General features: G+C 42.6%; 2 protein-coding genes across 3 annotated transcripts; both read right to left on the reverse strand.

Annotated features, from left to right (window-relative positions):
• Nucleotides 1-26,317: 26,317 nt before the first annotated feature.
• LOC132875221 (protein jagunal homolog 1-B-like) lies at nt 26,318-31,667 on the reverse strand. The gene is made up of 3 exons (XM_060911919.1): nt 31,562-31,667; nt 28,678-28,783; nt 26,318-27,198 (listed from the first exon to the last, which is right to left on the reverse strand). Exons 2-3 carry the CDS (start codon nt 28,764-28,766, stop codon nt 26,736-26,738), a joined length of 552 nt encoding a protein of 183 aa, XP_060767902.1. The 5' UTR covers nt 28,767-28,783; nt 31,562-31,667; the 3' UTR covers nt 26,318-26,735.
• A 9,514-nt stretch (nt 31,668-41,181) lies between these two features.
• col8a1b (collagen, type VIII, alpha 1b) lies at nt 41,182-75,622 on the reverse strand. 2 transcript variants are annotated; one of them, XM_060911755.1, is made up of 6 exons: nt 75,515-75,622; nt 64,339-64,452; nt 44,808-45,102; nt 43,818-43,858; nt 43,666-43,696; nt 41,182-43,570 (listed from the first exon to the last, which is right to left on the reverse strand). In XM_060911755.1, the coding sequence occupies exons 3-6, from the start codon at nt 45,091-45,093 to the stop codon at nt 41,670-41,672; spliced, it is 2,259 nt and encodes a 752-aa protein (XP_060767738.1). In that variant the 5' UTR covers nt 45,094-45,102; nt 64,339-64,452; nt 75,515-75,622; the 3' UTR covers nt 41,182-41,669. The 2 variants fall into 2 exon arrangements, with proteins under 2 accessions (XP_060767738.1, XP_060767737.1); XM_060911754.1 differs by lacking the exon at nt 64,339-64,452.
• Nucleotides 75,623-144,179: the final 68,557 nt, after the last annotated feature.

A 144,179-nucleotide genomic window follows, 5' to 3' on the forward strand; every position in this document is an offset into this window, starting at 1 on the left:
GGTATGCGTTCCGTAGGTCCAACTTGGTGAAGACGGTGGCGCCTTGGAGCAGGTCGAAAGCTGTGGACATCAGCGGAAGGGGATATCGGTTGCGCACAGTGATCTTATTCAGGCCCCTGTAATCAATACATGGTCGGAGCCCCCCATCCTTCTTGCCGACAAAGAAGAAGCCGGCTCCAGCAGGTGAAGTGGAGGGTCGAATAAACCCAGAGACCAGGGCATCTTTGAGGTATTCCTCCATGGCCTTGCGTTCTGGCTGAGAGAGTGAAAACAGTCTGCCACGAGGAGGGGTAGTCCCAGGGAGCAAGTCGATGGCACAGTCGTAGGCCCGGTGCGGAGGAAGAACGGCGGCCCTGCTCTTGCTGAATACCTCCTTGAGATCCCAGTACTCTGTGGGAACTTGAGATAACTCGGTGAGATCAGGGGGCTCGGCAGGAGACACAGGAGAGCTAGAGAGCAGACAAGAGGCATGGCATGCAGGGCCCCATTCCACAACCTGGCTTGTTACCCAGTCTATGCGAGGGTTGTGGCGAGTAAGCCAAGGAAGGCCTAGAATAACTGGGAACTCAGGTGAAGGAATCAGGTGCATGGATATTTCTTCCTTGTGACCTTGAGACTGGAGGAAGACTGGAGAAGTAACTTGGGTGACTCTTCCATCACCTAACGCTTGGCCATCGAGGGCAGACACAGACAGTGGGACTTCAAGAGGTGCAGTCGGAATATTGATGCTTTGGGCGAAGTGAATATCCATAAAGTTCCCAGCCGCCCCTGAGTCTATCAAAGCTTGACAAGAGTGGACAGACTCACCCCAGGAGATGGAGACCGGGATGTAGATTCCTTGGCCAGGGAGTCCGGGAGAGAGGGTAGGCCCCGTCACAACCCTCCCTCGGCTGGACGGGGCGGTCCTTTTCCCAAGAGTTCGGGACATGATGCTCGGAAGTGACCAGGCTTGCCACAGTAGATGCAGCACTTGTCCCTCCTTCTGCGCTCCCTCTCAGATGCGGAGAGGCGAGTACGACCCACTTGCATGGGTTCTGGACAGTCACTGAAGGAGGTAGACGGTCTCCAGGTAGAGGTAGGGAGGCTGGGGGGGCTCAAGGCTTGGTGGCGTTCTCTCATCCTGTTGTCCAGACGAATAGCATGTGAGATGAGGGTTTCGAGGTCACTTGGGCATCCAATAGAGGCCAGACCGTCCTTGATGGGGTCAGACAGACCATGGTGGAAGGCTGACACCAGGGCAGTCTCGTTCCATCCACTTACTGCTGCGAGTGTTCGGAACGAGATGGCGTAATCTGCGACGCTTCCTCCTTGCCGGATGGACATGAGCTTTCGGGCTGCGTCGGTACTGATGTCTGCCTGATCGAAGACCCGAAGCATCTCTTCAGAAAACAGCTGGAAATCAAAGCACTCAGGTCCCTGTCTTTGCCAGATAGCAGTAGCCCAGGCTCGCGCCTTACCAGCTAATAAGGTGATCACAAAGGCAATCTTGCGGCGATCCGTAGTGTAGGTGGTAGGCTGAAGCTCAAAGGTGAGTTGACACTGGGTAAGGAACTCTCGGCACTCACTGTGCTTGCCGTCATACCTCTGTGGTGCAGGAAGGCTGGGTTCGCGAGGTGAAGAAGGCAGCATTGCAGGAGGCACTGGAGCAGGAGTGGGAGCTGGATCAGGAGCAGGAACTGGATCAGGAGCAGGAACTGGATCAGGAGCAGGAGATGCAGGCAGAGATGTCAGCTGTGCCAGGGTTTTCCCAATTTGCTGAAGCAGTTCCTCGTGGCGAGCGAGGGCCTCACGTTGGCTGGTGAGCGTACGTCCATGAGCGTCCATGGTCGCTCCGAAGCGTGTCAAAGCTGCCATAATTCCCTGAAGGTTGGCCGGGTAGACAGTTGAAGCAGCCTCTGCTGAGTCGGTCATGACGGAGTCTTTCTGTTAGGGTTTTGCTGGGATTCGAACCTGGTTCGTTGGTGTGATAATCCAGCAAACCCCCACTAGGCCACCAGGGGGATGACTCAAATGCAGAGGCGTGAGGCGGAAGTAGAAAAAGAATCAAAAGGTTTATTTAAACTATATACACTATATACAGGGCAAAACAAAAGACAAAAAAAAAAAACAAAGAGTATAATCCAAAAGAAAAGCAAAGTGCAAAAATTCAAAAGCTTAAGAAGATCAAAAAACACAGTACAAAGGAAACTGGAGATAAACATAACAGCACAAAGACTCCGTGACAAGAGGACTGAACTCAGGGGTATAAATAGACAAACTAATTAAGGACACAGGTGAAGATAATTAGGCAATTAACACAAACACAAAACACAGGAACAGTGGCGGCCTCTAGAGGCCAAAATAAACACGACATGAAAAGGAAATAACAGCGGCCTCTAGAGGCCAAAACAGTCCTAGTCCTAACAGTGTCCCCTCTGTCCCCAATAGAAAATGTGTGGAGAATTTTGAAATGAAAAATATGACAGTGACGACCCCGTACTCTTGCACACCTTAAGACAAGAAGAATGGGACACAATAACACCTGAAACACTTCATCACTTGGTGTCTTCAGTCCCTAAACATCTTTTAAGTGTTGTGAAAAGGAATGGAAACATTATAAAAAGTAGTAAACACTTTATGTCTCAGCTTATTTTTAAATGTGTTTCTTGAAAAAAAATCATGAGGTAAAACATCAAAAAGTTTGCTTTTGTATTGTTTTGAGTGCAATACAGGTCAAAGATTATTTACAAATCATTGTTTTCAGTTTTACTTTCAATTTCAACATACCGTCCCAACATTTTCTGATTTGGGTTTGGATTTTGGTTAAAAACTACAAGCCACATTCCACAGTTTCAGTTAAGGGGGGAGGGGGGGTTCATCTGTAACTTCACTGGACATGGAGATGGAAAGAATAGCTCTCTCAATTTTCATTACTAAATGAATGGAACATCCATCCATTATCCATAACCGCTTATCCTGTGCAGGGTCGCGGGCAAGCTGGAGCCTATCCCAGCTGACTATGGGCAAGAGGCGGGGTACACCCTGGACAAGTCACCAGATCATCACAGGGCTGACACATAGAGACAAACAACCATTCACACTCACATTCACACCTACGGTCAATTTAGAGCCACCAATTAACCTAACGCTGCGGGGGAAACCGGAGCACCTGGAGGAAACCCATGCGGACACAGGGAGAATATGCAAACTCCACACAGAAAGGCCCCCATCAGCCACTGGGCTCAAACTCAGAACCTTCTTGCTGTGAGGCGACAGTGCTAACCACTACACCACCGTGTCGCCTGGATGGAACATTAAAAAGTATATTTCAGAACTATTTGCTCAAGGCTTTGTGCATTTTTCTTCCCTTGTGTATGTCTCCCCCTTGTGGGGGTATACTGTAAAACCTAAGCAATATACAGTTTTTACCTTCTTCTTCTCATCTCATCTCATTATCTCATCTCATCTCATCTCATTATCTCTAGCCACTTTATCCTTCTACAGGGTCGTGGGCAAGCTGGAGCCTATCCCAGGTGACTACAAGCAAAAGGCGGGGTACACCCTGGACAAGTCGCCAGGTCATCACAGGGCTGACACATAGACACAGACAACCATTCACACTCACACCTACGGTCAATTTAGAGTCACCAGTTAACCTAACCTGCATGTCTTTGGACTGTGGGGGAAACCGGAGCACCCAGAGGAAACCCACGTGGACACGGGGAGAACATGCAAACTCCACACAGAAAGGCCCTCACCAGCCACGGGGCTCGAACCCGGACCTTCTTGCTGTGAGGCGACAGCGCTAACCACTACACCACCGTGCCGCCCTCTTCTTCTTATAATAATTTCTTATTTTTACCGTATTACTGTTGAATTCAATACACTGTTGAATAACAGTTTTTAACTTTCAGGTAAATTTTGAATTTAATATGTTAAATGTTAAATCTTAAACATAGATCTTAAATCTTGAAATAAATACCTTCATATGCTAATTGGCCCCGCCCTTTCAAAGTGTGCAGTGTCAGTACAGTTGCCAGGATTTGGAAACAAAACCCATCACACACACCATCCTCAGCTTTGTCTTCTGCCTTTGTAACACCACTCGGGTGTGCGCTTCTGCTTATAACATTTATTTGTTTTTCTACTGTACAGTATAGTAACATATATTATTAAGCCTTGTTTAATGACTTCCATAGGAAAGTTGTGTTTAAATATATTTTCAGATTTTGCTGATTTTATTTATGTTCATTTTGGTAAACCCCAAAGAGGTGTAAATTATCAAGCATGGCACATTTACATTTAATCACACCCACAGAACTCCATAAAAGGCAAAGAGACCTGAAAATGACAAAATGACAACTAAAAGTGCCTCTGAATTACAGCGTGAGCCAAGTCTTCCAGTCATGCAGCTCCGTCAGATACCACAGACACACTAACATTAGCTGGGTTTCCACTGCGGTTTTGCACACAGTAGAAGCAATATTATACACACATTATATATATATATATATATATATATATATATATATATATATATATATATAAATCTCCTTCTCACCCCCCTGGGGGTGGGGTGGGGGGGGGGTGGTATCCATGTCATCCTCAAGCTCGGGTCCTCTACCAGAGGCCTGGGAGTTTGAGGGTTCTGCGCAGTATCTTCGATGTTCCTAGGACTGCGCTGTTCTGGACTGAGGCTTCAGATGTTGTTCCTGGGATTTGCTGGAGCCACTCTCCCAGTTTGGGGGTTACTGCCCCAAGTGCCCCCACTACCACGGGGACCACGCAACCCTTGACCTTCCACATCCGTTCCAGCTGCTCTTTCAACCCTTGATACTTCTCAAGTTTCTCATGTTCCTTCTTCCTGATGTTGGCGTCAGCTGGGATCGCCACATCTATCACCACCACCCTCTTCTGCTCTTTGTCCATCACCACTATGTCCGGTTGGTTAGCCAGGATCTGTTTGTCAGTCTGGAAGCTGAAGTCCCACAGAACCTTGGCCCTGTTGTTCTCAGCCACCTTCTGTGGTATGGCCCATTGGGACTTGGGTACTTCTATTCCATACTGGTTGCAGATGTTCCTGTATACTATCCCAGCCACTTGGTTGTGCCTCTCCATGTATGCTGATCCAGCTAGCATCTTACACCCTGCTACTATGTGCTGGACTGTTTCAGGGGCTTCTTTGCACAGTCTGCATCTTGGGTCTGATCTACTCTGGTAGATCCTGGCCTCTATGGCTCTTGTGCTTATGGCCTGTTCTTGTGCTGCCATGATTAGTGCCTCTGTGCTGTCTGTCAGTCCTGCATTATCCAGCCACTGGTAGGATTTCTTGATATCAGCCACTTCCTCTATCTGACGGTGGTACATACCATGTAGGGGTTTGTCTCTCCAGGTTGTCTGTTCCTCCTCCTCCTCTGCACTCTCATCAGGGTTCTGCTGCCTGAGACATTCACTTAGCAGTTCATCCTTTGGGGCCATCTTTCTGATGTATTCTCGGATTTTCGATGTTTCATCCTGGACCGTGGTCTTGATGCTCACTAGCCCTCGGCCTCCCTCTTTCCGCTTAGTGTATAGTCTCAGGGCGCTGGACTTGGGGTGGAACCCTCCATGCATGGTGAGGAGCTTTCTAGTCTTGATATCTGTGGCTTCTATCTCCTCCTTTGGCCAGTTTATGATGCCAGCGGGGTATCTGATGACTGGTAGTGCGTACATGTTGATGGCTCGGACCTTGTTCTTACCATTCAGCTGACTTTTCAGGACCTGCCTTACTCTCTGGAGGTATTTGGCTGTGGTTGACTTCCTTGTGGCTTCTTCATGGTTTCCATTAGCCTGTGGGATGCCAAGGTACTTGTAGCTGTCTTGGATATCACCTATGTTGCCCTCTGGTAGGTCAATCCCCTCAGTCCGGATCATCTTGCCTCTCTTTGAGACCATCTGGCCACACTTGTCCAATCCGAATGACATCCCTATGTCATCGCTGTAGATCCGGGTGGTGTGGATCAGCGAGTCTATTTCTTGCTCGTTCCTGGCATACAGCTTGATGTCATCCATGTAGAGCAGGTGGCTGATTGTTGCCCCACTACGGAATCGGTACCCGTAGCCGCTCTTCGTGATGATCTGACTGAGGGGGTTCAGGCCTATGCAGAACAGCAGTGGTGATAGCGCATCTCCTTGGTATATGCCGCACTTGATGTTGACTTGGGCAATGGGTTTTGAGTTGGCCTCTAGGGTTGTCTTCCACATTTCCATTGAGTTCTGGATGAAGGTCCTTAGGTTCCTGTTGATCTTATACAGTTCCAGACATTCCAGTATCCATGTGTGTGGCATTGAGTCGTAGGCTTTCTTGTAGTCAATCCAGGCAGTGCACAGGTTGGTCTGTCTCTTCTTACAGTCTTGGGCGACTGTTCTATCGACCAGTAGCTGATGCTTGGCTCCTCTGGTGTTACTGCCAATCCCTTTCTGTGCCTCGCTCATGTATTGAGCCACATGCTTACTCATTTTTGCCGCAATGATGCCTGACAGGGCCTTCCATGTTGTGCAGAGACAGGTAATTGGCTGGTAGTTGGATGGGATGGGTCCCTTCTGGGGGTCCTTCATGATTAGGACTGTCCTGCCTTGGGTTAGCCATTCTGGGTGGGTTCCATCCCTCAGCAGCTGGTTCATCTGTGCTGCTAGGCGTTCATGGAGTGCAGTTAGCTTCTTCAGCCAGTACGTATGGATCATATTGGGGCCTGGTGCTGTCCAGCTCTTCATCTTTGACACTCTTTCTTGGATGTCTGCCATTGAGATGGTTACTGGTTCTTGTTCTGGGAGGTTGCTGTGGTCAGCTCTTAGGTCCACTAACCATTGGGCATCGGTGTTGTGTGATGCCGTTCTTTCCCATATGTCTTTCCAGTATTTTTCCACCTCAGCTCTTGGTGGAAACCGGCTCTTGGTCTGACCGGTTGTTGTTCCCCTGCCACTGAGAGTACACCTTGGCTGGTTCAGTGGAGAACAGCTTGTTTATTCTCCTGGCCTCTCCCTCCTTGGTGTATCTCTTCAACCAGAGATGGCCAGAGCTGTTAGTCACTGTTTGGCAGTTTCGAGTGCCTCTGGTATGGAGAGTGAGTTGTACTTCCTGGGTGCCCCTTTATTCACCATGTATCAGCTTGTTGGTCTCAGTGATGGTTCTTGTGGAGATTGTCTTCAGAGCAGCATTCACATCTACTAGTAGATCTTCTGAAGGTACTTGGCAACTCAGCTTCGGTATTCGTCGGGGGCTCCAGGTTTCCAGTTGGGTCACGATCTTCCTTCTCAGGTCAGCAGCTCTTGTGTTGAGGCTGTTAGGTGTTGGTTGTGGGGATGATGACATCTCCCCGCTGACCTGTCTTCCCCTTGCCGTAGCATAGTTGTTGTATTTCATTAATCTCTAGTAAATAGTAAGTAAATTTCGATTACGGATGTTGGAACACTGGGCTAATAGCTGTTTCTTTGTTAGCCTTGATTGTGGGTTCGAAGTATCCAATGGTCCCACATTCGCCCTCTCTCTGGGACTGCTTGTATATAGTAGCATTCCAGCAACTCCGTATTTTCTGTCCTCGTCCATCGATGTCTTGTTCCAGTAGCCCATTTCTCATCAGTTTGCCCTGGTTCCCTAGCAACTGACGCAGATTCTCCTGGCCTCTCCCTCCTTGTTCCAGACGTCTGAGCCGGTATGACTCTATCAGTTATGTCTTCACTCATTCCTGAGGTAGGCCAATATATCATGAGGGGTCTTGCCTAAGGACCCTTACTGGATGATGTTTTGCCCCGACCGGGATTCGAACCCCGATCTCCTGCATCGTAGTCAGTGAGCATTACCACTGTACCATCCAGCTGATATATATATATATACACACATATACATATATATATATATATTTTTTTTTATTTGCACAACAAAAAAGAACATAATACAATAAACAATAAAAAACAAGTGCAGGAGGAGGGAAAAAGCGTTTATCGCTTATACTAGGCCCTCCTCCTCTATACTTATTTAAAATTGCTTATAGTCTTAATTACCAATAATCGTGACTATAAATAAAATAATACAAGTAATATAATACATAGAGAGTGATAACAATACAATAAGGATAATTAAATACTTTAATGATATAAATCAAAATAAGAGCTGATCATATGAGGCTATTACAAGGGACTATGATGGCTTATGAGATGGCTTTTCAGGGCACTTTTAAACATCAGAAAAGAGGAAATTGTTCGTATATTTGTCTGAAGACTGTTCCATATTGTGACACATTTATATTTTACGGAGGACTGTGCTAATGATGTGCGGAAGAGAGGAATATGGAGCGGATTCCTTTGTCGGGTATAATAATTATGTACAAGTGAATTAGGATTTAAGAAATTGTCAAATATATTGGGGAGATTGTTTGCCAGGAAGTTAAATGTGAAGATACTAATTTGTAATTTATTGATATCATGGATATTTAGTATTTTTAATTTTTGAAACAAGGGAGCCGAGTGTGATCGAAAGTCAGAAGCAGTTGCTATTCTTACGGATTTCTTTTGGAGGGTTATAAGAGGGTGTAGAGTTGTACGGTAGGCGCATCCCCAAACAACGTTACAATAAGTCAAGTATGGGTAAATGAGGCTGTTGTATATAGTTATAAGAGTCTTTTGAGGGATAACGTATTCGATTTTCCCAATAACACCAATTGTTTTAGCAACTCTTTTACTTATAACAGAGACATGGGCGTTCCAATTTAATTTGTCATCTATTACTACCCCAAAAAATTTAGTCTGTCTCTCTTGCATAATAGAAACATTCTTTAAGAATATTTTGGCCTTACTAATATCATAACTTTTATTTCTCCTACAGAAAGTAAGGAAATTTGTCTTTTTAGTATTTATTGATAATTTATTTGCTTCAAACCATGTAGCTACTTTACTCAATTCTTGATTAGCCAGTTGTATCAGAGAATCAAAGTTTTTGTGAGAAAGGAATATGTTGGTGTCATCGGTAAACAGTATAAAATACAGTATTGAGGAGGCTTCTGCTAGATCATTGATGTAGATCAAGAATAGTAGAGGACCCAAAATTGACCCCTGTGTTACTCCACATTGAATTTCTTTGTTGGTAGATTTGATACCGTTCAGAGTCACATATTGTTTTCTATTATTCAGGTAATTTCGAAAGCAATTTAATGCAATGCCAGTAACACCGTAAGCAGCTAATTTCCAGAGGAGTACAGTATGGTATGGTTTACTGTATCAAAAGCTTTTGATAAATCTAAAAATATTCCTATTGTATATTCGTTTTTGTCAATGGCTGTAGATATTCTGTCTACTAGTTGTATTAGGGCAAGAGAAGTGGATACACCCTTGCAGAAACCATATTGGTGTTTGTATAGGATATTACTGAGATATTTAATCAGTCGATTATAGACAAGCTTTTCGTACAGTTTTGACATACTGGGCAAGACCGAGATTGGTCGGTAGTTGTTAAATGATGTTGGGTCTCCACCTTTGAAGATAGGGATTACTTAAGCAGTTTTTGTCCCAGTGCGAACCTCTCCACTTTGTTAAGACAATGTAAGAATATGGGTGAGAGGAATGAGGATGTGGGGAAGGGCCATCTTTAGGGCTTTAGATTTAATTTCATCATATCCAGCGGCAGAGTCTTTTAAATTTAAAACTACACTACCGTTCAAAAGTTTGGGGTCACCCAGACAATTTTGTGTTTTCCATGAAAAGTCACTTTTATTTACCACCATAAGTTGTAAAATGGGGCGGCACGGTGGTGTAGTGGTTAGCACTGTCGCCTCACAGCAAGAAGGTCTGGGTTCGAGCCCCATAGCCAGCGAGGGCCTTTCTGTTTGCATGTTCTCCCCGTGTCCACGTGGGTTTCCTCCGGGTGCTCCGGTTTCCCCCACAGTCCAAAGACATGCAGGTTAGGTTAACTGGTGACTCTAAATTGACCGTAGGTGTGAATGTGAGTGTGAATGGTTGTCTGTGTCAGCCCTGTGATGACCTGGCGACTTGTCCAGGGTGTACCCCGCCTTTCGCCCGTAGTCAGCTGGGATAGGCTCCAGCTTGCCTGCGACCCTGTAGAACAGGATAAAGCGGCTACAGATAATGAGATGAGAATGAGAAGTTGTAAAATGAATAGAAAACATAGTCAAGACATTTTTCTGGCCATTTTGAGCATTTAATCGACCCCACAAATGTGACGCTCCAGAAACTCAATCTGCTCAAAGGAAGGTCAGTTTTATAGCTTCTCTAAAGAGCTCAACTGTTTTCAGCTGTGCTAACATGATTGTACAAGGGTTTTCTAATCATCCATTAGCCTTCTGAGGCAATGAGCAAACACATTGTACCATTAGAACACTGGAGTGATAGTTGCTGGAAATGGGCCTCTATACACCTATGGAGATATTGCACCAAAAACCAGACATTTGCAGCTAGAATAGTCATTTACCACATTAGCAATGTATAGAGTGGATTTCTGATTAGTTTAAAGTGATCTTCATTGAAAAGAACAGTGCTTTTCTTTCAAAAATAAGGACATTTCAAAGTGACCCCAAACTTTTGAACGGTAGTGTATGTCCTCTACTTCTGTGTTCGAAGGTAGTTCAAAAAGTGACAGGGAACAATTTCTAGGGGCCTTAACGTAGATTATGGGATCTTTTTGCATTCTTGAAATTTTATTTGCTAGATTAGTACCAATATCAACAAAGAATTTGTTAAACTTGTTACACATTTCAACATTGTCATTGATGATTTTATCTCCGATTTTTATTTCTTGTGGGCCTGCGTTTGTCATTTTTTTTACGATTTAGTACTTCATTAATAACTCCCCATGTTTGCTTTATATCAAGACTTGCTTCCGTAAACCTCTTGTGAAAATATTCCTTCTTTGCAGTTCTCAACATGTGATTGAGTTTGTTTCGATATTTTTTATATTGGTGTTGGTTCAAAAGCGTTGGAATTTTTAGGTATCTTTTATATAGTTGTTGTTTCCTGTTAATTGATTTGAGTAATCCTTTGCTTAGCCATGGTTTTTTGTAACTTTGGTTGGGGCTTTTAGCCGTCTTAAGAGGAAAGCTTTTATCATATATGGTTCCTACAATATTATGGAATAAATTAAATGCTGTCTCAGTGTCAGGTTCCTCTAATACTCCAGTCCATGATACGTCAGACAGCAGTTCTTTAAATTTCTCTGTGTTTCTGTTATTAACTTGTCGGTATGTGTATCTATCCCTTGTTATCTTAGGTTCTTCAATCCCGGTTATTATAAATATGGGAAAATGGTCGGAAATATCTGTAACCAGAACACCTACTTTATAGTCACTATTTAAGGAATTTGTATAGATGTTATCTATTAGTGTTGCAGATTTGTTGGTTACCCTTGTTGGTCTGCATATTAGTGGAACAAACGAAGAAGAAAATAGGTTATTTATATGATCTGCAGTGAGGGAATTAGAACTTTTTATGAGATCTATACTGAAGTCTCCGAATATGTAGCAAGGTTTGTTTTTTCCATTGACCTTACTCATGCTTTGTGTCAGTTGTTCTTCAAAGTCATGAATGCTTGTGTTAGGCGGTCTATAGATACATCCTATAACTATGTTTTTATCTTTTTTGGATGTGCTCATCAGTTCAATAAAGATACTCAAAGTGCCCGCTTTGTCATTTTGGAAGTCAAGATTGTTTCTCTCCACATATTTCAACCCAGTCTTTATATACACAATGTAACTCCCCCTCCCATCCTATCTAGCCTAACACGGTGAATACTATTGTAACCCGGTATATCAAAATTTTGGACGGTATCTCCTGTTAACCATGTTTCTGTCATAGCGATAACTGAGAACTTAAATTGTAAGGAGTGGAGGTAGTTGTTGAGTTCGTCAAAGTGACACGGAAGACTATGAATGTTAATCTGAATCATAGACAGGGAGTCTCCTTTGCTTGAGTTTGACAATTTCTTGAAAGAATCTTCAGAATGATACTGTGAGATAGTATTCAAACAGTCCCATATACGTTTTTTGTACGTACGTTGGGGAGTGCCTGTTAGAGAGCACACTCTGTCTAGGCCGTCGGCATGGTGAGGTAGGGTGGCCAGTTCCTTTCCTCGCCGCCTTTAACTTCCCCAGTGTTTCCACCAGGTCCCCATTCACTGCTGGGTGGACAGGAGGCGAGGCTCGAACCGGGGACCGTTCACTTAGTGGTCTAGCGCTCTAACCACTTGGCCACTTCGCCTCGAGATAGTATTAGAAGCACAAAAATGGTTATAAAGTATGTTGGTGTCTGGCTCTAGATCAAAAATGGGTGTCGCATTACAATCATCATTTACATCAAATGGGTTAAAAATGAGAGAATTTATGTTAAGAGGATCAAGTGCCCTAACTGAGGAATGATCGGAAGTAGTGGTCATGTCTGGTTTACTTAACAGATTGTTGTTCATGTGATGCAGTCTGGGATTGACTCAAAACAGTTCAGGAGTCTCAGATGTCAGGGGTGGAAGCACCAACTTCTGTCCTGGAGGATCTGGGGTCGGGTCTGCGATGTCCGGTATCTGTTCCTTCCTTGTTGGAATGCCTCTGGGAAGTACTTCTGGTTGTCAGTCTTGGGGGATGCACAATAAGATGATCGTAGCGCAGGTAGGCGACGTTGCCCCTTTCCCTGGCGGCCTTCATTTCTGGAATGAATTCCTTTCCTTTCTGTCTAACTGCCTCAGAAAAGTCTTCATTAATGAATATGTGACTGCCCCTAAGGTACTTCGCACATTGGAGGATGGCTTCTTTATCCTTGAACCGCAGTAACTTGGCTACAATTAACCGTGGGCGTGCATCAGGCTGGAAGCGTCCATTTCTGTGAGTCTGTTCGATTTCGATCTTCTTTGGATCTAGATGCAGTTTGTCTTTCAGGAGGCTTCTTACCTTTTGTTCACACTCTTCCCATGATTCTTCCTTAACATCAGTTATGCCATCTATCAAAATGTTGTTATGCCGTGTCTGGTTTTCCAGATAGTCTGTTTTGTTGTGATTTGAGGTTATGTCGGCTTTCAGTTGCAATATCTTTTATTCGATCTCTTTGATTCTCTGCTCCTGTTGGTGAGAATTAGTGTGGATGTCTTCAATGTCTTTTTGCGAGTACTGCAGACTGACCTTGATTTCTTGGACTTCGCGTATGAGGTCGCCAAATCTTTTGTTGTGGCATTCCAGTGTTGTTTCCATAAAAGATCTGAAATTCTTCTGTTGCAGTTCAAGCATGCTGTTGAAGACTTCCTTTTGATTGTCTAGTAGATCTTTTAGTGTGGACATAGAAACAAGCTCATCGTCTTGGATACCACCTTTCCTCCTAGATATCTTGTATTGTCAGTGAGAGGGGGGTGCACTGAAACAACAACAACAACAACAATGTGCGGCAGACAACTGGAAGAAGAAAATGGCACAAGGAAACAGCAGAACCTGTAAGAACAGAATCTGTAGGATTTTGGGGAGACCTACTGGTGGAGGCTCCACTGAGGGAGCCCGCTGCGGTGATTCGGCTTCGCTGATTGCTGGATAATAATGGCTTCACCCTTTGTTGTATCACTATGGAGTCATCCTGGAAACGACCCTCTTTCAAATTTTGATGTGAGGAAGAGTAGATTTCCCAATTTTTCGATGCTGGACACAGCGCTCGAAACTAACGGTGTCCCGATGTCCCGGGGACCATAAAAAATGTCATCGGGACACAAAATTATCATATCTGGGACAATCCCGGGACAATGGAAAAAAATAGATCTAGAAAAAAAGTTCTACATTAATATTCTTTACAAAGCCGTAACACATACGTAGACATTCACCTAATTTGTCAATTTTAATTTTAAAACGGGAAATCGTGAGAGGGATGCAGTGCACGAAGCAATTTGGTCACGCATGTTTGCTGGCCGTGAATGTGTGACCTGCTATGATGCTACAATGCTGTGATTATGTGTGTGCTTGAGGCAGCAGCCCCTCCCTTCTCTGCTCCCTCACTGCTCCCAGTTGGCATGGTGACGGTCCTCAGCAGGAGCGCCGAGTCACACAAAATCTTGTCAGTTTTTTGCTGATTTTTGCTCAGGAACAGGCCTCGAACAACGATAACAGTGAAAAATACATTAGTAGCTACACTTTCGATGCACCTGCATCAGTAGGCTACAGAGCAGCACATTCTGTTCTAGAATCTTCGGCCGCATTATATGGACTTGGAATGGAATTGCTACCGCACACGCTGCGCCGACTCTTGCCAGAACAAAAATGCTGAAGTGGTTGAAGCGGACCGACCGCAGGGAAGAAACTGAAAGCCCAGACGTAACGTCTCCGGGACCTTCAGGATCCAAAGTGTCATCGCCTGTCAATGTGGTAAGTTATTTGTGATTATTAGGTTATGACTTATGATGCTATGGTTAGGTAGGAACTACCGTGGATAGGGCTGGTCTGCAGGCAACGCTAGCAACTGAATGAACTTAATGAACACTGTTAGACACGTTATAAAATACAACAGGAATGATGTGGATGATATTGACAGAAGATACCGTTCAACAGAATAAGTGAGTTTTCTTGGTGTCTTTCTAGTTCAGAAAGTTTAGTCAGTCAGCAGCACAACTAGGCTCCCAGCAAACACAAAAACGTTTACAGTTGTGTTCAAAATAATAGCAGTGTGTTTAAAAACGTGAGTAAAGCTCAAAATCCTTATAATAGTTTTTATTTCCATGCATTGGGAACACTGCACATTATATTCTACATCAAAACATGAAGAAAAATGTATGAATATTTTAATTACTTTACAAAAAATGAAGAAAAATGAACATTGGGCTGTTCAAAAAAAAAATAGTGTCTGCATTTTTCATTACAAACTCCAAATATTGACTGTATAAACTGAAAAAATCTTAAGGATTTAGTATTCCTGTGAATCACTAAACTAATATTTAGTTGTATAACCACGGTTTCTGAGAACTTCTGGCACCTGTGAACAGGTATTCCAGCCCAGGATGATTTGACAACATTCCACAATTCCTCTGCATTTCTTGGTTTTGCCTCAGAAACAGCATTTTTGATGTCACCCCACAAGTTTTCTATCGGATTAAGGTCCGGGGATTGGGCTGGCCACTCCATGACTTTCATTTTGTTGGTCTTGAACCCTGATGCTGCTCGCTTACTGGTGTGTTTGGGGTCGTTGTCTTGTTGAAACACCCATTTCAAGGGCATTTCCTCTTCAGCATAAGGCAACATGACCTCTTCAAGTATTTTGATATATGCAAACTGATCCATGATCCCTGGTATGCGATAAATAGGCCCAACACCACAGTAAGAGAAACATCCCCATATCATGATGCTTGCACCACCATGCTTCACTGTCTTCAGAGTGTACTGTGGCTTGAATTCAGTGTTTGGGGGTCGTCTGAAAAACTGTCTGCGGCTCTTGGACCCAAAAAGAACAATTTTACTTTCATCAGTCCACAAAATGTTTTTCCATTTCTCTTTAGGCCAGTCGATGTGTTCTTTGGCAAATTGTATCCTCTTCAGCACGTCTTTTTTTTAACAGTGGAACTTTGCGGGGGCTTCTTGCCGATAGATTAGCTTCACACAGGTGTCTTCTAATTGTCACAGTACTCACAGGTAACTTCAGACCGTCTTTGATCACCCTGGAGCTGATCATTGGCTGAGTCTTTGCCATTCTGGCTATTCTTCGATCCATTCGAATGGTAGTCTTCTGTTTTCTTCCACGTCTCTCTGGCTTTGCTGTCCATTTTAAAGCATTGGAGATCATTTTAGCTGAGCAGCCCATCATTTTCTGCACTTCTTTACAGTATACGTTTTACCTCTCCAATCAACGTTTTAATCAAAGCACGCTGTTCTTCTGAACAATGTCTGGAACGACCCATGTTTCTCAGGTTTTCAGAGAGAAATGGATGTACAACATGTGCTGGCTTCATCCTTAAATTAGGGCCACCTGACTGACATCTGTTTTTCACAGAATGAATGACCTCACTAATTAAACTCCACACTGCTATTATTTTGAACACGTCCCTTTCACTTAATTATTCGATTACACAGACTCAGGAGCATGCATATCATAAATGTTGGGTCTGTTGGTTTTCTATGACTCTACTACACCTACTGGTAAATTATTTGCCATGTAGTAATATAATTTCCACCAAAAACAGTGATTGATCTGGTTAGTCGTGTTGGACTGCTATTATTTTGAACACAAGTGTATATAACGTTGTATAAACATTTGGCTAACATTTCAGAAACGTTACAAAATAACGTTTATAAAACGAAAATTTGTGGACAATTTTTTCGTTTTATAAACGTTTGAAAAACATTCTGGAAACCATCATACAACATTCTGGAAACGTTTCAGAAACGTTTTTTAAAACATTGTATAAACGTTTCTTAAAACCATTTAAAAACAATAGTAAAACGTTTCTTTAATGTTTTAGAAACGTTATTAGAAACATGTTAATCCCTCATCTCATCTCATTATCTCTAGCCGCTTTATCCTTCTACAGGGTCGCAGGCAAGCTGGAGCCTATCCCAGCTGACTACGGGCGAAAGGCGGGGTACACCCTGGACAAGTCGCCAGGTCATCACAGGGCTGACACATAGACACAGACAACCATTCACACTCACATTCACACCTACGGTCAATTTAGAGTCACCAGTTAACCTAACCTGCATGTCTTTGGACTGTGGGGGAAACCGGAGCACCCGGAGGAAACCCACGCGGACACGGGGAGAACATGCAAACTCCGCACAGAAAGGCCCTCGCCGGCCACGGGGCTCGAACCCGGACCTTCTTGCTGTGAGGCGACAGCGCTAACCACTACACCACCGTGCCGCCTCTATCTAGATCTACATCTAAAAAATATTTAGCTAGATCGAAGGGTTTTTTTTCAACATTTATTAAACGTTTATACAACCACTTATTTTCCATAAAATTATTCCCATGTTTTTTGATACTTTTTAAAAATGTCATCATGCAGTGTTTATAATCACACAATTAATTGTAGAAATTTTAATATTATCTGTTTTAGCCAGAAGTCTCCGAATATGTATAACGTTTTATAAACGTTTCATAAACATTGTGAATGAAACGTTTTAAAGAGAACGTTTATAAAATGTCAATAAAACGTTACTCATTTACTGATTATTTTGATAATTGTAATACAATCATTATGACAGCTTAATATCTAAAAATACCAAGAGATGATAAAAAATGTGCCACGGGTCAGCAAATATGACTTTATTAAATTTTCACCAACGTTTCATAAAACCTAACCTTAATGCAACCCAAATGAAACATTTTATAAACGTTTTGTGTTTGCTGGGCTAGGACCTGGCACTACGTTGATGTTGCTAACATTTGCACCCACGTTTCGGCGGCGAAAGTTCCTAGCCTAGAAGCTAGCAGACTAACCAAACTTAAAGAAAGACACTGCAGTGGAGATTCCACACATTTATGAACGGTACGTTCGTCATTAGATGCTATCATACACACAGTCATTCGGAATATACCTGGTTGGATTGTATAACGTTTGTCAATGAGCTGTTGCTAGGGCAGTGTGGAAAGTCGTGAAATGTCAAGTCAGGTTGGGTACTCAAAGTGGCGAAGTTACAGTCTGCACAATGTTCATTTCATCTCATCTCATCTCATCATCTCTAGCCGCTTTATCCTTCTACAGGGTCACAGGCAAGCTGGAGCCTATCCCAGCTGACTACGGGCGAAAGGCGGGGTACACCCTGGACAAGTCGCCAGGTCATCACAGGGCTGACACATAGACACAGACAACCATTCACACTCACATTCACACCTACGCTCAATTTAGAGTCACCAGTTAACCTAACCTGCATGTCTTTGGACTGTGGAGGAAACCGGAGCACCCGGAGGAAACCCACGCGAACACGGGGAGAACATGCAAACTCCGCACAGAAAGGCCCTCGCCGGCCATGGGGCTCGAACCCAGGACCTTCTTGCTGTGAGGCGACAGCGCTAACCACTACACCACCGTGCCGCCCACAATGTTCATTTGCCAGGGAAAATTATATGTGAGAGGAAACGTGAGTCTAGCCGATAAAATATGATCTGACTTGTGTTGTCTGTCATATTCTGTCAAGAAACACTTGTCGCCAGCTTAGCTGCTAACATTCCCCTTTTTCTGGGTTTCTCCCGCGTTTCAGACCCATTAGCTGCCGCCCGTTCCCTGCAGTCTGTTCTTTCGTATTCTACACTGATCCCAAATCAGTATTCGTCCCGCCACCACCATAAAACTGTTTGAATTTACTACCCAAATCAAATGTTGACATGCATGCGCTTGGTATGCAAATTGTTCTGCAAGAGAAACCTCTCCAACCCCCCCCCCAGTAGATTTTTCCAAAGCAACGTTACGAGTGAACGGGCAGGTCTAAATTTTGTGTTAGCGCTCCACCTAGAGGCACAAAAAGTTCAAACCATGCCTATGTTATGAATGATTGTAAATGTAAATGAAGTATTGCCAATAAGTCATCTGATAATATTCAGGAGAGGGCATTGTGAGTCTAATGTAATGTATTTTTTTTTAATGAGTAACTTGTAAAAAAAAAAAAAAGGACTTACTTGGGACATAATTCATTATTATTATTATTATTATTATTAATGAATCATACCTTTTTTGTACATATTGCAGGAGCTGCAAGTGTCACACTCCCAGGATGGCAGAGTCTAAGAGGAAGTGGCTTCCACAGTGGAAGCAAATGTACCCTTTTGCACAATTCGATGTTGATGCTGAAAATGCAATAACTGTAATTTTGAAGTAGATGATGTATAGGACATGTGTCGCTTGTGTCTTGTGACTTATTGTAAAAATGATATAAAGGGTTCAAAATCGCATAGTTACAAATATAATAGTAACTTCATATGATAATATTAGCCACTGGTTATTTCAGAGAGGAAAAAAATGGGGACACTATTGCTTCCATTCGGGACAATACAACACAGAATTCGGGACCGCTGGGGGGGACAAAGAAAAAAAAGTTAATTTCGAGCCCTGGCTGGACAGTCCTAAAGGATCTGTCTAAAGGATATTTTTAAAAAATTGACAAAAGACAATTGTGGAAAAAAAAAAGTGATGTTAGGTGATTAAAACTGGATTTTCTCTTCTCACGATAGCTCTTGCAGAGCGCTCGTTTTTCAGAAAGGTAGCGTTTCCATTTGCTCTTCATGTCATGTATGTGACAAATGTGAAGAAATGTGTTTTCATTTCACTTTTGCGAAATATTCCTTTATTGAATTACCTGAAAAATCACCTCATGTGAGCAATATTTGAGGTGAGGGTTTTTTTTTTTTCAAAATTCATGCGTTTCCATTATTCTTTTTTTTTTTTTTAAAGATATTTCCTTGGGGGGGGGCGGCACGGTGGTGTAGTGGTTAGCGCTGTCACCTCACAGCAAGAAGGTCCTGGGTTCGAGCCCCAGGGCCGGCGAGGGCCTCTCTGTGTGGAGTTTGCATGTTCTCCCCATGTCCGCGTGGGTTTCCTCCGGGTGCTCCGGTTTCCCCCACAGTCCAAAGACATGCAGGTTAGGTTAACTGGTGACTCTAAAATTGACCGTAGGTGTGAATGTGAGTGTGAATGGTTGTCTGTGTCTATGTGTCAGCCCTGTGATGACCTGGCGACTTGTCCAGGGTGTACCCCGCCTTTCACCCGTAGTCAGCTGGGATAGGCTCCAGCTTGCCTGCGACCCTGTAGAAGGATAAAGCGGCTAGAGATAATGAGATGAGATATTTCCTTGGGGTCTTTCACCTCCACTGGATAGGACAGCGTAGAGACAGGAAATGAGCGGGAGAGAGAGACAGGGAGGGATCGGGAAATGACCTCGGGTCAGAACCGAACCCGGGTCCCCGGACGTATTATTCTTTTTTTTTAGTTTACTATTTCAAATTGCACATTAAGCAGGTTAATGGAAACATTCATCTTTTATTGGGTACCATTACTTTTGTCCTAATTGAATGGCTTGTCTTGTTCGTCTGAGCCTCATAACATTAAATTAGTGTGTAATGAGTCTCATTATTTTTAAATTTACATGAACTCAGGAGAGAAATTCAGAGGAAATATACTCACTGGTCACTTTATGAGAAACACTCTACATCCATCTGGCATTTTGTTTGACGCAGTTCTCTAATCAGCCGATCCACTGATAGAAGCACAACGCATGAAATCATGCAGATACAAATCAAGAGCTTTAGTTAATGTTCACAATGTTCGAACATCAGAATGGGAAAAATTATGATCTTAAAGTGTGACTTTCTTTCACTGTGGTATGGGTGTCGGTTTGAGCATTTCAGAAACTGCTGATCTCCTGGGGTTTTCACACACAACAGTCTCTAGAGTTTACACAGAATGGTGTGAAAAACAAAAATCACTGAGTGAGTGAGTGAGCGAGCGAGCGAGCGAGCGAGCAACAGTTCTGTGAGTGAAAACAAATGCCTTGTTGATAAGAGAGGTCAGTGGAAAATGAACAGATTGGTTTGAGCTTTTTTTGCCAGGAAGGATATAGGAACTCATATAAGCACTCTTTACAACCGTGGTGAGCAGAAAAGCATCTCAGCATGCAACAACAGAACACCACTGTGGGTTCCACTCTTGCAGCCAAGAACAGGAATCTTAGAATCAAGAACAAGTTCCTATTAAAGTGGCCAGTGACCGTACGAATGCTTTTCCAAACAAAATGGATTTTCATGGAAATGCTCTTGCAAATAATTTACAATCAAACTTTTTAGATGTCAAGAAAGGTAACAATAGTTCAATAGCTATATGTCCCTTCCAAAAAGTACCATTAAAGTGAATCATGTCCTCAACTACTGTGGTAAGAGTATGTGTGTAGATTGATTGTTCCAGTCCTGGATTAATCAGCTCCATCAGAAGTTCATGGTATTCACCATAAGAAAGCCAGGTCTTTAAAAAGAGAAAGCTTACTGTCTTCTGGAGTTCATCCCTGCTCCTGTTGTCCTTAGACCAGTCCTTGGACCATGGGTGAAGCTGGTCCTGAAGATCACTCCAGAGCCTTTAATTTTCATTTGTTTTTCCATTAGTGATACTGTATTTTCATCAAAAACTGAAGTGAAAAGTAGAAGTTTATGAATAGCTACATTTTTTTAAGGATTCACTCAGTGTTTTCTTAGTAGTTGGTTTCTCAAGTCGTCAGCAGCTTGAAAAAAAATCAAAACGACAAAAAAAAAAAAAAATCCAGAAGCCCAAGGAGTTGTGATGCCCCCCGTGCGATCTCATTATTTTGCCCTTTAAAACTCTATTTCCAGATATGTCAAATTAAAGATGTCATACATCAAAAATATCAAGTTGCAAAGTGAAAAAAACAAAATATTAACTCAAAATAACACAATATCCTGATCACGGTTCACTTACCTCAGGAGACATAAGGTGGTGCTTGAAAGTTTGTGAACCCTTTAGAATTTTCTATATTTCTGCATAAATATGACCTAAAACATCATCAGATTTTCACACAAGTCCTAAAAGTAGATAAAGAGAACCCAGTTAAACAAATGAGACAAAAATATTATACTTGGTCATTTATTTATTGATGAAAATGATCCAATATTACATATCTAAATGGCAAAAGTATGTGAACCTCTAGGATTAGTAGTTAATTTGAAGGTGAAATTAGAGTCAGGGGTTTTCAATCAATCAATGGGATGACAATCAGGTGTGAGTGGGCACCCTGTTTTATTTAAAGAACAGGGATCTACCAAAGTCTGATCTTCACAACACACGTTTGTGGAAGCGTATCATGGCACGAACAAAGGAGATTTCTGAGGACCTCAGAAAAAGCCTTGTTGATGCTCATCAGGCTGGAAAAGGTTACAAAACCATCTCTAAAGAGTTTGGACTCCACCAATCCAGTCAGACAGATTGTGTACAAATGGAGGAAATTCAAGACCATTGTTACCCTCCCCAGGAGTGGTCGACCAACAAAGATCACTCCAAGAGCAAGGCATCTAATGAACGCTTTTCCACTACCAACGCGGCTGAGTTGGGCTGAGCCGTGCCGTGCTGAACTGGGCTGAGTCGAGCTGAGTGAGGCTGTTGGAGTTGCATTTCGACTACAACCGCGCTGAACCGTGCTGGCTGGAAGTGGGTGGACACATTGGGTGGAGTTAGCGAAAGTGGGTGGACGTCACGTGATGTCGTTAGGCGGTGCAAACAGTGACATCAGTGATCTTTTAAGCGGTAGTCTCACGACCCGGATAGTAAACAATAAACATGGAGGACATGGAGTCGTTAGTGTTGCTGGTCTTGGTGCTGTGGCTTGTTGTCACCGACAACGCCAACAGATACTGGCAAGAGCGTATAGATGAGGCGAGGCACATAAGGCTTCAGAAATTCTCATAATTATTCTTCTTCCGGGTTTACGGTGTTTACAGATCTGATTGTGCTCGCGGGGCATGTGTGGGCATGTGAGGACACTCCTCCTCACCAATCAGTGCACAGGGGAGTGTCTGCTCACGCCCCTAGCCCCACTCGGCTCGGTTTGGCTCGCTTCAGCCCTACTCCAAAACCGTGCGAGTTTTGGGTGCTAAGCAGGGCTGAAGCGAGCTGAGTCGTGCTGCTCTGAGGTAGTCAAAACGCGAGCCGTGTCGGGCTGAAGTGAGCTGAAGCGAGCTGAAAAAGGGTAGTGGAAAAGGGCCATAATAGTCGGCGAGGTCACAAAGGACCCCAGGGTAACTTCTAAGCAACTGAAGGCCTCTCTCACATTAGACAATGTCAATATTCATGAGTCCACCATCAGAACACTGAACAACAATGGTGTGCATGGCAGGGCTGCAAGAACAAAGACACTGCTCTCCAAAAAGAACATTGCTGCTCGTCTGCAGTTTGCTAAAGATCATGTGGACAAGCCAGAAGGCTATTGGAAAAATGTTTTGTGGACAGATGAGACCAAAATAAAGCTTTTTGGTTTAAATGAGAAGCATTATGTTTGGAGAAAGGAAAACACTGCATTCCAGCGCAAGAACCTTATCCCATCTGTGAAACATGGTGGTGGTAGTATCATGGTTTGGGCCCGTTTTGCTGCATCTGGGCCAGGATGGCTTGCCATCATTGATGGAACAATGAATTCTGAATTATACCAGCGAATTCTAAAGGAAAATGTCAGGACATCTGTCCATGAACTGAATCTCAAGAGAAGGTGGGTCATGCAGCAAGACAACGACCCTAAGCACACAAGTCATTCTACCAAAGAATGGTTAAAGAAGAGTAAAGTTAATGTTTTGGAACGGCCAAATCAAAGTCCTGACCTTAATCCAATCGAAATGTTGTGGAAGGACCTGAAGTGAGCAGTTCACGTGAGGAAACCCACAAACATCCCAGAGTTGAAGCTGTTCTGTACGGAGGAATGAGCTAAAATTCCTCCAAGCCGGTGTGCAGGACTGATCAACAGTTACCGGAAGCGTTTAGTTGCAGTTATTGCTGCACAAGGGGGTCACACCAGATACTGAAAGCAAAGGTTCACATACTTTTGCCACTCACAGATATGTAATATTGGATCATTTTCCTCAATAAATAAATAAATTACCAAGTATAATATTTTTGTCTCATTTGTTTAACTGGGTTCCTCTATCTACTTTTAGGACTTGCGTGAAAATCTGATGTTTTAGGTCATATTTATGCAGAAATATAGAAAATTCTAAAAGGTTCACAAACTTTCAAGCACCACTGTAGCATCAATATTTATTCACTTTGGCGCCCACTAGTGGACATCTGAGGCGTGACAGGAGAACTTTTCCATGCAGTTTACAGTATTTCAGTTTTATACAGTATTGGGATTTGTCACAGATTTCAAAGAAAAAAAATCAGCATAAATGTAGCAAAACTTCAAAAAATTTAAATATGTCGCTATCTTGAATTTTTTTAATCGTTTATTTGGTGCTGGTTTGCAGGTCTCTGTCTTGTCTGTCCAATTTTTTTTTACCGATTCTTGGAGAATTTCACAGTAGCTCTTCTCATCTCATCACCTCTAGCCGCTTTATCTTGTTCTACAGGGTAGCAGCTCTTCTGATGCTAAAATCAGACATGTTTAATTTAATGCTGGATTTAACAGTCAGGTGTGTGCAAGTTTAGCCACTTTTAAAAGAAATGAGATATTTTTCTTACACTCAAACTCCTAGCTGGCCTTCAAAACAATGTGTTTTCGATGGAGTGATGGGAAGTCATGATCTATCATATTTTCATCTTAGAGACATTAAATCAGACTTTTTTTGTAATTTGTTAAAAAAAATAATTCCATTACATTTTTCATACCTCATCATGCTCTTGTGTTAAAATGCCTGTCAGTCTTGTTTATGGCACGTGGCTGGAAATGTATCTCAGTTCTACTCTGGAGTAATATAGGAGATGCAGGTTTTGTTTTGTCCCTTTCAAGTCACACATGCACTCACAGGCTATCTGCTCAATGTTGACTTGGCACAAGCAGGGGCCTGTGAAAAGGGGAAGAGGAATCAACTCCCACTCAATCACACCTTTGAGGGCCTTGTGATTTGGGTGTCTTCTTTGGTGTCACTCCATCACTCCAACCCATGGACCTGTTCTGTTCAGACTCCCTGCAGTGGATCTCGCGTCATTGCTCCGTTAGTAGTGGTGGTGTTATTCCTGATGTTCTCTGATCTTCACCAGTGGCTTCATCCAGAGCTCTACAGGAGTTCAGTTTGTCCTCTTGGTGTTATGATGGTAACTCAGAACTTTCTCCAACGTGCTGCAATTCCCCATTTCAGAGAGCAGCTGTACTTTGCTCCTGGTTGTTCAGATATGGCCTGCAGGCTCTGAAGTATTCCAGAGGAGGAAATTAAAAGGACAGGTGTCTTACCTCCATTATAGGTGCACTTCCTATTTCCCACTGGGAAAAAAAAAATTATATATGCAGAGTCTCAGTCATATCTTGGCAACTACCTAGTGTTTCTTTTTAGGATTCAGGTAGAACCTACAACTCTTTCGCAGTCCAATAGAGCCCATCTTGCTCTATGGTGCAGAAACTTGGACCTTGACAAAACATCTTCAATTTAGACTGGATGCACCATACACCAACTTACTATGCAGAACACAAAACATCACCTGGAGACAGCATGCGACCCTAAAAACAATCAATCTATCTATCTATGGAAAGCTCTCACCCATATCTCAGAGAGTGGCTCAAAAACAAGTTCAGTTCACCAGGCAGTGTCACTGAACCAAAGATGAGGTATCTTACTCTGGAAACCTGTGGGTAGAGTTTTCTCCAGGAAGCTCACTTTCACTGAAGCCTTGCCTCGCAACACTGGAATCGAGTATGCAGACTTGAAGGCCGTTATGGAGAACCGTGACGTCTGGAGCGAGGTTGTGCAGGGACTGACCCCAAACCCCTTCCCAGTCAACAGAACTTCTTAGGAAAAAAAAAAAAAATCTAAGCAGGTATAAAACATCAGGTGGGAGAAGTGCTTCTTTATTGCACCTTCATGAATGAATGAACCCTGTCACTTAGTCACAAGTACCAGCGAAATTGGCCGTCGACCCTTCTGTACATATACATACAACTGATACAGGGGGAGTAGACAGGACAGGAAGACAGGGATGAAAAATACAGAGTAACATGAGGGGAGGGGAGGAGAGAAAAAAAAAGCAACCCCCACACTATGCTCCTGTGGGGAGTACAGTGTGGGAACATTTAAAAAAAAAAAAACCTCAGCACATAAGCACAAAATAACACCGTATACTTTACAACATGAAAACTCGGGCAAGCAGTCCGGTCCTGCAGCCGATGACGGCACTTACCCACTTGTCACACTGGGGGTAAAAGCGGTGACCGTGGGAAGTGGGGGAAAGAATACAAGAGCGTCTCACTACAGTGATCTTCAGGAAAAGCAGATAATTTAGTTTGGAGAGCAGTGCGGAGACAGTCTCTCAAAAGTATAGACAATAGACAGACAAGACAGAGAAGCAGAAGCAGGGAAGATAAAGGAAGGAGAGGCAGAGAAATGCGACCGCCTACCGTGAGAGCACAGAGAAGAAAGAAAACTGACTGACTTCATTAGACTTACCTAGAGGAAGAACTAAAATAAATAAAAACAGGTAGGTCCATCACTTTTGACGGTTCTACGTGGAATCCAGTACTGAGCTACAGGGAGTCCTACACTTGTTATAGAACACTAATAGCCATCTGTAGGACATGGCTACTTTACACATGCAAGTGTAGAAAGGTGCAGCTGTTGTCAAATCTATGGTTCGGGGGAAGGGAGGTGCATGTAACTGGTTACACCACCCTCGACTACCCAAACTAGCAGAAAGCAACAGACAACAAATACAAACTTCTTTTTAAAACCCAACTTTATTTGGCTCTTAAATAAAAATTTCTGGTCCATTTCTAACAGGATGAACATGACAGACATGGACCTCTCCGAGTCACGGCTTTAGGGGACTTTATATTGTTTTGTACCCGAGTCGAAGAAATGCATGAGGAGATCACGTTACAGTAGAAATGCTCATGTTTGTGGGTGGAGTTATGATGCAAATTAACACTTTTATTTTCAGGAAATCATAATTAAAATCTCAAAACAAATCCGAATCTGGTTGGTGGAGGAGGAACCGAAGAGCTTCATTTCTCAAGTTCAGACATGAGCTCTCATTCATTATTGCAAGTCATTGAAGAGGGGGAAAAAATATTCAGGTCATCCTTGAAGGACATGATGATTATGATGGAATTGTCTGTCTATTTTTGTAACTCGCTTCATTTCTTCTTCTTGTCCTGTGTGCTGGTGAACCAGGCATTCAGGAGCTTCTTGCTGTAGTAGATCTGCCAGGCGTGCACCTGCACAGCCACCACTATAAGCAGGTAGAGGACAGAGACGGCGGAAAAGCCGAAGATGACGCGGTACGCTTTGCCGTGCCGATACAGCTGTTGTGCCACAGGGAACATCTCCATGACACCGTAGATGATGGGCGCTACGCAGAACAGCCCGGTGCCGATCATGGACACAGCCAGGTAGCCGATGGTGTTCCTCGGCAGTGCCATGAAGCTGAGTACAGTGGGAATGATGCTCAGAAGGTACAGGTACTCCCACTGGTAGGGGCTGGCCACCAGTTTGTGGGAGAGTAAATTCAGCTGGCTCACCACCACCTGTGCCAAAACTAACGCCCACAGCGCGACGTGAGCAAAGTTCAGCTTCCGGACTTCTGATTTCAGCGCCGCACTGGGGAGGGACAAGAGAAAATTTAGCACAGTCGGTAGGGCTACAACCAACTAACTCTACACACACAACATGGCAATTTTAGGTTTTCAATGATTTCTCTAAATGGTTTGTTTTCCTGCGTCACTGATTATACAACTAACAACAGAAAATAAAGAATTTGGTGCACAAGCTCCAAGTTATTTTGGGTTTTTCTGAAAATCGACACAGGGTCAAAATTATACATACAGCACACCCAATATTTGGTTTAATGTCCCTTAGTAAGTTTCTCCTTGATCGTATGCTTTTGTTAGCCATCAACAAGCTTCTAGCAGAACTCTGGTTGGATATTTGTTCTCTCTTCTTGGCAGAATTCAATTAAATTTCTGCATTCCCCAACACATTTTTGATAGGGTTGAGGTCAGGACTTGATTTTAGCTTAACGTTATCCTGCTTTATCCTCCACAACCAGCTTTGATGTGTGTTTGGAGTCAGTGTCCTGTTGGAACACCCAAAATGTGTCCAAGTTTCTGATGTGTCCTCCTTCTTCATTATTGCATTGCACAAAGTGAATGGAACAGTTCCACTGGCAGCAAAACAGCCCCAGAGTATGATGCTACCACCACCATATTTAAGTCATTGTGGCCACACAACTCAATCTTTCTCATATCTGACCATAAAGCTTTTTCTTCGTCCATGTGATCAGCTGCAGACTTTAGTCGAGCTTGAAGGTATCGATTTTGGAGCAGGGGTTTCTTGCTTGGGCAGCAGCCTCTCGATCCATGGGGATATAAAACTCGCTTGACTGTACACAGTGATACTGGGGTTCCAGAAGCTTCCAGGTCATGGCAGACTTGGTGGTTCCTGGGTTTTTCCTGACCAGCTGAACCAATTTCCTCTCAGCTGAGGGGGACAGTTTGGATCTTCTTCCAGCAAAGTGGCCCCACCTCCCAATAACTTATACTTACATGCAGTTGCTTGAACTGATGACCTTCAAATTGTTTGCAGCTGTTTAGAAATGACTCCATGACACATTCCTGAGCATGTAAATCTATGACCGTCTTTCTCAGATCTGCACTGAGCTGCTTGGACTTTCCCATTGTATTGTGTGTTGATCAATCCAATGAGCATCCAAAGGAATTCCTTTTTATGTTGTTGCACAGAAGCTACTAGCTGTAGTCAATCATCACTAATAGGAAGTTAAGACTCTTTGGTCTCTCCCCCCCAAATTAGAAGACATTTTGGAACTTTCAACGCCACAGAATTAATAATCTAAGTGGGTGTATTTATTTTTTGACCCTGTGTTGATTTCAGAAAATCCAAAATGAATTAAAACTTGTGCACCAAATTATTTTATTCTATTCAAGATGCATGTTGTATAAATCATTGTTAGAGAAAAAGCACAGTTCAGAGAAAAAGTTGTTTTTAGTGCACAAAAGCAATATCACAATACTGAGCAACAAACAATATATTACGTGTACACACACACACACACATATATACCTAATTTGATAGTGTGAAGCCACACGTTCCCGGTGTTGAAAGTCACTTCCGTCTGTACCCTCGACTCTCGGTCCGGCCCGGGAAGCCATGGCAAAACCCTGAAGAACTGAGGAGCATCATGGGAGATTTAGGAAAGGTGAGCAATGTTTACAAAAATGTCATTATATGATATTTATATATTAAAATGTTATTATATTTAGAGAAGGGCGGCACGGTGGTGTAGTGGTTAGCGCTGTCGCCTCACAGCAAGAAGGTCCTGGGTTCGAGCCCCGGGGCCGGCGAGGGCCTTTCTGTGTGGAGTTTGCATGTTCTCCCCGTGTCCGCGTGGGTTTCCTCCGGGTGCTCCGGTTTCCCCCACAGTCCAAAGACATGCAGGTTAGGTTAACTGGTGACTCTAAATTGACCGTAGGTGTGAATGTGAGTGTGAATGGTTGTCTGTGTCTATGTGTCAGCCCTGTGATGACCTGGCGACTTGTCCAGGGTGTACCCCGCCTTTCGCCCGTAGTCAGCTGGGATAGGCTCCAGCTTGCCTGCGACCCTGTAGAAGGATAAAGCGGCTAGAGATAATGAGATGAGATGAGATATTTAGAGAATATAATCAATGACAAAGTGGTGTGATGAAGCAGTGTGTTACGATCCTGAAGTTGATCGTCTTCCTAGAACAGCAGACCCTAAAGGGTTTTACTCACTCACTCAATTTACAGCCATTTTCTCCGCTTTCCCCTGTGCACGAGGATAGCGGTGCATTATAGGATGCAATTAAAGGTATGTAGGACGTTAAAATATATATATTCTTTCCTAAAGTTCTGTGAAGTTTCCATTGCAGTCTGAATATTCTAAGGTATATTTTGAAGCCCTGTTTGAGGGATGTGCAAATTGATGATCCATCATGACAATGTGACCATAACTACGATCAATAAAATTCGTAGGTGTCATTTTGTTTGTTGTCTCCTGCTCCATCTGGTCATTAAAACAGATTTGTCATATTATAATTTTGAAAATATTGTTAAAGTCCCTACATTAAATTAACGTCAATCAGAAACAACAAGAAAACTTAATTTATTAAAATGTCTTGTTTTAACAGGGAATATTTCACCATTTTTACTCCTCATAATTCAGAACCATCTATGGAACATAAAACACTAAAAGTGTTGTTACATAGAGTTGCAAGTTTTTCATTTATTTGTATGTATACTTGATGCATTTAACTCTATTTGCTGTTCAACTTCAGAATCGACTCCGAATTCGATTCCACGGGCTGTGAATCAAAGTAGTCGATTCCAAGAATCGAGTTGTTTTGCCATGAAATTTTAGTCCGTGTCTTAATTAATTAATTAAGACTAAAAAGTATTTCAATATCAGCTCTTCAGAGTAAAGTACATCATGAATATAGCAGCCTGGCAGACATTATGTTTAACGTTACGATTGTGTGCGAACCGAATCCAAAGCTTCGCAACCGACTCTCAACTTGCAGTCACAGGAATCAAACGCTACGTTCACACTACAAGGCTTAATGCTCAATTCCGATTTTTTTGTGGAATCCGATTTTTTTGTGAGGTCGTTCACATTAACAAATATATGTGACTTGTATGTGATCCTCAGTATGAACGAAAAGCGACCTAAAAGTGTTCCGCATGCGCATTGCAGGATACGACGACGTCACACGCAGTGAGCATGGCCAGTGTTTACGGAAGTAAAACCGCCCGGTTGCGGTATGACCCATCCAATCTAGCTTGAATAGCTGTATCCCCCCAAATGGAAATCAGCTCCCTAACCTCTGCGTCCTTCCATTGAGAAGATTCAGAACCTTCACAGCCCGAAGCGTCCCTCGCATTGATGTCATGCGCAGGGGCGCAGATACGTTTTTTGAACTGGGAGGGACAAAAAACTGGGGGGGACAAAGCTGCCAGCAAACCAACCCCAACCCCGATATGCCTGTCAAACTTGTTGTTAGTAACCATAGCAACCAAGCTCGAGCTCGCAACCTGTGCAGTCTGCGCAGCTCAACCAACCGAATATCAGTCTTTGTTTTGTTTTATGTGAGTTGTTGCAACTATGTATGTACTGCTGTGCACCTCAATAAACCGAATGGTAATTAGTCTTTTGATTTTTCCGTGAGGTTTGCCTTATGCAAAGAAAGACAGCATAGACGTTTTTTCCTCCCTATAAGTGGGGGGGACCGAACGAGGTGAATTTAAATCTGACTCGTCCCACCCTCTATCTGCGCCCGTGATTATGCGCCATGTTGTTGTAACTTTTTTGAGAGACCCGCCGCCTACTTCAGCGCAGAATAGTGACGTTTGTGGCTTGTTGATGACGTGTAAGTCGGATGAATGCGACCTGGCGGTTCAGACTGAAGTCGCATATGAAAAGAGCGGATAGGAATCGGAATTAGCACCACATATCCAAACGGCCTGGGTCGGATTTGAAAAAATCGGATCTGTGTCGTTCATATTGTCAGTAAAAGATCGGATACAGGTCACATATGGGCGAAAAGATCGGATTTGAGTCACTTCAGCCTGCAGTGTGAACGTAGCCAAAGAGTCGACTCTTTTTGGCCACCCGACTTCCCATGTTTGTAATTCACAGCTGTGGCGAACTGAGCCCTTGCTTAGTAATACAATTACTAAAGAAAATTAACTTACTGTGACGTTTAAAAAAAAAAAAGTTATTAACCAAAACACTGAAGGTTTGTGCTGACGTTTGGTTCAAAAACTCAACTCTTCGTGCTAAGACGTTAGCAAACTAGCTTTTTCCGGCATCAGGACAAAACCGCTAACTTGCACAGCATGTCAGAAATGCATGAAAAAATAAAATAACAAAAACATAATTCACTAAAAAAAATCGCAAACCGATAACAAAATGGAAAGCGGACTTGACTTACTTTGATTGTAACCACCAGGCGCTTCCAAGCAAGTGATTCACACTGAGGCCGAATCCCAAACAACCTCCATCCGCCCTACATCCGCGCACTACATTGAGTATTAAGTGTTAGCTAGTGCAGCCCTCACTCGAGCACTACAGATTCGGTAAAAAGGCATTTGCAGCTTAGCCAATAAGAAAGCCAGGGTGCAAGAGTACGGTTCTTCTTCAGTGCCTTCTTTCTGTCGAGTTTGTGTTACCGCCATCTACTGGCCTGGAGGAAGAGTTAAACCATTATGCACTGTTGTTTTCAAGTTCCCTTATTTTTTTTCTATCTGTAAAGATGACTAATACAGTTACTAAAGCTCGGCTGCCTTCCAGATTTTTCAAGTGTAGGTCATAAAAATAATTTTCCCCGACACCCAATTATTTTTGTTTAGTGACTGAAAGCTACTGAATTCGAATCACAGACTTCCAGTTTTATTATTATTAAAATAGAACAGTTAAAGGTGCAGTACGAGATTTTTTCAGGAGTATTTTTTTTTTCTACCATATTGCTTGAAAAGCTCCTCATACCCATGTTGCAAGAAGTACAATAGAAGGTTTGACCCAAAAACGAAATATTTTAATCCAGTCTACAGTGCAAAATAAAGGAAAAACGCCATCAAATCCTATCGAGGTAACCATCTCAAAATGATTGGACACTGACACGTCAATCAGACTGAAACCCCCGACCCCAAACCCCCCAACCCTCACCGCCCCACCCCCGCCCCTACCCTTGCGCGTACAGTATGCGCAGGGACCACTCCAGGTGAACTAAGCCATTTCAAAGCAACGGATAGATAGCCTACCATACTAGCCCATTTTATCTAGATACTGGCCTACAATAATTACATAACACTATGGCAGAACAGACGCACACAACTGGTCTAAAAAGAAAACGAAAATCTGTATTCGAAAAGGCAACTGCCAGGAAACTTTATGAAAAAGGACGAGTCAAGACCAGAGTGAACATTGGCGCAGCGTTCGACCGCTGGCGGCGACTCAAACAACAAAAAGGACTTCAAACCGATGCAATGGTGGCCCTGTTTCTACTCGATAGGTAAGATAACATCTCTCATCTCATCTCATTATCTCTAGCCGGTTTATCCTTCTACAGGGTCGCAGGCAAGCTGGAGCCTATCCCAGCTGACTACGGGCGAAAGGCGGGGTTCACCCTGGACAAGTCGCCAGGTCATCACAGGGCTGACACATAGACACAGATAACCATTCACACTCACACCTACGGTCAATTTAGAGTCACCAGTTAACCTAACCTGCATGTCTTTGGACTCTGGGGGAAACCGGAGCACCCGGAGGAAACCCACGCGGACACGGGGAGAACATGCAAACTCCACACAGAAAGGCCCTCGCCGGCCCCGGGGCTCGAACCCAGGACCTTCTTGCTGTGAGGCGACAGCGCTAACCACTACACCACCGTGCCGCCCCGTAAGATAACATTATGTATTTATTACATTTTCAGATAGGACAGTGTTGTCGTTTTAACAAGTGTACACCCTGGCAGTGAGAGCATAACCGACGGACCACAATGTAGGTTTTGCTAAGTTAGCATGATTTGCAAAGTTAGCTGACACGGATTGTTATACTAACGCACAGGGCCGCTGACAGCTTTGGCTGGGCCCGGGACAAAATGCTCTGAATGGGCCCCCCCGGGCCAACCCACACACACACACCTCTCTTATCCCAGTCTCTACTCACTCCAACCCTTAAATGACAGGGTTAAAAAAGCCCAAAACCAGCAACCTTACACACATTGTGATCCTGTGAAGTAATCCCCAATTTCACTGAATCTTTCCCCCCTGTACTGTAACGGAATAAGCGGTCACTGTTATTTTGTATCCTTTAACCGAACGCCATTAAATGTATTCCGTTACACCCCAAGCCTGCATGCAACAGCCCCCGCAATGCCTTCCTAAACTTGTGTATAGTGTACTATAATCACACGATTGGGGTGCTCTTGAAGGAGCAGCGATGGACGGGGGATTTCGGGCAGGGCTGGGGGCGAACATAGTATACTGTGCGTGCGTACTGTCCAGTGTGAAAAGCAGAGAAGAACACACCGCTCGAGAAACGGCGGGATATGATTGCGGGCTAATGTGGATATTCTTAGCTTCAGATATATGAAACACAATGTTATTAAGCCGTTGTGGTTATGAAATGATTCAATGCCCTGTGCGTTTGATATGGTGTTCAGTGTGACTTGCTCTCCCCTCGTTTGTAACATGAATTGCGTGCCGCGTGTGCCTTGGTTGGGGTTACTTTACGGGGCTGCCCCACTGCCTTTGCTAGTACCTGCTGCATCATCCAAATCTTTTTTAAAATATTTATGCAGTGAGCCCCTGAGTCTCTTGGTTTCTTCCTCTCTTTTTCTCTTTTCTTTTCTGTGCTCCTGACTTGTGCATGTTGGCAAATAGCACGCACGCTGATTGTCGAAGCGCTATGATCGAACGATGTGGTTTTTTTCCCCTTAATCAAAGAGTCAGACCAAACCATTTTTGCATTAGGGGTGGTAGGGGGTTCTTGATGCCTTTTTCAAAGACAATAAAGGCAAAAGATCTAGAAATCATTTATTGAATGCAAATATAGCACATTTCTCCCCCAAATCAACACATTTTGAAATGAAATAAAATAATCGCAACTTCGTGAGAGCCCAGTTCTGGGCCCTCCCCATTCCTGGGCCCGGGACAACATACCCGTTTGTCCCCCCCTGTCGGCGGGCCTGCTAACGCGTATAGTCGTATTACGTATTAATACACGTATTACACTGCTTGGGCTAGGGCGGTGACTGCTACAGAAACCCCGACATATCAGTCTTACTACAATTAGATTAGGTATAACAAGTATGAAAACAAGTGAAAAGTCAACTTCTAATGTAGTATGCAGACAAATATTTCTTGAAATGATAATCATGTTAGTTGGTTACTTTCACTACGATGTTGTTCAGTCTTACCTGAGAAGACGCCACGGCACACCTGATGATCTCTCCTTCCGCGCTAACAGTGGTTGAAACACACTGAGGCCAAGTTTACATTAGACCGTATCTGTCTCGTTTTCTTCACGGATGCACTGTCCGTTTACATTAAAACGCCGGGAAACGGGAATCCGCCAGGGTCCACGTATTCAATCCGGATCGTGTCTGGTCCGGCGCTGTGTAAACATTGAGAATACGCGGATATGCTGTGCTGGGCTCTAGCTGGCGTCGTCATTGGACAACGTCACTGTGACATCCACCTTCCTGATTCGCTGGCGTTGGTCATGTGACGCGACTGCTGAAAAACGGCGCGGACTTCCGCCTTGTATCACCTTTCATTAAAGAGTATAAAAGTATGAAAATACTGCAAATACTGATGCAAATACTGCCCATTGTGTAGTTATGATTGTCTTTAGGCTTGCCATCCTTCCACTTGCAAGTGGTAAGTGACGCGCATGCCCGACATGCACGGAGATCACACACACAGCGGCTCAGTCCCAAATCACTGCTCTGTGAGCTGCGCAGGGCCGGAGTGCGCACCCTCCAGAGGGCACTCGCTGTTCAGGGCGGAGTGATTTGGAGTGCAGGATGCCTGCGGAGCCGAGCGTATCCATGTATTGGCGTTGCTGTGTGCACGCTAATCGTTTTAAAAACGTTAATCTGATGATCCGCTGATACGGTCTAATGTAAACCCCACCTGAGCTAATGCAAACAGTCCTCGCGACAACCATGAACGCTCGGGAACTGGCAGTGCGCGTTCATGTGCTTTGGAGGCGTGGGTAGGGAGGGGGGTGGAGACGCGGGGGGTGGGAGCATGGCGAGGGCGGGCGTGTTTCTTTTCAAAATATGGCTTGCGAGAACCGTTATTCCAAAATCTCGTACTACATCTTTAATGAATTTATCTCCACGTGGCCCTAAATTCTCCGCTATTTTTTCCTGCTTCACCATGACCCAATTCAAGATACTGCGTCATGCATCACATCACGTGGTGGGTTTTCACCGTTTGCGCAAGGCATTGTGGGATACAAATTAGAAACAGGAGAGAAAAACGGAGGACGTGAGTGTGCAAATGAAAAATGAAAGACCGACGACAGTAACGGAAAGAAAGCGAGAAGAAGAAAAGACGTTATGTTCTGTACGAAGGAAAGGAAACGCAGGACCAAACTAATAAATATCGGCGCTCAGCGAGCACCTCGGTGTGATCAGCTGTTCGTTTAGCGACAGAATGATGGAACTGTCAGTGCACAAAGGTAAAACTCTAGATGCCAGCTGCCGTAAAACCCAGAAGAAGAAGAAGAAGGTAAACCTGCGCAAGCGCACACACACGGACTTCCCCTGTCTGCTTGACTGCGCCAAGCAAGCGATTTCATGCACATTACTTGCTTTAATCCCTTCAAATTAAATAACTTCCCAGCCACAGAATGGCCTGATATTTTGAGAGATATTACAGAAATAAACATCACCACAATGAGCACATTTCACACGGAACTAAATTTCACCGACTTTATGAAATCGAAAGGCCGTCTAGCTTTAATTGGACAAAAAATGAGATTTAAATTAGAAATTTCATGACTATATGTAAAATATGATTGAGCTTAAAAATATTGGCACACTGTATAGATGTACTGTCAAACAAGTCACGGTTCAGGTGACGTAAGGTGAGGTGAAGTTTGGAGAAAGAACTTGTCATGCTATTAGAAGGTTATGATTATAAACTTCCTATGATGTGTATTTTATTTACAGAGGTGTCAAACTCAAATTCTGCCTGGGACATCACTCTCATTTTATTTTAGCCTTTGAATGTAGAATAGTGGTATTTCTAGGAAAGAGAAGGACTAACAGAAAATGATGAACGGTATGCATTACTTAGTGACAGTTAACAGTTATTCCACGAAATCGAGTCGTGCATGAGCTGATAGCGTTATAATCCATGTACGACAAGACTGAGTGGAATAATTGTTTTATTCTATCCACATTCACTGGATTTTGAGAAACAGAGCATTTTTATTATTTGCAAATTTGATTTAAAAAAAAAAACTTTATACAAAACGTCCGACAAAATCATTTTTGCGTCGAATGTAAACAAACCAGTGAAACGACAGGAGCAATTTGTGAAAAATCCTAATAATAATAATAATTCTTGGGGGGGGGGAATATACATTCTTACCATGAAATACTTTTATTCCATATTTTGTTGCTTTTTTTTTGTATTTTTTGGGGTTTTGTTTTTGAGTAGAGTTTTGATTTCGTCCTCGGTTGGTTCAGCAACATGCTCCGCCATTTTCTTTTTCTCTACTCACGGTATATGAACTGATAGCCTAGTAGTAGAGTAGCCAATCAGAGCACGCGATTGCTCATATCCAGTGAATGTGGATAGAATAATACTTATTCTAAGGGATAATGATGAAGAGATGAAGAGATTGAAGGAGAACTCGTACAGACTAAGATCTCTGCTAAGAACACATTCTTATCTCCCATCTCTGTTGTCTTGGCACTTCGTCATCTTTGCTTTTTTATGCTTTTTATTCTTCAGTAGCATCTTTCCTGTTTGTCAAGAACTCAGCACAGATTTTCTGCCATCCGTCTGTCTGCCTGAGATTCTCCTTAGTGACATGGTCATGCATTAATTTATGCATGTGGATTTGAGGTCAGCGATGCAATTCCAGTGTAGGGGAGAGCGGGGTAAGATGAGCCAGGGGGTAAGATGAGCCACCCCCTGTTTCTAAGAAACAGTAAACAAATGTGACCATGTGACCACATTCAAAGGGGGGCGGGACCATTTACTTACACTTGTGGAGAGGAGCACCACATGTCAAACTAGGTGAGGGAGATATTTATAAAAATGTGTTTTTGTGCTTTCTAAGTCAATTCCATGTTTGTCCACAGTGAAGGTGATTTAGAGAAGACAAAAGTAGAATAATATTTAGACACATTAGGGTTAAGTTAGTGGCTTTCTAAGCTATGATATGAATGCTAATAAAAATAATTTTGATTAGCCTAATCCCCTTTATTAGCATTTTTCTACAAAATTGTGGCCACGGGGTAAGATGAGCCATTAGATGTGGGGCAAGTTGAGCCACTGGCTCAACTTACCCCATTGGTGGCTGAGCTTACCCAATATGGATGACACTTAAGTTTTCACATTTGCTGGTCATATATGACAACAACAACAACAAATAAACAAACAAATAAATAACATGTTAATATAAATAATATGTTTAAAACGTTTTTAATAAATAAAATAATGCCCTCTGTTATTACAGGTGTGCATGATGCCACACTCATACAAAAGAAAAACAGACAGGGCCGCACAGTCCCGTGCAGTTTTGGAGAGAGCCGCAGAGGAAGTCAGGAAAGGCAGGCCTGTTCGGGCTGTGGCGAGGGATATGCATTTGGACAGGATGACTCTGACTAGGTTCATTGAAAAGATAAAGAATGGAGAGGTAGAGACAGGTTATACCAAGTTGGTGAAAGTGCATTTCTTCATTGGCCAGATAATCAAATTGGATGTCTTCGAAATAGAGGCAAGATTTCTCGCCAACCTTTGTCTTCAAAGAGAAAGATGAGGCTGTCCTGTCAAGACAGGATATTGTGAAAAAATTGCCCCGCCCCTTTACTGTTGGGGGGACAGCACGGAGGGAGAGGCAAATGGTGTTCCCTTGCAATTTGAACGCTTGGAACATTGAATAATGATGAAATGATTGATGGAATGATTGCTGCATGTTTTAGCAATGTTTTAACCTACTGAAAGAAATAAGATTTTTTGGCACTGCTCTACTGTTTTAGTAATTTCTATAATATAGTATATCTCTCATTCCCTCTCTAACCATCCCTCTTTCTATCTATCTACGCATCTCTCTCTCTCTATCCATCTATCTATCCCTCCCTATCCCATCTCGTTCTATCACCTCTCTCTTCATCTCCCCTTCTCTATGCAACGGCCCTATCCCCCACTTGATTGACTTGACTTGATTCATTGATTGCATTTCTAATAATAAAAGTTGTTTACTTTGTTAACCTAACATGATTTGTGTTGGCTCAGTTTACCCCACACAGTGGCTCATCTTACCCCGTGCATGGGGTAAGTTGAGCCACTTGACATTTTTTTTTCAAGAGGTAATATCACTCTAACCATAAGAGCTTATCAATTATGTTTTGCTCAGATAGTAACAGTACACTTTGAAATTTGGTATGGTGTGTAGACTGGAAGCAAAAATGGCTTTAACATGTAGTTATGATGAAAAATGTAAAAAGTGGCTCATCTTACCCCGCTCTCCTCTACTCATATCAAACGCTGTACTTTTGGAATTTTTGACAATGAAATAATAATTTAAAAAAAAAACTCAGGAAGTGGATACACTGTTCTTATTAAAGGCCCGGTCCCACTGCACTTACGGATGCAAAGAGGATGTAAAACGTAAAAAAATCTTTGCCATCCGTTGGAAACCGCTATGCATCCGTTGTGTACTCATTGCATACGTGCTTCATACGCTCTATCCATCGAGCATCCGTCCACTGTGATTTCATCCGCGCAAAAAGTTTTGAGCTGCACAAAACTTTTAGAACGGATGAACTTTCCGCCGTGTACGATGTAAATCCGCGACATATACGAGCAACAAACGTTCTATGTCCGTCATCATCCGTTAAACGTCTGCTGTATCCTCTCTGCATCCTCTGGGCATCCTCGCAACTCACATCCGCTGCAGCTGAAAACGGAAAGAGGGAGGAAAGATGAGGTACATGAAACGCCTATTCATCGTTAGTAGCACGGAAATAGAAAGGATGTAAGCGTACGCATCTCGTATATAAAGTATTCAAAACGGACAAAGCGTTTATATCTGGGATGTATCTCGTATATTTAGGATGTCTGGAGTATGTCTAGAGTATGTAGAAGGACACCTAGTGGACAATCGATATTTTGTATAAAAAGGGGGAGAAAATCATCTAGTAGTAGAGATGTATCGATGTAGCCGCCAGCACGTCTTTCCGCTTTATGCTGACGGCGTGCGTGCTGCATCCCTTTATATCCGCGGAGCAGACGCAATTCATACCCCCCGCATGCGCAGTGAACGGTCTGCATCCGATATACATCCGCGCAACATCCCCTTTGTTTCCGTTAGGCGTACGTGATGCATCCCCTTCATCTGCTATGCATCCGCTCTTTCTGCTATGCGTCCGCTTCTCAGTTATCACCGGTAACCCCTTCGGAGCTGTCATCCACTTCCATCCGCTTTCATCCGCTAGGCTTCCTATGAACATGCGTTTAACATCCCCGCTATATACTACCCACGTCTGTTCTTTTCCTTTCTGTTTTCGCAAATTTTCGCCAATTTTGTCCATTTCTGGAGCGGATGAAAACGGATAGAGCCACCCCCGAAATTTTCCTCGTCTGCTGTGTCCTTTTTGCATACGTTTTGTGTCCATCGGCCAGTGGGACCGGGCCTTAAGAAAAGCCAATGCAAAGAAAAACAACTGTTTCGCAACTTTTGGCTTTTGCCAAATAATCAGTGAGAATTACAGTAGCTACCAAAAATGTGTGCATATCCCCCTGTTAGATGTAAGAAAAACCCTTAATTTTTGTTTCACCTTTACTTTTATTATATGCAGTGCACAGATCACACATACATCCATCATTTCAATCAATTAAATTTAATTTTTTTTAAACTGACACAATAAACTTCACCGTTCCTCATTCAACGAAATGTTTAGCACCATTCTGAAAATTAGAAAACAGAATTCCTTTTTCCCCCTTTTTTCGTATGTTCCATCATCTTTTCTGCACATGTACAAATTCAAGCACTCAGTAGTAAAAAAAAAAAAAATTAAAATAAATTACAGAGAAAAAGAACCTCCACAGAAATCTTTTCAGCATCTAACTCCGCTAAGATGGAACTTAGAAATGTGTAACGGAATGATACTACGTTGATCCTGTTTTAAACAAAAAACAAAAAATATATATGTACACATATACATATTTCATACCGTAAGTATCCCCCAGGTTGTATCAGTAAACAAAACTGACCTTGTTTCTTCAACGTTAAATTCTGATTCACAAAGACAGCGAATTTCAAGCTACTGTAAAGTGATGTTATAACTGGAAAAGCAAAATATACCATAAAATATGGTTAGTTTTTTCTTTTTTATCAGACATCTAGTTTTTAGGTTTGTTTACCTGACATGTTTCGACGAACGTAACTGTCGTCTTCCTCAGAGTGTCACCGGATGTTGTTGGTGACGCATCTTATCAGCTGATGTTTCCGAAGGCGTGACCTTCCTGTCTGGTTTGACAGGTCGGTCACGCCTTCTATTGTCTGTTCGTCCCCTGCAAGATGGCACTCCAGGTATGGGAGAGCATGTATGATCAGGGAGGCCATGGAGATCCGTAAGCGAAGCCCGAGGACCATCAACCGGGATGAGGGAGCATACATGCTCTCCCATACCTGGAGTGCCATCTTGCAGGGGACGAACAGACAATAGAAGGCGTGACCGACCTGTCAAACCAGACAAGAAGGCCACGCCTTCGGAAACATCAGCTGATAAGATGCGTCACCAACAACATCCGGTGACACTCTGAGGAAGACGACAGTTACATTCGTCGAAACGTCAGGTAAACAAACCTAAAAACTAGATGTCTGATAAAAAAAGAAAAAAAACTAACCATATTTAATATAAGACATAATGAACGTAATCGAAAGATACCATAAAATATGTTGCACCATACAAAGAGTGAGAGTACTATGAGCTTTATAGATTATTGTAATGAGTGTATATGGAAGAAAAAAAAACTGAAATACGCTATGTATGTAACTATTATCCCTGTATTATATAAATACTGGCGGGTAATATGTGAAGTGTGTTCTTGCTATTTGAATATTTATTGTATGATCTGTAAATGTTGCCTCTGTGTCAGCTGCATGGTGAAACAACTCCAATGGATTCACTCACCTACATATATGTTCAGATTCAGTTTTTATGGCTCTTTATCTTTCATACCCCTGGTACTGCTCTCTGTGCTTTTCATTCCCACTCATCAGTTTTGATAGCAAGCATGTGAACTTTACATTTCCACCACTGATTTGTGAGGGATTTCTCTGACAAGTTACATTGGGTATAATAAATATCCAGAGAATGATGAATGGACATATTGACCAGCATAAAGTCCAGGAGCTTGATCTGATGGTAACTGAATATGAACAGAGTCTCCAGTCTGCAGAGGCAGTACTGCACTTCCAGATGCTTGATCCAGAAAACCTTTCTTGCACTCATCATATGTGTACATGACTGGCTCATTGTTCTTTTGCAGAGCCACCCACACATTGGCCCCTTTACAGTGGACATGGTATGCAAAATAGTAAATTCCTGGTACACTGCACGAGAAAATGCCAGTTTGAGGGTTGTAATTCTGGTTGCCATTGTACAAGATCTTGTTGAAGACCACAGGCGTGCCAACAGGTGGAAACGGGGTTGTTAGCTGAGCAGTAAAGGCGGGCATCTCAAGTACATTCCTGCCAATAAAATCACCAGGCTTGATTTTCTTATAGGCTCCTTGTTTTGCCCCATCAAGTCCTGGACCCATGTCAGGAAGAACAGCACCATTACCAGATGGAGGTCCAGGTGGACCAGGAGGACCAGGAAGGCCAGGTATTCCAGGTTTGCCAGGAAGTCCACCAGGACCTGGTTTCCCCGGTGGACCCAATGGACCTGGAAAACCAGGCTTGCCTTCACCTGGTGGTCCAGGCTTTCCTGGTGGTCCATATTCTCCCTTTGGTCCAGGAAGTCCTGGAGGCCCAATTGGTCCACTGGACCCCATTAATCCTGGGATTCCTATTGGACCCTGACTACCTTTATCTCCTGGTAGACCATGTTCCCCCTTTGGTCCAAGCTTGCCAGGAGCGCCAGGGAGACCAGGTAAACCTTTGTGTCCATTTTCACCCTGAGGGCCTAAAGGTCCAGGTAAACCTCTGGGTCCTGGTTGTCCACTTGCTCCTGGGAACCCTGATTTTCCTGGGAGTCCTGGAGGACCTGGTTCACCTGTGCGACCTGCTGGTCCTTTTGGCCCAACTTCGCCACCCTCCCCTTTTGGTCCAGGGAAACCAATGCCACCAGGGGGCCCCATGAGGCCTGGTGGACCAGGAAGACCACCTGGTCCAGGTGGGCCAATTTGTCCAGGAAATCCACCATGACCTTTCTCACCTTTTGGACCTGGAGCCCCAGGTAAACCACCATATCCTTTGTCACCTTTTGGTCCAGGGTATCCGGGTTTACCAATTCCAGGTAAACCTGGACCTCCTGGAAAACCGGGCGGACCTGGCTCGCCCTTTCCACCTGGAAGACCAGATGGCCCTGGAAAACCATTCAAACCAGGTTTGCCAATACCTGGTAGGCCTGGAGGTCCTGGTTGTCCCTCTTCACCAGGAGGTCCTGCTAACCCTTGCTCTCCAGGGAAACCAGGTTTACCAGCGCTCCCAGGGGCCCCAGGTAGTCCATTGAGGCCTGGCTTTCCAACTCCTGGTTGTCCTCCTGGACCTGGTAGCCCCGGAGGCCCAGGTGGTCCTTTTATCCCTGGTAATCCTGGAAGACCAAGTCCAAAATCCCCTTTAGGTCCTGAAAGCCCAGGAATTCCTGGAGCTCCTTTTTGTCCAGGCTCTCCACGAAACCCAGGCGGTCCAGGTAATCCCTGTGCACCTGGTTTTGACACACCTGGCAACCCAGATGGGCCTGGAAGACCTGGAGGTCCTGGCAATCCTACTGGTCCCACACCACCACTTGGTCCCATGTCACCCTTTGGCCCTGGCAATCCAATTCCTCCAGGTTTTCCTGGCAGTCCTGGCATACCGGGTTTTCCAATTCCAGGATATCCCTGAGGGCCTGATGGGCCTGGTTTCCCAGGAGGTCCTGGAATCCCCTGACCTGGTAGTCCTGGGGGCCCCCGAGGTCCTTGAGGTCCTATCGGGCCAATCTCACCTGGAGGACCTTTCTGGCCTCTGGGAATATTTTCACCTGAGGAGAGAACACAATATTATTTGTGCTATGTATGTAATTTTTCAAAAAGCACAAATGGTTATACGTATGCAAGGTATAGCAAGGTACCTCACCTGAAGGACCTTTCTGACCTCTGAGAATATTCTCACCTGATGGGGGAATGCAATATTATGAATATACTGTACATGCAATGTAAATTGTGTATAGAATTTGTTTTTGTACTTATTGAACAAGGGATAGATATATTCAAAGTATGGCAAGGTACCTCACCTGATGGCCCTTTCTGACCTCGGAGAATGTTTTCACCTGAGGAGAGAATGCAAGATCATAAATGATTTGTGATGTGTATGGGAATAATAAGAAAAGTATAAATTAAACAATGGAGCAATATGGTATGGCCCAAATCTGTTATATTCCCAGGATGTTCATCATAAATATTAAACTACTGGTTATCATGAGGGCGGCATGGTGGTGTAGTGGTTAGCACAGTCGCCTCACAGCAAGAAGCTTCTGGGGGCCTTTCTGTGTGGAGTTTGCATGTTCTCCCCGTGTCCGCGTGGGTTTCCTCCGGGTGCTCCGGTTTCCCCCACAGTCCAAAGACATGCAGGTTAGGTTAACTGGTGACTCTAAATTGACCGTAGGTGTGAATGTGAGTGTGAATGGTTGTCTGTGTCTATGTGTCAGCCCTGTGATGACCTGGCGACTTGTCCAGGGTGTACCCCGCCTTTCGCCCGTAGTCAGCTGGGATAGGCTCCAGCTTGCCCACGATCCTGCACAGGATAAGCGGTTACAGATAATGGATGGTGATTATGATACATGATTGTCACGAGTGTGAATTATTGTGTGGGTAAACCATGTACAGGTCAGGCGCTAGGACTTTGTAGATTATTTTTGTTTCGGCAAAAGCAGGCAAGGTAATTTAATTAACTTTAACTTTTCAGGGGCTTCATTGCATCATGAGATGGCAGGCAACAGCTGATGATGCAAATGTGGCCAAGACAAAAAATAAATCTTTAGAAGAAATGTGGGTAGACGTCTTGCTGTGCTATAGTGTCTAGATCTTTTACAAATTAAGTGTGAAACAAAGCGGAAACGGATTAGTACCTCAAACGTGCACCATCTTCCTTAAAATCTCATTTTTATGTTCAGAATGTCCTAGCATAAAAGGCTGCACATTAACTATATGACAAACGACAGTAGTATATTAAGCCACTGTATTCATGGATGTCATTAATATTTTTGATTGTATTCATACCTTTGCCTCGATTGGGGTTTGCCAAAGGAAAAGGCATCTGTGGCTGTTCATTTCCATAGTAAGGGACCATGGGCATATCGTTTCCATATGGCAGGTGAGGCAACTCTTGTCCTAAATACTGTTGTTGGGGTGTCCTTTCCTTGCCCAGTGGCATATGAGGTAACTGCGGCAGTGGTTGGTTTTGCTGGGCCAGCTGCTGGTGTCCATAGTATGCCCCTGCTTGGGCATGATGCAGCAGGTAAAGCTGTACCACCAAGGCAAATCCACAGGCTGAGTGGAAATGCATGGCCACGTCCTGCAGAACAGAAGAAGGGAAAGGAATTGATGCATGTGCACACTCTAGACAAGGGCGGCTGGTGCATAAGGGCGATTGGGCGACGCACTGCCAAAACGAAAAAAAAAAAAAAGTTTTTTTTTCTTTTTTTAAAACAAACTTTCACCAGTGCTGCTCAAGGCCGTTTTAATCTGTCTCTGGGTATCATTGTCCAATCAGGGTGGTCTTGCTTCTAGAGTACCGCCCCTTTTGGGGCGATTTCAGTCACGCTGAAAATCGCCCAAGAGTTCACTGATAGAGTCCCATGTTAATATATATTTTTTTTCTCCTGACTGACACTTCAATGCAATCTCTATGGGTTCCGGGGGGGCTTGCCCTAACGTGCTTACGTCACTGCGAAGCGCGGCAAAGTTGCGTTCGATCCGCTCAGTTTCTGAGGTGAGATGGATGCGGAAAGCAATTCAGTGCGGTCCTTAAAAGAAGTTCCATTTAGTCAGCGATCAAATCGAGCTAAATTGGCAACAAAACAAGCTGGACCCCCCTCGACCAAATCTAAACATAAAACAAATTTCGACAAGGGGGGGGGAAATCATATACTCGAGGTTTTACTTCAACATGGTCCCAGCGCAAATCCTGGCGAGCTGGCTGCGAGGACGCCTCAGCGGTTTTCTGCTCCCCCTGCTTTTTCTACCCTGGAGGTGGCTCCACGGACAACACTGCTTGGACGGTCACTGGAGTTTCGGACATGCATCATTTGTCGGAGAAAATAAAAAAACATGAGTCATCAAAGATTCACATGGGCAGCTGCCTGAAATTTTCGGCTTTTGGGAGAGTGAACATCGCTACGCAACTGGATGAGGGCTACAGGCTAGCAGTTCACCGCCACAACGATGAGGTGAGCAAGAACAGGCACATATTAAACCGGCTCATCCAATGCGTGAAATTTTGTGGAGTGTTCGAGTTAGCTCTACGAGGCAAAGACGAAACTGAGGGCTCCAGTCACCGTGGTGTTTTTCTGGGTTTGGTTGACTTTGTGACTCTCTCACACACACAGTCACAGAATCCGTTCACTTTTGATGTTTTCAATGTGCATTTTTATATTTGCCACACTTTGCTCTGAGAGTTAGCACTTTGGTAATATCCTTGGTAAATACCAGTAATTGCAAGATCTAAAGATCCACTCATCTATTTATTCAACTGCTATTGTTATGTTAGCCAACTATTTACAATGTTTTGTTACACTAAGTGCACTTTCCTGTTTGTCCTTAAGTTGCACAGTCTGTAAAATTCTTGCTGGTCATGGAGTTTGAAGTACAAAATCTACAGTATTCACAGAACATTCTGTAGAACAGTTGACTTGCTACCTAGGTCAATTTACTTCAGTCCTGTGGACATTTATGGTCCGTGTAGACATAACGGGGGAAAATTGCCCCCCCTGAAAAAAAATTCAGGAGCCGCCACTGACTCTAGAGATATAGCAATAACAGAGTTGACATTTAGTAGACCAAAATATTCTGGTATAAACCCAGGCCAGAGCATTGTTTTCGTGAATAGGATCATCATAAAATAGGACAGCTAAACACCTTCTCCACTGGCTCGTAGATAAGATGATGCCGAACCTTTGACAGCTTTTGAAAAACGTGTCCCTTGTGTGCAAAAAGGTGTCTTTCAGCTGATAATACGTTCTCGTTTCTGCAAGGATGGACTGCTTAAACAATCACACTACAGCCTTAATAAAGTGCTGGAAGTTAGGTTTATTGACTGTCATTTCTGCAGTTTGCAATCGTTGTGTAAAATAAAGCACAATCGCATTTGTGCAAGTGTACTTTTTTTTAATTGAAAGTAATCCAACAGCCATTACAAAAATACATGTTGCTGAGATTTTGGTTAATAGAATAAAACAAAATAGGCTGTGCTGCTATCAGAAAATAATCAACGACAGGTTGGTGTGATGAAGCAAAGTTCCTTTTATGATGCCAAAGTTGATCGTTTTCCATTTCTTGTTACTTTTATCCATTTCTAGTTACAGTTAATGTTGTGGAACATCCGCAAAACAAGGTAGTTCCTGTTTTCACTTGTGTTATAGCAGCTATAAACAGCTGTTCCATCACCAGCCTGTCTAGAAGTTAAAAATAATGTGCACCCACCAGTCTCTGTTCTAAACACAAGGCCCTGTCGATGAAATGTTCCAGAAATCTACAAATTCTTCACAGATTACTGGAAATATAGGTGGGTCTGTGTGTGTGTGTGCTCTAGAGTTAGTTATCTAACACAGGTCTCAACCTTAAATCCCAGGGAACAGCCTACAACACAGTCGATTTTTCTTTCTGTTCTAATACACCCCGATTTTATTTGCCACCAAACCCAAAACTGGTAGAACGCAGTGTTAGGTATACGTATGAATAAAAATAAGGTAGAAATCAGTATTACCCCAGCTAATATAAGCACTCTATCCTCTGAGAGAATGTCTTGAGTTGAGCTTTACTGGCAGTGGAAACTATGGCTAATCAGGAACACATTTTGACACCTCATTCAGAGAGAAAAAAAAACAGAATTTAGCTGGACGAGTTCCACATGCAAATGATGAATCGCCCAAGTTGAAGCGTTTAAGCCAGCAGTAAGCTCCTGTCCAGTTTTCTCTCCCTGCCCTGAATTATGAGTGGCACTTGTGAAGCCCAATATATAAAAGATAAAATATCACGTCCTTTTCATCGTTTTTCAAACACGAGTAAGAATGTAGGTGAGTGTCGGTTGCCGTTACACATTGCCTAGAGAATAATTAAACACTTCTCTTGTCTTGCACGCTATTTAATTGGTTGTTATACCAGAGCATTGCTGAATTCTCAAATCTGATTGCTGATTAATTACCAAGAATCTAATTATTGTGTTGTTTTCCAGCTCTTACAAACCTGGTCAAAAACCCCTTGTTAGGTTGTCCCTCTTTGGCAACCCTTAAAGTCTCCATCAACCCTACAGAGTGTCACCCAACAGAAAGGATTCAACATGAGTATAGTTTTTTAAAAAAACAAGTATTAAATTATACAATGAACCTTTTGTAGAACCTTTTATTTCTAAGACTGTGTGCTTGATTACTTGGTGGAAAACATAAATCCTCCCAGATGGGTTGGCACAGTTGTTATTGCAGATATCAAATTTGAGCTCTGTATTTTAACATCCAAGTACACTAGTACGGGTTATCTCTCAAAAATACACCAAAAGAGCTCCTTCTCCATTTCCCCTCAATAAAACTGCCAATCGATAGTTGAGTCTGCAATGATTGATAGTGTTTTGAACTCGCTGATATTAACCGACACCCTAGAATCCCCGCCGACGCTCACCTCACTGAAGTTAATAATGTTTTGACCAGTGCCTTGCCCCAACTAGATGTTCCCCCTGGAATGTAGATACGCTGATACGGCGCTCTTGCTTTCTCTCGGGCTGTTTTGAGTTGATTAATGTGAAATAAAGTCTAGTATAAATGTACATAACGTTCAACAAGTATAGTATATAGTTCACATCAGCAAGCTATATTTATTTTTTCAGGCTATTAAAATTATGGTCAAATTGGGTTTCCAAAAAATAAAAAAACAATTAGGGTAGATATAAAGTTATTCTGGAATTTGCTTGCTTCAGCACTAAAAACAATCCCTTTTTTTTTTCGCGATAATTCCCTTTGTGTTTGCTTTAAAAACTGCAGCTTTATATTACAAGCTTTTCACAAGTAAGAGTCAAAAGAGAGACTCAGGGGGAAAAAAGTTTCCTTTCATGCCAGCAGAGGTCACACACTCTGGGGTTTTAGTTTTATTCCAGGTTGGGACAAAGTACAAATTGTAAATAAAAACGGAATGCAATGATGTGGAAGTTTCAAAATTCCATATTTTATTCAGAATAGAACATAGATGGCATATCAAATGTTTAAACTGAGAAAATGTATCATTTAAAGAGAAAAATTAGGTGATTTTAAATTTCATGACAACAACACATCTCAAAAAAGTTGGGACAAGGCCATGTTTCCCACTGTGAGACATCCCCTTTTCTCTTTACAACAGTCTGTAAACGTCTGGGGACTGAGGAGACAAGTTGCTCAAGTTTAGGGATAGGAATGTTAACCCATTCTTGTCTAATGTAGGATTCTAGTTGCTTAACTGTCTTAGGTCTTTTTTGTCGTATCTTCCGTTTTATGATGCACCAAATGTTTTCTATGGGTGAAAGATCTGGACTGCAGGCTGGCCAGTTCAGTACCCGGACCCTTCTTCTACGCAGCCATGATGCTGTAATTGATGCAGTATGTGGTTTGGCATTGTCATGTTGGAAAATGCAAAGTCTTCCCTGAAAGAGACGTCGTCTGGATGGGAGCATATGTTGCTCTAGAACCTGGATATACCTTTCAGCATTGATGGTGTCTTTCCAGATGTGTAAGCTGCCCATGCCACATGCACTAATGCAACCCCATACCATCAGAGATGCAGGCTTCTGAACTGAGCGCTGATAACAACTTGGGTCGTCCTTCTCCTCTTTAGTCCGAATGACACGGTGTCCCTGATTTCCATAAAGAACTTCAAATTTTGATTCGTCTGACCACAGAACAGTTTTCCACTTTGCCACAGTCCATTTTAAATGAGCCTTGGCCCAGAGAAGACGTCTGCGCTTCTGGATCATGTTTAGATACGGCTTCTTCTTTGAACTATAGAGTTTTAGCTGGCAACGGCGGATGGCACGGTGAATTGTGTTCACAGATAATGTTCTCTGGAAATATTCCTGAGCCCATTTTGTGATTTCCAATACAGAAGCATGCCTGTATGTGATGCAGTGCCGTCTAAGGGCCCGAAGATCACAGGCACCCAGTATGGTTTTCCGGCCTTGACCCTTACGCACAGAGATTCTTCCAGATTCTCTGAATCTTTTGATGATATTATGCACTGTAGATGATGATATGTTCAAACTCTTTGCAATTTTACACTGTCGAACTCCTTTCTGATATTGCTCCACTATTTGTTGGCGCAGAATTAGGGGGATTGGTGATCCTCTTCCCATCTTTACTTCTGAGAGCCGCTGCCACTCCAAGATGCACTTTTTATACCCAGTCATGTTAATGACCTATTGCCAGTTGACCTAATGAGTTGCAATTTGGTCCTCCAGCTGTTCCTTTTTTGTACCTTTAACTTTTCCAGCCTCTTATTGCCCCTGTCCCAACTTTTTTGAGATGTGTTGCTGTCATGAAATTTCAAATGAGCCAATATTTGGCATGAAATTTCAAAATGTCTCACTTTTGACATTTGATATGTTGTCTATGTTCTATTGTGAATACAATATCAGTTTTTGAGATTTGTAAATTATTGCATTCCGTTTTTATTTACAATTTGTACTTTGTCCCAACTTTTTTGGAACTGGGGTTGTAAACTGCTCAGGGATATTCTCTATTCTTATCCATACAGGACACTTTTTTTATTTCGATGGAATAAAAAACACATGTTCTATTCCCTTCTAGCAGGTTTCATTCATTTGGTTTGATAGCATGCAATATTGTTAGCATGTCACTTATCCTACATGTACCGTATGACGTCACTCTACCCAATGGAGATTGAGCACTGAAGATGGTTTACGATAGTGCACGGTTGTCAAGACATGACGACGTCACATGTCGGAGACGTAAAACTTCCGCACTAGCGAGCGACTGTGACAAGCTGTAAATAAACATGGCCGCCAGGTTCGCTTCGTTAAATACGTAAGATTTTGAGAGAATTTTGGACACGCTGAACATCCGAAAGGAATGTATAATAATAATAATATTGGCGGGCTTTTTTTCATAGTATATCAGATATATTCCATTCAGCTACTCGTCTTCAACTCGTTCAATTTCATGCTAGCTGAATGGAATATATCTGATAGACCACTCAATATTATTTAAAATACGTCGAGCCTTGAGATCACCCTGAGTTATATCTAAGCACTGAGCTGTTATGGATGGTTTTACACTTTGGACTGTTTATTCGATGAAGATATTTGGCTGTGTATCTACTCCTTATGAACACTGTTTGAACAACTCTTACATCTTAAATGCTCCGTTTTCAATAAAAGGCCATTTGAGGCAGCGTTCTAATAAAACTCCACATGCGCCAGCTGAACAAATGATGTTCATCTTGAAGTTTAAGGGGTTAACACACCGACATCTGCGTAACTTTCAGCACTAATAAATGCATAAAATCCCAACAGGGGCCTTGTACTTTTTCTCAGCACTTTGCAAGTTTGCATTTGTGCTCCCTTTCTCCTGTTTCCAAATCGCTCGTCTTCACAGAAACGACAACAAACCGACATCATGCAAAAATCTTTTCAACCACAGAGCAGCTTGGAATGACGGCGGAATCTCGAATTGCACATCGGAACAGCGTCCGACTGCCAGGATGTCTGATTTATGAAAGCCATACGCGTGATCTGATTTCTTCCTTTAATAAGTCGGGGAAGACAGACGAGGTGTTCTGGGGTTGAGACAGCATGCTAATCGCTTTTGCCTGGCAATGTTTGCTAAGATGAATATGAGGAAATGAAGAACATGCCATACGGCTTTGAGGTCGCCACTCTCACTGGTGTGTAATGCTTTATTGAATCCCACGCCACATTTATGACATCTGGTCAACAGCAGGAGTGTCACTGAGGGTCTGGGGAAGTCTGAAAAGTCCTCCTCAAGATTTCGACAAGCCTTTAACAGAACTGAAGATGGTCCGTACAGCTGTGAATCTTCATCCGTTCTTGTACTGATTTGGAAAGAGATGATAGAAAACATGTGGATCAAAGTTTCCGAAGTTAAACGCAGAACTCTGCAGCAAAGAATTAGCATAGTGAATGAGCAGGAATGTTTTCCAGTAGCGTGTCTGCTACAAAAAAACCTCACATTTTTATGTGGCTTCAGAGTTCAATTCCATGGTTTTACTGTCAGATCGCAAAGAACTTTAGCCTGTAAACTAAATTCAAGCCAAAAAAGTTCAGAAAAGACAGTCAAATGTAGACAGAGGAATCACATCTGCATAGCAAAAGCAACGATCTGGCATGTGCACATCTAAGAGAATTGAGGTATTTCGCCCGCGTGACCAAGTCACGTGATGCAGCCATTTTGGACGGCACGCTTAAGTCCTTCAGTGCAAGGCGGTATGAGATGGTGGAGACCTTTGCACATTTTAACAAGAAAGTAAGCTGTGATTCGTGTTAAATTGGATCTGTCTTTTATCACAAACACTGTACCCAGCCTTGGTATGGAGCCAAGGTTGTCGACAGAAGTCAACAGTTTGATGAAGGATGACCCCAGCAGTTTGAAACGGTACAAGGTAGGCTATCACAACACTGTCTTGTTACTCGAGGGATCCGAGATCCCCTGAAACAGACATGAGATCCCTTGAAAACATCTCATCTCATTATCTCTAGCCGCTTTATCCTTCTACAGGGTCGCAGGTGAGCTGAAGCCTATCCCAGCTGACTACGGGCGAAAGGCGGGGTACACCCTGGACAAGTCGCCAGGTCATCACAGGGCTGACACATAGACACAGACAACCATTCACACTCACATTCACACCTACGCTCAATTTAGAGTCACCAGTTCTAACCTGCATGTCTTTGGACTGTGGGGGAAACCGGAGCACCCGGAGGAAACCCACGCGGACACGGGGAGAACATGCAAACTCCGCACAGAAAGGCCCTCGCCGGCCCCGGGGCTCGAACCCAGGACCTTCTTGCTGTGAGGCGACAGCGCTAACCACTACACCACCATGCCGCCCCCCCTTGAAAACATGATTTGGGAAATGTTGGGGGGTCTCTAAAATATTGGCAAAATGATGTTTATTGACATAGCAATCGTGTGTAACGGGAAGCATTTGCATATCCGAAGTGTTGCGTTTACATGACAACGACTGCTGCTACCAGGTTGGTTGTTGAGTAGCCTGACTGTTTTTTTTTTTTTTCTTGCGTGTGGTATCATTGTTGACGCAAGGTTGTTTTTTGAACATGCCAATGCGGACACGATTTCCCCTGATGAGTTATGACTTCAGACGCGATGCGTGTGTGGAGTCCGCGTGATATGTGCGTAAGATAGGCTTCTCGTGTGTTTGGAGATCCGCGCTCTTTTTTTTTCTCTCTCTTTCTTTCTTTTTACTTAATTTCCCTGTTTATTTCTGTGTCCCGTTTCTTTCTAGCCTCTGTTATTGCGTTTTATGTCTGATGTCTGCTACATGCAACCCTAGACAAATTAACACTGCCTTGTTTCACTGCTCAGATGGGTTAACAAACATTGACTCATTTACTTTTTGCTATATATTTTATCAAAATTGCGTTAACTGATAAACTAACCTGAAATGAAATGATCACTGCAAAGTCTGGAGTACTCTGTTGGCTCCCAATCCTGTCTCTTCACAGCTGCAATCCATTTGGCCCTCCTGTCTGGGTCAGTAGGAAACCGGTAGTGATGTGTCGGACGCGAACGATCCGGTTCAAAGAGCCGGCTCTTTGAAGTGAACGACGGGAGCCGGCTCTTCGGTGGGAGCCGAGTTGGGGAGCCGAATTATTTTTTTGTCCTTAGGTGCCTCAGAGAGAGCGAGACTTTCACAAAAAAAGTTGCTGTCCAATTGCGTCTTTGTGTTGTCTGTTACCATTCAAAGGAAAAAAAGTAGCATGGTGTACGCCTACTTTTTTTGGTTGATGCCATTCACAGCTGCGAAAATACGAAAATTGGTGTAACGCTTAAAGCTGTGGAGCGCAGGGGAGAGGAGTCTGTGAGGCACCTGAGGAGGGGAAAATCAGCTGTGTATTTTATATTGGTAATATAACACAGTTTTGCATTATGTTTGTGAGAAAATAATTTATTAATTGGTAAGCAAGTTTTATTTCTATAGCTTGTTACACTGCTATACTTTACAAAGGCTACAAAAACTAAAAAAATAAAATGGAAAACATCCTATTGATAAAATATAAATAATAATGTAATTAATTAACTAGTTAATTGCAGCAATTAAATCAAAAATAAAATCTCAGGAGCCATTTGGGAGCCGAAAGAGCCGGCTCCTTATAGTAAGAAGAGCCAAAAGAGCCGAAATTCCCATCACTAGAAACCGGTAAAAGGAGCGTCCTGCACGCTGTCCCTGTCTGTCGTGGCAGCCCACAGCACAACAAGCAAACACCCTGGTTATTTATAGAGTGCTTACTGACAAATTAATCTATTCTAGGTGTCTGTAACACGTTTTTTTTCAAGCCGGTTCTCCCTCTCTGTCTGCAGCGTTAGTATGTAGCTTGACGTTCAAAATGGCGGACACCGGGGCGTCACGTGACCCTGTGACGTCAGGTGAAATACCTCAATTGTCTACTGTCGTCATGTGTCACTTGCGAACAAGTCGACTCTTTGAATCGCTTCTTTTAAGTCAAGGTTGGCTCGCGATGATCAAGTATTTCTCCCTTTTTAGTAACCAGCATCATTGCACCTGCGATGTAATTTAATCTAAAGCTTCCCATGGAATCCTCATTTCAATATCTGGGCTGTTTGTGAGCGTATTTCACTCTCAGCTGTATGAACGAGACAGTTTCGCAAGATCCGTATCTGTAACCGCATGCTTTGTAAAATGCAAAGCTGTTCTGTTTATTTAAAAGGTTTCACAAAAAAGGTGGTTTCGTGAAAAAGTAAAAGAAATTCAGCCATACGAAGAACAATCACTGGTCAAAATATCTCAAACTTTCTCTGGTTTATTAAAACAAGAGCGCTCTGAGAGCACAATATCCCCCGCTGGCAACGCGGCCATAACTCTGGTAAAAAGCGACTGAATTGAATGAAATTGCAATATGCGTATTATCGACATATAACAAAGAATCCTGCCAAGTTTCATGAAATTCCTCCAAAAATTGTGACAGGAGTTGATTTCAGAAGGTCAGTACCCTTCCTGGGATGGATGGACGGACGGACATCGCCACGGCATAATCCCCCTTCGGGCCTTTCGGCCAGCGGGGGATAAAAATTGTGAGGGGAGTTGATTTCAGAAAGCAAGCACACCTTGACGAAATTGCCAAAGTACAAGTTTGTTAATAATTAAGGGCATAAGTCTGGGAAAATTTGCCCAAATTAAACGAAATTTCAATCTGCGTATAACTGTCATATAACAAAGGCTTTTGCCAAGTTTGGTGAAATTCCTCCACAAATTGTGAGAGGAGTTGATTTCAGAAGAACGTACACCCTCATGAAATTGTCAAAAGTACAAGTTATTTAATCAAGGGTCAAAACTCTGGTAAAAATTTTCACAAACGAAATTAAATTGCAATATGCGTATTACCGTCATATAACAAGGCCTTTTGCCAAGCTTCGAGAAATTCGTCCAAAAATTGTGAGAGGACTTGATGTCAGAAGGTGAGCACCCTTCCCAGGACAGACGGATTGACAGACGGACGGACATCGCCACGACATAATCCCCATTCGGGCCTTTCGGCCAGCGAGGGATTAAAAAAAAAGTGGTAATGAGTCATTTAAGAGTCGACTCGTAATAGTTCACTAAGCCAAATGATCTGACTCACTGAAAAGAGCTGGGAATTCCAAGTTAACACATTTAAAATAATGACATCATTTTGCTTTTGAAAGATGTGAATATAAAAAAAAAAATGATGCACATTAACAATTATTTTATGATTGATTTCTAACACAAGTTGGTCATGACAAATTTGACTATGAAAACTTATCCTTGATAACTAGCTATTTAACATTGTGACATTTACTTATACAACCCCGATTCCAAAAAAGTTGGGACAAAGTACAAATTGTAAATAAAAATGGAATGCAATAATTTACAAATCTCAAAAACTGATATTGTATTCACAATAGAACATAGACAACATATCAAATGTCGAAAGTAAGACATTTTGAAATTTCATGCCAAATATTGGCTCATTTGAAATTTCATGACAGCAACACATCTCAAAAAAAGTTGGGACAGGGGCAATAAGAGGCTGGAAAAGTTAAAGGTACAAAAAAGGAACAGCTGGAGGACCAAATTGCAACTCATTAGGTCAATTGGCAATAGGTCATTAACATGACTGGGTATAAAAAGAGCATCTTGGAGTGGCAGCGGCTCTCAGAAGTAAAGATGGGAAGAGGATCACCAATCCCCCTAATTCTGCGCCGACAAATAGTGGAGCAATATCAGAAAGGAGTTCGACAGTGTAAAATTGCAAAGAGTTTGAACATATCATCATCTACAGTGCATAATATCATCAAAAGATTCAGAGAATCTGGAAGAATCTCTGTGCGTAAGGGTCAAGGCCGGAAAACCATACTGGGTGCCCGTGATCTTCGGGCCCTTAGACGGCACTGCATCACATACAGGCATGCTTCTGTATTGGAAATCACAAAATGGGCTCAGGAATATTTCCAGAGAACATCATCTGTGAACACAATTCACCGTGCCATCCGCCGTTGCCAGCTAAAACTCTATAGTTCAAAGAAGAAGCCGTATCTAAACACGATCCAGAAGCGCAGACGTCTTCTCTGGGCCAAGGCTCATTTAAAATGGACTGTGGTAAAGTGGAAAACTGTTCAGTGGTCAGACGAATCAAAATTTGAAGTTCTTTATGGAAATCAGGGACGCCGTGTTATTCGAACTAAAGAGGAGAAGGACGACCCAAGTTGTTATCGGCGCTCAGTTCAGAAGCCTGCATCTCTGATGGTATGGGGTTGCATTAGTGCATGTGGCATGGGCAGCTTACACATCTGGAAAGACACCATCAGTGCTGAAAGGTATATCCAGGTTCTAGAGCAACATATGCTCCCATCCAGACGATGTCTCTTTCAGGGAAGACCTTACATTTTCCAACATGACAATGCCAAACCATACTGCATCAATTACAGCATCATGGCTGCGTAGAAGAAGGGTCCGGGTACTGAACTGGCCAGCCTGCAGTCCAGATCTTTCACTCATAGAAAACATTTGGCGCATCATAAAACGGAAGATACGACAAAAAAGACCTAAGACAGTTGAGCAACTAGAATCCTACATTAGACAAGAATGGGCTAACATTCCTATCCCTAAACTTGAGCAACTTGTCTCCTCAGTCCCCAGACGTTTACAGACTGTTGTAAAGAGAAAAGGGGATGTCTCACAGTGGGAAACATGGCCTTGTCCCAACTTTTTTGAGATGTGTTGTTGTCATGAAATTTAAAATCACCTAATTTTTCTCTTTAAATGATACATTTTCTCAGTTTAAACATTTGATATGTCATCTATGTTCTATTCTGAATAAAATATGGAATTTTGAAACTTCCACATCATTGCATTCTGTTTTTATTTACAATTTGTACTTTGTCCCAACTTTTTTGGAATCGGGGTTGTATATGGTAATGACTCTGCTTCTTATGTAACTAAGTAGATAGTTTGCTAACTTGCAAATATTAACTAGCTAGCTAAAACAATGTTGGTGCTGCTGTAATCCTCGCACGCAAACAAATTTGGTGCCAACAATCAAACTAGAGTTTGATACTCTTCATAGCTAGTATTTTAAGTTGTAGTGTTAGTTATTTGTGCTAGCTAGTTCCCATCTCATCTCATTATCTCTAGCCGCTTTATCCTGTTCTACAGGGTCGCAGGCAAGCTGGAGCCTATCCCAGCTGACTACGGGCGAAAGGCAGGGTACACCCTGGACAAGTCGCCAGGTCATCACAGGGCTGACACATAGACACAGGCAACCATTCACACTCACATTCACACCTACGGTCAATTTAGAGTCACCAATTAACCTAACCTGCATGTCTTTGGACTGTGGGGGAAACCGGAGCACCCGGAGGAAACCCACGCAGACACGGGGAGAACATGCAAACTCCGCACAGAAAGGCCCTCACCGGCCGCTGGGTTCGAACCCAGAACCTTCTTGCTGTGAGGCGACAGCGCTAACCACTACACCACCGTGCCGCCCTGCTAGCTAGTTAACAAGCTTAAAGCATATACGCAGAGCCACGGCCTCACTTTCGTTTATAAATGACTTGAGACCTCAAGAATGGCACAGGAATAGTTTTAAGCGACAACAATAAATCTAATATAGTCATTTTTACGATTAAAGTGATTTATATAGGTAGCGCTCTGAGTGAATGACCTTGACGTTCGTAATGTCACAGCAGGAAGGCTATCGGACTCATCGCCATTTCTGCTTTACTAAAACACAGAGCTGACTGCAACTCCGATCCTCCATTCTGAGCTAATTTATCACCATGCTAAGTAGATGTGTTACTGGCGGGTGCAGCAACACGACAGAAGGTGGATTTACGTTGCATTCATGGCCCAAGAATGTTCAAACTGCAAAGATTTGGACGCATTTTGCGAGAAGTTCACGGACACATTGGGCGGCTACGAAGTGGTCTCTCCTCTGCTCTGCACATTTTTTACTGAGGACTCGTACGAAACCTCTGACCTGTTGAGGAGCGTTGGCTATAAGCCCGGATTGAAAGAGGGTGCAGTACCAACAATTAAAGGAAAAGAAAACTACAAGAAAAGGAAAGTATTTATTTTATTTATTTTTAAAAGGAAAGAGTGTTCAGTTGCACCAGTGAGCTGAGGGTTGTTGGTAAAACCTGGGACGGAACGGGACGGGACATATCGCTCGGGCAGTGACCTCCCTGCAGTCGTTGCTAAAACCGGTGACGTCCCGTTCCGTCCCAGGTTTTAGTAATTGCCTGAGCTGAGCAGTAATGGCGGAGTACACAGTATGAAGAAAAGCGAATGAGTGGAGCAGCCGTCTGATTTCTAAACTGGATATTGTTGCCATCTCGCCCTTATGTGGAAGAAGCGAATGAACGGAGAACTGAAAGTCAGACTGTTTCAAAAACAATCGTCCTTCAAGAAGCGAGAACACAGACGGGTAAGCTCTGACTCTCATTTGGATAAAAAAAAACAAAAAAAAACAACACGTTGTTTACCTGCATTTAGATTAATACATGTAACTTGTATTGTGTGTTTAAGTTAGCGGTATAAGATTATTTAATTTGCTTCAGAATGTGATTGTCTCAGTTCATCTGATTATTTAATTAGCCTTTTACATTTTATCAGTGAAAATGCATGCATGTACATGTATGTTGCATAAGTTATAGCACCCATCCTGTTTTAATGAGAGTCAACCCACAATCAATGAAGTCAAATCAGTCTTCGTTGAGGAAGTCGGTAACACTATTTCTTACTTTCACCGTAAATTTTTATTTATATGACTTTGGTCTATAGCTGTAAAAGGCCTCGGCCTTAAAACCGGTTACCGCTGTGATGTCATGCACTCAGGGCTGGCTGGCTCAGCTCGAATGCCAACTTTGTGGTCGATTTTAACTCTCAAAAATATATATTTTTTAAATTCCCATTTATGCAGCATACAAGAGTCAAGGATGGAGATACTATCTACTCAGAAATGTATTTAAAAATAAAGGTTCTGCGTATCTGCTTTAAGTTGTACTTCCTTGCTAATTATGTGTTCAGGACAGCGCTACCAAAACTGTCGAATTGTGTGTCAGTTAGCATTAATATCATTCCATAACTATAGAAGAAATAATTCTTAAAAAGTTAATACATAAACCTTGTTCCATGACCGTTAGCTAATATTTAACGCTAGATTACACTCGCTTTGCAGTGTATCGCAAGGTTAACGCTTTGTCAAAAAAATAAAAAATAAATAAATAATAATAATTTTTTTAAATGACATACATTCAATCAAGACTTAAATGTCTTTCGATTACGTTCATTATGTCTTATATTAAATATAGTTAGTTTTTTTTTTTTTTTTTTTTTTTTTTATCAGACATCTAATTTATTGGGTTTGTTTACCTGACATGTTTCGACGTACAACTTCCGTCTTCCTCAGAGTGTCACCGGATGTTAATTGGTGACGCATCTTTTATCAGCTGCTGTTTCTGAAGGCGTGGCCTTCCTGTCTGGTTTGACAGGTCGGTCACGCCTTCTACTGTCTGTTTGTCCCCTGCAAGATGGCACTCCAGGTGTGGGAGAGCATGTATGCTCCCTCATCCCGGTTGATGGTCCTCGGGCTTCGCTTACGGATCTCCATGGCCTCCCTGATCCAGCGCTGATGTTTGTTATCTTCTGTGCGGATGACTCTGGCATTCCCCCAGTCCATAATGTGATTTTCCCTTTTACAGTGATCTGTTATAGCTGACTTATAATTTTCCTGTTGTGCCTTTTCTTTTATTGTTCGGGTTTGTCTTGTAGCTGTCTCCTTTTCGCACTCTTTCTTATGTTCATGTTTTCTTGTGCTGAAACTCCTTCCTGTCTCCCCAATATAAGTTTTATTGCATAATTTACATGGAATCTCATATATGGTGTTGCATCTGTTGTCCGGATGCATTCTGTCTTTGGGATGCACCAGGATCTGACGGAGTGTTGTGTGTGGTTTGACAGGTGTGTTAACATTGTGTTTCCTCATTACTCTTTGAATGCGTTCAGTTATTCCCCTGATGTATGGTAATGTAACTACTCCCCTGTGTTCTTGTTTGTTAGTTTGTTTTTTCTCTTTCTTTTGTGTTTTGTTGTTTTTAACCTGTTCCGCCCCTTTGGATATTGCCCATTGTGGATATTGACATGCTTTCAGTGCGTGTTGTATATGTTGTTCCTCCTGTTCTTTGTCCTGTGGATCTGTAATTATTGCTGTGCGTTCATGTAATGTTCTAACTACGGATATTTTGTGCATTATGGGGTGTTCGGAAGTCCAGTTTAAATATTGGTCGGTGTGTGTGGGTTTTCTGTGTACTTTTATTTTGATATCCCCATCTTCTGTGTGTTGTATTTTTAAATCCAAAAATGCTATTGACTGCTCCGTTTCTTCTTCATGTGTGAATTTTATATTGCCGGTATTGTCTATGGTGTTGAGATGGTCGGTGAGTTGTTGAGTGTGTCCCCTCTTTACTTTTTCCAATATGTCGTCCACATACCGTTTCCAGAGTGTTGGTCTGTATTCCGCTGGTATTGTGGTGAGTGCTTTTTGCTCCAGATCCTCCATGAAAAAACCGCACATGATGGCTGATAGTGGGTCTCCCATGGCAAAACCTTCCTTCTGTCTGTAGATTGTATTCCTGAACTGAAAGTATGTGGATGTGGCGATGAATTGAAGAAGCTGAGTGATGTCTTGTACGGTGAGGTTTGTACGTTTCTTGAGCGTCCTGTCTGTTTTTAATTTGTCTTGTACTATCTGTATGGTGGCTTCCGTGGGTGTTCTGGTGAAAAGAGATATGACATCATGTGAAATGAAAACTTCATCTTGCTGCATTTTGATGTTTTTTAGTTCTTCTGCCAGATGTTTTGAGTTTTTGCAGTGTTGGTCTGTGAGTCCTAGTAATGGTTTAATTATTTCGGTGAGTGCTTTTGATAAGTTGTATGTGACTGAACCAATGCTGTCTACTATGGGGCGTAATGGTGTTCCTGGTTTGTGTATTTTTGGTGTGCCGTAAATCCTGGGGATGACATTGGCTGTGGGTACTAAATGATTGTAATCCTGCTTATCTATTTTATTTTCATTGAGTAGTGGTTTTAGTAGTGCTTTAAGTTTCTTTTTCTTGTCTTCTGTTGGGTCTTTTTTTAATATTTCAAATGCGTTGTCGCTGAGTAATTCATTCATTTTTCGTTCATATTCATCAGTGTCCATAATAACTGTTGTTCTGCCTTTATCTGCTGGGAGGATTGTGATGTCTTTATTTTTTGCTAATGTTTTCATGGCTTTGGCTTCCTGTTTGGTGATGTTGCTGGGTGGTGGTTTGGCCGTTTTCAATATACCAGCTATTGCGTTTCTTAGTGCTGCTTTTTGTCCCTGATCCTGTATTTTCTCACATGCTAACTCAGTTGCCAGAATGAATTCGTCGTGTGGTATGTTGTTCGGTGTGACAGCGTAGTTGAGTCCTTTTGCTAGTATACTGCGTTCTGCTTGTGAGAGTTTGTACCTTGATATGTTGTAAATCCATTTGTCGTTGATGTGTGCGTGCTCCGGTTCTGCCTTCTTTTTCTGTGCGATGAGTTTGTCCAGTTTTCGTATTTGTCGGGTTTTTGTCTCTGTGAATTCCTGTTCGTGTATGTCTGCCAAGTGTCCGTGTATTGCTATTTCCATTTCCTTGTTTTGGGGAAACCGGCGTTTGAAAGTTTCCGTCTCTCTGTGTAGTTCGCTGTTGATATTATTTAGTTTATCCGTTGTGCACCGTATCCGTTCTTTTACCAGAGTCATCCGCACTTTCCTGATCATCTTTTCCGCGTTTCTGGTTGGAATCGGGTTCTTGATGTTCAGGCTGGCCGGTACGACTTCCTCATCCCGGCAGCGCAGATTGAATCTCAGGTGATTCCTGTAGCGTGCCCGTTTCCGTGTCAATCTCTCTAGGCGGCGAAACTCCTTGATGCTTTCGTCTCCGTAACTAATTCTTAATCTTTCGATTACGTTCATTATGTCTTATATTAAATATAGTTAGTTTTTTTTTTTTCTTTTGGACATATTGGAAAAAGTAAAGAGGGGACACACTCAACAACTCACCGACCATCTCAACACCATAGACAATACCGGCAATATAAAATTCACACATGAAGAAGAAACGGAGCAGTCAATAGCATTTTTGGATTTAAAAATACAACACACAGAAGATGGGGATATCAAAATAAAAGTACACAGAAAACCCACACACACCGACCAATATTTAAACTGGACTTCCGAACACCCCATAATGCACAAAATATCCGTAGTTAGAACATTACATGAACGCACAGCAATAATTACAGATCCACAGGACAAAGAACAGGAGGAACAACATATACAACACGCACTGAAAGCATGTCAATATCCACAATGGGCAATATCCAAAGGGGCGGAACAGGTTAAAAACAACAAAACACAAAAGAAAGAGAAAAAACAAACTAACAAACAAGAACACAGGGGAGTAGTTACATTACCATACATCAGGGGAATAACTGAACGCATTCAAAGAGTAATGAGGAAACACAATGTTAACACACCTGTCAAACCACACACAACACTCCGTCAGATCCTGGTGCATCCCAAAGACAGAATGCATCCGGACAACAGATGCAACACCATATATGAGATTCCATGTAAATTATGCAATAAAACTTATATTGGGGAGACAGGAAGGAGTTTCAGCACAAGAAAACATGAACATAAGAAAGAGTGCGAAAAGGAGACAGCTACAAGACAAACCCGAACAATAAAAGAAAAGGCACAACAGGAAAATTATAAGTCAGCCATAACAGATCACTGCAAAAGGGAAAATCACATTATGGACTGGGGGAATGCCAGAGTCATCCGCACAGAAGATAACAAACATCAGCGCTGGATCAGGGAGGCCATGGAGATCCGTAAGCGAAGCCCGAGGACCATCAACCGGGATGAGGGAGCATACATGCTCTCCCACACCTGGAGTGCCATCTTGCAGGGGACAAACAGACAGTAGAAGGCGTGACCGACCTGTCAAACCAGACAGGAAGGCCACGCCTTCAGAAACAGCAGCTGATAAAAGATGCGTCACCAATTAACATCCGGTGACACTCTGAGGAAGACGGAAGTTGTACGTCGAAACATGTCAGGTAAACAAACCCAATAAATTAGATGTCTGATAAAAAAGAAAAAAAAAAAAAACTAAGACTTAAATGTTTTGGAACCACATTTATTCTGTAAAAAGCATATATGATATGACACATGGACATTTATTAATATCCCATAGCAAAAGTTAATAAAACTGATGCATGAGACATATTTTTAAGTCATGTTTGTTCATTATTTGAGGATAAAATTGTAATGTTTATTTAAAAGGGGACAGAAAAGTTACTTCCTTTATTATATATGTGATTAATCAGTAAGTAAATTATTCATATTAGAGACACAAAGTCAAATAACAGATGGGCTGAATGGAGCTCAAAACAGCAGTACACTGTGTGTGTGTGTGTGTGTGTGTGTGTGTGTGTGTGTGTGTGTGTGTGTGTGTGAGAGGTCCTAATCCGATTATTCAATCACACACACTCCTAAGCTGAATTGAACATCCTCCCTGTGTCACTAGCACCACATCAGCTTTCAAAAAAAAGAAAAAAGGATTTGCTGGAAAATATGAAGCAAAAGCTGAAACGTCTTACTTTCACTCATAAATATTCATAACTCCGCGATGGAGGGAAAACAAAACAAACCCGCCGTGACAAAAGCTTTCGCACGGGATCAGCTTTCAGATTTGGTGGTGAAAACAATTCAGCCGTATTAAGGAAGAAATAAAACACTCACTGGTGAAGGATTCGCTAAGGCGAGTCAGGACGGTGAATGACTCGGCCTCGGTCACTGAACTGTTCCGTCTCTGTGGACGGGCGAGATCGAAACGGTGAAGCCGAAGCACTGTTTCTGTAATGTTACAGGAAAATAAACAAACAGCATGGTGTGATGTGATATGATGAAGTTATAATTTGCACACAGAAATAGTTGATTCGTGATCTCTGGATCTCTTATATGTAAAAACTGCAGGAAAACTTAAAAGTTACAGCTGTTGCAAAGTGCTGACACTGGAGACTCCTTCCATAAATGTTAAACAAAACAACAACTTCCTGAAAACTGTGTATTTGCTTCATAAGCTTTATAAACTTAAAACAGACACATTTATGTTTTATAATATACAGTGCCAAGTCATTAAAAGGTAAACGATGCTAAAATGTACGTAATAGCAAATGGTCTGGCAGTTAATACGTCATAAATCCAGTGAGTATGGACCCTTTTCACGTGACGTCACGACAAACGCGGCCGCCATTTTGGACGTGTACTACCAGTAGTTTACCACAGCCAACATTGAGGAACGGCAGCAAAGAAAGTGTTTATTTTCAGCAAGACTTCCATCATGCCACTATGTTGTTGTGCACCTGGATGTAGTAACCATCAACAAACAAGGCAAGGGTTATCATTTTATCGGATCCCGGTAGATGCTGACCGACAGAGAAGATGGATAGCGGCATACCAACGCTTGTGTAGTGACCACTTTGTTGGAGGTAAGACGAATAAAATTAGCCAGAAAAGGCATTACATTGCTGTTAACATTCCATTCTAGTTTACTGTAATTATGATCTGGCAGGCGGCACGGTGGTGTAGTGGTTAGCGCTGTCGCCTCACAGCAAGAAGGTCCTGGGTTCGAGCCCCGTAGCCGGCGAGGGCCTTTCTGTGTGGAGTTTGCATGTTCTCCCCGTGTCCGCGTGGGTTTCCTCCGGGTGCTCCGGTTTCCCCCACAGTCCAAAGACATGCAGGTTAGGTTAACTGGTGACTCTAAATTGACCGTAGGTGTGAATGTGAGTGTGAATGGTTGTCTGTGTCTATGCGTCAGCCCTGTGATGACCTGGCGACTTGTCCAGAGTGTACCCCGCCTTTCGCCCGTAGTCAGCTGGGATAGGCTCCAGCTTGCCTGCGACCCTGTAGAAGGATAAAGCGGCTAGAGATAATGAGATGAGATGAGATGAGATGATCTGGCAGCTATTTACACCGGATCCAGTGTAAATAGCTGCCGGAGCCAACGTCCGAGGTTCCGGAGCGCGCTAGCTCGCGGCCAGCCGGAGCGTGCTCCGGCAAGCTCGGACGTTGGCTCCGGCAGCTATTTACACTGGATCCGGTGTAAACAGCTGCCAGATCATAATTACAGTAAACTAGTAAATACAGTTTTCTGCATCTCGCTCCTTTTTCTTTTATGTTTGTCGCCTTCAAACCGATTCGAGCCGAAGTCCACTACATGTCCAAAATGGCGGTCGCGTTTACGAAGGTCACGTGACTGAAAAGGGTCTATACACTAAAATTCACTACAAGTGTGAATTTTGGAAAATGAAATGCTTTTGGAAATTCTTAACCATTTTTCTTTTTTTTTTTTTAATCTGTCATGATGAGCTGGATAACTCCAGAGTCTGCTCTTATTATGAATAATTGGTTCCTCATGATTAAAGCTGCTGAAATTAATATTTATATGACTTTTTCCTACATAAATATCATTAAATAAAAGCAGTTAATTGTTTGTATTAAAATGCAATACCGAGCCATGTGAGAATTTCTCCGTAAAACGCCTGTATGTTATACAAACCCTATAATACTCACGTCGTGTCAAGTCATGCTTCCTTCATTAACATGTTTATCTGAATTGAAATCAGCCAATCGTGTAAAGGTCTCATTTACTGTGAGCCAGAGGTCGGGTTCAGTAGCCAAGACGCAAATCCAAAAAAGAAGAGAGGATCTTTTGTTACTTCGTGTTCTTTGGGGTTTGAGAGCAAATCCACTTGAGCCGGCCAGAGGAAAACATGTGCAGCAATATCACCCATAATTATCTGTGATATGATCCGCCCTGTAGCTGAATCCTCAAATAAAACCTCTTTCACCCTGACTTTCCATGATTGGTTTGATATATAATTATGACCAAGGTTCAAATCAGTGGCTTACGTGAACGCAGGAGCTTTTGTTTTCTGGAACTAATTTACAGCAAGGAAGCTTGTGAAACCTTTTATTGAGCTCCGGTCCATTGGAAAGGATTATGGGATTGCCTACTGCGAGATAAAGAGCTGTGCTCTGATTAGAGCACATTGATGCATCATAGGCATGCAGAGAAATGCACAGGGACACAGGATGCTCGACTTGATCGCTTTTGATTAGCTATGTAACGATGCATCATCGCTGCGATTATAAATTGTGATACAAATTTATGACGAGTTGAATCGATGAATCGCGATTATCATCAGGCTGCATAACGTCGCTGTCAGTTCAAAACCTGCTATGTGACAATTTAGGTCAAACTGGGTTCTCTATGCTGATTGGTCAAGTTTGATCTCGTGCTTCCATTTATGCTAATTAGAAAAGCTAATAATAGAACAAGTAAACTTTTACTGGCTTCTCAGCTTGTTATTTCAGAGTTTTATTCGTTTTTTTACGTCTCCTGTAAAAAAGGAAAAATGTCACATAGCAGGTTTTGACCTGACAACGACAATAATCTCTTCATTTTTCCTAGATGTAATTGCGTCGTTTAATCAGCAATAAAAGTAGCGGGAATGCACGCGAGTTCACCGTAGGCGGAAGTAACACAGCTCTAATGACACAAAAACAGATCTAAAATGCGAGAGGTGTTGTGTGATCGATTTATAGATTTAACAAGAAATCAGAGCTCTGTTTATACAGACTGATGAAAGATAAAGAAAAGAGAAGCAAATGGAAGAGGTACAAATGTTGAAGAAAGTTTATTAAGAAGAGGAATATGTTTTTCTTTTTTTTTTTATAAAAGGAATTATTTTAGTTAACAGGCTAATATATTTTACTCCAAATTTTACCAATGTGGCAAAATAATTATTGTTGTTATTTAGAAAATGAGACTTTTTTTTATTTAACAGAAGGAATCTTTAAATTGATAAAGAATAGGAAATAAAATGTTGCATTTTTTGGGGGGAATACAATTTTTTCACTTAATTAAAAAAAAAAAAATCACAGGAAATTCAAATCATGAACACAGTCTCATGAATCGAATCAAATTGTGAATCGAGCGAATTGTTACATGCCTACCTTTGATGCCACTTTAATTTTTTTTGCCAAATTCCTGCTTGTAATGGCACATGAATTAAAATAATAATAAAAAAATCAGGGTGGCATGGTGGTGTAGTGGTTAGCGCTGTCGCCTCACAGCAAGAAGGTCCTGGGTTCAAGCCCCATGGCCGGCGAGGGCCTTTCTGTGTGGAGTTTGCATGTTGTCCGCGTGGGTTTCCTCCGGGTGCTCCGGTTTCCCCCGCAGTCCAAAGACATGCAGGTTAGGTTAACTGGTGACTCTAAATTGAGCGTAGGTGTGAATGTGAGTGTGAATGGTTGTCTGTGTCTATGTGTCAGCCCTGTGATGACCTGGCGACTTGTCCAGGGTGTACCCTGCCTTTCGCCCGTAGTCAGCTGGGATAGGCTCCAGCTTGCCTGCGACCCTGTAGAACAGGATAAAGCGGCTACAGATAATGAGATGAGATAATAAATCAAAATGCAACTCTAAATTCATGACCTCTTAAAGCTCATAAACCCTTTACAAAATGTCTGGCAGTTGTCTTTATTGGATAGTGGGCGTGTCCTAAATCTCACACATTATCCACTGTATGGTCCACATAAACACCAATCACAAACGTTCCACTCATTTGTGAATGATTCACTGCGGTGAATGAATCAGTGTTAGTCACTGAATTGTTCCTGTTATGGACGGATGAAATCGAAACGTTGAAGCTGATGCACTACATTTGCATGAATCTCCAGAGGTGACTTCATGATTATCAAACACTTATAGGTTCGATTCGAAAATCTGATTGGCCGGCTGCGCTCAAAGCCAGAAATTTCTCAATATACACACACTCGTGACCATTAAACTATTGTTCTGTCCCCAGAGTATGCTAATCTCCACATCTTTGTCTGTTATGTGGCTTAGCAACCAAAGTTTACTGTTAATCAACTCGAGACTAACTCGAGCACTACTTAATGATAAAATCATAACGGTTTTTTTCTTGAAAATGTAATTACATACAGTATGATTCCAAGTACGTAATTTTAATTATACACATAAAAAGTATAACATACACCAAAAATAATATTTAAGTATATGAATGAAGTACAGTTACTCAGGTATTTTCCCCTCCTGCGTGTGATAAACCCACTGTAACTGCCATCTCATGGATATCGGGAGTCGTAGTCGCAAGAGTCACGCTCCTTGATTCAGTGAATCATTTCGGTCATCAGTCAGTGCGTTTACGTGCACATCCAAATCGAGCTACTGTCGGTAATCGAGCTAAGGGTCCCAGCAGGGGTGCCAGAGAAATCCAATCCTACATGCACACAAGGAAATCGAGCTATTGTGTGAGGTACATTGTGCACCCGAGCCACAGGTGGCGCTACACGCCCCATCGTGTTGGTACACTTCCGGTTGTCGTCATGAAGAAGAGCTATTCAAGAGTATAAACAAAGTTATCAGTTCCGTGTTCACAAGAAGAACGATGACGAGGACAGCAACATCGATATATATATATATATATATATATATATTTTTTTTTTTCCAACTCCTTAAGCTAAATGAGCATGAACTCTGTCTCCTCATTGCTCCAGAACTGCACGTTTCTACTACTGTTGTCATGCCGACCGAGGCTGTTGTGTTTCCCGCTTGTGGTCTCGTCACTCGTCACTTCCAGAAGGGGCAGTGCTGAAGTACGGTAAGTAGCTCGACTATGTAGCTCGATAGGGTTTACATGCACTAAGTAGCTCGGCTACAATCGCATAATCTAGGTCGCGTAGCTCAATTACGAGAAATCCAGTTCGGTTCGATTTCAGCCGAGCTAAGGTGTTTCCATGGCCTTTAGAACTTCGATTTCAGTCGAGCTACTGTACGGCAGAAATTCGATTTTCTCTCTGCGAATGTAAACGCACCGAGTGATTCACTCCTCCCTCATTCAGGTCAGTGTTTGAACCAGCGAATCTTTCAGTCATGATTTTTAAAGATGATATCGCAAACCTGTGCCTCTGGACTCAATAAATCTTTTCAACTGAATGAACTGGTCAACAGATCTGAATGAATCATTTAGGAGAATAGATTTAAATGGCGCACACATGCCCGCACATACCGTACACGCACACTAAAATGATGTTTCATGTGTTTCTGTGGGCTTGCTGCAGGTTGTGGGTTTTGGAAGTGTGTGCGTGCACGTGTGTGTGCGTGTGTGTGTGTGTGCGCGCGCACAGAAGGTGGATTTGTGGAGTTAGGATTTTCATGACAAGTACTCTCTCTCTCTCTCTCTCTCTCTCTCACATGAACACACACACATGCCCAGTGATGTGTTTTTTGTGAGCCTGTCTATCTGACAAAAAGATATTTTGAGAGCTTTGGAGCAGAATGTGTGTGTGTGTGTGTGTGCGTGCGTGTGTGTGTGCGTGCGCGCGCTAGCCACAGCCTTCTCGATTATGAAGAATTTGATTTCAAATATATTTGAATTTCACACACACACACACACACACACACACACACCTGACCTCTATTTTTTAAAAAAAACCAACACTCTGGAAAGTGTGTGAGAATGGTTTTTATGTACCACTGAGGACCAAATGTCCCCAAAAGGATAGTAAAATCTGACAATTTCAACCTTATGGGGACATTTAAACGGTCCCCACAAAGTAATATTTGTTGTTGTTTAAAAATAAATAAATAAATGCACCAAAAAGGTTTCTTTTCCATTACAAAGGCTAAAGTTAGGGACAGGTTTAGGTGCAGGCACAGCATTAATTAACTGCATTAATAATTATGTCAATGGAAGGTCCTCAGAAGGACAGTAAGACAAACGTGTGTGTGTTTTAATCCTGACAGTGCAGGAATGTAGAATCAGCTGAGGGAACTGACAGCAAGCCAACAACACAAACTGGAGCTGTAAAACACATTCTCTCTCTCTCTCTCTCTCTCTCTCTCTCCAGGTTTCTCTCAAATTCACATTTAACGGTTGCTTTATTGGCGTGACAAATATTAACATTTGTGTTACCAAAGCTTGGATACAGACTTTGGGAACAAATCAGAGAATAACTACGGAATTAATATCTATCTTGCTTTCTTTCCGTCTGTCTGTCTAGCCATCTCTCTTGCTCTCTATATTTAATTGTCTCTCTTTCGGACTCTCTCTATCTTTTTTAATCTCTCCGACTCTCTCCATGTTTATCTGTCTCTCTCTCTCTTCCCCTTTCTGCCTCCCTCGCTATATGTCTCTCCATTACTCTTTGTCTCTATCCATCTCTCTCTCATGCTATATCTAATTATCTCTCTCTTTCTGGCCCTCTCTTGCTTCATCTCTATCCGTCTCCTTTACCTCCAGACCTGTCACATGTTTTGGGGTGAAGTTTTCTGTAAGGACACATTTAGGGAAGGAGTCTCCAGCGTCAGTGTTTCGTACCAGTCAGAGGTAAAGCTGTAACTTGAAGTCCTCTGCCTCCTCACACCACCCTGTTTGATTATTTTCCTCCAACAGCACAACACCGAGTGTTTAATCCTTACACGTTCATTACAGCCGAACCGTTATATGGAACACAGAACTCATTCTACGTCTAAAACAGTTTATTACCGTAAGATGTAATTTAAAAAAAAAAAAAGGCTTCATGTCTATGAATATTCTTAAATAATATGACTGAGGTGATGATTTTTATTTCAAGTCATAAACAGGGTTCAGCTTCTTCACCAGCCAGAGGGCGAACAAGGCCGAGGCCGTATTTCCAAACTCCGTAATGGTCAAGGACAGCTCACTAAAATCCCGAACGCGTGCAAAGCTGCACATTTTACAGGTACTTCCTCTGGAAAACAGCTAAATGGAGCAAAGCAGGAAAGCGTGCTGGCTTAGCTGTACCTGCTTTACAGAATACTGATGCATTTCATGTTTCAGAAATAAATACCCCAGATATTTCAGCTATTCGTCACAAATCATTCTGGGGCAAAGATTACTCGACTGGACAAACACGTGGGGGCTGATTTATGGGGTACGAAACCTGAAGGAACGTCAGCCATGTGGCCGAAGAAGCACATGCTTTTCACCCCGATAGTCTGCGTTTGGTCCCGTGCGAACTACAACTGCCATAAATAAAATACGAAGGGGGGAGGGGTTTAAAACAAGCATTTTTCTTCTTATAATTATTATTACTGCTATTAGTATTGATGTGTGGGTTGTATTAAAAAAAACTGCCACATTTGTAAGCCTCAGTGATGTTATCGATACAGTCGTGCTAATAAAGCTAATCTAGATTTGACTAAATAGCAAAAGGAAGAAAAAAAAAAACATATTTTGCACCTTTATTTCCCACTTAAGGTACACAATTGGAGTATAATGGATTAATCTGGCAAAACATTTCACGTACAATGTGATTTTCTCCTCATCCTAAATGTAAAACGCATGCGCTGTCTTCTACACAGCTAACTAGTGGTAGCTAAAAGTTGTCAACCTGAGGCAAAATGTCTTCCATAAACCTTTCTACAATGGTTTTAACGACTAAACTGAAGCTCTGTCGTCTCACTTTGGTATAAACAAACAATCTTGTAATATCATCTAGCTCACTTCATTTCATAAAGTTAGCTCGTTTTATCTGAGCACAATAAAGTTAGTTAGCTCGGCTCGCTTCGGAATTTTCTCTGTCAGGAGCTAACTAGGATTGTTTGGGAATGTGTTCTAACAGTAGTTAGGGATATTAGAGCGCTAATTTTAAGGATTGTCCATTATTAGCTGGCTAGATTTATTCTCGTTTTCAAAGATTTTCACTGGGAATCTTTCTTTGGTCATATTCTCCTCAACATTCGCTTTAACGATAGTTTTGTTTGGGAATATTTTTATCGACCTATATTCAATCATGGATCTTTCATAATGCTAGCTCGTTTCATTTGAGGAAAAATTTCTAATGGTCACTAGCTTGGGGATTTTCTCTATCATTAGCTATCTTTCTTAAATAATGTTAGGGGAGGAAGTTCCTAAAATTACAAAAGGTCAACAAATTTCAAGGATTAAGTCTAATATGAGCTGATTAGCCTTGTTCATGGATCTTTCATAACTTGAGGGACATTAACAAACTAGTTTGGAGATTTTCTCCATCATTAGCTAGCTAGTCTTGTTTTGGGGGGGGGGGATATTATCTAAGGCCCAATCCCAATTCTAATTTCTACCCCTACCCCTCCCCCTTCCCCTCCGCCTTCCCCTTGGCCCTTCCCCTCCGCCTTCCCCTTGGCCCTTCCCCTTGAAACTGAGCTACAAGGGATAGGGCTTGAAATTCAACCCCTACGTATTGGGATAGCCCTTCAACGATCGCATACGTCATCGCGTACCTCCGTCAGCGTTTACGTTAGCAAAACGCGACCAAATGCGTCATTGGCTGCGACCAGCCGCTACAGTCAGAGCCAGAACAGAAATCTTTGCTGGCAGGGTGTGATTTGTTAACTAACACCACTGAATGGGATATCTTTGGCGCTTCGTGCACCACATCCGACAGAATGAGGTGTCAGAACACTCATGTAAACAATAAAAGCGAGAATAACAGAACAAAACGTACGCAGTCAAGCAACCGAAAACAATACTCACTCCCAAAGCTTTTTAGCAGCAGCTTGGATTTCAGAAATCGCTGCTCATTCTCAGCTCGAAAGTGAATCAAGCGGCGTGTTTCCTCTGGATAACAACTTAAAACACGTAAATAATGGAGAAAATACATTTATGACAATCTTTCGCCGCGGGAACCGCCATCTTTCTGAAATCCGCATGAAATCTCGCTGAAATCCGCATGGCATTGTGGGAAATCACTCAAACCCCTTCGTTCGGAGTCAGCTCCAGGAAAATCTCCGTTTGGAGGGGTACAGAAGCCCTACCCCTTCCCCTACCCCTCCGCGTTAACTGGGATTGGGATACCCCTACCCCTTCACGTGAACGCGCAAAATGGAGGGGAAGGGCCAAGGGGTTGGTCCAAGGGGTGAAATGGGATTCGGCCTAAAGCAAGCTAGCTTTTGTTTTGGGATTTTCTCTATGATTAGCTATAGCATTGTTTGGAAACATTATCTAATGTTAACTAGTTATTGTTTAAGGATTATCCCTCATCGTTCATGGATTTTTCCAGCTAATTTGGTGTGACGATGTTTAGGTCCATTAGCAAGTTTGTGGCTTTTCTCCACAATTAGCCTGATACCCTTACGAAAATCTACCGTAGTTTACTCTAGTTTTACCATGGTTTTTATGTAGTAACCATGGATCTACTATTCAAGGTGATTCTAAGTACTATGAACCAACCATAGCATTACTGTGGTTTATCCATGGTACTGCAGTAGCTGTGGTAGCATCATAGTTGTATGTGTAATAGGTCATAGTAACTACGAAATTAGTTTAAAAAGGGATAGTATGGTTTTTAAAAGGATGCACTAACTGTAGTATTACCATGCTTTCGTCCAACAGTCAATGCTGTAGAGAAGGATCTTGATTAACAGCCCAGATACATTAACATTTACTTAGAACCTAAAAATTTAAGTGAACATTGAAGTAAAATGCACCATGGTTTTCATGGTTACCCAAAAAAACATGAAAACCATGAATAACTATAAACAATGGTAAAACCATGGCTAATTTTCGTAAGGGTAGTTTTGTTAGTCAAGCTTTGTTTAGGGATTTTCTGTAACTTTAGATAGCTAGACCTGTTTAACATTCTCTTTTTCTCCAACATCAGCCAGCTAGACTTCTTTATGGAGAACGTGGAATGTTGGTGATGTTGTGCTAGTTTAAGATAATTTTCCAATTTTCAAATTATACCTTGAGGGATCGCTGTTCAGGATACTCTGCGGGGGAGGGGAACCAAAACTGTACCTCACACAGTTCTCAACACTGAAACAGCCTTAAATATTCAGATGCAATCTCTGTGTGTCTACACTTCCTAACCAAGACAAGCTTAAAACATCAAATACTTAAATGAAGCCAGAAAAAAGCTATTTGCTACTGGCAGGCGAATATAATTCACAGGGATAAGGCTACCAGCAGGTTTCATTTACATAAAAATACAGCTTTATCAAAAACACGTGTTGTAAATGAGACACGTAGTCTCACTGGCTTTACACAAAGGCCGTAAAATCCGAGCACTGCTCTGAGCCCTGCCAGGGCCACCTCTGAGCTCGGATTCTGTATGTTTTATCTATTGGGTGGGCTTATTTTCGTTTCTGCTGGTTCTCCAACAGGTGGACGGAAACATCTTCACACCTGCAGAGGGGGTTATGGTGTACATATATCCCGTATGAGCTCCAAGTTGACCACCCTGCTTTAAAAGTTCTAGAATACGGAGCTGAGCTGAACCTAGACTTCTTTTTGTCCTGTAGAACATTAATTATTCAACTATTTCACAGTTCCTTTCTCCAGTATTCAGCCATTTTGGCTGATTTTTGCCAATTGTCTTCTATGGCTAATTTGCCTGGTGCAGCTTGTATAGTTACACCAGCCACATTTCTGCATTTTCGATACATCACTGATATCAGAGCTCTGAGTACAAGTCGATACCTGATGCAGGTCAGCTTGGGATGTTAAAATAATGATTCTACTAAGTGTTTTGACCTTCCATAAAGAGAAGACAAGAAATCAGTTACAGCAATTATATATATTTAAAAAAAAAATTAAAAATAGGACAATGAACCGGACTGGAAAATATGTCAGATCTGATACCGAACCAATGAGCCAACACTGGTCCGATTCTCAATTTCAGACTCGAGCAGCTAGAATCACCTTGGTTATGAAACACAGGAATCCAACACGCATCTAACAGGCAAAGCATTCCGAGCATCTCTGGCTTCCCGTAGCTGTGACCGTGTTACACAACCATTCCGAGGAGCCAGATAATCCGAACCACAAACAGGAAGACTTCACTTCACTTGTGTTTTCAGTTTATACATGCGTTAAGTTCTGCTTACCTCTCACCCTGTCCCTCACTCTTTCTCTCTCGCTCTTTTCTCACAGTGAAGTGGGGAGCTGCAGCAGAAGGATGCACAAACCAAACTGTGGTTTTAAACTGCACGCAGCATGCTGGAGACTTTTATGGGCAGGTGGGAGGGAACTGGCCCATTCACAGAGAAGGAGGGGGGAGAGAGAGAGAGAGAGAGAGAGAGAGAGAGCGCAAGGAAATATGGAAAAGAAGGACAGAAGGAAAGCTGAGTCAAGCTGGAAAAGGGTGAGAGAGAGAGAGAGACTTAGTGAGAGACTCGGATTTTAACATTTACTTGAAATCCCTCTTCTGTAAAACACCAGATCTAATTCCATCTGCATAGTGTTGTAGTAAGTCAATGTCTTATCAAATAGTATCTTGAAAAACAATGTTTAAAATTGTATTTACAATAATAATAATAATAATAATAATAATACCGGGGCGGCACGGTGGTGTAGTGGTTAGCGCTGTCGCCTCACAGCAAGAAGGTCCTGGGTTCGAGCCCCGGGGCCGGCGAGGGCCTTTCTGTGCGGAGTTTGCATGTTCTCCCCGTGTCCGCGTGGGTTTCCTCCGGGTGCTCCGGTTTCCCCCACAGTCCAAAGACATGCAGGTTAGGTTAACTGGTGACTCTAAATTGACCGTAGGTGTGAATGTGAGTGTGAATGGTTGTCTGTGTCTATGTGTCAGCCCTGTGATGACCTGGCGACTTGTCCAGGGTGTACCCCGCCTTTCGCCCATAGTCAGCTGGGATAGGCTCCAGCTTGCCTGCGACCCTGTAGAAGGATAAAGCGGCTACAGATAATGAGATGAGATGAGATAATAATACCTGTCTGCAGTACAGAGCTGCCATGAACACTTGGAGGAAAAGGAGGATCTGTCTGGGATCTGGGTCCAGCAGCTGCTTCCCATTTGCACTCGGTATCGAAAATATGAAAAGATGATTTTGTTTGCGTTGTAATGTTGCCACCTGCCATGTTGCTCTCAGCACTTGACCTGTTCATGGGAATAAAACATTGTAGGCCTGAAGCATCTCGGCGTCCAGCTCGCACCATGAAGCTCCACAGCATTCCTGCTTGTTCAAACAATACATACAGTCATATCGATGTACAACCCCCATATCACGAAAGGTTGGATTCGGTCTGTTGAAATTAAAACTGAAAAAAAAAAAAAATTGTAAATAATCTTTGACCTGTATTGCACTCAAACTAAAACGACAGCACATTATTTGATGTTTTATCGCATGAATTTTACAAAAATAAACATTTATTTCAATTTTGATTCTTGCTCCTTCTCACAACAAGATGTTTAGGAACCGAAGACACCAAGTGATGAAGTGTTTCAGGTGTTATTTTGTCCCGTTCTTTCCACAAACAGGCCTTAAGGTGTGCAACGGTACGGGGGTCGTCGTTGTGGTCATATTTTTTGTTTCAAAACTCACCACACATTCTCTTTTGGGGACAGGCACCCTCTTCTTCCACAGCCATACCTTTGTAATGTGTGCAGAATGTGGTTTTGCATTGTCTTGTTGAAACCTCCCTGGAAAAGACACCATCTTGAAGGCAGCATATGTTGCTCCAATCTCAGTGTACTTTTCTGCATTAATGCGTCATCACAGAAGTGTAAGCTACCTTTGCCAAGGGCACTGACAATCCCATACTGTGACAGACCCTGGCTTTTGGATTTGTTTCTGGTAACAGTCTGGATGGCTCTTTTCGTCTTTGGTTCAGAGAATACGGCATCCATTTTTCACAAAAAAAGACCTGGAGTACTGATTCATCTGACCGTGATGCATATTTTCACTGTGTGATGGTCCATCCCAGATGCCTCCAAGCCCAGAGACGTCGATGGCGCTTCTGACCACAGTTAACATAAGGCTTCTTTTTTGCACAGTAAAGTTTTACCTGGCATTTGTGGATGTAACTCCGTATTGTAGAGCTTGACAAAAGTTTGCCAAAAAGTAACCCCGAGCCCATGTGGTTATGGATCAGCCATACGAGGGTACTTCATAAAACTTTCGACCTCACCCAGAAACAAGGGGCGTAACTCCCATTTTGGGGTATAACTGTATACTATAAGGCCTTATATCACTGTCCACAAAAACTCAAACGCGTGTCATCATTTCTTTGAAGGTGACACCCTTTGAAAATCAGTAGGTGAGCGGGAAACCAAAAATGGACAAGAAAGAAGCCATAGCTGTGATCAAGTATTTGCATAAAAAGGGAATGACCTCCAAAGAAATCCACAAAGACATGGTCAACACACTTGATGAAGAATCCCCTTGCTATTCAACCATAAAGAAGTGGGTTTCAAGCAGGGCACAGATGCCCCTTTTCCACCAAAGCAGTTCCAGGGCTGGTTCGGGGCCAGTGCTTAGTTTGGAACCGGGTTTTCTGTTTCCACTGACAAAGAACTGGCTCTGGGACCGGAAAAACCGGTTCCAGGCTAGCACCAACTCTCTGCTGGGCCAGAGGAAAGAACCGCTTACGTCAGCCGGGGGGGGGAGTTGTTAAGACCAACAACAATAACAAGACCGCGAAAGGTCGCCATTTTTAAGCGACGAGAAGCAGCAGCTGTACAAACGCGAAGTCAGCCATTATTATTATTATTGTTGTTGTTGTTGTTGTTGCTGCTGCTGCTTCTTCCGTGTTGTTTTTGCTTCGATATTCGCGCCAAGGTTTAAGCAAACGTAGCGATGTAACTGACGTATACAGCGACGTAATGACGTGGCACCGTGAGCTATGGAAAAGCAAACTGGTTCTCAGCTGGCTCGCAAGTTGAACGAGTTGTGAACCAGCACCAGCACTGGCCCCGAACCAGCCCTGGAACTGATTTGGTGGAAAAGGAGTAAGAGAGCACCAAAGATGACCCACAGTCAGGACACCCAAAATCAGCGACCACAGACAAATCAAACGGAGGCCATTCACCGCCTGGTCATGAATGATAGATGTGCGACTGTCCAACACATACCTGAAACCATGGACATCAGTTTTAGTTCAGTTCACGCTGTTCTGCCTGACATACTGGGGATGAGCAAACTGTCTGTAAGATGGATGCCTCGAATGTTGACACCAGATCAAAAGTTGAACAGACTGGAAATTTTGAAAACATTTTTGGTTTGTTTTCAGGCTGATCCAGCCAAATTCCTAAGGAGATTTGTGACCCAAGATGAGATAGGGGTTCACCACTTTGATCTTGAATCAATGAAATCGATGGAAGCAGACCAGTTTTCCACCTCGCAAAAAGTTCAAGCAAGTGGCATCTGTCGGCAAGGTGATGGCTTCTGTGTTTTGGGACAATGAGGGAGTGCTCATGACTGACTTCTTGTAAAAAGGGTCAAATCATTACTGGGGACTACTTGCAGCAGAATTGTGACAACTGAAAGGAGCAATCAAAGAAAAAACAAGAGGAAAGCTCCGAGTTGGCATGCTGTTGCTCAAGGACAATGTGCCCATCCACACAGCACAGGTGGCAGTGGCAGAAGCAGCCAAACGTGGCTTTGAACTGTTGCCCCATGCACCTTACTCGCCCGACCTGGCACCGTCTGACTTCTATGTGTTTCCCAAATTGAAATCCCACTTGCGTAGTCGCCATATTCAGAGTGATGATGAAGTCATCTATGCTGTTGAGGAGTATCTGGAGGCTCATGATGTGACCTCCTTCCGTGAAGGGATAGCAAAGCTTGAACATTGGCGGAGCAAGTACACTGACGTTAAAGGAGACCATGTTGAAAAATAATGCAAGAACAGTCTTTCTTCCGTCACGTTTTCTGGGTGAGACTGAGAACTTTTTGAAACATGCCCATAGATGAATGACAGTTCCTGATGCAGTGCCGTCTAAGGAATTGGAGATCATGGGTGTTCAGCTTAGGCTTGTGCCCTTGCCCTTTACACACCAAAATTCCTCCAGATTCCTTGAATTGCTTAATGATATTATGCACCATAGAGAGTGAAATATCCGAAGCCCTTCCTATCTTTCTTTGAGGAGCATTGTTTTTAAACATTTTGATAATTTCCTCAGGCATTTGTTGACAAACTGTAGATCCTCTGCACATCTTTGCTCCTGGGCGGCACGGTGGTGTAGTGGTTAGCGCTGTCGCCTCACAGCAAGAAGGTCCGGGTTCGAGCCCCGTCGCCGGCGAGGGCCTTTCTGTGTGGAGTTTGCATGTTGTCCGCGTGGGTTTCCTCCGGGTGCTCCGGTTTCCCCCACAGTCCAAAGACATGCAGGTTAGGTTAACTGGTGACTCTAAATTGACCGTAGATGTGAGTGTGAATGGTTGTCTGTGTCTATGCGTCAGCCCTGTGATGGCCTGGCGACTTGTCCAGGGTGTACCCCGCCTTTCGCCCGTAGTCAGCTGGGATAGGCTCCAGCTTGCCTGCAACCCTGTAGAACAGGATAAAGCGGCTAGAGATAATGAGATGAGATCTTTGCTCCTGAAATTCTAGGCCTTTCCTGGATACTGATTTTGTACCAAATCACCTGTTTCAAATCACATCATTATTTAATTGTTTTGCCTCATTACTCGCCTAAATTGCCCCATCCCAACTTTGTTTGGAATGTGTTGCAGGACTAAAATGCAGGAATGGATGTACATTAACAAATGAAGTTGACCAACAAAACATGAAATACAAGTCAAAGTAAATTTAGAAATCACTGCTTTCTCTTTTTATTTGCATTTTCCCCCACCATTTCAACTTTTTCTGGTTTGGTGTTGTAAATGTTGGGTTATTAACCTTTCTGCCAAGAGTTCTTACACCTACTCAGCACCTAACTTTACCTCAACATTTTCTGATCTTATCTTTGATACCCTCCCGTCCCCATTTTAGTACTTTCCTACCATTTATACATCTGGCAGACACTTTCTATCAAATACAAGCATTCGTGCACATCTCTTGCTCAAGAGCCCAACTTTATTGGTATTTGAAAGATACAGACTTCCGGTCAACAACCCAGAACTTTACCCTTGACACTTTTTGATATAACAATCAAATACTTCCACAACCTATGCCCTATACATCACACCTCCACCCAATTATCTCCATAATTTACACTTTTTTTTTAAAACCTTCAATACCTCCCTAAACTACAGTACATCAAATTTTCAGACAGTAAAACCTCCCCACCATGCTGCAAGTTTTTAAGCAGGAGTTAATCTAAACCAGCCCCAACACCTGCTGAAATCTTTCACAATGCCTCCAAATACTACTCCCAACCAGTGTTGTAGTCAAGTCACTAAACCTCGAGTCCAAGTACGGTCTCGAGTCCCCAGTGTTCAAGTCCGAGTCAAGTCCAAGTCATTAAAGAAAATTTCAAGTCGAGTCCACTATTGATCCGAGTCGAGTCTGAGTCGAGTCCAACACTCCAACCGCACCATTTGATGGTGGCTGTTTTAGCACCATTAACATTAGTTTGTTCCTGAACATGATGTATGAACAGGTGAATGTGCTTCTCTTTATCAGGGAGTGCAAAGTATTCTGTCAGAGATGGTTGGGAGACGGATGCAAGTGCAGGTGGTGTGTTTATTCATACAAGTGAAGACAGGTAAACAATCTAGAATGGGAGGCAAAAATCGTAAAATGGGCACAGGCAGGCCATCGTGTACTTGGCAGAATCAAAGACGAGAAACAGGAAATCAGGGATCAGGAACCCAAACAAGGAAATAAGGCTCAGTAATGTGTCAGCAACACAACTCAATATTTCGCAAAGTAAGTGTGTTTTCATAGTTTTTATATAGGCGTGCTGATTGCGCCTTAATCCTGTGCAGAAGTGAGTCGTTTACGGCATGCGCGAGAGTCCACTTGGCGCGTGCGCTGTCTGGAGTGCGCCCGAGAGTCTATCTGATGTACGCGCCAAGGTGCACAGATGTGACACTCTTGCACAAAATTAGTATAAAAATTAATGTAGATACAAATATCTTATGACAAATTATCATGGCATGTTACAAAAAAATAAAGAAAAAATTCGAGTCCTCGTCTCCAATTTACGAGTCTGAGTCCAAGTCATCAGTGCTCAAGTCCAAGTCAAGTCACGAGTCCTTAAAATCAGGGCACAAGTCCTGGACTCGAGTACTACAAGCCTGCTCCCAATACCTGTCCAAATTACCATATACATTACACCTCCAAAGCCTACACCAACTGAGTCTACCCCCAACCACAGCATGAACCTGAGCAAATTTTCTACGCCAACTCTTGCCAGGCATATCAAAACTTGCGAAAATTTTCCTAAACTTCTCTAAAAAGTACCTAAACTTACTCCTACCTATACACCTTCCCAAATTACCCCAATGTTTCTCTACATTCCCATTAACAGCTTCCCACCAACCTGTTGACTTTATATTAGTCCCTCGTGCCCCTTACGCTGACCCAAACAACTTTTTTCAAATCTTAACATTTCACCATTCAACACTATACCAACATCTCCTACCATTATCCTCAACACATCCCAACCCTACCCAACAATTGCTTATATTTTCATCAGCTTCCTCTACTACTATCCCTATTACACAGTGGTACAGTGGTTAGCACTGTTGCCTCACAGCAAGAAGGTTCTGGGTTCGAGCCCAGTGGCCAACGGGGGCCTTTCCGTGTGGAGTTTGCATGTTCTCCCAGTGTCTGCGTGGGTTTCCTCTGGGTGCTCCAGTTTCCACCCACAGTCCAAATATATGTGGTTAGGTTAACATGGGGCAGCCATGGCCTGAAGGTTGAGCTAACCCAGAACCGCTCCCCGGGTGCTGTAGCATCGCTGCCCACTGCTCTGGGTATGTGTGCATGAGTGTGTTCACTGCTTCAGATAGGTTAAATGCAGAGAAGGTATTTCACTGTGTGCTTAAGTATGTGCTTGAGTGTACGTGTGATAAAGGTTTCTTCTTCTTCTATCCCAACACCTGCTGACATTATCAACATAACATCACCAAACCTGACACCAGCCCTTGACTCTGCCCTATTCGCTCCAACCACCAAGACCAACCTGATCAACTCTTCAAACAGGGACTAAAACATCTCTTTTTAAACTCTAATCCAGTCCTGCCTCAACACCTTCCATTATTTTGTACACCTCCCAGTCCAACCCCCAAACCTGCCATCAATCTTTACACATTTCAGTCCTGCCTCAACACAGGCCATCATTCTCTACATCTCCAAGTCCTTCATCAATACCAGCGAGCATTCTCTACATCTCCTAGTCCAAGCCCAATACTTGCGATCAGTCAGTACTTTCCAGGCCTGCATCAACACCTGCTATCATTCTCTCCACTTCCCAGTCGTCCCCCCCCCCCCCCCAAAAAAAAAAACAACCCACTAACATAACTGCAAGTGAACAGTATCCGCCTTTAATAAGAACGCACCTGTTCCCCGAACACCCTGCATGCACACACTGATTTCTTGGGGATATTGTTTCAAACAGTATTCAGTTTGGGTCAGTTTCCTTCCAGTTTTAGAAGTGCTGTTGATGTCCTCTATTGTTGTTTTGCTACACTGCTGGCACTGGACGATGCTAATGACTGTGACGTGCATATGCATATTAGGAAAAAAGCCACGGGAATTCAAGATACTTCAGCCACTGATTTGAAAAGACCAGGTTTTTGCATCCACATAAAAATCAATCCTAAAAAACAAATTGGATCTGTCTCATATTAATGCGGAGATCAAAGGGATCTCATTAATAGCAGGAGAAATTAATACATCCTGAATAATAACAAGGAAATGAAGAATTATCTGTTTCCACTATTCTTTCAGCCAGATTTCATACAAGTCCTAAAAGTAGACAAAGAGAATCCAATTAAACAAATGGGACAAAAATATTATACTTCCTCATTTATGTATTTATTGAGGAAAATGATCCAATATTACATATCTGCGAGTCCCAAAAGTATGTGAACCTTTGTTTTCAAGTTGAAGCTGCTCTGCACATCAACTTGGAGGAATTTTAGTCCATTCCTCTGCATGGAGCAGCTTCAACTCTGGGATGTTGGTAGGTTTCCTCACATGAACTACTTGCACAATATTTCTATTGGATTAAGATCAAGACTTTGACTTGGCCATTCCAAAATATTAACTTTATTCTTCTTTAATCATACTTTGCTAGAGCGGCCTGTGTACTTAGGGTCGTCGTCTTGCTGCATGACCCACTTTCTCTTGAGATTCATTTTGCGGACAGACGTCCTGACTTTTTTTTTTTCCTTTAAATTTAGCTGGTATAATTCTGAATTCATTGTTCCATCAATAATGGTAAGCCATCCTGGCCCTGATGCAGCAAAATAGGCCCAAACCAGATGGGATAAGGTTCTTATGCTGGAATTCAGTGTTTTCCTCTCTCCAAACGTAACACTTCTCATTTAATCCAAAAAGTTCTATTTTGGTCTGATAGATCCACAAAACATTTTCCAATATCCTTCTGGCTTATCCACGTGATCTTTTGCACACTGTAGTCGGGGTAGCAAAGTTCTTTTTGGAGAACGGTAGCTTTCTCCTTGCAATCCTCCCATGCATACCATTGTTGTTCAGTGTTCTCCCGATGAGGTTACCCTGGGTTCCTTTGAGACTTCGCGGACTATTACACACCTTGCCCTTGGAGCCTTTGTTGGTCGAACACTCCTGGGGAAGGTAACAGTGATCTTGACTTTCCTCCATCTGTCTGACTGTGGATTGGTGGAGTCCGAACTCTTTAGAGACTGTTTTATAACCTTTTCCAGCCTGATGAGCATCAACAACTCTCTTTCTGAAGCCCTCCTTTTTCTTCTTTTCCTGAGGACTCTCATTTGTTCATACCGTGATACAATTCCACAAATATGCGCCGTGAAGATCAGACTTTGCGAGATCCCTGTCCTTTAAATACAACCCCGATTCCAAAAAAGTTGGGACAAAGTACAAATTGTAAATAAAAATGGAATGCAATCATTTACAAATCTCAAAAACTGATATTGTATTCACAAGAGAACATAGACAACATATCAAATGTCGAAAGTGAGACATTTTGAAATTTCATGCCAAATATTGGCTCATTTGAAATTTCATGACAGCAACACATCTCAAAAAAGTTGGGACAGGGGCAATAAGAGGCTGGAAAAGTTAAAGGTACAAAAAAGGAACAGCTGGAGGACCAAATTGCAACTCATTAGGTCAACTGGCAATAGGTCATTAACATGACTGGGTATAAAAAGAGCATCTTGGAGTGGCAGCGGCTCTCAGAAGTAAAGATGGGAAGAGGATCACCAATCCCCCTAATTCTGCGCCGACAAATAGTGGAGCAATATCAGAAAGGAGTTCGACAGTGTAAAATTGCAAAGAGTTTGAACATATCATCATCTACAGTGCATAATATCATCAAAAGATTCACAGAATCTGGAAGAATCTCTGTGCGTAAGGGTCAAGGCCGGAAAACCATACTGGGTGCCCGTGATCTTGGGGCCCTTAGACGCCACTGCATCACATACAGGCATGCTTCTGTATTGGAAATCACAAAATGGGCTCAGGAATATTTCCAGAGAACATTATCTGTGAACACAATTCACCGTGCCATCCGCCGTTGCCAGCTAAAACTCTATAGTTCAAAGAAGAAGCCGTATCTAAACATGATCCAGAAACGCAGACGTCTTCTCTGGGCCAAGGCTCATTTAAAATGGACTGTGGCAAAGTGGAAAACTGTTCTGTGGTCAGACGAATCAAAATTTGAAGTTCTTTATGGAAATCAGGGACGCCGTCTCATTCGGACTAAAGAGGAGAAGGACGACCCAAGTTGTTCTCAGCGCTCAGTTCAGAAGCCTGCATCTCTGATGGTATAGGGTTGCATTAGTGCGTGTGGCATGGGCAGCTTACACATCTGGAAAGACACCATCAATGCTGAAAGGTATATCCAGGTTCTAGAGCAACATGTGCTCCCATCCGGACGACGTCTCTTTCAGGGAAGACCTTGCATTTTCCAACATGACAATGCCAAACCACATACTGCATCAATTACAGCATCATGGCTGCGTAGAAGAAGGGTCCGGGTACTGAACTGGCCAGCCTGCAGTCCAGATCTTTCACCCATAGAAAACATTTGGCGCATCATAAAACGGAAGATACGACAAAAAAGACCTAAGACAGTTGAGCAACTAGAATCCTCCATTAGACAAGAATGGGTTAACATTCCTATCCCTAAACTTGAGCAACTTGTCTCCTCAGTCCCCAGACGTTTACAGACTGTTGTAAAGAGAAAAGGGGATGTCTCACAGTGGCAAACATGGCCTTGTCCCAACTTTTTTGAGATGTGTTGTGGTCATGAAATTTAAAATCACCTAATTTTTCTCTTTAAATGATACATTTTCTCAATTTAAACATTTGATATGTCATCTATGTTCTATTCTGAATAAAACATGGAATTTTGAAACTTCCACATCATTGCATTCCGTTTTGATTTACAATTTGTACTTTGTCCCAACTTTTTTGGAATCGGGGTTGTAATACAAGGCAAAACACTCACACCTAATGGTCATTCCACTGACTAAAAATACCTGACTCTGACTTCACCTTCAAACTGACTGCTAATCCTAGAGGTTCACATACTTTTGCCACTCATAGATATGTAATAGTGGATAATATTCTTGTCTCATTTGTCTTAATCAGGTTCTTTTTGTCCAATTTTAAGACTTGTGTGAAAGATTGATGATATTTTAGGTCATGTTTATGCAGAAATATAGAAAATTCTGAAAGGGTTCACAACCCTTCAAGCACCATTGTATTTCAAGAGGTTCAGAAATGATCTGAAGGCTTTAATCTAACCACACTGGCAAGTAACGTTGGTGACTCATGCTAGCAGCCATTCGCAGAAGCAGTTCTTCCTTCCAGTGTCACAAAGCAGAACAAAACAGTAGTTGTTTGAAGATGTAGAAACGGATGGGTTAAGCATGGGCCCATTGAGGTTTTCATCCGAAAAGTAAGAGCTAACGTTAGGTTTACACGTTAACTGCAATCAATTTGTGTGGTTTCTGTGAGGACAGTCAGAAATTTTCACCACAGGAAGAAAGGAGGGGTGTTTACCCATCTCACTGGCCTGCTTCAAAACAACCGGCCAAAAGTCATCTGTTCATTATTAAAACACGACGTTAGACTTGCACGAAGAAAACAGTCTGTCTGGGAGGCTAACTTCTTAATATTACCGTAGCATTCGGTGCTCTAATGGTACTAATTTGTCTGTCATCAGTTGCATAGCTAGAAGCCACAGAGTGGTAATGCTATGAAATTCAGATTCCACGCAAGCCCAGATGGGATCATCTCTGAATGTTAGTTTTAATACAAACCAGCATGAAACCATAACTCTTCTGAAAACATCGCATTAATCCGCTAACACACTAGCACCTAAATGGTCTCTGCAGCACCGGGAACATTTACGCTCACGCACGGCTCACTCACTGTCAATGTTTTGTGGCTCACATGCCACAGCCGGAGTATGCAAGAAGTAAACATGAGGTCGTTAAGATTAGCAGAGCGGCCAGTTCGCCGAGGTCAGCAATTTTCATCAATTTCAACCAAGTTCCAGTCATTTCATCAAGAGAGCACGAACTGCCAAAAGGCTCTGGAGTATTAAAATGAGGAAAAAAGACGCCGCTTTGTTGTTGTCCAAGCCTGCAGGTTTATCAAATGTTCTGGGGGTTGTCCAGAGGCCAATCATAAAAATGCAGAATCTGGTCATTTTTCACCTAAATCCATTATGGCCTTTGAGTATGCACCTGGATCATATCGCTGCTATCTTTGCCCTGTCTGTGTAAGAGAGCCCCCTGCCATTTGTAGTTGGTACTGCAGCTGTCAGGTTTGGCCACAATACAGGAATGTTAGTCTTTCTCGGTGAGAACCTTTTATCAGCAGTATCACATCGCTCCCCTCAAAAATTCAGACAGTACTGTTTTCCAAAATCCTTGATGGCCCTTAATGCTTCAGCTTGGCCAGAACCAACTCAGTCTAGCCACACACACACACACACACACACCATTTGGTCTTAGCTTTGGCGATTAGAGACAGAAGGCAGGAGTCCAAGTCTGTCACACAGCCCCATTCACAATTCAACACACAATCAGCCACTGCACACAGTACAGATGGTTCCAGAAAGTCTACATCACGTAGCCTGGCTCATAAATAAACACTCGTGCATTCGTGCAAACAGTCAGCGGATGGTATAAGTTACCACAAGGCTGGCGTTCACTTCAGTGCAGGGGACGTTTATGGATCTTTCATCACTTGTCTGCTCCAACTATCCCTGAATAAATATGGCTCGCTTAAATACATAAATGACATAAACGCACACTTGGATGCACAACCAAGGAGTGTCGAGCTCTTTTGTGTCAGCTAAAGTGTCAGGTTAAGGTTTTCGACAGTCAGTTTAAAGTAACATCCAAGGTTTGAGTACAAGCTGCTGATTCTTATGTGCACTATCGCATCCATCAGCCTTTCAAGGTCCACAGAGCGTGTAATGTGTTCAGTTGAGGGAGGGGGAAAAAAAAAAAAACAACGCAGACTAGTCACTTGGCAAGATGCACAGACAATTCTGAAGGAATCAAGAAAACATTGTTCACTTTGTAGATTACATTCGTCATCGACTGTGTATCCACCGACAGCTCGTCCATATATTAGTTTCAATTATCGCTTTACTGGTCGGATCTGGGTCAGTCACAACCTTTTTACCATACAAAGCAAAAAAGAAAAGAAAATATAGCAGCAAGCGACGACGAAGAGCCCGAGCACCTCCGGTATACCAAATCTGGCATGAATCCAACAAGCTGCCTAGGACGAGAACGTCAAAATGTAACGTGTCAAAACGCATAAAACCAAAAATAACTGACTTCCTGTTGAGTATGGCTAATACTATGTACATTGCAATTTTTGTTTGTTTTGGGGCGCCCCACACGCCTACCAAATTAGACACAGATAGGTGAAACTATATACCGGGCAGGAGTCTCAATTACCCCTTTTCCACCAAATCAGTTCCAGGGCTGGTTCGGGGCCAGTGCTGGTGCTGGTTCACAACTCATTCAACTTGCGAGCCAGCTGAGAACCAGTTTGCTTTTCCATAGCTCGCGGTGCTAAGGGAAGCCACGTCATTACGTCGTTGTATACGTCAGTTACGTCGCTACGTTTGCATAAACCTTGGCGCGAATATCGAAGCAAAAACAACACGGAAGAAGCAGCAGCAGCAACAACAACAATAATAATAATAATGGATGACTTCGCGTTTGTACAGCTGCTGCTTCTCGTCGCTTAAAAATGGCGACCTTTCGCGGTCTTGTTATTGTTCTTAACAACTCCACCCCCCCGCTGACATAAGCGGTTCTTTCCTCTGGCCCAGCAGAGAGTTGGTGCTAGCCTGGAACCGTTTTTTCTGGCCCCAGAGCCAGTTCTTTGTCAGTGGAAACAGAAAACCCGGTTCCAAACTAAGCACTGGCCCCGAACCAGCCCTGGAACTGCTTTGGTGGAAAAGGGGCAAATGACATGTGGGGGCGCTATGGAGTCCCCTGGACACACCTGGGGCCAAGCCTCTATCCCCAAGTAGCAGTGGCCGGGACTGATGCGTGTACCAAATTTCATGAGTTTTCGCCCACCTCAAAAATGGCCGTCTTGAAGAAAAAGTTTTTTTTGGGGGGATAGGGTTTTGCACCTCAGTGAAGTGCCCTCCAGTGGACACCAGAGGCCACGCACCTCCAGTGCTAACAAGCATCTCATCATTTCTGTCATTTTCTTTTGCATAAATATAACTAGATGGCAGTGGTGCAACGTAGAGTCACCATTCCCCAGCTCCAGGGTTCCCAGTTCTATCCTGAGCTTGGGATACAGTCTGTGCTATCAGGTTCTGGAGTTTTCCCAGAAATACTGTAAAAACATGGAAATATTCTTTTCTGTGCCAAATTGAACCTGTCAGAACTGACAAAAACTTCCAACCAAGGCCAAATCACTGAAACCAAACAAATTTTATTTTCAGCCCTATTTGTTTTAAAGAAGCACAATATATACTGCTATTAAGCAAGACTTTTGGGGGGAAAAAAACAAAAAAGAAACAGGAAATTTGGCACAAAAAACCCAACACAAGATGAAAGAGAAGATTCACGCCGTCATTGTGAATTGTGGCTTAGGTTCAGTCCAATTCCTTAAAAATAAGCCAGATTCCTCAGATCCAGCATTAAAACGGTCCGTTAAGCTTTAGCTGTGTACTGTAGGCCAACCACACACACTGGATTTGTTCCAGTTCAAGAACGGATCCTCAATCACCGCCTTGTCATATGTCTCTCTCTCTCTCACACACACACGACAAATGGATGAGGTCATTGTAATGAAGAACAGTCCCAAAACAGGAGGTTTATAAAGTTTCCGAACAGGATGTACGATTTGAGCAATCACTCGGAAAAACATACATAAAACATTTCATTTGCTCTCAATTGGACATGGGCTGTTTTTCTGCTGTTGTGAGCTTTATACCTGCTGAGCTCCCTGAACAGGTTCATCATGTTGTTTTGATACCAAACTTGTACCGTACTAGGTTGGTGAACCAGGGTCGTGGTGGGGGATGGGAAGTCTGAATAGGACACTTTTCCCACCCAAAACTACATAAGAAATAAAACTTTATTTTCCTGTAACTACAACCCCGATTCCAAAAATGTTGGGACAAAATACAAATTGTAAATAAAAACGGAATGCAATAATTTACAAATCTCAAAAACTGATATTGTATTCACAAGAGAACATAGACAACATATCAAATGTTGAAAGTGAGACATTTTGAAATTTCATGCCAAATATTGGCTCATTTGAAATTTCATGACAGCAACACATCTCAAAAAAGTTGGGACAGGGGCAATAAGAGGCTGGAAAAGTTAAAAGGTGCAAAAAAGGAACAGCTGGAGGAGCAAATTGCAACTCATTAGGTCAATTGGCAATAGGTCATTAACATAACTGGGTATAAAAAGAGCATCTTGGAGTGGCAGCGGCTCTCGGAAGTAAAGATGGGAAGAGGATCACCAATCCCCCTAATTCTGCGCCGGCAAATAGTGGAGCAATATCAGAAAGGAGTTCGACAGTGTAAACTTGCAAAGAGTTTGAACATATCATCATCTACAGTGCATAATATCATCAAAAGATTCAGAGAATCTGGAAGAATCTCTGTGCGTAAGGGTCAAGGCCGGAAAACCATACTGGGTGCCCGTGATCTTCGGGCCCTTAGACGGCACTGCATCACATACAGGCATGCTTCTGTATTGGAAATCACAAAATGGGCTCAGGAATATTTCCAGAGAACATTATCTGTGAACGCAATTCATCGTGCCATCCGCCGTTGCCAGCTAAAACTCTATAGTTCAAAGAAGAAGCCGTATCTAAACACGATCCAGAAGCGCAGACGTCTTCTCTGGGCCAAGGCTCATTTAAAATGGACTGTGGCAAAGTGGAAAACTGTTCTGTGGTCAGACGAATCAAAATTTGAAGTTCTTTATGGAAATCAGGGACGCCGTGTCATTCGGACTAAAGAGGAGAAGGACGACCCAAGTTGTTATCAGCGCTCAGTTCAGAAGCCTGCATCTCTGATGGTATGGGGTTGCATTAGTGCGTGTGGCATGGGCAGCTTACACATCTGGAAAGACACCATCAGTGCTGAAAGGTATATCCAGGTTCTAGAGCAACATATGCTCCCATCCAGACGACGTCTCTTTCAGGGAAGACCTTGCATTTTCCAACATGACAATGCCAAACCACATACTGCATCAATTACAGCATCATGGCTGCGTAGAAGAAGGGTCCGGGTACTGAACTGGCCAGCCTGCAGTCCAGATCTTTCACCCATAGAAAACATTTGGCGCATCATAAAACGGAAGATACGACAAAAAAGACCTAAGACAGTTGAGCAACTAGAATCCTACATTAGACAAGAATGGGTTAACATTCCTATCCCTAAACTTGAGCAACTTGTCTCCTCAGTCCCCAGACGTTTACAGACTGTTGTAAAGAGAAAAGGGGATGTCTCACAGTGGGAAATATGGCCTTGTCCCAACTTTGAGATGTGTTGTTGTCATGAAATTTAAAAATCACCTAATTTTTCTCTTTAAATGATACATTTTCTCAGTTTAAACATTTGATATGTCATCTATGTTCTATTCTGAATAAAATATGGAATTTTGAAACTTCCACATCATTGCATTCCGTTTTTATTTACAATTTGTACTTTGTCCCAACTTTTTTGGAATCGGGGTTGTATAACAGCGCATGCTGAAGCATTTTATTCCTCTTATACCACAGCAACAATCATTTCTATTGTTTTTGTTTGTGGAACGTCTTTGACAAGTGAGTTCCTGTTATCGCTTGCGTTATAGCAGTTATAACCATTCATTCCCTCACTAGCCGTCATAAACTCAGTTACACCGTCTACTTCTGACTGGAGATTCCTTCCATAAATATTACTCGATAAATTTGACCACATCAATGATATGATTTTCTTTAAAAAATGTTTTACTTGCATAAGCAAATGCCATTATTTATTTTAAAAGCACACAGGATACGCCAGTACTGTTTCCACATGTGTTATTAGGTATCTTTATCTTATTTTGCTCTTCCTCCTCTGAGACACTTGACAAATTTGGACTGAGACTATCCACTCATGGACCGTCCCATTCAGAGTTTCCATGGCCTCACACAGCTATTAAACTTTTATCCAGTTTACTGGGCACTTGCTCACATCAGGCACAGCTGGATCGCTGACTTGCTGCATGGTTGCTGAAGCTGATCTGAGGACAGATGTTGCTTCAGAATAACCAGGGTGACTGTTAGAATATTGAGCCGAATCTTTTTAAAGTTGAGATTCTAATGTAGCTAACAAGTAATGGAAGTCGAACACGCACCAAATATTTTCCAGAAATATTTCATATTCTACATATGCTATATTACAAGCAAAACAGACATCAAATGCATATTGGCTAATCAGCTAGATTTTTTTAAAAATGTCAACAAAGAAAGTTCTTGAGAAATGTAACAGCGTCAAAATCGTACAAGTTGATGGTTGTAGTTGGTGTACTCCTAACATGTGAAGGTTTATTGCAGTAACAACAAACAAGGTTTATTCAAAATAAATGACATTATAGTTTTAACGGTACACAAAGATCATGGCATTGAGCCTATTTAGCTATAACGGATAAGTGTGTCTATGAAATGCTCTAAATGTAAAGGAAAAGTCAAAACGATACAAACTCATCAAGAATATCAACATTTCCCTGACATCTGTATGGAAATTATCTTGAAAAGGTTCCATGTGGCTACAACTACTGTACGCTTAGCAGTGCTAAACGAATTTGCCACTAAAGGTAGACTGCCTTTCAGATTTTTCAAGTGTAGGTCATAAAAAGAATTTTCCCCAACATCCAATTATTTTTGTTTAGTGAACCGAAAGCTGGGCGGCACGGTGGTGTAGTGGTTAGCGCTGTCGCCTCACAGCAAGAAGGTCCGGGTTCGAGCCCCGTGGCCGGCGAGGGCCTTTCTGTGCAGAGTTTGCATGTTCTCCCCGTGTCCGCGTGGGTTTCCTCCGGGTGCTCCGGTTTCCCCCACAGTCCAAAGACATGCAGGTTAGGTTAACTGGTGACTCTAAATTGACCGTAGGTGTGAATGTGAGTGTGAATGGTTGTCTGTGTCTATGTGTCAGCCCTGTGATGACCTGGCGACTTGTCCAGGGTGTACCCCGCCTTTCGCCCGTAGTCAGCTGGGATAGGCTCCAGCTCGCCTGCGACCCTGTAGAAGGATAAAGCGGCTAGAGATAATGAGATGAGATGAACCGAAAGCTACTGAATTTAAATCACAGACTTCCAATTTGATTAGTTTTTTTTAAACTAATTAAAAAAACGTGTGCAAATTAAACGTGAAAGAGCGAGAAGAAGAAAAGACGTTATGTTATATACAAAGGAAAGGAAACGCAGGACCAAACTAATAAATATGGGCGCTCAGCGAGCACCTCGGTGTGATCAGCTGTTCGTTTAGCGACGGAATGATGGAACTGTCAGTGCACGCTCAAAGGGAAACCTGTAGATGGCAGTAATGCAACACTGTGGACGCCAGCTGCCGTAAAACCCAAAAGTAGAAGAAGGTAAACCTGCGCATGCGCACACGGACTTCCTCTGTCTGCTTGAGTGCATGAAGCGAGCGATTTCATGCACGTTATTTGCTTTAATCCCCTCAAATTAAATAACTTCCCAGCCACAGAATGGCCTGATATTTTTTTTTGTGAGATATTACAGAAAAAACATACATCACAATGACCATATTTCCGAAGGAACAAAATTTCACCGTTTATGAAATCGAAAGGCCGTCTAGCTTTAAAAATCATCAGCTTTCAAAACAGTGAATACTACTCATATTACTGCGTAAAGAAATATAGACTAGTTGATTTCTGATCGGTCAGAAAGTGTCGATTAAGCAGCTCTGATTATTTTCCTAACTGTATGATGCTTAAATCGTTCAGCTTTATTGAACAATAGATAGTTGTAGATTTGTACCGGAGATCATAAACAACAAACTCATTAAATAAATATTTCCAAGAAATCATATGAACTACACAATTCACATTTAATTAACGCTAAACTCCTAAGCTTAGCATGAGTGCAAAGACAAAAAGGATGGACTTCCGGAAAGCCAGAATGTTTCCGTCACCAGGTTTTGACGCCAAACATTAAAGCTAGACGGCCTTTCGAGTTCATAAAATCGGTGAAATTTAGTTCCGTCTGAAACGTGCTCATTATGATGCATGTTTATTTCTGTAATATATCACAAAATATCAGGCCATTCTGTAGCTGGGAAATTATTTAATTTGAGAGGATTAAAGCAAATAATGTGCATGAAATCGCTCGCTTGGTTTACCACCTTCTTCTTCTTTTGGGTTTTACGGCAGCTGGCATCCACAGTGTTGCATTACTGCCATCTACAGGTTTCCCTTTGAGCGTGCACTGACAGTTCCATCATTCTGTCGCTAAACGAACAGCTGATCACACCGAGGTGCTCGCTGAGCGCCCATATTTATTAGTTTGGTCCTGAGTTTCCTTTCCTTCATATATAACATTACGTCTTTTCTTCTCGCTTTCTTTCCGTTACTGTAGTCACTCTTTCACGTTTCATTCGCACACTCACATCCTCCATTTTTCTCTCCTGTTTCAAATTTGTATCCCACAATGCCTTGCGTGAACGGCGAAAGCCCACCACGTGATGCATGACGTACAGTAGTATCTTGAATTGGATCATGGTAAAGCAAGAAAAAAATAGCGGAGAATTTAGGGCCACGTGGCCCCAAATTCATTAATTGTTCCATTTTTTTTTTAAATAATAAAATCGGAAGTCTGTGATTCGAATTCAGTAGCTTTCGGTCACTAAACAGAAATAATTGGATGTCAGGGAAAATTCTTTTTATGACCTACACTTGAAAAATCCGAAAGGCAGTCGAGCTTTAAGAACAAACATCTCATGATCAGAGTTTTGGTTTGTCATTTTCTATGTCTTTTTTTTTTTAAAGAAAAACGACACCATTAGAAATCTCCGTGTTCCCTGTTCTATGCTTGAACACAATGAACTAAACCTTTTCTCAAAGGGATCATCCATCCCTCTTTAGCCTGGGACCAAATTCATGGAAATGATTTTCACACGGAGAAAAACATCATCACATTCATGCAAAAAGATGTCACGTCTCTGGTCACAGTGCCACGATTACTAATCGCGTACACCTGTGCGGAAATAACTCGGACTTTTTCTCTTTCTCTCTCTCTCTCTCTCTCTCTCACACACAGGCCTACGACTCCAAGTGCATGATTTCCATGACTGTTCATGACCCAAAGCCTTTTCAGGTTTTTCTTTTTTTAAATAATGCCTGGTTTCGATCATGAGTTTGGATTTGCACTTGTCCGCTTAAACATGAAAAAACACCACCCTGAACGACTGACGTCGTAACCTTTAACATTAACAGGTGTTCTTCAACGGTGTCCAAATTCTGATTTATGTGTAACGGTTCAGTTTTTGGTGAACTGCTTCCTAGATTACCCACAATGCCGTTCTAGCTGTTGACAGTGCTGCAGTGGGAATTCACCCTGGACTAAATGTACCGTTATGGTACGTCGTCACTCGGCTCATAAAGTGAACATAAAGCAAAACTTTGGAGCACGGAGTGGCATGTTTCATCACCAGCTGAACAGAAACATAACCAGGAAGTGCCAAGTCTACAATCGAGACATTGCCACGTGACGATGATGATGATAAATCCAGCGCAGAAGTAGCGGACACGCTCCAGTTGACGAGCGTGACAGTGTTGACATTGGTATTCGCATGAAAATTGAGGCTTTGGAAGTTGATGAGGTGAGAGTGCAGGACGGATTAAAAAAGGACTAAAGTGCCGCTGCATCGTTCAATCAATCAATCTCTTTACGTAGAGATGAAGTTTGCACCACTACCAGCATTGTGGGTAAAAAAAATAAAAAAGTTGCGTGAAAGGAGCTGAATGAAAGAAACTGAAAATAACATGTTTTTGAAAAGCCCATGGTAATTGTAAAGATTATTAATATTAATAACCACTGTGCTAGTTCTAAGCTCGAAAGCTGAAACACTGCAAAAAATGGCCTTTCAAAAATAAGAAATAAAAGATTAAAACAAAGCATATTTGCTTGAATCAGGTGAAAAAAATCTGCCAATGGAACTAGTCAAATTTGACTTGGTGAGATTTCTTAAAGTAAGATGAAAAATCTAACCTGTTTTTAGATGAAATAATTCCAAAATAAGATTGGGGAACTTATTATGCGAGATCTGATTAACTCAAAATAGTTCTTATAACAAGATCGTACTTCTTACATTTAGCCATTCAAGTCATTTTTATTTATTTCATTTTAAGGGCATTTCACTTAAATTCATGACAAAAGTCTTAGCAGTAAAAACTGAATTTAAGATAAATCTACTAATATTAGGATTGTTAAATTCTGCAACTAAGCATTGCTAGCTTAAAGGTCCCATGGCATGAAATTTTCACTTTCTGAGGTTTATTAACGTTAAAATGAGTTCCTCTGACCTTCTTAAGTCATCCCAGTGGCTAGAAATTTCATAATGTGTAAACCAAACTATGCCCAACATTTGAGAATGGCGCGTCAAAACGGCACGTTGATAAACTCTTCCCTTTACTACGTCAGCAAGGGAGATGATCCCCACGCCCCCCCCCGGATTCCCACCCACTGTATGGATTGCCCCGTCCAGTTGTAGTGAGGAGACCATAGAGGACACAACAACATGGCATCACCGAAGCGAGCGAAACATGGAAATTGCGCTGTACATGGATGTGACAACACAGAAAGGAGTCTGTTTTTACTGCCGACGGGAGAGCCCCTGAAGACGCAGTGGCTTAATTTTATTTACTTCAATAATACGCCGTCGAGTCTACCTAAGACGGTGTATGTTTGTCGGAAGCATTTTCCTGAGGAATGTTTCCACAACTTGGGACAGTACAGGGCAGGCTTTGCACATCAACTGTCACTGAAGCCTGGGTCCGTACCAAGCATCCCTGCCGCATCAGCCACAAACACCGAACAAGTAAGTGTATAACTGGTCGTTTTGCCGTGTTTTAAAATTGGTGCGTTAGCCTAGCAATGGCTACATTAGCTGTGCAGCTAACCGCTTCCTGCAGTTAGCCAGGTACTCTGCGCTACAAAACCAAAAAGCATGCAGCATGCTCTGTTAAACTGAGTTTAGTCTGGAAATTGACTGTAACTTATGAGCTTATGTTTGACTATTGCTCCGCAACGCATGTCTTCTGTTGGATAAGCGATATGTTGCTGTAGTTGCTGCTTCTATCCTCTTTGGTTATGGAGTGCGTGTTCAAGCCTAGGGTATTACACGTTTGTAAACTACCACTCCGAACACTCTCGCTCTCTGTTCTGTCACGTTGAGTTTACGAAAGGAGTCCGAGGGAGAACGGGGTTTTGTCTTAGCAGCGTGGCTACAGGCGCTGATAGCAGCGAGTATGTGTGCGCGCAGCTTGGTCAAGCCCCTCCCCCCATGGCCCGCCCCCACCCTCTACCCTTCCCTGCCTCCTGCTTCTCATTAGCAAAACGACGCACTGGGAAAAGCGCTGAAATGGGGCTTTCTCCCAGGAGGCTATATTTACGTGCCAAGGGTTCATTTCGAGAAAGGCTGCGGATATAACATCCGGAAGCCTCCACGAGCCCGTTTAAAGCATCAACAAACCACCATGCCATGGGACCTTTAAAAAATTCTCCTTTTGCGACCTGTAATTAGTAAAATACTCTAGATATGAGACCGGAGACTATCTTGAATCAAGTTGACGACACGTGTAGCATTGCAACAAGTTTATTTTTTTTCCCATTTCAACATTCAAACATTAAAACGTCTCTTAAGATTCCACTTCCCCAGGACCTCAGGCACCAAAAAAAAAAAAGTCTACGCATTTTGACTTACAGTGCTTACACAACGCCAAAGCAACAGTGCATTTTGGGGGCACTGACTATTCATGTGTACGAGGGGTTTACAAGATCAGGCACAAAACAAACCCCCAAACAAACAAAAAAACACTGAACTTAACTCACAGCATTCCAAAAAGACCTCACTAAAACCCTCCACTCACTCATAGCCTTTTTGAAGGCACTTGTCTGGTCTAGAGTATATGTTTTGAAATGTATGAATTGTAATGAGGCGGCACGGTGGTGTAGTGGTTAGCGCTGTCGCCTCACAGCAAGAAGGTCCTGGGTTCGAGCCCCGTGGTCGGCGAGGGCCTTTCTGTGCGGAGTTTGCATGTTCTCCCCGTGTCCGCGTGGGTTTCCTCCGGGTGCTCCGGTTTCCCCCACAGTCCAAAGACATGCAGGTTAGGTTAACTGGTGACTCTAAATTGAGCGTAGGTGTGAATGTGAGTGTGAATGGTTGTCTGTGTCTATGTGTCAGCCCTGTGATGACCTGGCGACTTGTCCAGGGTGTACCCCGCCTTTCGCCCGTAGTCAGCTGGGATAGGCTCCAGCTTGCCTGCGACCCTGTAGAACAGGATAAAGCGGCTAGAAATAATGAGATGAGATGAATTGTAATGAAAGATTCAAAGATTTCAGTAAAGTTCATTTATTCCCAAAACAAGCATACTTTGCTTTTTTTTCTTGAAACAAGATGAACCGCATTTGACAAATGTCCAAAATGTACTTACTTGTTTTATTTTCAAAGGTGCTCCAAATAAGACTTTTTCAAGACATTTTGTCTATACAAGATTTTCAAGATGGACTGTCTAAAAACTAGCCTTTCTAGCTAAATGAGGTTTTGCTTGTTGGGCAATTATGTCTTATAATAAGGGTGGCGAGATGTTTTGACTTGAAAATAGACAAATAAACTTCCTAAGATTTTTATTTTTTGGAGTGAAGGATGGTATTTACACCATTCTCCTAACATCAACATTTTCTAAAATCGAGAACGGTCTTGACGCCAACAAAGTCAAATAGAAATCCTAATTTGTCTTTTTCCTCTCAGAGGCGAAATCGTAAATAGACTGGAACGGAGCGTGACAAACACTTCAGGAATCAACGCCGGAAAAACTTTCACCCGCTCCGTCACTTTGCACGCGGGTCTCTCTAGACGGCTGCTAACGAACTCTGCGACAGGCCGTGCCTTTTTTTGCTCGAGCGGCTCTAATCACGTCCATATTTACTCGCTGTCAGGCTTTGGCTATTTCTGCTGCTTTTGTGGCTGCACTAAAGACCTCAGTGCAGTGTGTTTGTGGCCTGTCGTGAGAGAGAGAGAGAGAGAGAGAGAGAGAGAAACGACAGGCCTGAAGGATTCCGAAAACATTACGACAGCTCAGAAACAGCAGCACGAAAACAAACCCAGCTGGCAGGAAGTAGGTCATTACCTGGCTGAGCTGCTTCCTGTGGTGACTTCTCCCTGAGCCAGGACAAATTCTGTATAGGCAAAGTGGACTTTGGAGAGATTTTGTTTGGCTTTAGTTACATGAATACGTGGAATGGCGAGTGTCTAATGAGATGTAGACATTTATAGCTACATTTATTCTTTTGGCAGACGCTCGCATCCAAATCGACTTAAGAAGCGAGGCAGAAAATAATCCAGGCTTACGGCTGTATTTCTGCAAAACAGACGTTCAGACCTTTACGATGATGCCGAGCAGCCTGTCCCAATCAGAGTGAAGAAAAAAAAATAATTTCCCCCTCAGAAAGGGTGCTTTTCTTCATGGAGTCAAAATGTTTTATCCCGCCAATACCACGGTAATTTCCCCAACAACAAAGACGTTTTATCTGTTTATAGTTATGTTTAGCGATGCATTATAGCAGCGAGAAACTCATTTCCTGAGCGGCCTCTCGCGGACGCTTGTCAAAGGAAAAGATACAACTTTCCCTCCGACACTGGAGACTCCTTCCGTTAATGTTAGCGTTAAAGAAACGCTTCTGAAATAATAAAACTATGTCGCGTTATTAACACGTTAACTTGACTCAATTTTAACGGCGATAATTTTTTTATCGCAAGATTAACGATCTGACATGATGCCACGCCCCGCACAGCCAGAGTCCTCTGCCCTCCCCCGAAGAGCCACGGTGCTCGGCTTAGGTTTCGTTTTCCCATCGGCGGCTCCAGCCCCACTTTGCAGTGGCTGTGACAAGACGTGTTATGCTCTGCAATAAAAAAAAAAACAAAAAAAAAAACACATTGGTACAACCAGTGTTCGAACTATGCCGATATTTTCGGGGGGGGGTCCCTTTTTTCCCTTGGGGGGGGGTGGGTGCGCTTGCGCTTGTCTCAGAGCGCGGATCTCCATCGCGCGCTCACTTCGGATATGCAAATGCTTCCCGTTACACACGATTGCTATGTCAATAAACATCATTTTGCCAATATTTTAGAGACCCCCCCAACATTTCCCAAATCATGTTTTCAAGGGATCTCATGTCTGTTTCAGGGGATCTCGGATCCCCCGAGTACCCCCGTAGTTCGAACGGTGAGCAAGCCCATTCACTTTTTTATGCTGATAAGAGACAATGGTTTTTCATGTGACAAAAATGTGCGATTAAATTGCGATTAATCGCGAGTTAACTATGACAGTCGCGACATTAATCGCGATTAAATATTTTAATCGCTTGACAGCACTAAATAAAACATCACTTTTTTTTAATGAGCAGCTTTAGATCATGTGGAGTATGTGGTGCGTCCGCCGTACAAGTCCGTGTTACTATAAACAGACCGTCTGCCGCATCGTACCTCAAATTAGCTCAAAAATCTCAGCTAAAGAAAATATCGTACTTCGTCGTGTAATGGCTCATTAAGCATGCTCCTGAGCACAAGTAATATCCACACTACTAGTAGCACATTTTATTTTCTACGCTAAACGGTTCTGGGCAGTGAGTCTGACATCCTGCTATTAGCGAGTGCAGAGAACAAAACGGCTTCACAGGCCCTGTTTTCGTCGGAGTCGGTTTTGTTGAGCTGTCGTCTGAGCTAAATTGCTGTCGGGTTAGAAAGTAAAGTGGCGCGTCGTTCAGGCCTGAAAAACAGGCACGCTAAGAAAAACAGAGAGAAAGAATCGCAAATGGGTTCTCAGTGGACCATTGTGAACTTCTGCTTCACAGGAACCTGAGTGAGGTGAATGTGAACACTGTTTCGATGGTGTGTGTGTGTGGGGTAAGGTCTTTATTAAACCATCACGGCGAGAACGGAGTCACAGTATGGTTATGATGTCATAGCATAACACATGAATGCAAACAGAAGCCCTAACTCCACACACACACACGGTGCCTGGAATGTTTTTTAGCTCAATGATAGGCCTATAAGGACTTTTGTCTCGTCAAAGCAAGGATTTGTTTCAGATTGTTTGTGCATTCCGTTGCGTTATTTCCATTTATTGGCTTATAAACTACATCCATTTTGGTAGCTTTAAATCTTTGCCATGAACCAAATTAAAAATAAAAAATGCCAAGGTCACTGAGTGGTTGCAATAAACACTCGATTCCCCTGTGTTATGTTTAACATTATAAATGTTTTCTTTAACTCTCATACTACAGTGTCTTGCAAAAGTATTCATCCCCTTTGGTGTTTGTCCTGTTTTGTCGCATTACAAGCTGGAATTAAAATGGATTTTGGGAGGGTTAGCACCATTTGATTTACACAACATACCTACCACTGGGTATAGGTATTCACCCCCCACTTTGTATGAAACCCCTAAATAAGAGTTGCTCCAACCAATTCACTTCATAAGTCACATAATTAGTTGATTAAGATCCACCTGTGTGCCACATGACGTCTGTAGAAATCAGCCTGTTCTGGAAGGACCCTGACTCTGCAACACTACTAACACTACGTTCACACTGCAAGGCTTAATTCCGATTTTTTTGTGAAATCCGATTTTTTTGTGAGGTCGTTCACATTAACAAATATATGCGACTTGTATGTGATCCTCAGTATGAACGAAAAGCGACCTAAAAGTGTTCCGCATGCGCATTGCAGGATACGACGACGTCACACGCAGTGAGCATGGCCAGTGTTTACGGAAGTAACCTAAAGTTTCCTGTGTATGACAGTAGCCAGCATGGAGTACCTGGCGATGATGCAGTTGTTGTTGCGACGGAGCCAGAACATGCACAATAGCCTGATGTTAAGGAGGAGGTTGAGAAGGAAGAGGGCAAGGGTTTTGGCTCAGGCGTTCTGCGGGGTAGTGACTGCAACCTCCGTTCAAAGGAACATCAAAGCCATGTTGTTGTAACTTTTTTTGAGAGACCCGCCGCCTACTTCAGCGCAGAATAGTGACGTTTGTGGCTTGTTGATGACGTGTAAGTCGGATGAATGCGACCTGGCGGTTCAGACTGAAGTCGCATATGAAAAGATCGGATAGGAATCGAAATTAGGACCACATATCCAAACGGCCTGGGTCGGATTTGAAAAAATCGGATCTGTGTCGTTCATACTGTCAATAAAAGCTCGGATACAGGTCACATATGGGCGAAAAAAATCGGATTTGAGTCACTTCAGCCTGCAGTGTGAACGTAGTGTAAGCAAGCAACATGAAAACCAAGGAGCCTCCAAACAGGTCAGAGACAAAGTTGTGGAGAAGTATAGATCAGAGTTGGGTTATAAAAAATATCCCAAAAACTTTGAATATCCCACAGAGCTCCATTAAATCCATTATAGCCTGACAAGAGAAGGCACCGCCCACCAAAACTCTCAGACCGGGCAAGGAGGGCATTAATCAGAGATGCAACAAAGACACCAAAGATCCGCAGCAGAGATGGGAGTATCTGTCCATAAGACCACTTTAAGCCGTACACTCCACAGAGTGGGCGGGACTTTATGGAAGAGCGGCCAGAAAAAAAGCCATTACTTAAGAAAACACATTTGGAGTTTGCCCAACAGCATGTGGCAGACTCCTTAAACACATGGAAAAAGATTCTCTGGTCAAATGAGACTAAAACTCATGGGAAACGCTGTGTGTGGTGCAAACCCAACACCCTGAGAACACCATTCCTACAGTGAAGCATGGTGGTGGCAGCATCGTGCTGTGGGGATGTTTTTCATCTGCAGGGACAGGAAAGCTGGTCAGGACTGAAGGGAAGATGGATGGCACTAAATATAGGGTAATTCTGGAGGAAAACCTGTTTAAGTCGGCCAGAGGTTCGAGACTGGGACGAAGGCTCACATTCCAGTAGGACAATGACCTTAAACATACTGCTAAAGCTACACTGGAGTTGTTTAAAGGAAAAACATTTAAAATGTCTTGGAATGGCCTAATCAAAGCCCAGACCTCAATCCAATTGAGATGCTGTGGCACAACTTGAAGATTGCTGTACACCAACGCAACCCATCTAACTTGGAGTTGGAGCAGTTTTGCCTTGAGGAATGGGCAGAAATCCCAATGGCTAGATGTGCTAAGCTAATAGAGACATACCCCAAGAGACTTGCAGCTGTAATTGCAGCAAAAGGTGGCTCTATAGAGTATTGACTTTGGGGGGTGGGGATACCTATGCACACTCCAGATTTCTGTTGGGGTTTCTTTCCCCCCCTCTCTTATTGTTTGTGTCACAATAAAACAATTTTTCACCTTTAAAGTGGTCGGCATGTTGTGTAAATCAGATGGTGCTAACCCTCCAAAAATCCATTTTAATTCCAGCTTGTAATAGGACAAAACAGGACAAACACCAAGGGGGATGAATACTTTTGCAAGATAATGTATTAATCAGGGCGGCACGGTGGTGTAGTGGTTAGCGCTGTCGCCTCACAGCAAGAAGGTCCGGGTTCGAGCCCCGTGGCCGGCGAGGGCCTTTCTGTGCGGAGTTTGCATGTTCTCCCCATGTCCGCGTGGGTTTCCTCCGGGTGCTCCGGTTTCCCCCACAGTCCAAAGACATGCAGGTTAGGTTAACTGGTGACTCTAAATTGAGCGTAGGTGTGAATGTGAGTGTGAATGGTTGTCTGTGTGTCAGCCCTGTGATGACCTGGCGACTTGTCCAGGGTGTACCCCGCCTTTCGCCCGTAGTCAGCTGAGATAGGCTCCAGCTTGCCTGCGACCCTGTAGAAGGATAAAGCGGCTAGAGATAATGAGATGAGATGTATTAATCATAGTTTGTTCATTGTTAACTGATGTGCTTAGTAATCTCACGTAAAGGAAACTTTACGTGAAAAGGTTCAAAACAGAACAGATTGAAGCAGCTCGAGCTCCAAAGAACCTCTTTTTCTCCCCACCGTCAAAGAGAGTAATGACTGCCTAAAATTTATTTTCATACTTTTTAAAACAGAGGCCTGCGAGTCCAGAAACACTGCATTACAGATTCCACTTTTTATTAATGAAAGAACACGTTGTACTTTTTATCCATTTATAGTCACATTTCACGTCTGCGAAAAAAAGTTCGTTCCTGTTTCAGATTTGCTTAATGGAGTCCTGAGGAGACAATGCCTTACAGATCGCGCTTTTTTTTTTTATAAAACAAGAGCCATTTATATTTGCAGAGCAAAAAAAAAATAATTTAAAAAGAGGAACTGTATCAGCATCAGCTGCTCCAGCTGTGTTTTTCCAACTTGAAATCACAGCAGGAAATAACGTACATCTTAGCGAGACATGGAAAGAAATAAAGTAAAGCAGTGTTTGGAAAGGAGGAGATGTCCATTTCTTAGCCAGCGATGTCTGTACCGTACGTTTCCTGCTGCATTCATCCAGTGCACGAAAACCACAAGCTCGCTGTATGCGTCTCGAGTCTCTGCTCAAGAACATCTGGGCACATTCCAAGCTTTATAGTAATTTTCTTCGTCATATGACATGAAAACATTTAACAGGAGCACAGCTTTAATCCTGGCTCCAGCCGGACGCTGTAGGGCTGATTTTGGGGGGTTTAAAAAGGGCCCATTTTACTGTTTTAATATTGGCACAATCATCAAAATCCATAGTTTCATGGATGTGTGACTAGTTTACAGGATGATAATACACCGAAAACCACAAACTCTCTGGAACGAGAAAGGTCAGGAAAGAACCGCATCCAATATTCCACAGTGCCGTTCTCTGCGCTGGGCTTGATTTTTTGAGAGGTAATTTAGAGTAAAAAACATCCTGGGAATCCGTCCCCCTCGTGATAATTACATGATTTATGACGGACTACCGTGGCATTCTGAGAGACTTCTTGCGGCATGTTTATTTGGCCAGCCTGCATAGCGGGGATCCTGTTGCATTGCGGTCAGGGAGACATGGCAGCAGTAGTGTGTTTTGACTGCAGCTTCTCTTTCTTTTCCAATCAGAAGACGATGTGGAGATCACAGGTCCGGACCTGAACGCCACTGACTCACCGTCTGATCATTCGACGCCTGTCGGGCAAGACGTGTGCCAAAAAATTAACAACGTGGTTCCTGGTTCACCTTTCCCAACAAACTTTTATTTTTTCCCCTTCTTTTCCATTGCGCCTGTTGTCCCAGAGTCTGGATGGCCCGGATTCCAAACTCAAATAAGCCACGACTGTTTGTTTTCCAAATTCCTAAGACTTTGCTAAATGTCAGAAATGTGGACACGGAATGAAAGTCTGACAAGAGATGGATAGTGAGAGCTGTCTAATGACCCATCGTTTGAGCACCACTTTGCTCCCAGGATTGTATTCTTTACTAAGCCCACTGGGAATGGAAATTGCAAAAGGAAAAAGTGCAGGAAGTAGCCATTTTTTAAAGATTCACCTTTGCCGAAAAGCAAAGTTGAGCCACTGAGGTGACTTTTTTTTAAAAACCCTGTACGTGGCCATGAATTGTTTAACGTGAGCCTGTGGCTTATTATCTTGTGAAATATCATGCTGAATACAGTGAGTTATTTGGCAGGGATTGGGGGGGGGGGGGGGGGGGGGGGGACTGCGGTTTGTTTTGAGAATATCGACACCGCAGCGCCATTTGACTCCAGTTTGTCTTTATGTTGTAGTCTTAGGAGACCGAATCAAGACCAAGATCTTAACCAATGGAGTCCGAGTCAAGACTGAGTAGAACAGCAGAATAAGACCAAGACAAGACACACTGCCAAGTCAAGACCGAGACGCTCTGATGTATCGAGCTGCTGGTTGGATCGCCTTCCTAGTCCCACATGAAACTTCTCTTGAATTAACTACACTAACCGATCTGCTTTGGCGTTATCCTTTTGTACCACACAAGGACACTGACTAACTTTCTGCCTCCAAATACACCCGTGCAATGCACATACTTGTGCAATCACCTGAAATTTGTCAGTGCTATAACCCCACATGCAGAGATACAGCCACATTTACATTTTATACTACAACAGGAACAAAGTACTGTTCATGCAAATGATGTAACTAAAAAACATCTTTCAACTCGCCGAGACTGAAGCCTCTTAACTCTGAGATCATGATTGACTACAGCTTGTACGTAGCTTCCCTGTTCCAACATAAAAAAGGGTTTGTTTGATAGCACTCACTGGACTGACTGACACACAGTACAATGGGAAAGTCCAAGGAGCTCAGTGCAGATCTGGGAAAGATGATCAGATTTACACCTCCCAAAAGTGACAAATCACTTTGCTGGAAGAAGACCCACAATGTCCCCCTCGACTGAGGGGAAATTGGTTTGGATGGTCCCGAACCACCAAGGCACAGGCCTGCCATGACCTGGAACACCAGTGTCACCATCTACAATCAATCAAGTCTTACAATTGCTATGGACTGAGAGGCTGCCCTTTGAGAAAGAAACCCCTGCTCCAAAATTGACACCTTCAAGCTCAACTCAAGTCTGTAGCTGATCACATGGACAAAGAAACAAAGCATTCTAGAAGAAAGTTTTATGGTCAGATGAGAAAGATTGAGTTCTTTTGCCAAAACGGCCAGAGATACAGAGTATGGTGATGGTAGCATCACCTCCTGGCGCTGTTTTGCTACCAGCGGAACTGTTGCATTGGACATGGTCGATGGAATCATGAAAAAGGAGGACTACCTTAGAATTCAACACAACCTCAAACCATCAGAAACATGGACATAACTGGGTATTGCAAGCTGGTTGAAGAGGATAAAGCAGGATAACGTGAAGCTTAAAACAAAACTTCAACCCTATCAAATATGCGGACAGCACGTAAGAGTTGGGTCTATGGCAGGAGACACATTTAATTGAACTCTACCATTCCTGCCGGAAGTGGGTTGATCGCAACCAAACTTCAAGGAAGTCTGACCTCAAGCCCCTCCCTTACAAGCACCAAGATACTGAAAACACCACCACCACACAACACTGCCATTGTGGCTTTTAAAAGCCACTGAGCCCCTTTTATAACATACAGCTTTATTATAAACCAAACACAATGGGTTAAGGCAAGATGGTACAGACAGCATCATATAAATTCTAAATACAAGATAAACACAGCATTAACAGACCATCCTTTTATACATAGAGGAATATTCGTTTATTTTAATGGCATACTTTATACAGCACATTTTCACACATCATAAAAACAGTCACAACTTCAAGGACAGCCAAAATGATAGACGTGTTACATTACAAAAAACAGAATAACTAAAAGCGCGCACACACACACACACACCTCTCTTTGATCACAGCATATCCAGGCAGTTTCTACAATGTGAGCAGGAGAACACACTTCCATCCTGAAACAAAAACACACACACTTAGCAACAGCAAACACTCAAAGATGTGAGGGTGTGTCCTTTTTCTCCTGCCTGTAGCAATATTTACTAATGAAAGCCAGGGGGTGAAAAAAAAAAAAAAAATAGCACTGAAGAGTTAGCATGCCCTTGTTTATCCTGACTAGCCATCCGTTCATTAGCATGTTGAGGTGATTTTCAGTACTGCTTTGGGATTTAAATTTTCAAAAAAAAAGTCCAAAGCTAAGCTCTTTTCTAATCGTGTTGCTGCATGAGGTCCAAGTAAAAGTTCATGAGGACTAGCATTAAAAACAGTTAGCATGACTTCATCTGTCCTGACTAGCTTTTTGTTCATTAATATTAGCATGTTGCAATGACTTGCTTTTTTGGAGTATTATTTTTGAAATGTATTGTTTCGAAAAGTCCGAAGTTGGGTTCTTCTCCCTCGAACTATATATTCAGGCGATGGGACGGTGTAGTCACGCATCATGTAAATTACAGCAATATTTATTACGATGCAAGCATTGACCTTGTTTTGCCCTGACTAACTTTTCATAATTCAGTCTTAGCTTCTCTGCTATTTGGCTAGAATTTAAGTGCTCATCTCTGTGTGCGGGCGGCACGGTGGTGTAGTGGTTAGCGCTGTCGCCTCACAGCAAGAAGGTCCGGGTTCGAGCCCCGTGGCCGGCGAGGGCCTTTCTGTGCGGAGTTTGCATGTTCTCCCCGTGTCCGCGTGGGTTTCCTCCGGGTGCTCCGGTTTCCCCCACAGTCCAAAGACATGCAGGTTAGATTAACTGGTGACTCTAAATTGAGCGTAGGTGTGAATGTGAGTGTGAATGGTTGTCTGTGTCTATGTGTCAGCCCTGTGATGACCTGGCAACTTGTCCAGGGTGTACCCCGCCTTTCGCCCGTAGTCAGCTGGGATAGGCTCCAGCTCGCCTGCGACCCTGTAGAACAGGATAAAGCGGCTAGAGATAATGAGATGAGATCTCTGTGTGCCATTATATACACAGGGTCTCTCAACGTCTGGCAGCATACAATTAGCCATAGAGTTTGTAATACAGGATTTTTCTTCATCTCATGCCGGTAAAAAGGCTTACCAATTAAACCATAAACAGCACAACAAATGACAAAAACGTGAGCATGGCCTCATTTGGCCAGACTAATTTTTCTACACACTTAAATTTACAACCCTGAAGGGTTCTTACGTTGTCCCTCTGGGGGAACTTTTAAAAGGTTATGTAGAATCCTACAACAGTTCCCCCCATCAAGGAAACTAAATACTCTTCATTATCCAAATCAACCCTTCAAGTCTAAGAGCACAGGATTTAAGAGCCCACACCATCTAATGAAGTATTTCAGGAAGATGCCCTGTCCCAGGGTTCAACACAACTCCCCCCCCCTTTACAGTGCAGCCCTGTATAAATGGTAAACATCTCCAACCCAGAGCATTATTTACCAACTAAAGACTAAAAATCAATGTTGGGGAGAATATATATAAAAAAATAAAATAAAAAAAGTGAAAACCAGCACTTTGTGTACTAGTTAGCATGAAACTTATCTTCAGTAGCAATTAGCAACTCGCAAGATACCATGTTTTGATTTCATAGGAAGGATGACTGATCATCTCCTTCAAAATCTGGTGTCTGAGCCCAGATGCTTCAGAGAACAACACCTTAAGGCCAATTTATGCTGACAACCCAGTCCTCGCAGACGGCGCCGCAGATAGTGTCTGCGTAGCCCCCCCACCTTCGCAGACGCTCTGCGCGCACCTCCCAAAAATTGTGACTACCGCAGAAGCCTCGCAGACAAGAGGGCTCTGATTGGTCCACGCTACATCCGCTGTACACGCACTTCCGCTTCCCTACTTTGGTTTGTTTTCACAACCGCCATTTTTAAAAACACGAGCGAAGATGGAGCAGCACGAAGAGCGGTTGATCGAGGAAGTACGTACATCTATATGACTCCAGTTCTAGTCATTATAAGCAACCGGAGGATAAACACTCCACTAACCACACCCACCAACTACTCCTAGCGATTTCGCGCCCCCTTGCGTTGTGGCGGTGAATAACATCGCGCACGCCTATTAACTCCCCGCTCAACGATAAATTACAACTGTCTGCGAAAAGCTATCTGCGAAAGCCTTGTGGCAAGAGCATGCAGAGGCCCTTAGCAGTCACAGCTTACATTGTGAAAGATCACAGCATACTGTATAAGAGATGAGCTGTGTTGGATTTGGGCTCAGAGCTCTCCAGATTTTCATGAAAAGGTCTGAAGACCAATGAAGAAGTGTACCATGAACCTCTTGCTCCTCTCTAGAGATGCTTCCAGTGATGTTTTTGACAAAAGGAACAGACACGTTTCCATTGACTACTATTATTTTGGGGTTCCTGAGTGTCAGAACACAAGAAGGGTCCAAGTAATGGTCAGATGATGATCAAGTTCAGATCCCATCCATGGCGGGAGGCCAAGAGAACCAAGAAGCTGTACTCTCTGGGTGGGAGGGAAAAGCATTACTCTCTCTCGCCGACAGTCACCAGACAAGCGTGTGCTTCTGTGAGCTCATGCATGTGAAAGAGGGCTGGGAGCACAGACTCTAGTTGTATGATAATGGAGAGCTGGTTGGTGGATGGTAACTAGATCACCAAACTGGTGAGAAAATGGGAAGGGGAAATGCAAAGCTACTGTTGTTAAAAATATTCCAATATATGAACAGGTCCATTTTCCACTGGATAACAAAAGGTCTGGGAAAATGGGTCTGTAGAAATAGCAGGCCTGCTCGTCTACTAGCAGCTTTGACATTTCACTGTAAAATCAGGAGAACAATCCATAGAAAGTGAGGAGAGACAGCATCTATGTAAACTTGGGCATGTCGTGTCTCAATCAATAAACTTCAAAGCAACAAAGACCAAGTAAATGACAGTCATGGAACCTTAAAATGTTTCTCATGAAAGCAAATAAAGAACACCAGAACCCCATCAAAGACTGGTGCACCCATTTCCTTAGCCTTTCTCCAAAGGTTTATTTTAGAATACCAAAGCCATGAGCACTCCAGACTGTCCTTCAGCATCTCAAATCTGCCAATTTTTCAGACACATATTGGGCAGATATTCGCCGAGGGTCCATGCCAGTGTATACAGCACCCAGCTACCTTGCGTCTATCGGCCATGAGAGCTTCACAGCAGGACAGTGGAATTTACAGTATTCAAGAAACCCCACGCGGGTGTGAAAGAGGCCCCATGGAGTGTCAAAACATCTAGCCGCCAGCTACCATCATGGTATGCACACACAACCTCTTGGGTAGTGCGCACACATCATATGGGTTTCAAAATCTCAAACCCGTTCATTCTATTCTATACAACGTTAATCTCCGGCAGTCAGCTGCAGAATGCACGAGCACTCAAAGATGAAGTGCACCCAATTTCACAATCTTCAGGATACTTGCCAAACCCCAGGATTACTCAGTGACTGGGATACTGAGGCTGGAATCCTGTATGGTGGACCAGATCTTCACTACTCATGCCAACGATGATCCTTCTACACTTAACCAGATTCTAATGGACTAGACCGAAAGGAAGCTGGGGTCAGAGTGCAGGTTCAGCCATGCCGCACTGTCCCTAGAGCAACGATGCTCAAGGACCCGTGGCAGTCTGGAAGTGCAGTTGAGGGCTTCAAAATCACAACCTTTAACCACTGAGCCACTACTACCTCAGAACCCAGCATTTCTGTTGAGCGTGTACTGCCAAGGACAACGAATGTCCAATATCAGATTATACAAGAGCAGGCACTTTGTGGATAACAACTGATCAGTTTATTTAAAAAAAAAAAAAAGCAAAAAACACCACACTGCTTAATCAAAAGGGACAAGCTAAACAAGAACCCCTGACTGTGGCTAACTGCATGCTCGCTCCTGTGGTATCTCCATTTAAGGCCCGGGGTGAAATTTTATAATCGGAAATCTCGACAAAACCAAGAGGACAGTCCAGAAGGTTTACAAGCTTGCAACCTCAGGACACTGAGGTTTGCTGTGTCCTTTTCCATCCCAACCGCCAGCAGCCAAGTGCCGTTAGCCAAGACCGGCCGTCACGCTCATGAATACAAAAAGTTTCATTGACCAATATTAGGTCATACTCTGCTCACTTAAAGACAGATCAACATTCACTTGATTTAAAAGGATCTGAAGAAAAATATGACTAAAAAGCACAACAATTTGCAGCTCCTTTAAGACCTTCTTGAGGATAATGGATAAACTGAACTATACCATCATCTGACGCTGGCTGCGTTAGTACCAAAGGTACTTGGGAATGTGGGAGATGAGTCCTCGCTCTCCTCATTCTCTTGTAGGCTAGAGGGTGTGTGTACACAGACTGTAAATGTTTAGTCTCCCATTTTTTATTTTAATGCTTCACCAACGAGTCAGCGCCAGATCAAATGCTCACTCAACAAACCCCTCTCCCCTCCAGCTCTCCAGCTGAACCCCTCGCTTCAAGGCATTCTTTGTCCAGAAGCAAAAATAAATGACTTCAGCTGTTTCTTCTACACATTCACCAATAATTCCTGAAGGATTTGCAGCTCAAAAAGCCTGACGGGTGTGACGTATTTTTATATTCTATATAAATTAGAAACAGAACATCAGCCTGACGTTGTTAGATAAATAACCCAAAGCCGAACTATTCTTTACACCATGTAGGATTTCTACTCTGGATGTTATTCGAAGGTGATAAATTATGTCTTACAGATTACCTTAGCATTAAGTCTTCAATAGTGATCAAACCATCAGCCTGCACAATTTAAAATGTCCTGCAGTAAGAGAAAATACCTGAAGCCTTGAAACCAGACAACGAGAATCTCACGGAAATGATCACCAAGCCTTATTTTACACAGATTCAGTCACACCTTGTATGTTTGGCAAACCCGCAACAGGCTTAATAGTACTGTAATTCTGGGAGATTTAAGGAGACCAAATACCAAATGTTGCACTACTTCTCATGGCCAAAGCTTTCTTTGAATCCATGCTGGCAGGACACAGAAGGTTAAGGCAGAGGATCTGGTTTCACACTTTATTCACAGATCGAGCTGGCTGGGTCTACGCTTGGCACGGTCACCGTTACATGTGGCACATTTTGCAAATACTTGAGTGGAGCTGTTTCTTGGTGCTAATATACTTTTATGGGGTTTTCCTTGGCTGTAGACGGTGACCTACGGTTGTCTCCAAACCAAACGGGTAAACATAACTGAGAAAGATATGCGAGGATACAACTGTCTAACTTGGTACTGCGCCAGCATGCATTCTCATCTCTATCGCTGCTTGAGATTTACACAGACGGCTCCTGGGCGTGACTCTGACCTCTAGTGGCAGCGACGTGGTGTGCACTGAAAGAGGCTCCATTGTGAACAGCAGCGAGGAATTTCCTTCAAAGCCCATGATAACTACCAGTATAACAACTATAAAAGCATAACAAGGTTGAAGACCGATCCGAGCAACAACCCTATCGTCCATGAACAAGCATACCTCTTATTGAAAAGAAGGGGGCTGTTCCAAATCAAGGGTTCAACAGAGTTTGGAGCTTCCGTCCTCAACCAAAAGGCGTGTCTGGAAGGAAATTGCTCAGATCCAAAAATCCTTGAGAGAGAGTGCATGAACACAGGTTGACCTGAATGCATGCACCTCTTTTGAAAAGAAGCTGCTCCAAACCAAAGGGTTCAGCAGAGAGTTAATGTAACCTTCAAATCACTGCTGATGATACCGCATTCATTGGAAAGAAACCGTACCGATTTCCTGAGATCTCTAGGATGGCTGCTGGCTGAGCACTCGCCACTAATGCTAGGAAAACAGAAGCTAATCCTTACAGCAACACAAACTGTTCCCACTGCTGCCCATTCATCATCATAATAACAGTCTTTCACGAGACCTTGTATATCAAGGGCTCATGATGGGGATTGAGCTGATGAATGAGCAGACACGCCAGCCCTTCAGGGACTTTTAAGGTCACCCGGGAACGGATACTACATGTCAGTTGCACATCAGGACTGATCCTTTCATACTACGCTTCCTAGCCTTCCCAGGGCTTGAATGCCTCTTTGGCAGAAAGTGCTAAACAAAACACTCTTTCCTTGATCATATAGTGTTGATCTAAAAATCACTTGTACCAGCTTATAATTGTACGCATTATGAAGGAGCACCTAGATCTCTCGAAAGTATACTGTACATAAGGAGACACACACGCATAACCACAGGTTTAAAACTTTATTTAGAGGTCATCGCAAAAGCAAGACGTTCAAGTCTGACATGAGGCTTGCAGCGGCATCCTGAAAGCATAACTTCGAATGATGAAACAAACCGTTCCAGGATCACAGGCTTCAGCTGCATCAAACAGAAGGGCTGACCCTGGCCTAGTCAGACAACCTTGGGCAGACAAAAAGTTCATGATCTCCAAGATCCACAAATACTTCAACTTCCAAGCCTGCACAAATCAAGGGTACTTGCTCCAGACTTTGATCCTAGGCTACAAAAGCAAGCGCACCTCCAAAAAATAAGACCAGAGACCGATCATCTCTGGCATCTCAGAGGTAGTGAACTCATCCTTTTACAATCCCTCAGTCTCTCGAAACCCGTTCATTGCTTTGCTCCAGTGCAAGGCCAGATGTGAGGAGATCTCAGAAGGATGCCTTGTTGAAGACTATAAAAACGCCAGGAAAATACTTCAGCCATACTATCCAGGGATAAATATAAATGGTCATCATAACACTGATTAGCTAAGAGCTTTTTTTTTTTTTTTAATACATAAATAACCCTGATTTGTTGAGAGATTACAATAAATCTGTTGCATGCTGGCCAACTAACCTAAAGTTCCGTCTAGTTGGATTGATTCCCAAATTCCACAAAATTACAGGGGATGAATTCCTGTATCTTCTTGCCAAGACACTTAAGTCAAACCCTGTAGGTTGCATTTTTAAGATGACTGTTAAAAGCATGTTTTGTTTTTTGACAGGACTGGAATGCAAGTCATCTTGTTCTGAAATAACTATACCCGTCAAGTCCAACAAATTGTGTTTTTATACATGACTAAGAAGCAGATGTACTTCAACTAGGGCTGTGCGATATATCGAATATACTCGATATATCGCCGAAAATTCTGTGTGCGATACATAAAATTATTATATCGTAACTATCGAGTATTTTATGTCATCTTCCGACTTGTGTTTATTGCGTTTGTTTAAAACCTTTTCCGGTGGTTTTCTCCCTCAGGCAGTAACGCGAGAGGCTGCCTAAGGCTTAAAAAATAAAATAAAATAATACCTCACGCACTCGCCAACCAATCCCAGGCGACATCTAGGTGCTGAAAGGAACTTCTGGGAAGATCATCTAGTTTCGGTTGTGTTGCCAGATTGGGCGGTTTTAAGTGCATTTTGGCGGGTTTTGAACATATTTTGGGCTGGAAAACGTCAGCAGTATCTGGCAACACTGCTGGCAGGAAGATTTTCTAGTTTCGGTTTACAGCGCTGACTCAGTTCGTGCAATCGCTGGTGTTGCATAGGCTACTGTGTAAGCTCTGTCAATTTCAGCGACAAATTAAAAATGGAAGTGGACGAATTGGTTCCTAAAAGAACTAGTAAGGGGTCAGTCATCTGGCATTTTTTTTGGATATTGCAAGGAGGATGTGGAACAGCAAATGCCAGTTTGTAAAGTGTGCAAAAAAACCATGTCATCACGAAAGGCAGCAGCACGACAAATATGTTCCATCACCTGAAACTCACCCGGTACAGTATGAAGAGTCTCTTAAACTCCGAACTACTTGCCCACAAGCTAAACCCCCCCCACGAGCTAAACAAAATGACCATAGCGGCCTCGTTCTCCAAAGCCCCCCCATATGAGAAAACAAGTCAGAGATGGAGAGCTATAACGGATGCAATCACTAACTTCATTGCCGAAGACATGATCCCAGTTACAGAGATGCCTACCCCAAATTTTGAATTTCCGTATTCTTGAAAACATTTCAGTATTTTGGAATGACTTTCAGTAACATTAATTTATGCGCATTTCCATTATAAAGAGGTATATATACCAATATGTTTAACATTTAAATTATTAAAAAGTACTGTTTTGTGTGAATTGAATAAACAAAACGCGAGCAGCCATCTCAACTGAATTTCCACTCAACAAATTTCTAGAGCATACAATACCGTATATCACATTTTTATAAATACAACAGTGTTCCCTGTTTGCAGACATTACGGTTGACTACCAATCATTGGTATTGAATGTAACTCCTCAAAAGTATTATATTATATTGCCTGGCAAAATGTTCTACCTGTTAACGGATTCTAATAAAATTAAAAAAAAAAAAAAAAAAAAAATTCATGCCAAAGAGAGTCCGACATTGTTATCTTAATGTCCCAATATATAAATACTTCAGCATAATGCTTCAGAAGAGACATTGAATAAAATGACATAATTGTATTTAAAACAGTGGAATGATCAATTTTTTGCCACAATCCCAACAGCACTAATCATAAACTTCTGTTTTTGATCATACTACATGGACATTTGCGCTTGTAACACTGAAAAGACTTTGAATTAAAGAAGTCCAGCCAGTGTTTGATATTTCAGTGAATAAAAATCAGACATGTAAAAAGAAACTGAATAAGTTTAACTCACATTTCATGGCACTAATCGGCAAGTTCAACTCCAAGCACAGGTCAACCATCACCGCTTCAGCACGGGTCACGTTCCGTGTCTTTTCATCCACAGATTTCGTAAAAAACTGCTGGATACCCCCAGATTTACTTTCCGCCTGACTCGCCATTTCAGCATACTCCATATGTTTTGCTTTTTTTGTAGTTGACATGCCGCGTGCAGTCATCGCGACCACCATGAGTGATGTTAATGTCAGTTCTACACAGTTTGCAGTGCGCGTATCCATTGCCCTTTTGACTGAGTGTAACGCACGGCCATTCTACCGGATTGAAAATAGCGCGAACAAATGTGCGGAATCTGCGCATGCCACACACAGCATGTGCGGTTGTCGTAAAAATAAATAGCCTAGCTGTGAATCGCGCATGGATTGAAAAAGTTGCTTGGACATTTAAAAACTCCTCACTGGAATTTAAGACTTTATAATAATTCCGTACAGAATAACACTGTTTGCTGTAACATTGTATTTACGCAACTTTTCCGTACAAAATACGGCCAATCCGTACTAGTAGGCATCTCTGCAGTTAGTATAGTGGAAAAACAAGGCTTCCAAAAATTACTAAAAAACACACACTCGATCCCAAATACGAGTTGCCTGGTCGCAGACATTTTACAGAGAAGGCAATACCGGAATTCTACACATCTGAGAGGCAGAGCCGGAAAACATTCAGTTCAAAAGTGTGCAAAGAGAAAAATGATGTTTTGCAGATCTCTCTCTTCTCTCCCTCAATCTCTCTCTCTCTATTGTGAATGTTCCAGTGGTTCTCAGTAGTCAGGTTAATAGCTTGGAGATCTATTTTTTAAAATAATTTAATGAAGGAGCACTTTTCTTATTGAGGCTAAATGTCTCTCTCAGTGTTGAGCTTGCACTTTACTGGTTTGAGCTCTGAGCAGCTCTGTATTGTGTTGCCCCTTTGTTGCAATTTTCAAGATTGTTTTTGCAGTTTGTGCCACATCTTTGTTGAATAAAAATAATCTTATTTCAATTCAATTGTGATTAATCACTAACATGAAAATGTAAAATGTGTTGTTGAAAACCACCTGTAAAGTTAACCAAGAATGTTAGTTAATCTGAAGGGATTGTAGTGAAGAGTAAAAGTTAGATTTCATGGGGTCCTTTAGAGGAGATTTAAATATATCGAGATATATATCGTATATCGTGAAATGGAGAAAATGTATCGGGATATTCATTTTTTCCCCCATATCGCACAGCCCTAACTTCAACCATGAGCCACGCAACTCCAATTCCACATTGATCTGATTCTGCAAAATTATTTTGCACCTCTAACAGAAGGCAAAAAGAGTTCCTTCTCGAAGCAGTACTAAAAGCCGTGGAATTCATACAGTCCCCTTTGATGTAGTTACTTGTTCCAATAATGAGATCTATCTGGTCACCAGATGTGCAAAAAGACGGAGAAGTTTATTTATTTTTTTTAAAACCCCACATCATCCTCGATCACAAAGTCATCAGAGCCATATTGGAACGCACTCTTGAGTGGTGCGTTAAGCAGGTGGAGACATCTTTTATTGCGTGCGAGAGATCACTTCATGAAGGATGAGCTACAGTAGAGTCCAAGATGCCACTCAAGATTTATGGTGCTGTCCTGTCAGCGTTTCTCTACGAGCTGTAAGCATGTTGATCCAGCTGAGTAATCGAGGACGGAGGGTTTCACATCTCTGGCTGGACTTCAATAATCTAACAAGCCGAGATGCATTCTTTAAGACGGGGTGAATAAGAAATGGCCACAGTTAACACGCTTGAAAAAGTGAACAAGAGATAAATCAAACCCAGACATGAGCACAAGTCTGAGATTTTTTTTTTTTTTTGGGGGGGGGGGGGGATCCGTCACAATCGTCATTTGCCTGGCAATATATTCAAATAGTAAAGCTGGCATGCATTATGGTTAAAGCTTGACCACCATTTCTGTATACTGCTCCCAACATCCTTGGGTTTTTCCTGATTCAAATGAATTGAATTCAGATGTTCACACAAGGCAGCTAAAGTGGGCTGGATATATTTTAAAAAATAAATAAAAGAATTTGCATACATCTCTCTCTCACAAACAAGTGTTTTACTGGGAAATATTTCATCCAATCTCCATCTGGGACATGGAAAACCAAAACCATGACCCAAATCTCTCACTCGTGAGGAAATCAATGAGTTGTTTTTGATAAATTTGGGTACTTTGCGAATGTGTCTAATAAAAAGAAAAACTCACACCCTGACTTGAAAGTATGAAGTTTATCTTCTCATGCTGAAAACATCGTGGATCTGAGTGGCATATTTAAACAATATTGGCTGGTGTTGAGTGGTCTATCAGATATGTTCCATTCAGCTAGCATGATACTGAACAAGTTGAAGACAAGTAGCTGAATGGGATATATCGGATAGACCACAAAAATAAGCCACTATTATAATTCATGTTATCATCACACACGTCAGCACTCTCAAAAGGCCAACGCTAGCTTACCTGCAACTCAGTGCTGTTAACGCGGCAGTCCAGTTACCTTCCAGCTGGTGTAGTGTTAGCAAAGGCCAATGCTAGCACAGTCAAGCAGATCATCATTATTATTTTCCCTGTGTAATTTACTTATTTTTAAAATTAACACACAACGGCACGACCTGGCAGCCAAATTTCTCTCAAAATTTTCCGTTTTTAACGACGCAAACTTCGCAGCCATGTTCGTTTACAAACAGTCACAGTCGCTCGCTAACATGGAAGTTTTACATCTCCAACGTGTCGCTTTTCCAGCTTTTCAATGTCCATTGGTATGTTTTTCTCTTGCACACATGCGTGAAGAACATATAATGAAGTTTCGGGAGCCTTTTGGGTGTTCAACACGTCTTCAGTTTATTTTAGTGTTTAATCCGAACAGTAGCACTGGATTAGCCTTGTCGTATTCTTTGACCGCCAGGAAAGAGAATTCTGCTGCGCATATTATGCAAAATCAAAAGTTGTCATCGGATATTCACGTGACGTCATGTCTTGGCAATGTGCAACATTGTACGCTCGTTCTCCATTCAGGAGAGCGGCGTAATACACATAGGAGAAGCGATATGATAATATTGCATGCTATCAGTAAACCCACTAGAAGGGACTAGAACACGTTTAAGTCCATGGAAAAAAAAAATTGTTCCGTATGTATAGACGTGCATTGTCAATAGTGAATGGGTTCAAAATTAATTTTGATCAACTTGTATGTTTTTTTGTTGATGTGTCTATATAGTATAAAGAACATTACACAGTGGCGCGAAGATATGAAGTTTTTCTTCCCGTGTTGAAAATATTTTCACTCATTTGCCTCGCTCAGTCCTGAACGTGCTCACCACTTGAAGGTAAACTTCATATCTTCACACAACCGTATAAAATCCTCGATAGGCATTTATCACTGGAATGCGACAACTATGAAGCTAATATTGTGCTCAGCATTACAAATGACTGGATTAATGTACAATTCATGAATAATGAATTAATACGGTCCATAAATGTCAAATTGTCAACCTTGCCACTTTCGCTCATCAAGAACAACCTTCTCTGGATGAAACCATCATTCCCTCCCTCGTTAATGGGAATCCCATTTCTGTAGATTTTTACTCCTCGTATTGAACATGACTGTACATGTACTTGCCGTGGCGTGAGTGATTCCGTCTCATCAGCAAGTCATTACGAACGTGACGTGCTGGAATACGTCCTGATGCTCAAGTGGAAACGTTTTGAAGTACAAAACACCGAATATTTATAAATAAATAAAAACAGCTCACTAAACATTCACACTAAAAAGGGATGTGCGGTAGCTTTGGATTCTGCTGCATGAAGTCTGGAAGACATTACAAGACAAGACAATTTGAGCTGAAGTCAAGGAGGCATTTTGAAAGCGTTAGCGATTTCAACACCAATCTTTCCCCATCCAACAGAAACGTTGACATAAGCTGGTTCCACCCATCTAACAAAAAATAAATAAAAATCACACAGGATTTTATTATAGCATGAACGCTCTGATCTCTCGCTCTCCCTTTCCGAATCTGGCATGTTCTCTCCATTTTTACCGCAATGTGCAGTCCTGCTGAGCGTGTTTAGGAAACGTAGCGCGATGGCACGTTCAGCTGAAAAATGTGGATATTTGAGAGGAACAAGGACAAGCATGAACATGGTGGACCAACTAGAAATAAATACAGATTGGGCATTTTTGCTTGTTTTGATATGGTGAACAGAAAATGTGCTCTCTTTTCTGTGCCAACATCAAACGTACACAATGCAAAGCAGTCAAACGCATCACAAGAATTCTGTAACGCAGGAATGAGCATTGCAATATACGCCGCCATCTTGGAATTGTGGACATCATGCAACACACGGCGTTTGTCCCCCCCCCAAAAAAAAAACACCAACTTTGCGCAACACAAAGAAACCTGAATAAATAAGTAAGTATCTAGATACTTTCAGGTGAATTTTAGATGGATGTTGATTATGAACTGAATTCCCTGTGGCATTTTAGACTCAAGTGAAGACAAACATGTCCAGTAGAGGGAGCCAAGTGATCACGTAGAGATGAAAATCATTGCTTCTTTAACCCTCTAACAAAAAAAAAAAAAAAAGGAGAGCAAGCACACGCTCTTTCTTTCAGGCCCTCACATGGATTGTCGTCTTTTGGGGGGGCAAAAAAAAAAAAAAGGCACAACTCAGCCAAAAATGAAATGGCTCCAAATGTCAATTCGCCAAAATATGCTTAGTACCCAAGTTGTATACATTGGCTTGTTTCTGAAACAGGAATCTAAAAAGGTTCTCCCCCCCCCCGTACCTTGGACGATCATCTCTGCCTGGAGTGGGTCGTTTATTCAGGGATCGTCTTGCTCGAACTTGGATTCTTTCCAGCGTTCCTTTTTGAGCGACGCATTGTTTCAGGATCATTCTCTTTTGGGGCTTTGGCAGCCTTTTGGGCTTTTCCCTGTGCTGAATCTGAGGAATCCTGAGAAAGCCAAACCAGAATAGTAAACTAATCATTGTAATAACTAATGATCTGTATGATGCATGTGAGGTGGAACAGCAAACAGAAATGACAAAAACCCCCAAAAAAAAAAAAAAAAAAAAAAAAAGTTATCTGCTAATCAATACACTTGTCTAAATGCATCTACAGAAAAGATGAAATTATTTATACCATGTTTGTGTACTGAGCATCATGTAAAAGTTTAAACGCAAATGCACCTCGTCTTCACTTGGGTTACTGCCAGCTTTTTGCTTTGAAGCCACCTTCTTAACCTTGTTTTTCACAGCCATCTCCTTTTTAGATGCCCCTTTCTGGCCCTTCTTCAGAACCGTCTCCTTCAGGGCATCTTCAGCCATTTCCTGCATGGTCGATTCCTTCAAGTCAGTCTTCTTTGAAGTAGTCTTCGTCAGAGCCCTTACTTTCGAGGTCCTCTGCTTAGAAACTGTCGCCCCGTCAACGGTCATCTCCATGTCAGCAGTTTTCTTCAAAGTTTTCTTCCTTGGGGCCTTTACCTTTGGGGCAGTCTCTTCCAGTGAGGTCTCCTCTGGGGCCTTAACTTTCAAGGCTGTCTCCATATCATCAGATTTCTCTGAAGTCACCATTTTATGGGCTCGCCCCTTTGAGCCCATCCCCTCCAAGGTCTTTATTTGTGAGGCCGTCTCATTTGGGACCATTTCCTTCTCAGCAGTTTTCGTTGACATGGTCTTCATTGGAGCCCTTACTTTTGAAGTCATCTTCTTGGAAACTGTCACCCCATCAAGGGTCAACTCTGGAGGCATCCCCAGGTCAGCAGTTTTCTTCAAAGTTTTCTTCCTTGCAGCCTTTACCTTTGGGGCAATCTCCTCCAAAACATTCTCATCCAGGGTCTTTATTTCTGAGGCCGTCTCACCTGGGGCTATTTTCTTCTCAGCAGTATTCATCGAAGTAGTCTTTTCTGGGGCTTTTACCTTTCGGGCTGTCTTACCCTTCTTGTCCACTTCAATTTGATCTGTTTGCTTAACTCTCTCTGTTTGAGCCATGTCCTTTGGGGCTTTGGTTGATTGTTTAGCAATTCTGGATCCCTTGCGACCTTTCTCCATTTCTTGAACCACAGTTGAGGCCTTTACCTCTGGGGGCAAGTCCTCTGGGGCGTTTACTTGGGAAGCGGTCTCATCTGGGACCAAATCCTTCTTGGCATTCGTTTTTGAAGCCTTTATCTTACCTTTCACAGCTATTTCCTTGTCAGCAGTCCCACCTGAGACCATCTTATTCTCGGGCAAGTCCTTCAAAGCCATCTTCTTCAGGGCTCCGTCCTCTGGGGCTGTGGTTGAGGTTTTAGCTCTTCTGGATCCTTTATGACCTTTCCTAAGCACTTCAGCACCATTTGAGAGCATCTTCTCTGGATCCATCTTCACAGAGGCCGTGTCATTTGGGACCATCTCTTCCAGGGATGTCCCTTTCTTGATAGCCTCCCTTGAAGTAGTCTTTTTGGATGCCTTTTCCTTTGGAGCCATCTTACCTTCCATAGCAGTGTCCTTACCAGCCTTCTCCTTCAGGGCCTTGGTTGAGGGTTCATCCCTTCTGGATCCCTTGCGGCCTTTCTGTGGTACTTGAGACACCACCGAGGGCTAACAGAGTAAAAATCCACAAAGAAATGTGGAGGGGGAAAAAAAAATTAACAACTGTTCTGGATATTTCTGACATGAGTAATGCCCACAGTCAGTCAATCAATCTCTGGTTTACAGATATTTAGCACAAAAGTGTTTTAGCACAACATCCAAGAACACCTAATCTTTATTATGAATACTGTAGGTGCAATAGGCTTATCAAAATCACTCATGTAAAAAGGGATCAGTCTCAAATTCATTAATCACTAACTCAAGTGTCTAATAGTTTATAGCTAAACTACTAAAAATCAATGGAATAACTTGATGTTGCTGCTATAGTTTAGTGCAGGGGTTTTCAAAGTGTGGGAGAGTCAGCCCCCCTAAGAGAGCAAATAAACAACAGCGCCCCCCCCCTTACAATTTTTGTTGCTGCTATACTTAATGTTCCATTCGTATTTCAAAAAAATGGTTGTTGTACACAATTTTTTTCTTTTACACATTTTAAACATCTGTGCTTTTTTTTTTTAAAAAAAAAACATCTTGTTTTACACATTTTAAACATCTCAGCATCATTAGCTAGCACCTCTTGGCAGACAACACACTGTAGCAATGGAGCATCTTCAGATCCAGTCCATGAAAATCCAAACTTTAAATAATCGTGGTCATACTTCCTTCTGGTTTTTTGCTTGGCCCAGACTCTGTCTCCTCACTCACTGTAGCTTTAGGTACTAAAAATCGATCCATTTCATCTCTGGCAAAGGCTAGCTGAAGTTCGCTAAATGTCCACAATAGTAACTTATTCTGGTTTACTTTTCCTCACATTGCGCCCCCCCTGAAGAACTCTGGCGCCCCCTAGGGGAGGCGTGCCCCACACTTTGAAAAGCCCTGGTTTAATGAGTATTGTAGCGCCAACGTAATACGTTTACTCTAGATCTATAACATTCATATAACAACCAAATGGGCGAAGGCAATTAGAATACTTGTTTGGCAGAGGTTGGCACTCAGTGAATGTTGTAGCAATAGACAGGACACAGTTTACTCCAAAAGGTACCATTTATTGAAATGACTGACACGAATTAGCAAACTAATACTGATCAGATATAGCAACAATAGCAGCCAAGGAATAATTCAATATAAATGGTGATACAATGTATACAAATACAGGGGTGATAGCGTTCCGGCGCTGCGCCGGATTTCCGGCGTACCGTGGCTGGGGGAAAAAAATAAAATAAAATCTCTAGTTCGCCCATTGTCCTGTGTCATTCTGAGATGCGCAGATAGACAGTAAAGGGAATTCCCTTTACTGTCTATCTGCACATCTCGGAATGACACAGGACAATGGGCGAACTAGATTTTTATTTTATTTTCCCCCAGCCACGGTACGCCGGAAATCCGGCGCGGCGCCGGAACGCTATCACCCCTGCAAATAAGAATCAGTAGCGTACATGTTAACTAAGGTACTAATGGTGATCAGAAGTAATAAGCTATATGCCAGTGTTAGTGTAGGGGTGAGTGGATGTTAAAATGTGATAGGGAAATCACGTGTTTGTGCTAGGGTGTGTGTATGAGTAGGTGTGCAAGAAAGTGTGTGAGGGTGAGTGTGTGGGCACTGTGTGTGGAATGCAAATGGAAAGCATGAGCCTTGTGCTAGGCCCTGCCTAGAGGGGGATGGTCAACAAGGAGCGCGCGAAAAGGGGAGACAAAGGATCTATAGTTTAAAGTGCATATCCTGGACCAATTTTTTTTTTGTGTGTGTCCCTTTACACACTCATCCAGAAGGGTAATTTTGCACAAGGCCATCTGTCTACAGCAGAAAGAAGAAAAAAAAAAAACGCGTCTGGAAAAATCCCAAGGGAGTCTGGAGCCAAATTCGTGACGTCACCTGCGGAAGCGCCAGCAGGCTGCGCGAGCAGGCACAGGCTATGCACAGCCTGTGTAGAAGAAGCGCTCCCATTTCTCTCTCATTGTCCGGTCTCTTGGAAAACGAGGAGTACTAATCCCATCAAGATTGGTGTTGCTACACCCTCCCACAATACATCTGTTAACCATTTTAATAATTATGTGATAACGTTGAAGAAATTTGCAGAAAACCACCAGGTCGTTTCCTCAAACAAACCAGCGCTGACGTAGGATTCAGAAGGAGGCGTCCCGCACGTGATGTCACAAAAATCAACATTTGCCAGGAAATCCAAATGCCAAGTTTTTTCAGAGGCGGACCAATTCGCCTCAAATGGCTTGATTTCAACTGAATATTTCTGGTATTGCGCAAGGTAAAAAAAAAAAAAAAATTGCACAAAATGTGACAGATATCTGACCAAAGTTTAATATAAAATAGGAGAATTACATTGATCTCGCTCCTGAATTTACCCAAGACGTGCCCTTTAAACTAGTCTCGGCCAGGCCTTAAGCCCCAAACTTCTACTCAACCCTTAGCTACTCCTGAAATCCCAATGTGGAGGAGTATAGTACAACAGAGGGAGTTTAAAAAAAAAAAAAAAAAAAAAAAGAGAGAAAATGCACGATCTAACTAAATACAGATAGTAAACAAAAGTAAATCAAAACACACGGTCTAAGACCAACTTATGTGAATCAAAATGCATATATTTAAACTACAACTCCTATGTTCGTAGCGCAATGCTATATGCCTGCGAGTGCTGGCCGATTAAAAAGGAGGATCTCAGGCGCCTGGAGCGTAATGAAAGAGCCATGCTGCGTTGGACGTGCCACATTAAGCCAGGTGTCAACACCAGTACTGAAGACCTTTGCCAGAAGTTGGGCCTGGCTGATCTCTTCTCGGAGACCAGATACAGGCGCCTTCGACGGTTTGGCCACGTCCATCGCAGCTCCCAAACCATCAAAGACATCACAAACTTGCAAGTGGCTGGGAAACGGAAGAAGGGTCAACCGAGAAAGTCATGGAAGGAGTTCGTGGTTGCCGATTTGAAGGACTGGGGCCTTTTGGCCAGTGACGCTCTAGATAGAGACTATTGGAGGAGGCTGCTACAAACTTGCATGCACCGTCTGACGCACTAGTAGTGTTTCAAACAGACGTAAAAAGGATAAGACGACGACATTTAAACCATGAATGAATTCAAATAAACACTCGTTGCATTAACTAGCCACAGCTAAGACTAACAATTGCCCAGATGCCAGCCTTACTTGAGATCGCTCTTGCTTGGCGACTGAAAGTGCGCCGTCTGTTATCCAAAGACGGCGCGGAGCGCAGGTCCAGGGAAAAAACAGTTCTGTTCCTTTTGCTTTTACAACTCGGCAGCTGAAGATCTTCGGTGTCCCATCGGTCATTCGATGATCTGGATGGAATCGTTTGTAGTTCGTCGACATTGAGAAAAGGAAAAGGGATCCGGTCGCCTTTTCTCTTTAAAATACTGCGTGGGTTGCAGTAACTAACCGGTTCAGTTATTACTACAACTATACGAAGATCAAATACATTGAACTTTGGCTAAAGGTCCGGTATCAATAGCTCGTTCTTTGTCCTTTGTTCTCCTGTAGCACAGATGCAACGACGTCTCTCTCTCACGCGTGGAAACCCACCGCCAGAGAAAGGGAATTTCGATTTCGTCGCGGGTTTTAAGCGCAGTCGTGACGTCACTGTATTTGGTATCATCTCTGTATCCAATACCATTACAGAGAGTCAGAAGAACGGGCGGAGATAGAACATGGCATCGAGTACAGGGATTGGAGTGTTCAATGCTGTACCGTGAAAGGGAGAAGACAGTTCATAAAGTGAAACATGGAATTGGTTACTATGGCTATGGCATGGCAGCCCCCCCCCCACACACACACACAATACTTACTGATCAGGTTTAAAAACGTTTGATGGATTTTTTTTTTTTTTTAAAACAAAGGTTGCCGAGATTCCAATCAAAAACGAGCAACTGCATTTCTCCCACTCCGCCATGTTTGATGTAGCTCAATATGTTGTTGCCAATCCTCCCTCCAAATTATTTAAAAAACACAGCACATACCCTGATACAGTACACCGCTACAGCCAACTTCCAGGTTTGTTTTGTCTTTAATAAAAAGTTATTTGTTATTATTTACAAATTTGCCAATTTAATTTGAGTAAGTTTTCAGGAATAGATTCCACTCTTACAATCTCTCTCCCCCCCGGTTAATTAATTTGGCAAACACATAATTGACAGAGAGTTGAATTTGTGATATGATCAAAAGTGACTGACGTTATCTATGAAGGTGCCCACAATTCAAGGTTTGTTACGGCTCAACTACAAATATCCAAAGACGCCAAAGAATCGGATTTTCAGTCCACATTTCAGGGATCAACAACTGATCCTTAACATGTGCGGCATCAGAAATTCCGGCTTCCAGTCTCCAAGCAATCATAACAAACCCCCTTCCTATATCAAGATGAGTATTATTATTATGGCCATAATCCAGAGTTGTGCTAAGAGACACTAGAGTGCTTCGAGGTCAGCGCGAACCCAGCGGCAGCCATATTGGAAGTCAAAGGTCGCTGTGTCAGTGCATTGTTGCTGTTCAGTGAAGCAAAAAGGGGTGACAATGCAGAATACATGTCATTGTTGGCTGTAGTAACCGGGGGGAAAAGGGTGGCAAAAGCTTCCACAGACTCCCTAAAGTCGTGACTAACCAGGGAATTGCAGCACAAGAGAAAAGCGAGCGGAGGAGACGACAGTGGCTGGCTGCCATTAACCGCTCAAATTTAGGACAACTTGACTGTATCCGGATTTGTTCTGATCACTTTGTGACAGGTAGGTTAATATTGTCTTGAATTTCATAGTTACTAAAATAAATGTGATACAAACTTATCTTTTCTATGTACTTTCAGCAATGATTAATGGATATGTTTGTCACATTAGGTAGCTTATGTCTACTGCAGTGCATTGTTGCATCAAATGGCATTTAAGATCTAGGCCTAGTAATGTTCATGTACACATGCTGTTAGTACAAGTTACATACTAGGCCTACATTTTATTCACTGACTAAAATAATTGATAATTATAATAGTTTTTCAAACATTATTTAGATTTTGGCTTCCATACTCTTGGAGTTCTGGAAATCCTTTAGTTCACAAAATGGACTTGGGTGAAACACTAGATAGTTCACAAGATCGATGTATGTCACATGCGGCAACAAGCTGGGGTCAGCTTTCCATTCCTTCTCACTAACAGTGTATGGATCTACATTCCCAATGAAACGTACCTTCTCAGGATAACGCTCCCGTGCCTGCTTATCTAAACTATCACAGTAGTGCTCCATCACTTCAGATGTCTAAATTCTTAAAAAATCCAAGCTTCTAAGCCCTCTAACGCGGAAACGAATCGGTGAATGTGTACTCTATGATGTGTACTCTATGAGCGCTCCGGAACGAGTGACTTCCAAGATGGCTGCGCAGACCGCAGTGTTACTATTTTTAGCATCATCTCAGAGCACTCTATAGAACTTGTGCTAAAAGACTCTTGTGCTAAATAACCGGATACCTCCTGGGTTATTAATTTCCCTAAAAACCGTTAGATTATAGTACAAATGTGAAAGTGTACACAGATATTAAAAACTTTTCATTTGTGACATGAGATTAGCGTGGCACACCATCTCCAATTCCAGAGATTGCATTTCAGTGTAGCATGACTGCAACACATTCATGAAACTCAAAATACAGGAAGGAAATTACATTCACTTCTATTTTTCCTGAGAAAAGCAGCCCGCCCAACTTATTGCTTTTTTTTCCTGATGAAGTGATAAAAACGTAAGTCAGTGCAGTTGCTTTTCAGTTTGAAACGTCATGTTCACCAAACTCAAATACACACAAATGTTTCCCAGTGCATGCACCAGGGGCGATTTCTCAGAGACAACAAGGGAAGCTGAGCTTCCCCTAAAATTTTCTCCCCAAACTGTGGCATCCAGGACATTGAATTCTCATTAAAACAACTTGCATAACATAATATATGCCCAAGATTGTATTTACGTTCATAACTATCCTGTAACTTATTTGAGTGATGTCTGACAAACTTGCAGTTCGCTACGAGAATCACCTTTGCTGCCAGGCTGTAACCAGCGTTGCCAGATACTGCTGACGTTTTCCAGCCAAAATATGTTCAAAACCCGCCAAAATGCACTTAAAACCGCCCAATCTGGCAACACTGGCTGTAACCTCTCTATTTCAATGGGCTCTATGGCTGGCAGCCGGGTATCCGTTGCAGTCTACGAGACGGCTCTGAACAGCCAATTTCGGCTAGTTGTTATTGGTTAAAATCGACAAAATCGTCACTTCCAGGGAAGCCGGGCTGATGAAGGATTATTGGAGGTGGTGTTTGAAAGACATGAGGAGGGCGGGCTCTGTACTTCGGCGTCGGCGAGGAACACGGAAGCATGATCAGTCCCTAGCGGATGTCGAGAAAGTGTAGTCGTGTGCCAAAGTGCTGTCCGAATTTCTTTTCATATAAACGTTTCTTCTCATTGATGTCTCTGTACATTACTCTGTAAATAAATGTAAATATTACTCGTTGTGCTCCGTTAACTTTCATCCATTCTATCAGTTTGATCATTCGTGAATTCACTCGTTTATTTCATTTGTAGTTCAATCTGGTTGTAGGCTAGCTTGAGCCTTATTGGGATCTGCAGTGCTAGCTGCTAACAGAAATTGGTGAAGTCTCTGGAAAGCACAACCAGCTGGTATGACAGGGTCACAGACCATTTTCTGGAAAAGGAGTGGAGGGCAGAATGTGTGTATAAATAGTGTTCATGTTCATGAATGTGAAGTGTGTATATTGTTCAGTAATGTTAAGAGAATGGTGGGCTCTGTGTTATAGGTTATACCTGGGTATAATATTCAAGGTTCTGTGTGTTGCATAGCCTACCTGGTTATGAATTTCCAGACTGTGTTGCAGAAGATGTTCAAGGATGTGTTGCACAGCTGGGTGTTGTGTTAAAGACTCTGCGTTGCATATCAGGGTATGATGTTCAAGGCTCTTTGTTGAATAGCCAGTGATTTTTGGATGTTTGATATTTTTGATTAAGGATATGAGGCACTAGCCTGGCAAGCCAGACTATAACATGAAATGTACAAGCAAAAATACTTTCTGCCACTAGGTAGGGTTGTCTAGTTCACTATGCTAATGGGGCACACCTTTCTATGCTTTGATATCTGGCCTACAGGTTTTACGATGAATGCGTAAAATGGGCTTCCCGTTTTAAAAACCAGCAGCCGCCACTGGCATGCACGCTCGACAGGACGATTCTTTAGTAGAAACAGTAAGCGACTGAAATTTGAGACAGCTTATACATCACTCTTTCTGGGTTTTGCATTCGAAAGAATTCTATAGGTGAAACGAAACATGCTGGTAAATACATCATGACCAAAAAAAAAAAAAAAAAGACAGCAGTGAACTGTACCTGACTTGCCTTCATCTCCTCTGCATCTTTTTCCTCTGGGGGTTTTGGTGCGTCGGAAATTGCTCGGGCTTTAGCAGCCTTACGGACTTCCCTTTGCACTCGAGCTGCCTTTGAAGCCTCCTAAAACAGGAGAAAAAAAAAAAAAAAAAAAAAGGTTTCTCGGGACCATATTTATTGCCAGTTAAATAATAAGCCATGCTGCTTACAGATGATCTCCTTCGAGCAGCAATACACTATTTCACAAATGTACAAAGATATTTCCAAAAAACCAGCATGGGAACTGATTCCTGACACAACCCGTCAGAATAAAACCCCGCCCCTGGGGGAGGTGCCTTGAAAAGGTTATTTGAAATATATATAATAAAAAACAGCGCACATTTAAAAGCTTCACAATTGCTCGCCGTTTTGACTGACTTTTCCCAGACGTTCCCTGGATGCTCTGAAGGGTGTGTCTAAAAAACGGCCAGCTTCAAAGACGCACGTTTCCAGTTTTATTTAAGTTTTACATATATACAATATATTTTAACTTTAAAATATTTTATCATGACCGAAATTCACCAATCTTTTCACCATAAAGAGCTCACTTAAACAATTTCACACACCTTCTCTGACAACCGAGTCTTCAAGTCTGCGAGTTCCAACTTCAGAGCGTCTACGTTTGCCTGACAAAATTTTAAAAAATAAATTTAAATTCTGGTTCAGTTCATATTAATTTCAGGTGTTTTTAAACAACTCAGTCCTGGGTGTTACCTGAAGCGTGCAGATTTTATTCTGGCAGATGTCCATCTCCTTCATGGCTTTCTCCTCCTCGTCTCTGGAATGAATTTTTTTTTTTTGGTGGGGTTGGACAACACCCAGAATCACGGTGCATTAAAAGCATGAAAATTTTCCATTTATTTTAAATAAAAACACACCATTCATTAAAATGTCAAGTATCATGATACCATATTTCTCCACATTGACCAATCACTTAAGGAAAATACAATTTCTCCATTATGCCTCATGTACGAATCAATCCCCCCCCCCCCAATTCAATATTAACCCTTTTGGCATACAGATACAGATCTCAAGCTCGCTTTTCTCCCTTTGTCTGATCGTAAGCTACAACCTGGTTGTGCGTGTGGATCACGTGACTATAAAAACGTCTGCTACCTGAGCTCCTGAGCTTTAGCCGCTTCTCTCTCGAGACGGCTGACTTCTGCGTTTTCCTCACGCACGGCTCGCTGGACGTCTTGTAGATTCAGCAGCGAGAGCAGAGCCTTGTCTCCCAAACCGTCCAGCTGATCAGAGGTTCGAGAACGGGAAAGGATGCTTTTACACAGCTGTATCAGCAAGTTGCAAGATGGAGTCTACGGCACAAGATTCAGCATCACAACAGTGCTTCTGTAAAGTACAGAAAGGGCATCGAAGTTTGGTTCTTAGTGAGTTGCATCACCTTCGACAGTTCAGACTTGAGTCGGTCACGAGAGGCGAGGGCCAGCTCCAACCTCTGAGTCTCAGCCTGCAGAGCTTTCTCAACCTCACTTAATTCTTGCTGTAAATAGAAGAAATTATTTTATTTACCAAGTCGCTATGAGCAGAGTCATTACTATAAACCACGCAGCCACACACAGCTACTATACCAAGACTACACAGGCCTAGACATTAAGCATTTACCACTGGTGGCCCATTGGGCCAATGGAATTGAAAAGTTACTGGCCCAAATGGAAAATGTGGTGGCCCGATTGCGCGCGGTACCCGAACCACGGCTGCTACAGGCAGCCGCTGCAAGCACCGCAGGTGCTTGTACAAAGAGGGGGGTCCGGGGTCCTTCCCCCAGAAAATTTAGATTTTTCAATTCATATTCATGCATCCTGGTGCATTTTAAGGTGAAATTAATGAAAATAAGATCATTCATATTTTGCTAACATTATTGTTTGTTCACATTGATATTTTATTGTTTGCATTTCTTGTTCTATCAATTTCTTAGTTACATTTAAAAATTTCCTTTGTTCTCGTTCTCTGTTCGTTTAACACGTGCTGTTGATTACTGTTTTACATTAACAATTGTTTGTATAAGTTTTAGAATAAGCTAAGTTTTGCCTCACCATGCAACTAACTTGTTTATAGAATAAGCTTTGCCTGTAACCCACCCTGTGTGATGTCGACATATTTTCCTTTTTTGTCATGTTTCAACTTTGGCTCATATATTCTCAACATTGTAGATATTGAATTCTCACCACTGTAGATATTCTTATAGAAATAGAAGTACAATTAACTTTTTAAATACACCTTTATATAATAGCCACAAGACACACACAGGCCAGTCCCAAGTCTGGATGAAAGGTGAGGGTGGCATACTAACCCTCATCATGCTGGATTTAAATGGGCATTTTTATTGCCCATGAAGTTTTATTTCTGAATTAATAAAATATGAGAATCACTGAAGCCATACATTTCCTAAAAGGGTGGACTTTGGGGAATAATCTAGTGAGATTTTTGCAAAGCCTTACCTGCTCGGGGGTGATTTATAACCCTAATTACCTGTTAATTAGCTCATTAACCGGACCGGTATGCTCAGGTGAGCCAAAAAGGGGTGAAATGTTGTATTTTTTTTAGTAAGACAAGATAAACAAATTTTCAGGATATGCCCTTGGGGGAACTAGTAGTACATTTTTGCAAATTTAGCTCATTTGCATAAACCGTTGCCATGGCAACAGCAGATACCCTAGCAACTGGGGGTATACTGGGTTTAGCATGGTCTGGTTGTACCAGAGAGGGTCAGAATAGTTATTTTGGTTGTAATGAACTAATGTAGACCTAGTTTGGCTAGTCTGATAGATTTCATCATCTTTGGATATTTGAATAATATAATATATGGGATCAGATCTAATTTACCACATTATTTTATCTGTTCTTCTATTTCAGTCATAGCAACCAACATTTATACTTCATTCTTTAAATCACTAAAAAAGTTGATACACGTGTAGCCATATTTCTTGGCAGTGCATCCTGAAATTTTGATATCCATATACAAAGTCTGAACGATTTTACACCATCTGAAGCTAAAGCGCGCGTGGTGAAATGCTGTTTTACGATTTGGCGAGTTGTAAACCGAGCGTGACGTCGCGCGCTCTGATTGGCTGCAGAGTTCAAAACGAAGCCGTTCGTTAACACCTGATAGTTAATTTATGCACGATCGTATTTAAACTTTACCTGGCCTTTGGCCAGGTTGGGGAGTGTGGAGTTTGAACATATTTCTATTTGAATTTCACTGTTCTGATGGTCTCCTTGCTGCAACCGTCTTCGTCTACAAGATGCTATTTTCCCGCCAAAATGACGCTTCCGAACATCTCTAAAGATGCACAAAGACAACACACTCCTGCTGCGGAGCGTGACGAAAACAAAGATGGCAGACCTCATATCGAAAAGGTGCATTTTACGAACAATTTCTTCACAATTCTGGGTAAAATATGAGTAATAAAATTTGTTAATTTGTATCGAAAATGTACTGGCCCACCCGGGCCACTGTTTGGTCAAATTTAGTGGCCCGAACTGGCCCAAAAGACGTAAAAAACACCGCCGGGCCATCGGGCAAGTGCTAATGTTGAGCCCTGCTACAGTACAGGCATGAGAACAGCAAGGGAAAAAGTGGAAAAATTCACAACAGGGCTGAAAGCCCGTCCTTAAAATATGGGCAAGGGGTTTGGGGGCCGCCTCGGACCCCAGTGGGGTCCAGGGGCAATGCCTTGGTGGGGGTTTCAGAAACAGTTTGTAATTTTAACATGTATTTGTGGAGTCTCCTTGCATGTTTATACCTAAAACTTCTGCAGATCTGATCTAGTGTGAACAATGAACATGCATGTAAATTTGCATGGAGTTTTTCTCTGGAAGATTTTTTTTTTCCCCCTGCACATGCTGTGTGAACATCATTATTTTTTTTTTCCCCACTTGAACATGTAGCAGTATTTTAAATATTTATAAATTTTATTTCTGGTCTAAATTTTACATTTTTTGCACAAATTTAAAAAAAAACAAAAACATCCAACTCCCCCTAGTATTTTAAATGGTCACTCACTCACCACAGGGGTAGTATATCTGCACACAAAGTAATTCATTATTCCAATATTGAGGTTTTATCTACCTCATGCTCCATAGTTGATGGTATTAGTGCAAAGGTCACAAATAGCTTTGCCTGGCTTATTTAGAGATGAAAGTGGAGCAAAGAAAGAGGGAAAAAATAAAAAATAAAAAACCCTGAACAACGTCCCCCGAAAATATTAACATCATAACATGCAAAACCCTGCATTGTAGTGCATTTTAGTACTTATTTTCACTAAAACAAGTTATAACTTTTAAGCCTTTTTCTTTCATGTAAAGCAGGGGTGGGCAATTATTTTTTCCACAGGGCCACATGAGAAACAGAAAATTTTGTGGAGGGCCGGACCATAAGGCTGAACTAAATTCTGCATAATATTAATTGTATTTCTTTATATAAAGCAGTAAATATCATTGTTTTTACAAGCTGCTAAGACCGGTAAGAGTCTGGAAAAAACGAGGTCGCCTTACAAAAAAAAAAAAAAGTCATTTATTCAATCAAATTTCCCAAAGCAATGGTTAACAAAATGTGAACGTTTGTACCATTTTTTCAGTCACATTCACCCCAAAACACAAAGACACCACAATATTGTCTTTCTACTCCACATATCAAACAAGATACATCATATTATAATAATGATGCCCACATTTGTAGTCTAATCACCTCATTTGGTGTTTTTTTTTTTTTATTTGTTCAGTGAGAGAAATCTCGTCTCTGTTGGTCTTTAACGAGTGCATCAGAGTCAGGTTGAATGTCTGAGGTGGAGATGCGAAGCACAGCTGACAGATGATCATCAGTCGATTCGGTGTAGGAATCAGATCTACAGATCGGCTCGGGCTCCGGCGCCCGCTGGTGATGTCGCACTATGTGATTGGCTGGACCGTTTGAAGGATGACGTACAAGTTTGTGGTTGGTCTGGACAAATTACGGAAGTAGTTATCGCGGGATTAGGTTTCGTGGGATTTCGTGTCATGTTCATGTCGCGCGCATTGCGTTTTTGTTGAACACAACTTCAAAATAAAAGCAATGCACATCCAGTCCATGCATGAGGTAAAATTAGAAAATACGTTTATTTTCATCTCATTATCTCTAGCCGCTTTATCCTTCTACAGCAGGGGTGTTCAAATTGATCCATAAAGGGCCGTGTGGCTGCAGGTTTTCATTCCAGCCATGCAGCAGCACACCTGACATGGCTCATTCAATCAACTGAACTGTCTTCACACAGTCAAATACTTGCAGCCACACCCACCCTTGATTAAAGGGTGGGTGTGTCAGTTGATTGAATAAGCCAAATCAGGTGTGCTGCTGCATGGCTGGAATGAAAACCTGCAGCCACACGGCCCTTTATGGATCAATTTGAACACCCCTGTTCTACAGGGTCGCAGGCAAGCTGGAGCCTATCCCAGCTGACTACGGGCGAAAGGCGGGGTACACCCTGGACAAGTCGCCAGGTCATCACAGGGCTGACACATAGACACAGACAACCATTCACACTCACATTCACACCTACGCTCAATTTAGAGTCACCAGTTAACCTAACCTGCATGTCTTTGGACTGTGGGGGAAACCGGAGCACCCGGAGGAAACCCACGCGGACACGGGGAGAACATGCAAACTCCGCACAGAAAGGCCCTCGCCGGCCACGGGGCTCGAACCCAGGACCTTCTTGCTGTGAGGCGACAGCGCTACCCACTACACCACCGTGCCGCCTTACATTTATTTTGTAATTTCTAATTAACCTTACGCAGGCCGGTCAGAATGAACCAAAGGGCCGGATGCGGCCCGCGGGCCAGAAAATGCCCAGGTCTGATGTACATTAATGATCAACATGTCAAAAAGATCAAATTTAATTCCCCTAGTTAATGAGTAATTTTCAGGAGTGCATTTAGAAAACGCAGTGAAAAACAGTTGAAGGTAAACTCAGCAAAATCCCAAAAACAGTACTGTTAAAAAGTAAAGGTCTGTTGGAGTTTCGAAAGCTTTCAGGTTTCAATGTTGGCGACATTGAGCCTCGTTTATCAATCTTTGAGTAGAGTTGTGCGTTTGCAGAAGCTAAAGTGAACTAAACATTTCCAATTCAGATTTATGCGAGTTGAAGCCAATTGTTTACATTAGTTCGTATTGTCTGTAAATTTAAAAACACCAATGAATACCAAATTTCTCATGTAAATCAGGGGCGTAGGGTGTGTGTGTGTGTGTGTGTGTGTGTGTGTGTGTGTGTCAGTGTCACACACTGACTGGCAGCCTGAGTTCATTCTGTAACAAAAAATAACTCCTACTGCTAGTTTTAGGCAGCTTAGAAACCGGCTCTTCCATTATTGCTGTTTCTTCCAAGTTTTCTTGATGTTGTGTTCTAGAAACGGCACTAAAACTTAGCTTCGAAACCACAAAATGCAACTTTGATGGAAAAAAAATTGCTTGCCTCTTCACGTCAAAAGGAGGAAAGTTTTGCTTGTTTTGACATGGCAAATTATTAAAACACAAGAGAAAATACTCGTAATTCGCAAATAAAAGCCTGCAGCTACACTGGCAGCTTGAACATGCTTTCTAGCGCGATTGTGTTACACTTGCACAGAACGGTGTCAGTCCTGCGCGCCTTAGCACGTGCACCTGAACGAGCTCCGTCACGCGTGCTGTTAACAAAGAACACGTGTCTTTAATCAATGAACTGTGTTTGGGCTGTTTAAGGACCACGCCCATGCAAGGACAATGCGAAGTATTGCACCGCGTCTAGGAACGCGAAAAATAAATCTCCATTCGGAAAACCGGAGACTTTCAAGAGTTTTGTCAAATATCCGGATTTCCAGAAGACTTTCATCCCTGCTTATTTATCTTCTTGAGAAACTCTCCGAGCTGGACGCATAGAATTTTCTCACTCATATCGTTCGGCAAGTTTATCACGATTTCTTCTTCTATCCACAACCACCTACTTTTTTTTTTTTTTTAAGGAAGAAATCAACCATACCTGTCAACCCTCCCGTTTTTCCTGGGAAATCCCTTATTTTGACTTATTTCCCGCTGTCTTCCCGTTTTTTTAATTTTCCCGAAAATATCCCGTATTTTCACAATATAAAAAAGTCGGTAGGTCCAGAATTCATGACGCGCCTCTGACAGGAGTTTACAGCAGGAAGTCGGGCCATCAATTCACGTCCCCACCCTCTCAGGCATCAGTAATTACATAACTCCGTTTGGAGGCGAGGCTGAACAAGTGATTAGGTCCAGTGTTGCCAGATTAGGCGGTTTCCCGCCCAAGTTGGGCAGTTTCAAGTGCATTTTGGCGGGTTTTGAACACATTTTGGGCTGGAAAACGTCAGCAGTATCTGGCAACACTGATTAGGTCTGAGGTGAAGATGGCGATGCTAATAGCTAAGAAAAACATTAGCCTCTCTTTCTTTGATGATTTCAACAAGTGCGTGGCTGGAATGTTCCCAGACTCTTCCATCACAAAGAAATTGTCCATGGGGAAAACGAAAGCCTCCCAAATAATCAAAGGTAAGCTACACATGTTTACATTAAGTATGTCCTGGCTAAGACCTCATAAATAGCCTAGTGTAAACTAATTGGTGTATTAACTGTTTTATCCACTCATTGTCTATTTTATTTTCTATCTGAAACTTACCCATTTTAAATCACTCTTGGTTTAATATCTTATATTACTCTCTCTCTTTATTACTCTCTCTCATTCCGAGGCCATGATTATGGTAAAACCATAATAAATTGCAATGGAATTGAATTTATTGACTGGTTATATAATGACCTTTCTTATTTTAACATAAGATACGTATTTTAGCCCTTAATTTGGGAAATAACTGGTGCCACTGAAAGCAAATAAAAAAAATTTATTAGTTTATTCACAAATGCACTCTATAAACCATAAGCATATTGAGTTTGGGTCTTGGCTATCACCAAAATGCACCAGAGTACAGGAAATCACAAACACTAGATAGAAAATTGCCCCCCATTCAACTACACACCCACTTTTGGTGAAGGGTATGACTTTCCGAAATTTTCCCTTATTTTGAGTTAAAAATCTGAGAAATATCCCTTTTTTTCAAACCTCAAAGTTGACAGGTATGAATCCAACTCTTTAAATCGCAGCAATATTACAAGCATCGATGACCGTTGCCATTTTCCTTCATGCCGCGCAGTTGACAGAATAGGCATCACAAACTGCGATTCGTCAAAAATATCCCAACCGACCAATCGGCAACGTCAACACTTTAAAAACGCTCTCTGTGGGCCGGGAACCACTAAAAATCGCAGCCGGTCTCAAAGCATACATTGCAAAGACTGAACAGTAATGCCGATGACCTAATTACGGACCCGAACCAAACCCACCCCCCCAGCTTTTTTCAGTCGAATTTGCACTGATCAAGAAGGACCCATATACATGTCGAAAAATCTCGTGCCCGACAGTAAATATGGAACTGACGAAAAACACGCATACCCAAATCAACACTCAGGTTCTAAATTAACTCTGCAGTGTAATTATTTGCTCTGACTGAAAATGTAGACAGCAGTTACAGGTTACATTTCTACTTTACAAAATTCCAAACCACAGTTTGGAGTTTCTAAGGAATTCGATATTCCTGCTAAACAATTCCCGACAGATGGCGTGTAACATACTAGCTGTGGTATGTTCGCAAGTTGACCATCCACATACAGTGGTGCTTGAAAGTTTGTGAACCCTTTAGAATTTTCTATATTTCTGCATAAATATGACCTAAAACATCATCAGATTTTCACACAAGTCCTAAAAGTAGATAAAGAGAACCCAGTTAAACAAATGAGACAAAAATTATACTTGGTCATTTATTTATTGAGGAAAATGATCCAATATTACATATCTGTGAGTGGCAAAAGTATGTGAACCTCTAGGATTAGCAGTTAATTTGAAGGTGAAATTAGAGTCCGGTGTTTCCAATCAATGGGATGACAATCAGGTGTGAGTGGGCACCCGGTTTTATTTAAAGAACAGGGATCTATCAAAGTCTGATCTTCACAACATGTTTGTGGAAGTGTATCATGGCAAGAACAAAGGAGATTTCTGAGGACCTCAGAAAAAGCATTGTTGATGCTCATCAGGCTGGAAAAGGTCACAAAACCATCTCTAAAGAGTTTGGACTCCACCAATCCACAGTCAGACAGATTGTGTACAAATGGAGGAAATTCAAGGCCATTGTCACCCTCCCCAGGAGTGGTCGACCAACAAAGATCACTCCAAGAGCAAGGCGTGTAACAGTCGGTGAGGTCACAAAGGACCCCAGGGTAACTTCTAAGCAACTGAAGGCCTCTCTCACATTGGCTAATGTTCATGAGTCCACCATCAGGAGAACACTGAACAACAATGTTGTGCATGGCAAAGTTGCAAGGAGAAAGCCACTGCTCCCCAAAAAGAACATTGCTGCTCGTCTGCAGTTTGCTAAAGATCATGTGGACAAGCCAGAAGGCTATTGGAAAAATGTTTTGTGGATGGATGACAGCAAAATAGAACTTTTTGGTTTAAATGAGCAGCGTTATGTTTAGAGAAAGGAAAACACTGCATTCCAGCATAAGAACCTTATCCCATCTGTGAAACATGGTGGTGGTAGCATCATGGTTTGGGCCTGTTTTGCTGCATCTGGGCCAGGACGGCTTGCCATCATTGATGGAACAATGAATTCTGAATCATACCAGCGAATTCTAAAGGAAAAATGTCAGGACATCTGTCCATGAACTGAATCTCAAGAGAAGGTGGGTCATGCAGCAAGACAACGACCCTAAGCACACAAGTCGTTCTACCAAAGAATGGTTAAAGAAGAATAAAGTGAATGTTTTGGAATGGCCAAGTCAAAGTCCTGACCTTAATCCAATCGAAATGTTGTGGAAGGACCTGAAGCAAGCAGTTCATGTGAGGAAACCCACCAACATCCCAGAGTTGAAGCTGTTCTGTACGGAGGAACGGGCTAAAATTCCTCCAAGCCGGTGTGCAGGACTGATCAACAGTTACCGCAAACGTTTAGTTGCAGTTATTGCTGCACAAGGGGGTCACAAGCAAAGGTTCACATACTTTTGCCACTCACAGATATGTAATATTGGATCATTTTCCTCAATAAATAAATGACCAAGTATAATATTTTTGTCTCATTTGTTTAACTGGGTTCTCTTTATCTACTTTCAGGACTTGTGTGAAAATCTGATGTTTTCGGTCATATTTATGCAGAAATATAGAAAATTCTCAAGGGCTCACAAACTTTCAAGCACCACTGTACTTGTCAACTCTCGCAACTTTGCCGTGAGACTCATGATTGTCAAATTGTCACCATTTTTCAGAAGAAAAAAAAAAAAAATCTGTATATAGTCATGGAAAAAAAAGCATTATCGATGCACCGGTGCGTACAATGTCAGCTATGTACATGATATTGTGTTTCCAGAGCTTTTGAAAGGATGCTCGTGATTGGTCGATTTCCTGCAGTCAACCAATGAAATTGCATCTTACTTTGTCTTCATCATTTTCACGTTACCGGCAGGAAAGATGCACGTGGCAAAAGAGAGCGACGCTGATTCTGGATCAGAGGGCCCTCCAAGTTGTAAAAAACAGAAAATGTCCAAGCATCAAGGTGCAGCTAAGTATGATATAAAGTTTAATTCCAACTGGACCAAAACCTAGCCACGTATTCTCACTGATTCCCGCACCAGGGCTTCGCCTTGGACCTGACTGGGGCCTGCAGCCCCCGGCTTCCTCACTTCTTTTTTCATTTTGGGGTTGACGTCTGTGCTAGCCCGCTCGTTTTCTGAAACGCTAGCTAGCTTCATCCATGTGTACAGTGTAAAGTGCACTGGATGAGACAACTGTTTCAGATACAATACTGTGGTCCATGACTAGTCAATTACTGTTACATGAAACAACACAGACACACAGCTCGAAGCCTTAGCTTAGGGCAGATTGTCGTGGCCTACGAGTTTACCTGCAGCTGTTGGGCTTGTTTCTGCTGCTTGGCCTGATAGATGAATTCCAGGTCTGCGTCAGTCCACTGGTAGCCCTGCATGCCCTGGATGAGAGCATCAGGGTCTGCGTTCTCCCTCTTTGCTAAACACCCAAAAAACAAGGAGTCATAGGTTATTAAAACATAATATTCAAGTCAAAAAAGTGTGCGCAATACCACTCTTATAGACCCTTTTCAGTCACGTGACCTTCGTAAACGTGACCACCATTTTGGACATGTAGCGGACTTCGGCTCGAATTGGTTTGAATGCGAGGAAGGCGACAAACGGAGAACATACAAGAAAAAGGAGCGAGATGCAGAAAACACCTTCGCTATCCAGCGACGTAGGGCATTTACAGGGCGAGCAGAGGGAGAAGTAACAACAGTAACGACACATTAGCAACGCCGTACAGAAATAACGGTTTATGGCACAGACCCTTTCGGTTCTCGCTCATCTAGCTGCTACAATGACTACTTAGACTGCAACAATAATACCCAACACACATTTAAGTATCCGTAGTAAAGACGTGAAACTCGTCGAGTGACGAGTGTGTTCATTGATAAGCTAACACAATCAAAGTAGACATACCATCACACTGCCCTGGCGCGGTGTACAGTTTACCTTCTACGGTTTGTGCACTCACTATTTGCCATTACTTTCTCCAACCGTTGTTACAGATTACAGGGAACGGCCTGGATTTAAGAGACAAATACATGTTCCTCTTGTTTTGAACACTTATTTGTAGGCAGTGCTTCATTTGTAAAGTGGGAGGTCCCGGAGCGCAGAGGATGAGCGGCTCCGGTGCGGAAAAAAAGAGGGGGGGGGGGGGGGGGGGGGGCGCGGCGCTGCGCTTCTGGGCATGTTTTGTAATAACAATGCAAATTAAGCTCATCTGCAGATATTTTGTGGATGTCGTTTCATGAGAGAAATCACCAACAAGACAGATATCAAAATCAGACATTAACACTAAATAAGCTTGCATTTTTTTATTTAATTTTTTTTTTTTTTTTGTTACATAGTCAAAAGAGGTGTCGGATCACCGGATCCAGTGTAAATAGCTGCCGGAGCCAACGCCCGAGGTTCCGGAGCGCGCTCCGGCTTGCTCCCCCTCAAATTAAGCGCTGTTTGTAGGACACTGCCTCTGATCTGTCCTACAGTCTACCAACAGCAAAGGAACACAATGCTAGCTAATGTCGTTAGCTAATAGCTACTACAGAAGAACAAAGAGGTTACAATGGGTTATTTTAGCCTATTTGGTTACACACTCGCCGCCACAGAATGTTAACAGCAATGTAATGCCTTTTCTGGCTAATTTTATTCATCTTACCTCCAACAAAGTGGTCACTGCACAAGCGCTGGTATGCCGAGGGCTGCCAATCTGTTAATGGCCGCTATCCATCTTCTCCGTCGGGATCTGATAAAATGATGACCCTTGCCTTGTTTGTTGATGGTTACTACATCCAGGTGCACAACAATATAGTGGCATGACGGAAGTCTTGCTGAAAGTAAACACTTTCTTTGCTGCCGTTCCTCAGTGCTGGCTGTGGTAAACTACTGGTAGTACATGTCCAAAATGGCGGCCGCATTTGTCGTGACGTAACGTGAAAAGGGTCTATACTTCACGCATCTTGCACCACCACCAACGTTGTAGGTAAAGGGTAAAATGTGTACGTTTTCATTTTAGCTGAACTTTAATTGAAGGAAGTATGATAGAGTAAGGAGGAGTTCAGGACTGCAGTCAGATTGGAGCTGTGAAAAAGTCAAAGTCCTTCCTGCACCATTCATGGTGCGTTTGGCGGTGCCGATCTTCGTTTCACAGCCCTCAGGCTCTCGCTTAGATTACATACCTAGGGTTACAGTGGTGGTGGGGGGTGTCCTCTGGTAACCGCGAGAGTTTGACTCCCCACTCACATCTGTATTGCAGCGTGCCTTGCCAGATGGCAGCAGGCACTATTTTTATGACCCAACCGTGAGTAGAACTCGCGATCTCCTGATCGAGAGGCAGACACGCTAACCCACTCACCAGTGATTAGAGCTGACAACTCAGAAATACATCAACCTGAACAGAAAAGCTGAGAACACACAGAAAACGTACCACATGCTGGCGTGAGGCTGGACCTGCGACACAACTTCCTCTCCTCCTTCACAGACGGGCACATGGAGTCATCCTGCCTACTTGGGGCATCGTCCTGTGGTACAGTCTTACAACAAAATTACAACATGACTACACTCATTGTCACCCACTAACCAGAATTATGGCCATGATTACGCCACCACAGTACTGCTGAATTCTGGATTCTGATTGGTCAGATGAGATGGTGATTCGTTTCCTATAACGGCAACTCAGAAGTCACAGATTTGTATTAACATGCTCGTTGAATGCATCATCGCTGCTAGTAACAGCTTGTTCACGGTGTATAGAGGATGCTCCATGTAATTGAAGACTAATGTAATAAAAATGTTATTTAACAAATCAAAATGCATAACCGTTGAGATGGCGAAATGTGTTTATGGTACATTTATGGAAGGAGTCTCCGCATCAGTTAGAGGAAACGCTGTAAATGGAAGTTTTCACATCTTATGGATGGAGAAGAAGGTTACGCTTTGCAGGTTTCTCACCAACTTAAAGTGCACATCCATGGATTAAAGCAAAAAAAAAATTATTTGACTGAAAATTTACAGGGGAGGGGGGTGTTATGGGTGGATTTCGATGAAATTCTGAGAATGGTTAACTTAGAACTGATAACTTTATCATCAATTAATTAATGGATTAATATATTCAATTTATTGCACTTTCCATTGCTTCCGTATATTATTTTTTGTGGCAAACCACACAAATGCAAGCGCCTGGAATGTTTAGGTTTTTTGCACCATGAACTAAATGGCTTTCCGTTT

Source organism: Neoarius graeffei, chromosome 27 (assembly GCF_027579695.1).
Source record: "Neoarius graeffei isolate fNeoGra1 chromosome 27, fNeoGra1.pri, whole genome shotgun sequence".
Classification (NCBI taxonomy): Eukaryota; Metazoa; Chordata; class Actinopteri; order Siluriformes; family Ariidae; genus Neoarius; species Neoarius graeffei.

Bases quoted from the DNA above. Each gene is read 5' to 3' on its own strand.
- LOC132875221 (XM_060911919.1), bottom strand. From the start codon at position 28,766: ATGGCTTCCCGGGCCGGACCGAGAGTCGAGGGTACAGACGGAAGTGAC. The intron at 27,199-28,677 runs GTATATATGTGT...GTCCCTCCCCAG, and splicing joins GCTTCACACTATCAAATTAG to TGCGGCGCTGAAATCAGAAG.
- col8a1b (XM_060911754.1), bottom strand. From the start codon at position 45,093: ATGCATTTCCACTCAGCCTGTGGATTTGCCTTGGTGGTACAGCTTTAC. The intron at 43,697-43,817 runs GTACCTTGCCAT...CCATCAGGTGAG, and splicing joins AGAAAGGGCCATCAGGTGAG to AATATTCTCAGAGGTCAGAA. The intron at 43,571-43,665 runs GTGAGGTACCTT...TTCTCTCCTCAG, and splicing joins AGGTCAGAAAGGTCCTTCAG to GTGAAAATATTCCCAGAGGC.